Source organism: Bufo bufo, chromosome 9 (assembly GCF_905171765.1).
Source record: "Bufo bufo chromosome 9, aBufBuf1.1, whole genome shotgun sequence".
NCBI classification, from domain to species: domain Eukaryota; kingdom Metazoa; phylum Chordata; class Amphibia; order Anura; family Bufonidae; genus Bufo; species Bufo bufo.
This window is the reverse complement of record NC_053397.1, coordinates 197,159,885-197,281,314: the sequence shown is the minus strand read 5'-3', so window position 1 is coordinate 197,281,314 and position 121,430 is coordinate 197,159,885. Positions and strand designations below refer to the sequence as shown.

General features: G+C 45.4%; 2 protein-coding genes across 4 annotated transcripts; one reads left to right on the top strand and one right to left on the bottom strand.

Annotated features, from left to right (window-relative positions):
* The first annotated feature begins 7,506 nt into the window (after positions 1–7,506).
* FAM151A (family with sequence similarity 151 member A) lies at positions 7,507–53,034 on the top strand. Of its 2 annotated transcripts, XM_040406978.1 has the most exons (8): positions 7,507–8,001; positions 13,914–14,054; positions 17,510–17,659; positions 28,942–29,101; positions 30,627–30,854; positions 36,215–36,354; positions 48,720–48,857; positions 51,837–53,034. In XM_040406978.1, exons 1-8 carry the CDS (start codon positions 7,887–7,889, stop codon positions 52,493–52,495), a joined length of 1,731 nt encoding a protein of 576 aa, XP_040262912.1. In that variant the 5' UTR covers positions 7,507–7,886; the 3' UTR covers positions 52,496–53,034. The 2 variants fall into 2 exon arrangements, with proteins under 2 accessions (XP_040262912.1, XP_040262914.1); XM_040406980.1 differs by lacking the exon at positions 13,914–14,054.
* Positions 53,035–55,599: 2,565 nt separating this feature from the next.
* ACOT11 (acyl-CoA thioesterase 11) lies at positions 55,600–79,191 on the bottom strand. Of its 2 annotated transcripts, none has more exons than XM_040406981.1 (16): positions 79,063–79,191; positions 76,380–76,543; positions 75,462–75,531; positions 74,881–74,941; positions 72,866–72,967; positions 69,033–69,168; positions 68,061–68,220; positions 67,699–67,818; positions 64,323–64,467; positions 63,967–64,022; positions 62,928–62,994; positions 61,451–61,534; positions 59,374–59,507; positions 59,157–59,288; positions 58,957–59,080; positions 55,600–56,445 (listed from the first exon to the last, which is right to left on the bottom strand). In XM_040406981.1, the coding sequence occupies exons 2-16, from the start codon at positions 76,519–76,521 to the stop codon at positions 56,302–56,304; spliced, it is 1,677 nt and encodes a 558-aa protein (XP_040262915.1). In that variant the 5' UTR covers positions 76,522–76,543; positions 79,063–79,191; the 3' UTR covers positions 55,600–56,301. The 2 variants fall into 2 exon arrangements, with proteins under 2 accessions (XP_040262915.1, XP_040262916.1); XM_040406982.1 differs by having other exon boundaries at positions 76,483–76,543; positions 79,063–79,135.
* Positions 79,192–121,430: the final 42,239 nt, after the last annotated feature.

The window sequence follows — 121,430 nt, the reverse complement described above, 5'->3', positions numbered from 1 at the left end:
GCATGCCGGAACGACGGATCCGGCATTCCGGTATTCTGAATGCCGGATCCGGCACTAATTCATTCCTATGGGAAAAAATGCTGGATCAGGCGTTCAGGCAAGTCTTCAGTTTTTTTCGCCGGAGATAATACCGTAGCATGCTGCGGTTTTCTCTTTTGCCTGATCAGTCAAAACGACTGAACTGAAGACATCCTGATGCAAACTGAACGGATTGCTCTCCATTCAGAATGCATGGGGATATGCCTGATCAGTTCTTTTCCGGTATAGAGCCCCTAGGACGGAACTCTATGCTGGAAAAGAACAACGCAAGTGTGAAAGTAGCCTAAATCGGCTGCACTTTTACACCGCCAGATAATCGCTAACCGTGTACAAAGCCCTTTAATGATCCACTCCTTTATTCTGGAGGAAAAATTACTTTTAATCCACATGCAAATTAGCAGTTATGTGCACTGAGGGCGGGCCCAAACCACTCTGTGCACTTTTGCTCTCCCTGCTTCTTCCACTTCTCCTTCCTGTGGCTTCTTGATTGACTATGGTGTATGCAAATAAAAAATAAAATTCAAAAAGGGAGTTTTTTGTTTTTTTAAAACATAATAAGGATTATGTGTCAGGTGGACATGCACCTATATGATATTTTCTGAGGTGGATTGAGAGCCGTAGCCCTGTTCCTGTTACTAACATCAGTCATTAGTAATATGATCTAAATTACACCCCACATCATTCTCTGGTTGGATTTGAATGCCTTTAACAAAAGCGCCATCGTTATTGTATAGCAGCACAAAATATATACGGTACTTGCACACCTTTATGTCTAGTAAGCTTTTGTTTTGGATGTACAGGTGAAACTCGAAAAATTAGAATATCGTGCAAAGTTCATTTATTTCAGTAATGCAACTTGAAAGGTGAAACTAACATATGAGAGACTCATCACATGCAGAGCGAGATATTTCAAGCCTTTATTTGTTATAATTTGGATGATTATGGCTTACAGCTTATGAAACCCCAAAGTCACAATCTCAGGTCCCCTTTGCTCAGGGGGTATGGATTAGTTAGCTGACTACAGTGCGACACTTTGAGCCTAGAATATTGAACCTTTTCACAGAATTCTAATTTTAAGCTGCATTAATGCAATTCCTTTTAAGTTGCATTACTGAAATAAATGGACTTTTGCACGATATTCAAATTTTTCACGTTTCACCTGTATTTTCAAAAAGATCCTTCATTAAAGGGAATCTATCATCAGATACCTTGATATAAATCCATCTGCCATGGGAGATGTGCACTGGTCTCCATGTTATAATACTTTTGGTCCCATCCTTAACTGTGCCCCCAATTTGAAGAAATCAGCCTTTTACTTTGATTTTATGCAAATTAGCTCCCGGGTGCAACAAGGGGTTGCTTTTGCACCCAGAGGCTCTGCTCATTTTGTTCCTGCCATGCTGGAACGTGAAGACGTTCTCATGCCTGGCCCTGAAGCCTCAGTGCAGCGGCTTTGGCCCCAGTGCAGTACATTGATGGAGATCGTTGGGCAGATGGGTGCAATGGCAATGTCTTCGTTGCACCCAGGAGCTAATCTTCATTAAAAATAAACGGCTGATTTCTCCACATTGGGGGCACGGATAAGGATGGTACCAACAGCATTAGAATGTGGAGACCTGCGCCCATTGCCTATAGCAAAAGCATTTACAGTCCGGTCCATAAATATTGGGACATCGACACAATTCTAACATTTTTGGCTCTATACACCACCACAATGGATTTGAAATGAAACGAACAAGATGTGCTTTGACTGCAGACCGTCAGCTTTAATTTGAGGGTATTTACATCCAAATCAGGTGAACGGTGTAGGAATTATAACAGTTTGCATATGTGCCTCCCACTTGTTAAGGGACCAAAAGTAATGGGGCAGAATAATAATCATAAATCAAACTTTCACTTTTTAATACTTGGTTGCAAATCCTTTGCAGTCAATTACAGCCTGAAGTCTGGAACGCATAGACATCACCAGACGCTGGGTTTCATCCCTGGTGATGCTCTGCCAGGCCTCTACTGCAACTGTCTTCAGTTCCTGCTTGTTCTTGGGGCATTTTCCCTTCAGTTTTGTGTTCAGCAATTGAAATGCATGCTCAATCGGATTCAGGTCCGGTGATTGACTTGGCCATTGCATAACATTCCACTTCTTTCCCTTAAAAAACTCTTTGGTTGCTTTTGCAGTATGCTTTGTGTCATTGTCCATCTGCACTGTGAAGCGCCGTCCAATGAGTTCTGAAGCATTTGGCTTAATATGAGCAGATTATATTGCCTGAAACCAGAATTCATCCTGCTGCTTTTGTCAGCAGTCACATCATCAATAAATACAAGAGAACCAGTTCCATTGACAGCCATACATGCCCACGCCATGACACTACCACCACCATGCTTCACTGATGAGGTTACAGAGGTAAATAGATAAAATATCCCAGGGCGCAAGAATCCAGTCCAGATAGTGATAGTAAATAGAAACTTATTTATTGCAGAAGTACAACGCTTTTCGGGGAGTAGTTCCCCTTCATCAGGTACATAACACTGCAGTGCAGTGAAGGGGAACTACTCCCCGAAACGCGTTGTACTTCTGCAATAAATAAGTTTCTATTTACTATCACTATCTGGACTGGATTCTTGCGCCCTGGGATATTTTATCTATTTACCTCTGTATCCTACCACTTCTTAGAGACTTCAGGGATCTCCGACAAGGTCATCCCTCCGCAGCTGCAGATCCACCAGCGAATCGTGACTCCATCACATGTATTGACAAGCTTTTACTAGAGTTGTGCCTACAGATAGCACAACCACAAAAGGTGAGCCCTGTACTGGAACCATTTATTTTATCTGTCTACCAACGGTATTACCCTATGGTGCGCCCTGCTTTGTTTTTAACAGCATAAAGTAAATCCTGTGGATCCATTCACTGATGAGGTGGTATGCTTAGGATCATGAGCAGTTCCTTTCCTTCTCCATACTCTTCTCTTCCCATCACTCTGGTACAAGTTGATCTTGGTCTCATCCGTCCATAGGACGTTGTTCCAGAACTGTGAAGGCTTTTTAGATGTCGTTTGGCAAACTCTAATCTGGCCTTCCTGTTTTTGAGGCTCACCAATGGTTTAGATCTTGTGGTGAACCCTCTGTATTCACTCTGGTGAAGTCTTCTCTTGATTGTTGACTTTGACACACATACACCTACCTCCTGGAGAGTGTTCTTGATCCGGCCAACTGTTGTGAAGGGCGTTTTCTTCACAAGGTAAAGAATTCTTCGGTCATCCACCACAGTTGTTTTCCGTGGTCTTCCAGGTCTTTTGGTGTTGCTGAGCTCACCGCTGCGTTCCTTCTTTTTAAGAATGTTCCAAACAGTTGTTTTGGCCACGCCTAATGTTTTTGCTATCTCTCTGATGGGTTTATTGTGTTTTTTCAGCCTAATGATGGCTTGCTTCACTGATAGTGACAGCTCTTTGGATCTCATCTTGTAATTGGGATAATGAGGGAATAACACACACCTGGCCATGGAACAGCTGAGAAGCCAATTGTCCCATTACTTTTGGTCTCTTACAAACTGTTGTAATTCCTACACCGTTCACCTGATTTGGATGTAAATACCTCGAATTAAAGCTGACAGTCTGCAGTTAAAGCACATCCTGTTTGTTTCATTTCAAATCCATTGTGGTGGTGTATAGAGCCAAAAATGTTAGAATTGTGTCGATGTCCCAATATTTATGGACCTGACTGTACATCAAGGTATCGGATTCCCTTCAATTTGAAAAAGTGGATGGCACTTAGGCCCATCAGTCATATGATCACCCCATACATGTACTAACAATTCTAAAGGTTACCTGGTGATGTAGAAATTAGTTTATTTCTAGTGTGGCTGTAGAGATCCCTGTTTCTGAGATCAGGAGGAGGTGGCAGTATTATTCCATAGCAATACATATTCCTTCCACTCATGGCCCAGTGCAGAAGCCAACATCTGCGGTCAGGACTCTGTGTACCTTACGTCTTAGGCCCCATTCACACAAACATATTTTTGGTCCACATCCAATCTGCATTTTTTGTGGATTTGATGCGGACCTGTTCATTGCAATGGGGGAGCAAAAAAATGTGGACAGCACATTGAGCGCTGTCCACATCTGTGTGTCCATGCTGCAGTGCCACAAAAAAATAGAACATGTCCTATTCTTGTCCATTTTGTGGACAAGAATAGGCATTGTTACAATGAGTCAGAAAAAGAAAAAAAACAATGCAACACGGACGTCATTCATATTTTCTGCGGATCCGCAAAATATATATGGTCGCGTGAGTGCCCCCTTAAGGACAAAGCGAGGCTTGCATGCTAGACACAGATGAGGACTGGTTCAAAAGAGGCGTGAAAGAAGCTAGTTACAATATGTTAAGTTGGAGAAACCAAGTTTGAATTGAGGCTATGTCATCCATTGTCTTCCACTTACAATTTGGCTCTAAGGCCTTGTTCACATTTCTGTTTTTCACCCATGTGTGCTGTCCACATTTTCCACGGACAGCACACGTACCCATTTATTTCAATGTGTCTGTTCACATATCAGGATTTTTTTTTTTACTGACTGTGGGTCAGTGAAAAATATCACAGAGATATGCATTACTTTGGTCCCTGATGCAGACCAAACACGGCCATTGAAGTCTATGGCATCCGTGTAACAACCGTTTTTCACTGACCACTGATAGAAGAGGCTCTGGCAATTAACTTTCAGCTGAGCAGTGTCCATGGAATACGGATTACACACGGAGGGTAAAAAACGGATACATGGACCAAACACGGATGCTTCACGGACTGATTTTTTTTCACGGATAAGAAACGGACATGGAAATGTCAATGAGGCCTAACACCTCTCCCAAGGCAGTTTAACCTCACCTAATAGCTACAGTCATAAATGCAATAAACACTTTACCTCCATGACTGAAGTGCAAGTCCCCAGTATTTAAAGGGGTTGTGCCATCTCAGACATTAGGGGCATATCGGCCATTGCTCCATTCACTTCTGTGGGGCTGACGGAAATAGGAATGAATAGAGGGGGGCAGCGCATGCCCAGTGCGCCCTCCGGGACTTTGCCGCCTCCGTGAGACCCACACCTATCAGACATCGGGGGCATATCCTGGTCATATGCCCCCAATGTCTAAAATGGGAATACCACTTTAAGGTGAGAGAATTCTCATATGAGCCATTCTAAGACCCCATGCACACGACCGTAATTGATTTGCGGTCCACAAAACACACAGATACCAGCCTCGTGCGCTCCGCATTATCCTGTTCTGCAAGTCCCGCACTGTTCTACAAATGTCTATTGTTCTCTGCAATATGGACAAGAATAGGACATTTTCTATCTTTTTCCAGAGCTGCGGAACGGACATACCCATGCGGCATCTTTTGCGGCCTCGTAGAAATGAATGGGTCCGCATCCGATCCACAAAATCAAATAGTGCGCATGGGGCCTAATTGAGAAAACCAGTCGGATGACTAGTGATCCCTCTTCCAGTTGCCCTGACTCATTACTACTGTTCATACCATATCCCGGATGAATGAGAACCTTCGCAGACACGATGGACACCATTAACTTATGATGGAGTCTGTCGCGGTTTCGGAAACTATATGCCTGCATGCAGAGTGAGCCTGCCCCCTATGGATGAAACCACTGACTTACTGCTCCACTCCTCCATTGTGGAAAGGGGTGATCCCCTAAAACATGACAGGACTTTTCAGAAGGTCAAATCCTAACTTTTAACTTTATTTTAATTTTTTTTCATGGATCCGTCCCTTCACCCTGCAGTTGCTTTACCAGTTTGAGATGGACAGGAGGACTACACTGGATCTATGAAGGTTTTCCAGTGGTTCCATCCCCCGATCTTAGCATTGTATTTTATCAGTGATCAGTATATATAATATACCTGCCATGTAACTAAAATGTCTACCGCATCCATAATCGTAGCCGTCTGTTTTTATATTTCTGCTTTGGCTCCTGTTTATAATGCAGCTATGCCGGATCGGTTATTAAACCATTAAATCCTGACAGATCTCATTGAATTTAAAGGGAACCTGTCACCAGGATTTTGTGCATAGAGCTGGGGACATGGGCTGCTAGATGGCCGCTAGCACATCCGCAATACCCAGTCCCCATAGCTCTGTGTGCTTTTATTGTCTAAAAAAACTATTTGATAGATATACAAATTAACCATAGATGAGTCCAGCGTGAAGGAGCCCAGCGCCGCCCCGCATCCTCCGAATCTCCTCCTTGCTTCCCGAAGTCACAGAGATAGAGCGCCGTAATCTCGCGATGCGCGAGCTAGCGCATGCACAGTGTCAGCATAGTGTTCCTTCCCTGTGCTGGCATCAGCCTCAGGGAAAGAACTGCGCATGCGCTAGCTCGCGCATCCCGAGATTACAGCGCTCTAGCTTTGTGACGTCTGGGAGCAAGGAGGAGATTCGGAGGACGCGGGGCGGCGATGGGCTCAGAGTCAGAGATCGCTGGACTCCTCTCTCAAGCATGGAGGAGACAGGACTCATCTAAGGTTCATTTACATATTTATAAAAATAGTTTTCTTGACCCAATAAAAGCACACAGAGCTATGGAGACTGGGTATTGCGGATGTGCTAGCGGCCATCTAGCAGCCCATGTCCTCAGCTCTATTCACAAAATCCAGGTGACAGGTTCCCTTTAATAGGGTCTGTTTGGATTTTTGGTACATTTAACTGCAAGAATAGCATGGAGGACCTCCGTATTCTTAGTGTAGTGGAGTGAGCTCCTTACTACAGCGCTGCTCCCATTGAAGTCAATGGCTGCAGCGATGAGCTCTGTCCACTAGACAGTCGATGGCGCTGCACCTGAACAGCTGATTGGCGGGAGCGGGGTCGTCGGACCCGGCTGCTCAGCTAGTGATGGCCTGTCCTGAGGATGGGCCATCACAATAAAAGGTTGAACAGAGAAAGCCGTCAAAGGGCGCTCTGATGGATTTCTCTGTGAACGGGAATGGGCAGCCCATATTCAGGCTGCAGAAGACAAACGGTTGTGAATCTTTAATGAAAACCAATTATAAAAATGATTTTTATCACGTAATTGCCACAGTTTAATAAAAAAAATAAAAAAATGCAAAGGTGTCAGTAGTCTTTAAGCTGTCCATACATCTTCCATAGCGTTTTTTTCCCCAAAAGTTGTTCCTCATGACAGACATGCATGCTAGGCTCATGTGTTCACATCTTGCTTTCTCTGTTAGATCTGTGGATCTCACCAGAGGAACGTATAAGGTTTGATGGGATCCACTTCTGTTTTATATCGGTACGTTTTATATTGTCTTTATATAAAACAAACACAAAAGCTATTAAGGGAGGGGGGGAGGGTGATGTGCGGCCAGTACAAGCTGTAATGACCCTCAGTTTCCTATTAACGCAGCAGAGTTACTGAGCCGTGATTTCGCTTAGTCAGAAACTTGTGTAATTGCATATGGAGGGACCCAACCGTTGGGTGTGCTAAGGTTAGGTGTAATAATACTCGCTTACTAGATATGATCCTCAGACCACAGCTCCAGCTATTGTCGGTAATCTCCCCGGATTCCTTTCCACTTGCGTGAAAGAATTTCAGCAGCACAAGGTCCAAGTGCATTGTTCTAGCAGTGCAACCTGTAATTTCAGCCAGAACAAAGGGGTCTTGGGGCCCCTCTCCGTAACGCGAGAAGACGTCTTCTTACTGAAAAAGGCAGAACCGCTTTTGTGGGCTCGGATAAAGGATGTGGAGCTGAGAGGAGGCACTTCTAACCAGAAGGAGGACTGGCCATTCTCACCAGGATTTGAGGGCCATCTCACAGCTCCATTGGAAACCTTTGGGGGTAACAGGATGAAGCGTTTCACATTGTCTGACCTGAGGACGGTCGCGGGCGTCTGTGTATTTCTAGGGGTGTGCGTCGCCATCGCTGCACTCTGTCTGACCCTGGGACAACCTCGGAAAAAAGGTAGGGAATAAGATGCCCTGGTTAAAATCTTACGATGTGCATTCAAATCTATCACTGAATACTGGACCATGGGCAAATAGTATATATTCTGCCTAATTTCACTTCCGGCATGATGCTAGCATCTGAGGAAACAGGTCAGAAGAGCTAGAAGTTTATACGGCTTCCTTATGGAAAAACAGTAGTAAGTTTAAAGATTCTAAAGAATTGAACAGATTTCTGTTATCACTAGTCCACCAACAGATGATCCATATTTACTAAAATATTCCTAGAAGACCATTAGGGCACGGCCACACCATCAGGAAGCCAAAATCAGGAGTGGGTCATAAAAGAAGAGAAAGTATAAAGGACAGATACAACTTCTCTTTTTTTGAATTCACTCCTTGAAGTATAGAAGGAAAATAACGGAAGTGCTGGATTTGGCAAATAACAGATAGGAACGGAGCCTAACAGATCCCTTTGACTATAATGGGTTACATTAGTTTTCCGTTCGGGAAAAAAAAATACAAATTTAGCGGAGAAAGTCCTGCTTGAGTATTTTTGATGAACGTAGCCTAATGCCGGCCTCATACAGTCACAGATTCTTGTGTCATCTGAATGTTAACGTTGTATTTCCTTCTATATTTTTTTTCCGGCCATAATATAGATCTGTAATGCAATGCACATAGACTGCTATGGGCTTATAGCTCTTTATGCCACTAATTCTATAGGAAATCTGAAAAAAGAATGATCCTAAATTACTACTACTCTAAAGTCATAGGTCGCTCCAGTTCTAACGCTATTGGCCATGATTAAAGAGATTTTTGTAGAGAGTCTTCACATGCAGATTAAGGCTACATCTACACGACGACAATAAGTCGCGCGACAGATAGGGCACAACTACACTGCAACATTTGTAGCGCAACATTTTGTGGCACTAATGTCGCGCGACAATTTTTATAATGGCAGTCTATGGTGTCGCACTGCAACATGCTGCGACTGCGACGGAACAGTCGCAAAAAATCCATCACAGTCGCAGCATGTTGCAGTGCGACACCATAGACTGCCATTATAAAAATTGTCGCGCGACATTAGTGCAACAAAATGTCGTGCGACAAATGTCGTCGTGTAGACGTAGCCTTAGTTGCAGAAAATTTCTGCAACTAAAAATCTGTAACATTCCTCTGAAAGGGGCTTGAAGAAATCCAGATGCTTCCTTCCAAACTATCCTGGCCAGATGACTGGAACTGAGTTCACGTATCCAAAGTTTTTTTTCAACAAAATCTGCCGTGTGTGAAAGGATCCTTAGGCCAGACACACATGAGCGAGTTCAATGTGAGAAACTTGCAGCGTGTCAGTGAGAGATCCCGTTCTGACCTCTGCTCCTCTTACAGGATCACACAGCTGTTATAATGATTTATGTCCCTGTGAGACCTGTATCTTTAGTACTACACTGACAGCATTATGTCAGTGTAAGAGTACTTTCACACTAGCGTTTTTCTTTTCCGGTGTTGAGTTCCGTCACAGGAGCTCAATACCGGCAAAAAACTGATCAGTTTTATCCTAATGCATTCTGAATGGAGAGCGATCCGTTCAGGATGCATCAGTTCAGTCCCTCTTACGTTTTTTGGACGGAGAAAATACCGCAGCATGCTGCAGTTTTCTCTCCGGCCAAAAATACTGCCGGATCTGGCATTAATTTACATTGAAGTGTATTAGTGCCGGATCCGGCATTAAGTGTTTCGGCAAAACGGATCCGGCTTTCAGCGCATGCGCAGACCTTTAAAAATGCAAAAAAAATATATCCGGTATTTTCAATGCATTTGTCAGACGGATCCACATCCGGATCCATCTGAAAATGCCATCGGATTGCCGGATCCGGCGATGGAACTGCCTGCCGGAATCCTCTACCGCAAGTGTGAAAGTACTCTTAGGGCTCATGCACACGAACATGTTCCCGGTCGTTCTGTGCATTGGGGACCGCAATTTGTGGTCTTCAATGCACTGGCAACATCTATGCAGTTTCCACAGATTTGAATGGGTCCGTTATCCGTCCACACCGCAAAAAAAAAATAGAACATTCCAGATTCCGGATTGGGTCTGCATCCGTGATGCGATGCAAAAACGTCTGGGGCCCGTATATTGCGGACCCGCTGTTTGCGGGCTGCAATACGGGCCCGGCCGGCACACAGTCCATGACTCTCAGGGTCACACAGCATTATGTCAGTGATTCCATAACTCTCACACTGACACACGCTGCGAGTTTCTCACATTGAATTCGCCCGTGTGTGAATTAGACACTGTTTGTGCTGCCATATGGCATCTCAGAGAAGGACAGTATTCTCCTCTTGGATTAATACTTGTAGAGGAGAATACCTGCTAATAGAGCAGGTGCTGACAGGTATGGCGACCATCCTCTGCGAGGACTAAAACGATGCCTATAATGTTCCTTGTCCTGTAAGAGTAGGTTTACATATGGGAGATTTTGTGCAAAAAAAATGTATGTTCCGCTCATCCAGTTATTTCTGCAGCGTGTGGATTTCTGCAAAGCTCATGCAGATAAATGGCGCAGTCACAGAAATTTCAACAACAATCCTGCTGCATGTTACCTTAGGGAGCAAAGTTACCTTACCAGCAAAGTTAATGAGACTAGACAAATCTCATGTACACTTTGCTTTTTCTAGTAGGTGCAGAAATTGACCTGTTGTGCGGATTTTAATATCTGCAGCCTGTCAACCGTTTGTGCGACTCCGCACCTTCTGTAGAGCGGTTTTCCCCATGGACTTCAATGCAGTTGTTAACATAAATAGAAAATCAGCACGAAAATCTGCACTAAAACCACACAAAAAAAACACCAAAACCGCAATAAACAGTCCGGCTTTACGTGGGTTTGGTTGCAGATTTCTTGCTGATTTTCTGCACACAAATCTGCACCACGTGCAGGTACACTTAGGGTGGTTTAACTCTTTTTTTTTTTTTTTTGGGGGGGGGGGGGGGGGGGGGAGGGGTCACATTTGAGTTTTTTAATTCCATTTTAGAGCCAAGCCAGGAATGTATCCAGCAGGAAGGAGAAGTACAAGGTCTTCCTTTACATGTCCCATTCCTTTTGAACCCACGTCTGGGTTTGGCTAAGGCCTCATGCACACGACCGTTGTTGTGTTCCGTTCCGCAAAATGGGGTTCCGTTGTTCCGTGATCCGTTTCCGTTTTTGTTTCCGTGTGTCTTCCTTTATTTTTGGAGGACCACCAGACATAAAGGAAAGTAAAAAAAAGTCTGTCAAGTTTGCCATGCAAATGATAGGAAAAAAACGGACGCGGATGACAATCTTGTGTGCCTCCGCGTTTTTTAGCAGTCCCATTGACTTGAATGGGTCCGCGAAAAAAAATAGGACAGGTTATATTTTTTTGACGGACTGGAACCACGGATCACGGACGCGGATGACAAACGGTGCAATGGAATAAAACAACGGTCGTGTGCATGAGGCCTTAAACACTGCATATTTTTCAACGAAAGACAGCGTTCATTTAGCCGTTTCCATATCTCTCATAGACTTTTAGGCTAGGGCTACTCTACACCTTTGGCCACATGATACGAAGATTGCAAAGGTACATTGGTTGTAAATGTCGTTGCATTACCACAAGCGATGTGCTGCAGCCGCAACACTACAATCAGGAAAACAATCCGAATCTGTTGGATTTTTGGTTGCAAATCACAAACGACTTTTCCGGCCCGGAGTTCAATGTAAACTGCTAATCCTTTGCAACACGTCACTAATGGCCTCCGTCTCCTGTTGGTGGTTTCACGGACCACTGATAGGCTGAAAAAGAGATTTCCAGAGCATCTCTCATCAGTGTCCGTGGAATATGGATGACACACGGAGGGCAAAAAACAGACACGTGGAGAAAAAATGGACCCTGCACAGATAAAACTGACCGTTTTTTCACAGACCTCCAGTGGACACAAACGCGTGACTACGGCCTAAATTGCAAGTCTTTCACAACTTAAAATAGTTGTACAACAAGGCTCCATTCAGACGTCAGTAGTGCATTGCGGATCCGCAATACACCCGGCCGGCCCCCTCATAGAAATGCCTATTCTTGTCCGCAATTGCGGACAAGAAAAGGACATGCTCTATTTTTTTCCGGAGCTGCGGACCGGAAGATCGGGGGCGCGCTCCGGAAATGCGGATGCGGACAGCACACTGTGTGGTGTCCGCATCTCTTCCGGCCCCATAGAGAATTAATGGGTCCGCACCCGTTCTGCATAATCGCGGAACGGATGCGGACCCATTCTATGGATGTGTGAATGGACCCATAAAGGGGTTTTCCAGGCTCCCGATATTGATGACCTGTCCTTAGGATTAGTCATTAATATCTGATTGATGAGGATTAGAGATGAACGAATTTCCTTTGAATTTTGAAATTCGTTCACACTTCGTTTGTTGGTAAAAGGTGAATTGCGATATCGATTCTGTTACCACGGACCATAACGCAATTCTATGACGGAATGCATAACGGAATGCCTTTAGAGGCATTCCGATATAATAGAAATATGGCCTGCAAAACGGATCCGTCCCGTTTCCGTTATGCAGAGGAGTCCTCTCCTGCATAACGGACGGAAACGGGACGGATCCGTTATGCAGGCCATAGACTTCTATTATGACGGAATGAATAACGGAACGCCTCTAAAGGCATTTCGTTATGCATTCCGTAATAGGATTCTGCTTTTACCACCAAACGAAGCGTGAACAAAGTTCATAACAAAAAATTCACTCATCTCTAATGTCTCTCTAAAATCACTCATCTCTAAAATCATCTCTTTTTCCTGCAACCTCCAGAGATGGAACTAGTGAATGGAACAGGAAGCAGACAGCTCTGTTCAAAGTGTAGTGGTCGTGCTGGGTTACTGCAGCTCAGCTCCCAATGAATGAGAAGTGAGCTGCAGTACCCCAGCACGGCCACTACACTTTGAACAGAGCTGTCTGCTTCCTGTTCCATTCAAGAGCTAGTTGCAGCATCGGGGGCTGCAAGGAACGGCTAATCGTAGGGGTACAGGGCATTGGACCTTCACCAGTTGGATATTAATGACGTATCCTGAGGATAGAATAAATGAATGGGCGGCACTGCGCATCAGTCGCGGTCCAGGTGCGCGGTCAAGAGGTAGATACCTAAATACTTATAGTAGAAAGACCAGCACTCTGTAATTCCAATGATGAAAAAAAGATTCCTTTTATTCGTCACCCATATGTGACGCGCGTTTCGACACTAGTCTGTGTCTTTATCAAAGTACAGGTGATAACAGCTGTTATCACCTGTACTTTGATAAAGACACAGACTAGTGTCGAAACGCGCGTCACATATGGGTGACGAATAAAAGGAATCTTTTTTTCATCATTGGAATTACAGTATCCTGAGGATAGGTCATCAATATCAGAAGCCTGGAAAACCTCTTTAAGTAGCAGAGTAATCATATAGATGTTTTTGTTGCATGGCTTGACGTTATTATGTAGCTGTACCTAATGTGACCACAGATGCACAGCCACCTATCTGCCCAGAAAGGACTCCCCAGTCATTCAATCAAACCCCACCAATCATATTAAAAGGGTTTGTCCAGGATTAGAAAAACATGGCTGCTTTCTTCCAAAAACAGCTCCACCCCTGTCAATGGGCTGTGTCTGGTATTGCAGTTCAGCTCCATTGGAATTAATGGTGTAAAGCTGCAATACCGCACACAACCTGTGGATAGGGATGTTGCTGTTTTTGATAGAAAGCAGCCATGTTTTTGTAATCCCAGACAACCCCGTTAATGGATCGGTTCTATTCTTCTGAAGGATCGAATGGTTGATTACCAGCACCGTCAAGACAAAAGTCTGCAGAATCCCTTGCTAGTCACTATTTTAAACCTCCCTCAGATCACCTGCCCCTTATCTTTTTCAGATTCAAAGCCTGCTTTGTCCAGCGGAGGAGACATGCTGGACTATCTGAAGTTACAAGGAGAAATTGCAACCCGTGATGGACTACTTGTCAGCTGGTCTCATGGTGCAAACAACAAGAGTCAGACGCAAGAAGCGCTGAAGAGTAATGCATCTTCCATTACTGATCGCTGCTTATTAGAACAATCAAGGCTTGGCTTAGAACGTACAAATTCCTTTAATCCGGAACCTGTCACTTAGGGCTCATGCAGAGAAACGTATCTTTTGTACGTGTCCATTCTGTTGGGGTTTTTTTGCGGCCTGTATGCGTAACCATTCACTTTAAATGGGTCCGCAAAAAAAACCCCGGTGCATTCAGTTTTCATATGTCCACATGGCTGTTCCCGAAAAAAGATAGAACATGTCCTATTCTTGTCCGTTTTGCGGACAAGGATAGACATTGCAATGCATCCGCAAAAAATAAAAACGGATACAGTTAGACGGACGTCATCCGTATTTTTGGCCGATCCGTCCTTTGCGGACTGCAAAATAAATATTATCGTGTGCATGAGCCCTAATTTTCGATTACATCATACTTCACTTGCGAAGCAAAGCAAATCCCTTGAAAGGCGAACTAAAAGTAAATCCTAACATAAAATATCAGACGTTCTGGAACAGCAGATGCTGGATTAAAGGAATTTTACTGTATCTGTGTTAGGGCTCATGCACACGACCGTATGTATTTTGCGGTGTGCAAAAAATACAGATGACGTCCGGGTGACATCCGTATTGCATCCATTTTTTTTGCGCGTCCGTTGTAACAATGCCTGTCCTTGTCCGCAAAACGGACAAAAATAGGCCATGTTCTATCTTTTTTGCAGAACGGCCATGCGGATATACGGAAATGGAATGCACACAGGTTTTTTTTGCCTTTTAGGTCGCCTTTCAGGGGATTTGCTTTCCTTCGCAAGTGAAGTATGATGTATTTTTCCTGTTATCCAGAATAAGGGCTCATTCATATTTATTTTGTGGTCCATAAAAGACGGATCGGGAAAAAATACGGATCTGTAACATCTGCACTGCATCTGTTTTTTTTTTTTTTTTCCGGATGCGTTACAATTAGGGATGAAACATCCGAAGTCGATTCGCATAAAACTTTGTTCTAATACTGTACGGAGCTCCGTACAGTATTAGAATGTATTGGCTCCGATGAGCCGAAGTTATTGCTTCGCGAAGTCTCGCGAGACTTTGCACAATAACTTAATAAATTAATTTGTAGTGTAAAAAAACATTTCCTGAACTTGGGTTTGGTTCCAAGTGTTTTTTTACAGTAGAAATTAATTTCTGAAGTTATTGCAATAACTTCGGATCATCGGAGCCAATCCATTCTAATACTGTACGGAGCCATTCTAATACTTATCCTTACGGACAAGGATAGGACTGTTCTATTAGGGACCAGCTGTTCCGTGCCGCAAAATACGGAATGCACACGGATGTCATCCATATTTTTTGCGAATCCGTTTTTTTGCAGACTGCAAAATACATTCGGTTGTTTGCAAGAGGCCTGAGAACGAAGTTTTATGTGAATCGACTTCGGATGTTTCATCCAGAGTTGATTCGCTCATCCCTAATTACAATGTCTATCCTTGTCAGCAAAATGGACAAGAATAGGACATGTTCTATGTTTTTTCGGGAACAGCCATGTGGACATACGGAAACTGAATGCACACTGAGTCATTTCCATTTTTTTTTTGCGGACCCATTGAAGTGAATGGTTCCGCCTACAGGCCCGCAAAAAAAAAAAAAAAGGAATGGATATGGAAAAAAAATACATTTGTGTGCATGAGCCCTTAGTTCCTGGGTCCAGTGGGGCTATAGACTCACGTAGGGGGACGAGGCACGATGTGAATATTGTATTCACTGCCTGTAACTGAATAACAATGGGAACGGAAGGGGAAAAAAAAGACAATGGAGGAGAGGTCATAATTGTGATGTTATATAATAGAGGCTTTTCCTGCTGTGGGTGGCTATGGGATGACCTGGATTTGCCTTTCTATTAATTTTAACCCTTCAGTAATACTAGCCTTTAACAGGTGTCTAGATGCCATTGTGAGCCCCAGTGCATTGTGGTTCGCGTGCATTGAGCTGTTTTATCTGATTTACAAAAGAATTTATTGGCCATGAATCCTCTATTGTAATCTGCGGTAACATGACCCGTCACCGTATACACAGATTGCATCAACTGCTCAATTCCTAGATAGTCTTCTGATGAATTATAAACTGTGATAATAAGTTGTACTCCTATATGTCCTATATGTCACCTAAACTTGTAAATACGGGTCTGAGGGTGTACTCTGTAGTAAAGCCCTGATCTGTCCCCTCTCCTGACATGTCTGTTGTAGTAACTACAGTACTTGCACCCCCACGTAATAACAATTCTGGGGCATCTATTCTTATGACTCTATATTGAACCATTCCTTTATTATTATTCCTTCTAGAAATTATGAATTAATTGCTAGTAGTTTGCAATGAAGGTACAGATGGGTGTTACCACTATGACTGTGCAGGTCTCACGATCAGTGTGTGTGTGTGGGGGGGGGACTCCACACTGAACACAGGAGGGAAGGGGAACAGTAACTGCGCCTGGAAACTAGGGCAGGAACAGGTCACTCCTAGACAACCCAAATCCGGGCCCTGACTACCTATCAATATGAATAGACCTTGAAGGTAGGAATATTTATGTGCAGGATACCTAGGCCCTGATTTCCCTATAAGGCCCTGGAATAAGGTAAGGGCCAAAAACAACCCATTCTTCCCCAGATAGACGAATGGAAGTCTCTGTCTCAGGCCCAGATACAACAACAGGGAATATAACAAATACAAACAAACGCGACACTTAACTTCTGTAGAGATGGAAGAACAGGAACACCAGAGACGACCTCACACCAGCTCAGCCAAACCCAAATGAAGTTATCTACCGCAAAGTCAGAAGGGTGGGGTGAGACTATAAAGGATAGAAGTGATGACCACTGAGCAACAGCTGAGAAAAGGGAAGAGGAGAAATCAAAGAGGCTGTTAGATTCCTCCACGCTCAGCCAGTCTCTCTGATCTCCTGACACTAGTCACCTGAGGGACCATAACAGCAGGGACACAACTGGTAACACCCATCTGGACTTTCATTGCAAACGGCTAGCGATTCATTTATAACTTCTAACAGGAATAATAAAGAAATGGCACAACATAGTCATAATATGTAATAAAATGGCTTGGTCACTAAGGGGTTAAAGGGCATGTTCACCTCTACTTTTCCCATTTTATGTATAGATTATGTATATTCCACGTAAAAAAAATTTGTAACTTTTCCTTACATTCTACTAATGCTAAATGGGCCATTTACACCGGTCAGTGGGAACAAATATCCGGAGGAATGTTTGTTCTGACAAAGTGAGCAAATGCACACGAGATCCCAAATGATCCCAAAATAAGAACTGTGGTTCCAGTTTACTCCTTGGGTTCTCGCCCTTGGAAATGGGAGCCTTTGGACATTTGCCCCGTTTGCTATTCCCTAAAGCCATCCCTGAAGGATTATCACACGAGGTGACTGTATGTATGATTCCACAGGTGGTGTCATGGTCTTAGAGGCGGATGTCAACGTGGAAGGACATTTAACCCCGAACGAGACAAATATTCCTATTATGGCTCATCCCCCCGCTGTATATAGTGACAACACCCTGCAAGAATGGCTGAATACCGTCCTCCAGTCTTCAAGAGGTACTGATACATTCTGAAAAGATCATATTGAGAAGCTTCTAGCCTTAAAGAGGTCGTCTCACTTCAGCAAATGGCATTTATCATGTAGAGAAAGTTAATACAAAGCTTTGACTAATGTATTGTGATTGTCCATATTGCTTCCTTTGCTGGCTGGATTCGTTTTTCGATCGCATTATACACTGCTTGTTTCCAAGGGTTACGACCACCGCTGCAGTCCAGCAGCGGGGGTCGTGCCTGCACACTATAGGAAAAAGTACCATCCTATGCTCACTCCTACGGTCACAGGCACCAGAGAGGCCGTCGCTTTTTCCTGTAGTGTGCAAGTACGACCACCGCTGCTGGATTGCAGGGTGGTCGTAACCATGGAAACAAGACGTGTATAATGCGATAGAAAAATGCAGTGAGGCAGCCCCTTTAACCTGAACTTTAGGCCACAACATAGGTTGGCTTCCAATATATAAGTTATTATACATACATGTACAGTCGTGGCCAAAAGTTTTGAGAATTACATAAATATTGGAAATTGGAAAAGTTGCTGCTTAAGTTTTTATAATAGCAATTTGCATATACTCCAGAATGTTATGAAGAGTGATCAGATAAATTGCATAGTCCTTCTTTGCCATGAAAATTAACTTAATCCCAAAAAAAACTTTCCACTACATTTCATTGCTGTCGTTAAAGGACCTACTGAGATCATTTCAGTAATCGTCTTGTTAACTCAGGTGAGAATGTTGACGAGCACAAGGCTGGAGATCATTATGTCAGGCTGATTGGGTTAAAATGGCAGACTTGACATGTTAAAAAGAGGGTGATGCTTGAAATCATTGTTCTTCCATTGTTAACCATGGTGACCTGCAAAGAAACGCGTGCAGCCATCATTGCGTTGCATAAAAATGGCTTCACAGGCAAGGATATTGTGGCTACTAAGATTGCACCTCAATCAACAATTTATAGGATCATCAAGAACTTCAAGGAAAGAGGTTCAATTCTTGTTAAGAAGGCTTCAGGGCGTCCAAGAAAGTCCAGCAAGCGCCAGGATCGTCTCCTAAAGAGGATTCAGCTGCGGGATCGGAGTGCCACCAGTGCAGAGCTTGCTCAGGAATGGCAGCAGGCAGGTGTGAGCGCATCTGCACGCACAGTGAGGCGAAGACTTTTGGAAGATGGCCTGGTGTCAAGAAGGGCAGCAAAGAAGCCACTTCTCTCCAAAAAAAAACATCAGGGACAGATTGATCTTCTGCAGAAAGTATGGTGAATGGACTGCTGAGGACTGGGGCAAAGTCATATTCTCCGATGAAGCCTCTTTCCGATTGTTTGGGGCATCTGGAAAAAGGCCTGTCCGGAGAAGAAAAGGTGAGCGCTACCATCAGTCCTGTGTCATGCCAACAGTAAAGCATCCTGAGACCATTCATGTGTGGGGTTGCTTCTCATCCAAGGGAGTTGGCTCACTCACAATTTTGCCCAAAAACACAGCCATGAATAAAGAATGGCACCAAAACACCCTCCAACAGCAACTTCTTCCAACAATCCAACAACAGTTTGGTGAAGAACAATGCATTTTCCAGCACGATGGAGCACCGTGCCATAAGGCAAAAGTGATAACTAAGTGGCTCGGGGACCAAAACGTTGACATTTTGGGTCCATGGCCTGGAAACTCCCCAGATCTTAATCCCATTGAGAACTTGTGGTGAATCCTCAAGAGGCGGGTGGACAAACAAAAACCCACTAATTCTGACAAACTCCAAGAAGTGATTATGAAAGAATGGGTTGGAATCAGTCAGGAATTGGCCCAGAAGTTGATTGAGAGCATGCCCAGTCGGATTGCAGAGGTCCTGAAAAAGAAGGGCCAACACTGCAAATACTGACTCTTTGCATAAGGCCTCATGCACACGACCGTTGTGTGCACCCGTGGCCGTTGTTCCGTTTGACGTGATTTTCTGCGGTCCCATTGACTTTCAATGGGTCCGTTGAAAACTCGGCTGCTGCACCCGTTTTGTCACCCGCGCCCGTGACCCGTGTTTCCTGCCGTGAAAAAAATATAACCTGTCCTATTTTTTTCACGGCTAACGGTTCGCGGCCCCATTCAAGTCAATGGGTCAGTGAAAAATCACGGATGCACACAAGATAGTCATCCGCGTCCGTGATCCGTGTCCGTTTTTCCTATCATTTTCAATGCAAACTTAACTTAGTTTTTTTTTTCACTTTTCATGTCCGTGGATCCTCCAAAAATCAAGGAAGACCCACGGATGAAAAAACGGTCATGGATCACGGACCAACGGAACCCCGTTTTGCGGACCGTGAAAAAATACTGTCGTGTGCATAAGGCCTAAATGTCATGTAATTGTCGATAAAAGCCTTTGAAACGCATGAAGTGCGTGTAATTATATTTCACTACATCACAGAAACAACTGAAACAAAGATCTAAAAGCAGTTTAGCAGCAAACGGGGAGCCAGGTAAGTATATTCATTGTGAGGGGCCCGGCATATGGGGGGGGGGCATTTTATAGTCTTGGATAACCCCTTTAAGCTGAACACAGGGGCCCAGATTTACTAATGGTGAAAATTGGCACATTTTTGATGCTTTCAGATGAGTGTCACGCTCCAGACTCGCAGCGCAGCACCCGTCCTGAACTTCCAGCACTGACACAGGGTCGCATTAATTTATATTGATTTATGATTTTATGTAACCCTTACAGTTCTGGAATGAATTGAATAACACTGACAGCATTATGTCATTGTTATCCAATACATTCCAGACCTCTAAGGCTGGTTTCACACGGGCGTTCCGGGAAAAGGTGCGGGAACATGCGCGATTTTTCCGCGCGAGTGCAAAACATTGCAATGCATTTTGCACTCACGTGAGAAAAATCACGCATGTTTGGTACCCAAACCCGAACTTCTTCACAGAAGTTCGGGCTTGGGATCGGTGTTCTGTAGATTGTATTATTTCCCCTTATAACATGGTTATAAGGGAAAATAATAGCATTCTGAATACATAGTACAATAGCGCTGGAGGGGTTAAAAAAAAAAGTCTTTTTTTTAAACTCACCTTAATCCACTTGTTCGCGCAGCCGGCATCTCTTCTGTCTTTATCTGTGAGCAATAGGACCTTTGATGATGTCACTGCGTTCATCACATGGTCCATCACATGATCCATCACCATGGATTTAACCCCTCCAGCCCTATTTTACTTAGCATTCTGTATTCAGAATGCTATTATTTTCCCTTATAACCATGTTATAAGGGGAAATAATACAATCTACAGAACACCGATCCCAAGCCCGAACTTCTGTGAAGAAGTTCGGGTTTGGGTACCAAACATGCGCCATTTTTCTCATGCGAGTGCAAAATGCATTACAATGTTTTGCACTCGCGCGGAAAAATCGTGCATATTCCCGCCACGCACCCGCACCTTTTCCCGGAACGCCCGTGTGAACTCAGCCTAAGGCCTCTTTCACACTACAGTATGTCCATTTCAGTGTTTTGCGTTCTGTTTTTCACGGATCCGTTGTCCCGTTTTTGGGTTCCGTTGTGTCTCCGTTTCCGTTCAGTATGTCCGCAAAAACCTTTCAGTATGGTTTCCGTATGGTTCCCGTATACGGTCCGTTTTTCACGGATCAAAAACGGAAGCCACCTGTATTTGTGCTCAGCCAAAGTTTGGCAACAAGAAACACATGGCCACAGTGGGCTGGGCCTAGCATTTGTTAATGACGGATCCGCAAAAAACGGATGACATACGGATGACATACGGATGCCTTCCGTATGCATTCCGTTTTTTTGCGGACCCATTGACTTTAATGGAGCCACGGACCGTGATTTGCGGACAAACATAGGACATGTTCTATCTTTCCACGGCACGGAAATACTGAAATACTGAAACGGAATGCACACGGAGACACTTCAGTATTTTTTGCTGAACCATTGAAATGAATGGTTCAGTATCTGTTCCGTATACTGAACTCAAAAAACGTCCAGTATACTGAACGCAAAATACTGTAGTGTGAAAGAGGCCTAAGGGTTACATAGCATCATTAATGAATATAATGCTATGCGAGTCAGGAGTGTCTGAAAGCAGCCTTTGGGTTTATACACTTTTATTTTAACATACTTAACAAGGGGTGTGGCTTGGTTGAAAGGGTGGGGCTTAGTTGAAAGGGGTGTGGCCTGTGATGCACCATATTGCACCACAATTCTTGACGTAAAAATCTGTCTCAAAGTAAGCCCACCAGTAGTCAGAGAAAAATGTCTGTCCCTGCTCCAGATTTATCATCCAGCCTGAGCCCCTGGTGCAGGTCTAGACCGCCTGCCTATGCTTTACGCCATTTTTAGGAGTAGTAAATCTGAGCCAGGGTGTACCACTTCCTGGGCCCTTACTCGTTAATTTCTAACGATAATTTGTTTTCCCTTAGTCCTAACAGTGGCACAAATGGGGTATTCTGCCCCTGTGGACTGGTTAGGACAGGTGGAAGTTTAATGAACAAATAAAAAAACACCGGCATGCACACGCCCTCCCTGTCCCCAATAAAGAGGGGTGTGACCCTCCAAAGGATGTGTAATTACAAGTAGATAAACATAATCATAATAACATAGGGGGGGAAATTTGTGTGCCACTGTTAGGACTAAGGGAAAACAAATTATCGTTAGAAATTAACGATTCCCTTACGTCCTAACCAGTGGCACAAATGGGGATTTAGCAAGTAGAAACCCCCATGGGAGGGTCCTCATGCCTGGCGGAAGATAACACTGTCCGGCCAAATGAGGAATAACTATGTATTCTGGTATCCACTCTATAGTGTGAGATAAAAGTGGAGTGAGAACTCCAAGAAGCTGACTTACAGATCACATCCAATGGGATCGAGCTTCTCTCTGCAAAAGAAGTGGCCACTGCTCGAGTAGAGTGGGCCCTTACAAATTCAGGGGGCTCCGAGCCCTGAGACATATAAGACTCCCGAATTGCCTCTTTAATCCAACGACTGATGGAGGGCTTAGAGGCTTTCCTCCCCTTATGGGTACCGGAAAAAAGGATAAGGAGGTTTTCATCCTTCCTAAATACCTTGGAGCGTTCCAGGTAAATCCTAAGACATCTCGCAATATCGAGGGTATGGAGCCCTCTTTCCTCAGAGGAGGGGGGTGGAGCCAAAGTTGGTAGGGAGATCACCTGATTGATATTGTCAAAGGAAGGAACCTTTGGGATGAAGGTAGGTAGAAATTTTAGAAGTACCCGATCCTGTAGGAACTTTGTATATGGCTCAAAGGCAGAAAAAGCCTGGAGTTCCCCAACTCGCTTTGCAGAGGTAACAGCTAACAAGAAGGTGATCTTCCAGGTCAGGAACCTGAATCCCGCCTCCTCTAGGGGCTCAAAGGGGGGAGATGATAACCCCCTGAGCACGACCGACAAATCCCAGGCCGGGATAGGTCTGATTACTGTAGGCTTTAATCTTGAGGCTCCCTTCAGGAATCTCTTGATAAGGGGGTCTTGAGAAATAGCTCTGTTTAGACAAGCAGAGATAGCTGAAATCTGCACTTTAAGGGTAGCTGGTGATAGCCCCCTGTCCAGACCGTCCTGAAGAAATTGGAGGATCATCGGGATGGAAGCTTCAGCGGATCTTTGCTGATGTCTTGTACACCAGGATGAAAAGATCTTCCAGATTCTGGAGTAGGCCTTATTGGTAGCTTCTGATCTGGAGTGCTCCAGGGTTCTCAAGACAGACCCCGATAGCCCTTCTATCCCTGGAAGGGACTGATCAACCTCCAGGCCGTCAGGTTGAACATTTGAAGATTTGAGGAGACCTGGGTGCCCCCCGACACCAGTACTCTCTCTGGGGGAAGCCTCAGAAATTGACCCCGACTCATCTGTAAGAGTTGGGTAAACCAAGCTTTTTTCGGCCAGTATGGGATAATGGCGATAACTGACGCTTGGTCCTGCCTGATCTTCATCAAGACCCTTGGTATCAAGGAAATTGGAGGGAAGATGTAGGCCAGCCTGAACCTCCATGGGATTGACAGTGCATCTATTGCCACCGGGTTGTCCTCCCTGTAAAGGGAGCAATACTTCTCCACCTTGGTGTTGAACCTCGTTGCCATGAGATCGATCTCTGGCATGCCCCACCTGAGCGTTATCTCCTTGAAGACCTCTGGATGGAGTGACCATTCTCCGGTTGGAAGACCTCGGCTCAGACGATCCGCAATCACATTGTGAACTCCGCGAATGTGAACGGCTGATAAGTGGGTGAGGTTCAGTTCTGCCCAATCCAAAATCACACCTATCTCTCTCAGGAGACTTTGTGACCTCGTGCCTCCCTGCTTGTTGATATACAGTACAGCGGTCATGCTGTCTGACTGTACCTTTACTGCCTTCCCTCGAATGATGGGAGCAAAATGAAGAAGAGCTAGTCTGATTGCTCTGATCTCCAGGAGATTCGATGACAATAACCTCTCCTGAGGTGTCCAAGTTCCCTGGACTGTCTTGTCCTGAAGATGCGCACCCCAGCCTACTAGGGATGCGTCTGAAGTAAGTATAATCCAAGAGGGTTGGATCAGGGACTTGCCGTCCATGAGGTGGGACCACCACCTCAGAGAGGATCGGACTTTGTAAGGCAGGGAGAGCACGGAATTGAGTCCCACCGGACTGTGATTCCACTTGGCTAATACTTCCGACTGGAGCGGACGTAAGTGCCATAATGCCCAAGGTACCGCCTCTGCGGTTGAAGACATTAGTCCCAACATCCTCATCCACGTTCGAATCGTTACCTGTTTTGGTACAGAGAGAGAACGGGCTGTTTGTTGCACGGATTGCCTTCTTTCGGGAGTGAGATGAATTGTCATCCTGATTGAATCCACCATGAACCCCAGGAACCTTACCGAGGTGGCTGGTTGAAGTTGGGATTTGTCCCAATTGATTATCCATCCTAACTGATGTAGGAATGTAACAGCCTGTTGGATGTGTTGGGACAGGATCGCTTGGGAAGGAGCTCTGAGGAGCCAGTCGTCCAGGTATGGAACTATGCTCAGGCCCTGAAGCCTTAGAGCGGCCACCACAGAGACCACTACTTTGGTGAAAGTGTGTGGGGCTGAAGAAATCCCAAATGGGAGGGCCACAAACTGATAATGTTTTAGGACCCCCCCGATGTTTACCGCGATCCTTAAGAATCTTCTGGACCCAGGATGGATGGGAATATGGAGATAAGCATCCTTGAGGTCTAAGGTTGCCAAGAAGTCTCCCGGCATAAGAAGATTGGTCACTGACTGGATAGTTTCCATACGGAACTTCTTTTGTTTTATGAAACGGTTGAAGAACCTCAGATCTATAATCATCCTCCAACCTCCGGTATTCTTGGGTACCAGGAAAACTGGGGAGTAGATACCTGTTCCCCTCTCTTGGAGAGGAACCTCTTCTAAGGCCCCCTTCTGGAAGTATTCTAGCACGTAGGTTTCTAGAATCTTCTGTTTGTTGCTGGGAAGAAGCCTTGTCTGAACAAACTTGTCCAGAGGCAAACTGCTCAAGTCTACAAGGTAGCCATGCGAAATTACACGCAGGACCCAACTGTCCTGGATATGATCCTGCCAACAAGGTAGAAAGTGATGTAGGCGGCCGCCTACGGGAATGTGGGGAGAAGGGAGCCCGAGATCTCCAGTCAGACCGGCTAAATACCAAGAGCCTCGAGGAGGCCCGCAATCAGAGCGCCGAGGACTTCTTGGGGGGTCTAGAACCCCGAGAGGATCTTCCTCCTCTACGGGAACCCCAATTCCTCTGGGGTCTGGGTTGCGGTTCCGCTCTGGAACTATACCCCCTGCCCCGACCACGAAAGGACTGCTGGGGAAGGGACTTGCCCTTCTTGTCCGACAGCCCCTCCATTATGTGGTCAAGCTCTGCACCAAACAGTTTACCGGGTTCATATGCCATGGCACAGAGGTTATGTTTTGAGGCCGTATCGGCCTTCCAAGGTTTCAACCACAGCGGACGCCTGCCCGCGGTTGAAAGGGCCATGGTCTTGGATGCCAACTTCAGTTGTTGTGGAGCTGCGTCACACAAGAAGTCAATGGCTAGGCTGGCCGTCTTACATGAGGCCAGAATGTCGTCCCTAGAAACCCCTTGGTCCAGGTCAGACTGGATTTGCGAAAATCTAGATCTTAGAAAATTCGCCACTTCGGACGAGGAAATTGCGACTGAGGCGGAAGCGGAGGCCGAGGAGTAAGTGCGCCTAAGGGCGCAGTCCGCCTTCCGGTCCATCGGGTCCAGCAAACTTGACCCGTCGTCTGAAGGGATCAGGGTCCTTCTGGATAATTTTGCTATGGCCATGTCCACTTTAGGGACAGGCCCCCAGGATGATACCTGATCCTCTTTAACCGGGAACACCGCCTTGAACCTTTTGGTCAACACTGGACCTTTCGCTGGCTTTCTCCACTCTGTTTTCATCAGAGATAGGAGAGAATCATCCGCTTTAAAGGCCCTAGGCCCCCTAGAGGCAGAGGATGAGGCTTCCCCCGGATCAACGTCCTGGTCCCCCGACCGGACGGATTTTAGTAGTCGCTGGGCCTTCTCCAGCGGGAAAAAATATGCAAAACCATCCTCCTCATCCGAGGAGGAAGAGGCTGAACCCTCTCTCGCCTCCTGAGCCCCCGAGACCTCCATAGCACGATGGGGGGAGGAGGGACGATGACGCTTGGAGACCAGGGCACTCTTCAATTCCTGTATGGAGGCGTTGACCTGGGACATGTTGGACTCCATGTACCCCTTCACCCAATCTACCACGTCGTGGACAGATGGCTCCAGCGGGGGGAGGGTCTTGGCCCTGCAGGATGGGCACCGGGAGAAGTCGTAAGAGTCCTCCAGGACAATCTGACAGTCATGGCACTGCAGGTGGCGCCTTTTGCCCGCGGACTTCCTGCTGGGCTCTCGCTCACCGTCACCGGTAGACGACATGGCTGAAAATTAAGAAGAGACATGAATTTAGCAAAATTTAAGAAGACAAGGCTTAATGGCAAGCTTTAGGATCTTTACCCAGAAGATCCTAGCAAGCTCAATATAATCAGCACAAAGAAGATTTTCAGCACAGAGGTAACAACACTCTAGCACCAAACCACACTCAAGGTTAACAGCAAGCTGCGCTCCAGGAGACTGAACCTGGAGCTTCATCCAGTTTAAATAGGGTTGTTGGCGCCAAAAGAGAAAGCCCCGCCCACAAGGGGGCGGGGTAAACCTCTGAGTTTGTATCTTTAAACTAAAAGAACAAACTAAAAAGAAAAAACTTTATATTGAGGACCCAAAGAGGGCCCTGAAAACATCTAAAGGCCCCCCACGGCCTTATAATACGAAAATACACCTCCGGCCGACGATCCGAACGGCCGGAGCGAAAACCCGGAAGTGACGTCACCTGACGTCACTTCCGCAAGATGGCGGCGCCCAGCAAGACATGTGGGACGCAGCCACCGCCGCTCCAGCACGGAAGAAAAGGTAAGCCCCACAGTAGCAGGGCTCTCTGCAAGGGAGGCAAACAGCGGCATAACCGGAGGAGCCCCTCCGCAACAACGGAGGAGCGGAGCAGTTCCCAAGGGAACAAGTAAAACCTTAAGAAATTCTAAATAGAATAAAAAGGGGGGAAAAAACCAACACTCTCTCCACCGCAGGGATGGAGGAGTGCACCACCCGTCCCGTCCTGTCCGCAGGACAGAAAAAAACACATCCTTTGGAGGGTCACACCCCTCTTTATTGGGGACAGGGAGGGCGTGTGCATGCCGGTGTTTTTTTATTTGTTCATTAAACTTCCACCTGTCCTAACCAGTCCACAGGGGCAGAATACCCCATTTGTGCCACTGGTTAGGACGTAAGGGAATGACTAGTGTAATCGGCAGGCAGCAATTGTTCAGAACCCCTGTAAGCGCCACCAAGGGGTAAAATTAATCACTACGTAGTTTCTCCTAGTGTAGCACTGCAATTAATAGCGGCCCCAAATGGCTCAGGATGACCTAATTTAAAGGGAATGTGTCACCGGAAAAATGTTCTGCCAGTTAACACCAGATAGCGACACATATCCTTTTTTTTTCTAATCTGTTTTTATTTTTTTATTGCAGATTTTTTTGTTCTATTTGATGAGCATAATTATGGGGGAAACCATCTTGACTGACCCTTTAGAGAATTGCTTTAGAGCAGCCACATAGACACAATGGTTAGGAGCTGACCAAAATGGGAGTTTTGTATGGGAGAGTTTTCTAGACTCGGGGCTCATGCACGCGGCCGTTGCCCAGCTGTGCCTGTATTGGGGCTCGCAAACAGCGGGTCCGCAATACACGAGCACCGGCCGTGTGCACCCCGCATCACGGATGCGGACCCATTAATTTGAATGGATCCGCAATACGGAAAGTCAGTGAAGAACGGAGGCACGGAACTCCACGGAAGCACCACGGAGTGCTTTCGTGGGGTTTCGGTCCGTGCCTCCGCACCGTAAAAAACGAGTGCATGCACTACTCTTTTGCGGTGCAAACCATCGTATGCCGATTGCAGACCCCATTCAAGTGAATGGGTCCGCGGTCCACGTCCGCATGCATTGGTCGGTGCCTGTGCTTTGCGGAGTGCTATTTGTGGTCCGCAGCACGGGCCCAGCCGGCACATCGTGTGCATGAGGCCTTGCTCTGTGACCTGTGCAGAGGTCAGGAGGGAGTATATAAGCTTTGACAATGACCTAATGTAATTGGTGGATCCTGTGTTATCTGTGTATACAGGTGATATGTGTCATTCCAATCCTGCCTGTAATGATAGGCAGATTACTGCAGTAAAGTGATGCAGTAAAGAAGAGGTGCCTATTATTAGGCTTAGTGGCCAGTGCAAAAACTGCAGGATTTTATGTTTTTTTTTTTATATAGATATGGACATGAAAAATGTAAAATAACATCATCACAGATTCTTTAAACATATGTTTAACATGATTTAAACAATGGATTCTGATGACACATTCCCTTTAAGTATTTGAAACTGGGTTTTCGAAACCAGACTAAATCATTACTTTTGTCTTTAGGATAAAGGAGTTGCAATAGGTGAGAAACATGGCTGATTTCTTCCAGTGACAGCGCCACTCTTGTCCATAGGTTATGTCTGGTATTACAGTTCTGACATGTCCACTTTAATGGACCATGGATCAGAGTGGTGCTGTTTCTGGAAGAAAGTAGCCCTGTTTTTGTGGACTTGAATTTGAGGGACACATTTACGTGACAAACAGCTGCCATTATTCATATGAAGGCCCACTGTTTTCGTCTCATTAATAGCCATGTTATCGGTTTCTCCCATGTAGGTATTAAGTTGGACTTCAAGAGTATCCAAGCCGTTGGCCCATCGCTTGACATATTACTTGCTACGTCCTCCAGGACTCCCATTAACCGCCCTGTATGGCTAAATGCAGACATCTTGGCAGGTCCCAATGTCAACCATGAAATTGGAGTAAACGCAACACAGTTAGTATCTGGTGATATATTTATTGTAATCTAAGTGGTAAAATTGGGCAAAAATGAGTATGGAAAAGAGAAGAAAATCCGGCTCTCTTCGGTGAAAAATTGAAAAACTTTATTCCAGCGAATTAAAATCCAAACAGGTGTACATGAAACAGTCAATGCATTTCAGACCTCAAAGAAATGTGGGTCCTTCCTCATGACAAACAATGTTTGTCATGAGGAAGGACCCACATTTCTTTGAGGTCTGAAATGCATTGACTGTTTCATGTACACCTGTTTGGATTTTAATTCGCTGGAATAAAGTTTTTCAATTTTTCACCGAAGAGAGCCGGATTTTCTTCTCTTTTCTATTGCATATACCGCATCCAGGAGCGGCATCCGTGCACCTCTGGTGATTCTACTATTGCAGGTGAGAGCTGCCTTACATCTTCCAAAAATGAGTATGGGGGAGATTTATCAACATGGTGTAAAGGAAAACTGGCTTAGTGGCCCATAGCAACCAATCAGATTCTACCTTTCATTTGCCAAAGGATCTGTGAAAAATGAAAGGTGGAATCTGATTGGTTGCTATGGACCACTAAGTCAGTTTTCCTTTACACCAGGTTGATAAGTCTTCCCAGTTGGGGTAGATTGATCAAAACTGTTGTAGAGTAAAACTGGCTTAGTTGCCCTTAGCAACCAATCAGATTCTACCTTTCATTTTCCAAAGGAGCTCTGAAAGACGAAAAAGTGGAACATGATTGGTTGCTATGGGAAACTAAGGCAGTGTTCCTTTACACCAGTTTTGATAAATCTCAAGGAGATAAAGAGGGAGATTTATCAAAACTGGTGTAACAGAAAACTGGCTTAGTTGCCCATAGCAACCAATCAGATTCCACCTAGCCTTTTCTGGCAGGGTGTTTCGGCGGGGTACAGCCTGCCGGATCCGTGCTGCCGCAAGTTCACCGTGCTGGAGGAAGTCCACTCCAGCCCCATTTACTATAATGGGTGCGGGCCGGAGGTCCAGCCGCAGCACAGCAAATGTGCCGAGAGTCTGCCATACAAAAACCACAGTTTGCTGTAGTTTTATTCTAAACACTGTGGTTTTTGTATGGCAGCCTCTCGGCATGTTTGCCGTGCTGCGGCCGGACCTCCGGCCCGCCCCCATTATAGTGAATGGTGCCAGAGCAGACTTCCGCCAGCACAGTGGACTTGCGGTAGCACGGATCCGGCAAACTGTTCCCCCGCCGGAGCACCCTGCCGGAAAAGGCTACCCCAAGTGTGAAAGTAGCCTAAGCCAGTTCTACTTTACACGAGTTTTGATAAATCTCTTCCAAAATATCTAATGTAGCACATAAGAGAACTTTAATACATAGCTGATTGATAGAAGGATGTCACCCACTTTGGTCCATGGGCAAAATCCGGTATTGTAGCTCAGCCCCATTTAATGGAGCTGCAATACCAGACACAGCCCATTGTCAAGTGTGGCGCTGTTTCTGGAAGAAAGCAGACTTTCATCTGATAAAACCCATATAATGTATAATTGCAGGTTTCTAAACCTAATCCAAGAGAGGTTCCCAGACATCACCATCTCTCCGGGCTGGGTGACGTTATACTTACCACCTATCATCTCCAACAGAACTTACTCCAGTGAAATGGTGAAGAAGATGTACAATCTTGTGAAAGGTCTCACTCAAAGAATCACTTTCCCAGCTCGGGCCGTTCTCACCTGCTCAGCATGGCAGAATTTCTACTGGCTCCTGAAGCAATCTGACCGGTGAGCAGATTGTGGAGGTCTCCGATGCATGTACATACAGGTCTTAAAGGGGTTGTCCAGGATTAGAAAAACATGGCTGCTTTATTCCAAGAACAGCCCCACTCCTGTCCATGGGTTGTGCACAGCTCCATTGAAGGGAACGGGGGAGAGCTGTAAGGCTGGGTTCACACGAGCGTGTCCGGATTAGTTCCGGATGCGTCCCGGTGTGTTGCGGCAAACCCGCGCGAGTAGGAATGCAATTGCAGTCAGTTTTGACTGCGATTGCGTTCCGATGTTCAGTTTTTATCGCGCGGGTGCAATGTGTTTTGCATGCGCGTGATAAAAAACCGACTGTGGTACCCAGACCCGAACTTCTTCACAGAAGTTCAGGTTTGGGTTCGGTGTTGTGTAGATGTTATTATTTTCCCTTATAACATAGTTATAAGGGAAAATAATAGCATTCTGAAAACAGAATGCTTAGTAGGTGATCAGTTGACGGTTAAAAAAAAATAAAAAAAATTAACTCACCTTCTCCGTTTGTTCGCGTAAGTCCCGGTCTCTTCTTTACTTCTCAAAAGATGAACTATGGGCTAAAGGACCTTTGGTGACGTAAGATCACATGCTCCAATCACATGGTACATCACCGCGGTCAGATCACATGCTCCAATCACATGGTCCATCACCGCGGTGATGGACCATGTGATTGGAGCATGTGATCTTACGTCACCAAAGGTCCTTTAGCCCATAGTTCATCTTTTGAGAAGTAAAGAAGAGACCGGGACTTACGCGAACAAACGGAGAAGGTGAGTTAATTTTTTTAATTTTTTTTAACCCTCAACTGATCACCTACTAAGCATTCTGTTTTCAGAATGCTATTATTTTCCCTTATAACCATGTTATAAGGGAAAATAATAACATCTACACAACACCGAAGCCAAACCTGAACTTCTGTGAAGAAGTTCGGGTCTGGGTACCACAGTCGTTTTTTTATCACGCGCGTGCAAAACACATTGCACCCGCGCGATAAAAACTGAACATCGGAACGCAATCGCAGTCAAAACTGACTGCAATTGCATTCCTACTCGCGCGGGTTTGCCGCAACACACCGGGACGCATCCGGAACTAATCCGGACACGCTCGTGTGAACGCAGCCTAATACTGCAATAAACCTGTGGGCAGCTGTGGTGCTGTTTTTGAAATAAAGCAGTGGAGAACCCCTTTACATGCATAAAGCAATGCACAGACATAGCAGTATATCCACTATAGGTCACGCTGCGTCTTTCTATGGGGGTCATTTACAAAGACCGGCGTTTTATGTGCGCCTCATTATAAATCAGGCGCACCTACGGCTGCCCGTGCACCTGGAGCGAGAAACTACTCCACTCCCAACATTTACACCTGTTTCCGTAATTTGTCTAATCTCATACACTTTGCCGATACTGTATTACTCCGCACGAAATCTGTCTCCACGGACAGCAGATGTACCCATTGATTTTAAGGTCTATTTACAAAAGTTATTACATTATAAGGGCTCATGCACTCGACCGTATGTATTTTGCGGTCCTTAAAACACGGATCCACAATAAAAAAAATGGATGACATCCGTGTGACGTCCATGTTACATAGTTTTTTTTGCGAATCCATTGTAACAATGCCCGTCCTTGTCCGCAAAATGGACAAGAATAGGACATGTTCTATTCATGCACACAACAGTATTTTGTATCCGTGTCTGATCTGTTTTTTTTTTGAAGATTGCACACGGACCCATTCATTTCTATGGGTCTGCATACAAAAAAAGTGGACTGCACACGGATGTGATCTGTGTGCCGTCCGTATCCGTGTGTCCATTCTGCAAAGGGATAGAACATGTCCTATTCTTGGCCGCAAAATGCTGACCATGGACTCATCTGGTCCGTAAAAAAACGGACATCACACGGACGTTATTCATGTTTTGTGGACTGCAAGACAGATACAATCATGTGCATGAGGCCTTATGAGTAATTTTTCACTGTGGGTCACTAGAAAAATCACAGAAATGCGCTATTTTGGTCTGTGATGCGGACCAAACATGACCATTAGCCCTTAGAGGACCAGGCGATTTTCCGTTTTTGTTTTTTACTCCCCGCTTTCCTAGAGTCATAACTTTTTTATTTTTCCGTTCACATAGCTTGATGAATGCTTAGGATACCATTTACTGTTGCATACAAAGTAGTGGGAAGTGGGAAAAAAATTCCAAATGGGTGGGAATTGAAAAAAAAAGTATCCAGTCAGTATCTGGTGTGGCCACCATTTGCCTCACGTAGTGCAACACATCTCAATCGCATAGAGTTGATCAGGTTGTTGATTGTGGCCTGTGGAATGTTGGCCCACTCCTCTTCAATCGCTGTGCGAAGTTGCAGAATATTGGCAGGAACTGGAACACGCTGTCGTATACGCCGATCCAGAGCGTCCCAAACATGCTCAATGGGTGACATGTCCGGTGAGTATGCTGGCCATGAAAGAACTGGGATGTTTTCAGCTTCCAGGAATTGTGTACAGATCCTTGCAATATGGGGCCGTGCATTATCATGCTGCAACATGAGGTGATGGTCGTGGATGAATGGCACAACAATGAGCCTCAGGATCTCATCACGGTATGGCCTCATGCACACGGACGTTTTTTTTTTGCGGTCCGCAAAACGGATTTACGTTGTTCAGTGATCCGTGACCGTTTTTTCTTCCGTGGGTCTTCCTTGATTTTTGGAGGATCCACGGACATGAAAAGTGAAAAAAATAACTAAGTCAAGTTTGCATTGAAAATTATAGGAAAAACGGACACGGATCACGGACGCGGATGACTATCTTGTGTGCATCCGTGATTTTTCACGGACCCATTGACTTGAATGGGTCCGCGAACCGTTGACCGTGAAAAAAATAGGACAGGTCATATTTTTTTTACGGCCAGGAAACACGGATCACGGATGCGGCTGCCAAACGGTGCATTTTCCGATTTTTCCACGGACCCATTGAAAGTCAATGGGTCCGCGGAAAAAAAACGGAACCACGGACGCGGATGCACACAACGGTCGTGTGCATGAGGCCTATCTCTGTGCATTCAAAATGCCATCAATAAAATGCACCTGTGTTTGTTGTCCAGAAAATACACCTGCCCATACCATAACCCCACCGCCACCATGGGCCACTCGATCCACAACGTTGACGTCAGCAAAACGCTCACCAATACAACGCCATACACACCATCTGCCCTGAACAGTGAAAACCGGGGCTCATCCGTGAACAGAACGCCTCTCCAACGTGCCAGACACCATCGAATGTGAGCATTTGCCCACTCAAGTCTGTTACGACGACGAACTGCAGTCCGGTCCAGACCCCGATGAGGACGACGAGCATGCAGATGAGCTTCCCTGAGACGGTTTCTGACAGTTTGTGCAGAAATTCTTTGGTTATGCAAACCGATTGTTGCTGCGGCTGTCCGGGTGGCTGGTCTCAGACGATCATGGAGGTGAACATGCTGGATGTGGAGGTCCTGGGCTGGTGTGGTTACACGTGGTCTGCGGTTGTGAGGCCGGTTGGATGTACTGCCAAATTCTCTGAAACGCCTTTGGAGACGGCTTATGGTAGAGAAATGAACATTTATTGCACGGACAACAGCTCTGGTAGACATTCCTGCAGTCAGCATGCCAATTGCACACTCCCACAAACGTTGCGACATCTGTGGCATTGTGCTGTGTGATCAAACTGCACATTTCAGAGTGGCCTTTTATTGTGGGCAGTCTAAGGCACACCTGTGCAATATTCATGCTGTCTAATCAGCACCTTGATATGCCACACCTGTGAGGTGGGATAGATTATCTCGGCAAAGGAGAAGTGCTCACTGACACAGATTTAGACAGCTTTGTGAACAATATTTGAGAGTAATGGGTCTTTTGTGTCTGTAGAAAATGTTTCAGATCTTTGAGTTTAGCTCATGCAAAATGGGAGCAAAACCGAAAGTGTTGCATTTATATTTTTGTTCAGTGTATATATTTTTAAAAACTTTTTTAAAGGGAGTCTGTCACCTAATCTGAGCCTTTTAGACCACTCAGATCAGGTTACAGACTCCTTTGCCCACATTACAATGGTACCTTTATTTGTTCTGTCCCTCGCCGAGATCTTGAAAAATAGGCTTTTTAAACTTATGCTAATGAGGTTCGGCAAGTGCCCAGGGGCGGCGTTACCGCAGCAAGTGCCCAGGCCCCTCTGCGATGTGCCCAGAAAAACACACCTCTTTCACCTCTCTGGCCCGTGGCACAGCGGTGGGGACCCCTGCAATCTTACATTTATCACCTTTCTTGTGAATAGGTGATAAGATATATTTTGTGTGGAAAACCCCTTTAATTAAAGGGGTAATGAAACGTTATACAATTGAGAATACTTAGTGGGAGTCATTTACAGCGGCTTTAGCCCAGTTTACTGGTGTTGTAGAAAAGTTGCAAATTTTGTCGCAAAAGTTGTTTTAGACAACATTTTACTGACTTTTTCCGACTCCCTCACAACTTTTCTAAAAAGTGAGCGGGAACTCCGCAGCCCGACTCATTTAACAACGCCTGAAAACTGGCACACGTTACACCTCCTGGCTGGAGTGGATTTTAGCTCTGGCACATGTTCAGCAGGAGATGCGACAAACTTGTGCATTCACACAAATGTATGTATTTTCCGACCCGCATAATGCGGATCTGCAAAAAATACAAACGTCTGTTTTTTGCGGACCCATTCTTGTCTGCAAAATGGACATGAATGGGACATGTTTTATCATTTTTTTGGGGGGGCACGGAACGGACATACGGATGCGGACAACACATGGTGTGCTATCCGGTTTTTTTTGCAGCCTCATAGAAATGAATGGGTCTGTGTGCGATGCGGATGATCGGATGCGGACCAAAAATACGGTCATGTGAATGGGGCGTGCACCTCTTAACACATTAGAAAGATCTTCCTGCGATAGGGTTTTTACTAAGACTGGCTTGTGAAACACTGGTCTCTAGTAAATGACCACCACTGTATCAATTCCTTATGTATTTCAAGATCTCTGCTTGCTGTCAATAAATAGGAATCGGTCATGATGGACACAAAGGTGCATGTCTCATTACAAGATACAGCTTTTTGACAACTGGCAATTTACCAATAAATTGAGCGCATGGCCGAGACTGGAAGCAACCAATGATGGTCCCTGACAGCAAGCAGAGATCTTGAAAATGGTCAAATTTTTGCGGGGTCGCTTTTTTTGCGCCAAACAAAATGCATTATTACTGCACAGTGTACGAGGGACTGATCTGTGCGAGGTTACTCAAGAGCACATCAGGGATGATATCAGCGTGATAACTGCTTTATTATCTACACAGGTACAGCCTGACTTTATGGCAGGGGAGTTCAGACCCTCTTCAACTGGACGACCTTTTGTTCATCCGCGATAACAGTCGCCCTGAGGAGATCTATTATGACATTTACGATCCTTTGCTATCAGAATTCAAACAGCAAGCATGTAAGTTATCAGTCGAGTGTATGTAATGTGGCAAGATAAAAGAGGAAGGACCTGCCCCCTCTCCTGACAGGTCCGTTTTACTAAGTAATTATTTTCCACATGAAGTGACAATTCTGGAGCGTCTTTTCTTATGATTCTATTTCTTGTGTTATTCTTGCACGCAGTTTAATGGGTGAAGTTCAGATGGGTGTTACCAGTTGGGGGCGTGTCCCTGCACAGTCTGTCAGTAGAAAATCCGGCAAGCCGCCAATATGTTGCAATCATCCACCTCCTTATGGGCGGGAACAAAAATTAATTAACCAACCGATTTCTTGGTTTCACTATAGCATGGGAACACATATAACATAGGATTTTCACAATATCGAAAATAGCAGATCAGCGAGTCGATATTGTCTACAATAAAGGAAAAGAAAGAAATTATTCGAATCAAGCAGTACGAAAAAACATACATATAATCTCATAACCTTACAACCTCATAATCGCCATCTGACCTTGTCCAATCAGTGCTGACTGTGTAGGGATACCTTTGGTAACGATTGGTTACACCCATCTATAAAGAAGGAGCAGATTGCATAGTTGCCAAGTGTCCTGAATTTGGCGGGACTGTCCCTGATTTTCAGAAACAGTCCCAACAAATTTATTGTGTCCCAGGCCGAAAATGGACAGGGTTAGCATAAACACCACCCATAAGTGGGTGTTCCCAAGTGGGGGCAGAGGAGCTCCTATGGGTGGGGCTTACATGCCCCAATTTTACCAACTGAAACCCTGGTAAGGGCTCATTCACACAACTGTATCTGTTTTAGCGGTCCGCAAAACACGGAAACCGGCCGTGTGCATTCTGCATTTTGCAGAAGCCAGTCCTGTATAGAAAAACCCATTCTTGTCCACGATTGTGGACAATAATAGGACATGCTCTATATATTTGCGGGGCTGCGGAACTGAACTACGTAAGTGGACAGAACACTGTCTGCTGTCCGCATCTTTTGCAGCCCCCATTGAAATGAATGGGTCCACACCCGTTCCGCAAAATTGCGCAACGGATGCGGACCCAGAAATACGGCCGTCTGAATGAGCCCTAAGTATGAGATTGATATATACGGTAGTTTTGTGGATTCAGAAGATTCCGTTTATAGTCTTATTCACACATCAGTGTTTGGTCAATGATTTCCATCAGGTGTGGTCAGAAACACGGTGCATACACAGTTCCGTGTACCTGTTCCATTTGTAAGGGTGCTGCCAAACGTTCAGGTTTTTGGTGCAGTTTTTGAAGCCAAATTCAGGAATGGATTAAAAAATAAAGTTGTATCTCCCTTAATTCTGCAACGGGCGCCTCCCTCTAGGGCCCTCTATATAACGCGTCCCAGGTGTAGGAAATGCCGAGTGGTATAGTGCGGCCTAAAATGTCTCTTTATGTGTGTCAGCAATAAATAGGGGGAATAATTGAGGGATAAAATAATAACTTGAGTCCAGACCTTGAGATGAAGTTCAATGGCAGCTTTACTTTGCATAAACGTTCTCCAGAACGGTTTACAGGCTTTGTCTTGGTTCCAGCAGGCTTTAGCATGAAACTGGCAGGCAAACTCCACTCTGCTATATCTCTGTTTCTCTCTGACTCTGCTGTACTGACAGGCTGGCTGTATAACCCAGCTTCTGTATGCTGCACTTCACTTTGTAGTCTGACTCTAGGTTATGCCAGGGAACTTTCCTTCTGGCTCCTGAGGCTTTAAGCTTTGGCCTCCATGGCCAGCAGAGACGTGCCCCTGCACACCCTTCCCCTAGCTGGGGGTAAACTAGACTGAAGCTAACTGGTCCCCACCCTTACTGCAGGAAGTAGGGCTCGTCCACTTCTCTCCAGAGGGGGGTTAAAATGGAATGGAAGGTTCCATTCTATCTAAGTATAGCACTGCCGTGTTTGCTGCCACCTGCTGGTGAACCAGACACATTACATGAACCGTTACATAACATTAGCAATGCACAGTGTGTGGGCTTAGCTGCTGAGGCTGATGGCTGCTTAACCACTTCCGCCCCCAGTGCTTAAACACCCTTAATGACCAGGCCACTTTTTACACTTCTGACCTACACTACTTTCACCGTTTATTGCTCGGTCATGCAACTTACCACCCAAATGAATTTTACCTCCTTTTCTTCTCACTAATAGAGCTTTCATTTGGTGGTATTTCATTGCTGCTGACATTTTTACTTTTTTTGTTATTAATCGAAATTTAACGATTTTTTTGCAAAAAAATGACATTTTTCACTTTCAGTTGTAAAATTTTGCAAAAAAAACGACATCCATATAGAAATTTTGCTCTAAATTTATAGTTCTACATGTCTTTGATAAAAAAAAAATGTTTGGGTAAAAAAAAAATGGTTTGGGTAAAAGTTATAGCGTTTACAAACTATGGTACAAAAATGTGAATTTCCGCTTTTTGAAGCAGCTCTGACTTTCTGAGCACCTGTCATGTTTCCTGAGGTTCTACAATGCCCAGACAGTACAAACACCCCACAAATGACCCCATTTCGGAAAGTACACACCCTAAGGTATTCCGTGAGGGGCATAGTGAGTTCATAGAACTTTTTATTTTTTGTCACAAGTTAGCGGAAAATTATGATTTTTTTTTTTTTTTTTTTCTTACAAAGTCTCATATTCCACTAACTTGTGACAAAAAATAAAAAGTTCTATGAACTCACTATGCCCATCAGCGAATACCTTGGGGTCTCTTCTTTCCAAAATGGGGTCACTTGTGGGGTAGTTATACTGCCCTGGCATTCTAGGGGCCCAAATGTGTGGTAAGGAGTTTGAAATCAAATTCTGTAAAAAATGACCTGTGAAATCCGAAAGGTGCTCTTTGGAATATGGGCCCCTTTGCCCACCTAGGCTGCAAAAAAGTGTCACACATCTGGTATCTCCGTACTCAGAAGAAGGTGGGGAATGTGTTTTGGGGTGTCATTTTACATATACCCATGCTGGGTGAGAGAAATATCTTGGCAAAAGACAACTTTTCCCATTTTTTTATACAAAGTTGTCATTTGACCAAGATATTTATCTCACCCAGCATGGGTATATGTAAAAAGACACCCCAAAACACATTCCTCAACTTCTCCTGAGTACGGGGATACCAGATGTGTGACACTTTTTTGCAGCCTAGGTGGGCAAAGGGGCCCATATTCCAAAGAGCACCTTTCGGATTTCACTCCTCATTTTTTCCTGAATTTGATTTCAAACTCCTTACCACACATTTGGGCCCCTAGAATACCAGGGCAGTATAACTACCCCACAAGTGACCCCATTTTGGAAAGAAGACACCCCAAGGTATTCCGTGAGGGGCATGGCGAGTTCCTAGAATTTTTTATTTTTTGTCACAAGTTAGTGGAAAATGCTGATTTTTTTTTTTTTTTTTTTTTTCATACAAAGTCTCATATTCCACAAACTTGTGACAAAAAATAAAAACTTCCATGAACTCACTATGCCCATCAGCGAATACCTTGGGGTCTCTTCTTTCCAAAATGGGGTCACTTGTGGGGTAGTTATACTGCCCTGGCATTCTAGGGGCCCAAATGTGTGGTAAGTAGGTAAATGACCTGTGAAATCCGAAAGGTGCTCTTTGGAATGTGGGTCCCTTTGCCCACCTAGGCTGCAAAAAAGTGTCACACATCTGGTATCTCCGTACTCAGGAGAAGTTGAGGAATGTGTTTTGGGGTGTCTTTTTACATATAACCATGCTGGGTGAGAACAATATCTTGGTCAAATGCCAACTTTGTATAAAAAAATGGGAAAAGTTGTCTTTTGCCAAGATATTTCTCTCACCCAGCATGGGTATATGTAAAATGACACCCCAAAACACATTCCCCAACTTCTCCCGATTACGGAGATACCAGATGTGTGACACTTTTTTGCAGCCTAGGTGGGCAAAGGGGCCCATATTCAAAAGAGCACCTTTCGGATTTCACAGGTCATTTTTTACAGAATTTGATTTCAAACTCCTTACCACACATTTGGGCCCCTAGAATGCCAGGGCAGTATAACTACCCCACAAGTGACCCCATTTTGGAAAGAAGAGACCCCAAGGTATTCGCTGATGGGCATAGTGAGTTCATGGAACTTTTTATTTTTTGTCACAAGTTAGTGGAATATGAGACTTTGTATGAAAAAAAAAAAAAAAAAAAAATAAGCATTTTCCACTAACTTGTGACAAAAAATAAAAAATTCTAGGAACTCGCCATGCCCCTCACGGAATACCTTGGGGTGTCTTCTTTCCAAAATGGGGTCACTTGTGGGGTAGTTATACTGCCCTGGCATTTTCCAGGGGCCCTAATGTGTGGTAAGTAGGTAAATGACCTGTGAAATCCTAAAGGTGCTCTTTGGAATATGGGCCCCTTTGCCCACCTAGGCTGCAAAAAAGTGTCACACATGTGGTATCGCCGTATTCAGGAGAAGTTGGGGAATGTGTTTTGGGGTGTCATTTTACATATACCCATGCTGGGTGAGAGAAATATCTTGGCAAAAGACAACTTTTCCCATTTTTTTATACAAAGTTGTCATTTGACCAAGATATTTATCTCACCCAGCATGGGTATATGTAAAATGACACCCCAAAACACATTCCCCAACTTCTCCTGAGTACGGCGATACCAGATGTGTGACACTTTTTTGCAGCCTAGATGCGCAAAGGTGCCCAAATTCCTTTTAGGAGGGCATTTTTAGACATTTGGATACCAGACTTCTTCTCACGCTTTGGGGCCCCTAGAATGCCAGGGCAGTATAAATACCCCACATGTGACCCCATTTTGGAAAGAAGACACCCCAAGGTATTCAATGAGGGGCATGGCGAGTTCATAGAAATTTTTTTTTTTTGGCACAAGTTAGCGGAAATTGATATTTTTAATTTTTTTCTCACAAAGTCTCCCGTTCCGCTAACTTGGGACAAAAATTTCAATCTTTCATGGACTCAATATGCCCCTCACGGAATACCTGGGGGTGTCTTCTTTCCGAAATGGGGTCACATGTGGGGTATTTATACTGCCCTGGCATTCTAGGGGCCCTAAAGCGTGAGAAGAAGTCTGGAATATAAATGTCTAAAAAATTTTACGCATTTGGATTCCGTGAGGGGTATGGTGAGTTCATGTGAGATTTTATTTTTTGACACAAGTTAGTGGAATATGAGACTTTGTAAGAAAAAAATAAATAAATTCCGCTAACTTGGGCCAAAAAAATATCTGAATGGAGCCTTACAGAGGGGTGATCAATGACAGGGGGGGTTGATCAATGACAGGGGGGTTGATCAATGACAGGGGGGTGATCAGGGAGTCTATATGGGGTGATCACCACAGTCATTGATCACGCCCCTGTAAGGCTTCATTCAGACGTCCGGATGCGTTTTGCGGATCCGATCCATCTATCAGTGGATCCGTAAAAATCATGCGGACGTCTGAATGGAGCTTTACAGGGGGGTAATCAATGACAGGGGGGTGATCAGGGAGTCTATATGGGGTGATCACCACAGTCATTGATCACGCCCCTGTAAGGCTTCATTCAGACGTCCGGATGCGTTTTGCGGATCCGATCCATCTATCAGTGCATCCGTAAAAATCATGCGGACATCTGAATGGAGCTTTACAGGGGGGTAATCAATGACAGGGGGGTGATCAGGGAGTCTATATGGGGTGATCACCACAGTCATTGATCATGCCCCTGTAAGGCTTCATTCAGACGTCCGGATGCGTTTTGCGGATCGGATCCATCTATCAGTGCATCCGTAAAAATCATGCGGACATCTGAATGGAGCTTTACAGGGGGGTGATCAGGGAGTCTATATGGGGTGATCACCACAGTCATTGATCATGCCCCTGTAAGGCTTCATTCAGACGTCCGGATGCGTTTTGCGGATCGGATCCATCTATCAGTGCATCCGTAAAAATCATGCGGACATCTGAATGGAGCTTTACAGGGGGGTGATCAGGGAGTCTATATGGGGTGATCACCACAGTCATTGATCACGCCCCTGTAAGGCTTCATTCAGACGTCCGGATGCGTTTTGCGGATCCGATCCATCTATCAGTGGATCCGTAAAAATCATGCGGACGTCTGAATGGAGCTTTACAGGGGGTTGATCAATGACAGGGGGGGTGATCAGGGAGTCTATATGGGGTGATAACCACAGTCATTGATCACGCCCCTGTAAGGCTTCATTCAGACGTCCGGATGCGTTTTGCGGATCCGATCCATCTATCAGTGGATCCGTAAAAATCATGCGGACATCTGAATGGAGCTTTACAGGGGGGTAATCAATGACAGGGGGGTGATCAATGACAGGGGGGTGATCAGGGAGTCTATATGGGGTGATCAGGGGCTAATAAGGGGTTAATAAGTGACGGGGGGGGGGGGTGTAGTGTAGTGTAGTGGTGCTTGGTGGGACTTTACTGAGCTACCTGTGTCCTCTGGTGGTCGATCCAAACAAAGGGGACCACCAGAGGACCAGGTAGCAGGTATATTAGACGCTGTTATCAAAACAGCGTCTAATATACCTGTTAGGGGTTAAAAAAAACACATCTCCAGCCTGCCAGCGAACGATCGCCGCTGGCAGGCTGGAGATCAACTCTCTTACCTTCCGTTCCTGTGAGCGCGCGCGCCTGTGTGCGCGCGTTCACAGGAAATCTCGGCCATCGCGAGATGACGCGTATATGCGTGACTCTGCGCAGGGCTGCCACCTCCGGAACGCGATCCTGCGTTAGGCGGTCCGGAGGTGGTTAAAGTGAGAGCTCTGGCACCCAGCGACATTAAATCGCCTTAATCTTCATCTAAGAAGCCAGTAATGGCTACCTACATTAACCCTCCGCCATTTACAATTACCAATGGCACCCGACAAGGTTGTCCTCTTTCTCCACTTATATTTATTCTGTCAATAGAACCCCTAGCCCAGGCTATTCGCCTTTCAGACCGAGTTAAAGGCGTTCAGATAGGAGACAGAGAACATAAACTATCATGATACGCGGATGACGCTATACTAACTCTTAGCTCCTCAGAACAGTCATTACCTGCAGTGATGAATATTATTCGTCAATTTGGTAATTATTCCTTTTACAAGGTTAACGAGAAAAAATCTCAAGCTCTACCTATTAATGTAAAATCCTCATCCCTCCCGAAAATACTATATACTGTAAATTTAGGACAGTCCCTATTACCCTGCCACCCTCCTTCTTCACCCGGATTTATAGAATGCTTCATCCATTCATATGGACTCCTAGACGTCCACGGATAGCATATAGACTGCTCAACAAACATAGAAAAGCGGGGGGTCTAGGATTACCCAACGTATATGATTACTATCCGGCCACACACATGAGTTTTCTGAGAGAATGGTGGGAGGGGGATGTACAACACCACTGGATTCACATAGAAACGGCTATCTCTCCGGGCATAACTTAAAAGCCCTACTCCTAGCCGCTCTAGACCCATCGATCTCTCTTGGAACCCTCCCAAGCTTCCTTTCCCCCTCTATTTCACTATGGAAATCCTTCCACTCAAAGGGTCCCACAACTCAGTTTTCCCTCCAATCACAGGCCACATTGGAGACTTTGAACCTTTATATTCCGGATATAGATTTGGAAATGTGGGTAACCAATGGCCTTTCCGCAGTAGCATTACTTTTTGAGTCCTCAAGGCTTAAATTGTTTTCTACTTTACACCAACAATTCCTACCACGAAGCCTTTTCGTGTCTCAGCGTGCAAAGAAATGTTTGATTTCTGGAATACTAAGGGGCCTACATTGAGAGGTTTAAGACCTTTATATTCCATTATTGGTTCCAAACAAAAGTTTGGCAAGTCTACTCCATTTATTACCTGGGAAAAAGAGCTAGGCAGAGTAATCCCGGCTGATAGCTGGTCATCATCTCTTTCATTGATATCAAAAACATTTACTTGTATTTCTCACTAAGAAGCGGCTATGAAAACAATGCTTAGGTGGTACCTTACACCGGATAGGCTCAGCCATATATACCCGGGAACCTCTCACCTGTGTTGGAGGGGGTGTGGGGCAAGGGGTACACTCTCCCACATCCTTTGGTCATGTCCCTGGGTCCAGAGTTAGTGGAAGGAGGTTTTTGGCCTCCTTTCCTCTCTTACAAAAGGGCATAAAACCCCCTCCCCGGAACTATTCTTGCTATTTCTTAACATTGTAGACTATCCACATCAAACCCGCTATGTTATAGCTCATGTCCTCTTATCCACTAAATTGGTTATAACGAGATACAAGAAGTTGCGGACCTGGTAAATATGTCATGTGCCTATGAAAAGATGATAGCATACTTATCCTTGTTTTGTGTCCGCTTGGCAAATTTGGTTCCCCTCTACTTTTGCCACTATTCCCAGCAAGTAAATTCTGCGAGTGCTACTGGGGGAACGCTGAGAGTGTACGATTTCGTTGTACCCCTTTCTCTTTACTTTTCGTTATATGCTGTTAATGTCTTTTGTCTATGCACTCATTTACCAAATTCCTCATATAGAGAGATTCGGATCCAAGGATGCACAATCCGGATGTTCCTACTAATAGTCTGGAACATGAGTAACCTCATACCAGCAATGTTTGTATATACACTCACCTAAAGAATTATTAGGAACACCTGTTCTATTTCTCATTAATCTAGTCAACCAATCACATGGCAGTTGCTTCAATGCATTTAGGGGGGTGGTCCTGGTCAAGACAATCTCCTGAACTCCAAACTGAATGTCAGAATGGGAAAGAAAGGGGATTTAAGCAATTTTGAGCGTAGCATGGTTGTTGGTGCCAGACGGGCCGGTCTGAGTATTTCACAATCTGCTCAGTTACTGGGATTTTCACGCACAACCATTTCTAGGGTTTACAAAGAATGGTGTGAAAAGGGAAAAACATCCAGTATGCGGCAGTCCTGTGGGCAAAAATGCCTTGTGGATGGTAGAGGTCAGAGGAGAATGGGCCGACTGATTCAAGCTGATAGAAGAGCAACGTTGACTGAAATAACCACTCGTTACAACCAAGGTCTGCAGCAAAGCATTTGTGAAGCCACAACACGCACAACCTTGAGGCGGATGGGCTACAACAGCAGAAGACCCCACCGGGTACCACTCATCTCCACTACAAATAGGAAAAAGAGGCTACAATTTGCACAAGCTCCCCAAAATTGGACTGTTGAAGACTGGAAAAATGTTGCCTGGTCTGATGAGTCTCGATTTCTGTTGAGACATTCAAATGGTAGAGTCCGAATTTGGCGTAAACAGAATGAGAACATGTATCCATCCTCTGATGGCTACTTCCAGCAGGATAATGCACCACGTCACAAAGCTCAAATCATTTCAAACTGTACTAAAATGGCCCCCACAGTCACCAGATCTTAACCCAATAGAGCATCTTTGGGATGTGGTGGAACGGGAGCTTCGTGCCCTGGATGTGCATCCCTCAAATCTCCACCAACTGCAAGATGCTATCCTATCAATATGGGCCAACATTTCTAAAGAATGCTATCAGCACCTTGTTGAATCAATGCCACGTAGAATTAAGGCAGTTCTGAAGGCAAAAGGGGGTCCAACACCGTATTAGTATGGTGTTCCTAATAATTCTTTAGGTGAGTGTATGTTCTAGTACATATTTCCTTCATAACTGTAAGCAAAAACTTGTTCAATAACATGGGATGTCTTTTACTATGCGTAAATAGATGCACAGACGAAATTGTGTATGGTGATACTCTAAAATTTCATAAAATACTATTGTCATAAAAACAATTCTTTATTCCACAGGGTTGTGCACGGCCTCCAGGGGTGCATCCTACATGTTTCAAACCCTAAATGTTTTTTTAATCATGGGAGCCATCATCATGATTGAGACGTGTGGGATGGGTTTCTGGAGGTTGTGCACAATCCTGTGCTGGAATGGATTTATTACTTTGTCAATCCAAGTTTGTAACCCACACTCCAGCACAGGACGTATTATCCAGGACCACCGCAATTGGGGAGGTTATGGGATTATTCAAAACAGGGAGATCGAAACTAGTTTCTTTGTTCTCCATATTAACTATACATTTATAAGTATGATTTATCCCCCCCTCCCAAAAAAAATAATAAAAAAAATGCACAGCATGGAGGACCTGAAATAAATGCATAAGATGACATGAGGTTAGACCAATAAAGACAGTAGCAAGGTGCAGAAATGGTAACACCACTCTGTTACAGTTCTTTTCCTCCTTTTATGATCCACACCTGCTTTTGGCTTCAAATATGGCATCAAAAAACCTGCTTGGATGGCGGCACCTTAAGCCTCTTTCACACGGGCGTGTGCACCCCGTGGTCGTGCTGCGGCCCGCAAAATGCGGGCCGTAATGCACGAGCACACTCCGTGGGGCAGCCGCATCGGATCGTGGACCCATTCCCTTGAATGGGTCTGCGATCCGGCCGTTCCGCAAAAAGATAGGACATGTTCTATCTTTTTGCGAAACGTTAGTACGGGACGAAATCCCACGGAAGCACTCCGTAGTGCTTCTGTAGGGTTCCGTTCCGTGCTTCTGTTCCGCACCATTCCGCATCTCCGGATTTGCGGACCCATTCAAGTGAATGGGTCCGCATCCGTGATGTGGAATGCCCACTGAAACGCACCCGTGTATTGCAGATCCCCAAATGCGGTCCGCAATACGGAAACGGGGCGCCCACGCCCGTGTGAAAGAGGCCTAAGGCTGTATTCACACGTGAATGAATACTTGCGGTTTTGTTGCTTTTTTTGCTGTGGAAACAGAGCAGAGCAGATATTTCCTCTGTATTTTCAGTCACGTTTGAACCTGGCCTAGGGGTATATCCACACATTCAGGTTTCTCGATGCAGTTTTGGAAGCCAAAATCCGAAGTGGATCATAAAAGGAGAGTCAGTATAGAGGACAGATACGACTTCTCCTCTTCTGGGAATTCACTCCCGGTTTCGACTTCCAAACTTGCATCAGGAATCCTGAACATGTAGCCGTCCCCAAGGCCTCTTTCACGCGAACAAACTGAAATCAGTCCGTATTCTGGCTCTGGACTACGCACGGATTCCTGATGATATACCATCAGTATTGTTTCCGATTTACATACGTATTCTTTCCTCCCTGCATTTTTGAGGCACTCCCATAGACTGTACTGGGTGTATTTGGAAAAGAAATCCGCACAAAACGCAGACATGCTGCAGATTTAAAATACTGATGGAAATTATACGCCCACGTGAATAGCTCTATTCGTTAAAGGGGTTGTCTCACTTCAGCAAATAGAATTTATTATGTAGAGAAAGTTAATTTAAGGGCACTTTCACACTAGCGTTAAAGTTTTCCGGTATTGAGTTCCGTCCTAGGGGCTCAATATCGGAGAAAAACGCATCAGTTTTATCCTAATGCATTCTGATTTGAAAGCAATCCGTTTAGTATGCATCAGGATGTCTTCCGTTCCATCCCTTTTACGGTATTTGGCCGGAGAAAATACTGCAACGTGCTGCAGTATTTTCTCCGGCCAAAATTCCGGAACACTTGCCGGAATGCCGGCATTAATTTCCATTGGAATGTATTAATGCCGGATCCGGTACCAAGTGTTCCAGAAAAACTGATCCGTTTTCCAGATGACACCAGAGAGACAGTTCTGGTATTGCAATGCATTTGTTAGACGGATCCGCAAACAAATGATATCCGTTTGTATACGGATTTCCGGATCCGGCAGGCATTTCCGGCAACAGAACTGCCTGACGGATTCTTCTAACGCTAGTGTGAAAGTACCCTAAGGCACTTACTAATGTATTGTGATTGTCCATATTGCCTCCTTTGCTGCCTGGATTCGTTTTTCCATCACATTATACACTGCCCGTTTCCATGGTCATGACCACCTTCCAATCCAGAAGCAGTGTCCGTGCTTGCACACTATAGGAAAAAGCACCAGCCTATGTGCGCTCCCACTGTCCCGGCCACCAGAGGGGGCGGTGTTTTTTCCTATAGCGTGCAAGCACGACCACCACTGATGGATTGCAGGGTGGTCTGTAACCATAGAAACGAGCAGTGTATAATGTGATGGAAAAATGAATAAATCCAGCAAAGGAGGCAACATGGAGAATCACAATACATTAGTAAGTGGCTTGTATTAACTTTATCTACATGATAAATGTCATTTACTGAAGTGAGACGACCCTTTGACATTAGCAGCGGATTCCGGTACATAAAATCTGGGCCCCATATGGATTGCAAATACTCTTGTGTGAAAGCGGCCTAGGTGTTACTCTCCTGTACCCACATTGAGCTTACACGCTGACGGCGTTCTCCCCGAGCGCTGCCTGCAGCTTAAGTTTGTGACGCCGCATGTGATTTGACTTGTGTGTATTTTTTTTTTTTAAGTGAATACAAGCAGGAGGAAACTGTTCTACACCGGGGGCAGTCTTCAGATGTACTTTCACCCCGACGATCATGATGGAATATCGGTGAAATGGTTTGATGCAGAAGAAAACATCTCCACAGTACAGAATCTTTTAGCAAGTAAGAAAAGTGTCTCCTGGCGTGGGGGTCATGATGTCAGAGCGTTCTGTTTATGGTCTCAAAATGCACCTTGTAGTAACTGGAACAATCCACAGTTAATATTAACTCTATCTGACTCTATCCGGTTTGTGTTTTGTACAAATATCAATATTAATTTTCCTAAGCACAAGTTGTGCTCCCCCGTGACTCCCTCCTTAGTGTTTTCCACTCAGACTGTTAAGGTAGGGTACTGGCTCTTCTTAAAGAGACCAGCCTTGTATGACTTAGGCCTCCTGCACACAAAATGCGGGCCGCGATGCACGAACACCGACCGTGGGGCAGCCGCAGGGATCGCGGACCAATTAACTTTAATGGGTCCGCAATCCGGCCGTTTCGCAAAAAAAGATAGGACATGTTCTATCTTTTTGCGGAATGGAAGTACGGGATGAAACCCCACGGAAGCACTCCGTAGTACTTCCGTTCCGCATCTCTGGATTTGCGGACCCATTGAAGTGAATGGATCCGCATCAGTCATGCGAAATGCACACGGAAAGGGCGGTCCGCAATACGGCAACGGGACACCTATGGTCGTGTGCAGGAGGCCTTACATGATATAGAGACTTAAAGGCCTTTCCTATCAGATCAGCGGGGGTCCGACGCCCAGCATCCCCGCCGATCAGCTGCTGCTTTGCCATAGACAGCAGCAGTGAGCAGGAAGAGAGACGGAGACATGCCGCGCACCGTCTTCTCATGAAGCTGATCGGCGGAGGTGTCGGACACACGCCGATCTGATATTGATGAATCAATAGTAAAATATAACCTACAGATATGTTCCCAACACAGGAGCAAGAAAAAACATACCCATAAAAGTATCAAAAAATATCAGTTTATTACACAGAATCGAAAAAATATATATAAAACCCCATAAATCGGGGATAACACTGTCAGAAATAGGTAACAATGACCTTAGTGCTGTATGTGCATTATGGGACGTCCCTTCTATATATTATTATGTAACTGGATATAGGCTTGGTTATATGTAACCTGAATTTTATTATCTAGTCTCACCTGTAAGCCCTTCTTTTTGGGGCATGTAATCAGTGATGGCCAGTTCGCATTGTTCACCCGCGAACACATGTGGGCTGCCATCTTAACTCGCAAGTCCGGCGATGCACAGGTAAGGGCTTACCTGTGCCGCGAGCCGGTCTGAAACAAATGCGGTCACCGGGAGCAGGCAGTCCAGAGAACAGCCGCCGGGGGCCTTCATCGGGCTGTTCTCGGAACTGCCTGCTCCCGGTGACCGCATTTGTTTCAGACCTGCTCGCGGCTCAGGCACAGGTAAGGGCTTACCTGTGCATCGCCGGACTTGCGAGTTAAGATGGCAGCCCGCATGTGTTCGCGGGTGAACAATGCGAACTGGCCATCATTGCATGTAATACATTCTTTTCAGGGGCAGTAGGGCGGAAGGCCAGTGTTTCCCTACAGCTCTAAGGTCATTGTTATCTATTTCTGACATTGTTATCCTCAATATATGGTGTTTTATATATTTTTTTTTCCGATTCTGTGTAATAAACTGATATTTTTTGATACTTTTATGGGTATGTTTTTTCTTGTTCCTGTGTTGGGAACATATTTGCAGGTTATATAATATGTATGTGCAACAGGTGGGGGTGGTGTTCAATACTAGGGGTCCCTTAAAGTAAATAGTTTTTGTCGTCTCACTTTGCAACCTCAAATTTTGGTGTGTCCCCCCCCCTATGAACATGCAGTATAGGATCATGCAATACCTTACCACAGTCCCTATTTGCATGATCAAGGCATTATAGGGGTTGTGAAAGTTATTCCCTATCCCATCCAACTAACTGAACAGTGCGTGTGATTCGACCGCTGGGACCACAACTGATTCCGAAAATGGAGGTCCCATTCTTCCCTCCTGAAGGGGCAGGAGGTCAAGCATGCACCCTGCCATGCTATTTTTTCTCTATGGGACTGCCAGAAATAGCTGGCTATCTCCGGCAGCCCCTTAGAAAATGAATGGAGTTGCAGGGCTCATCCTCGAACCTACGATCATTCAGAACAGAGGAACAGGACCCCCGCTCTCGGGAACAGTCAGTTATCCCCTGTCCTGTGGATATGGCATAACTTTAAAACTTGGTACAACCCTTTAAACTACATAGTTAATTTGTGCTTCTACCTCTTACTCCCCTGCTTCAGGCATTACAGCCATTTTTAATATGGCACCCCTGATCGTGGGGTAGTGCAACATCCAGAACGTGCCCTCAGTGGTAATATCAATATTCTAAAAAAAAAAAATAATCAGGCTGATGCATGTCAGTAAACAAGCCCGTGACTTAGGCTATAGTATAGAAGAGAAGAGCATGCTGATGAAAAAAATGGCCTTTCTAAGGCTACTTTCACACTAGCGTTTTTGCTGGATCCGGCCGGGATCAGCAAAAACTCTTCCGTTACTGATAATACAACCATCTGCATCCGTTTGAACGGATCCGGTTGTATTATCTTTAATATATTTTTAACATTGCCAAAACGGATCCGTCATTAACTCCATTAAAAGTCAATGGGAGACGGATCAGTTTTCTATTGTGGCAGATTGTGCCAGAGAAAACGTATCCGTCCCTATTGACTTGCATTGGGGTCATGACGGATACGTTTTGCTCCGCATCCCCGGGACGGAAAGCAAAATACAATATGTTGCGGTTCGCTCCGGTATGGGAACGCAACTAAACGTAACGGAATGCATTTTGGAGCACTCTGATCTGTTCAGTTCAGTTTTGTCCCCATTGACGATGAATGGGGACAAAACTGAAGCACTTTATTCTGGTATTGACGGAACTCAATACCGGAAAACTTAAAAGTACCCTAAGCTTTTCCTTACGAGATGGACTTAATCTATGCACAGGAAGATGCTCTACCAAATGATCTTACAGGAAGACTGTTTAATTAAGTTGTTGGAATATTGACAACGTCCTTCCTCTTATATAGGTAGTTTTGGAATGCTTACCCTTCATGTAGAAGTCCAATCAAGATCACCGGTGGTGATCTTTGCCAAGTCATCAGCAGCATTTCCACTGGAAGATCTTCTGAAGCTGATTAATAGCAACAAAAATCTTTGGGGAGTTTTTCTGAAGCCAAAAGACCATGTCTCACTCAACGAGACACTCCATGCCTTGAAGAGACTAAATGACCAGAAAAGCCTATATCTTCCAGTATGGATTGGTATGGATGTGTCATATAAGAGTTTCAGTACACCTGGGTATATCTATGGAGAAGACTTCATCGGTAGCATCAACGCCATCTTTTCAGCTGTTACGATTGCTCCTGGCTGGCCCATAGAACGGTTGGACGGGGGTTATACAGAGCTGATGGTGCAGGACATGCTTCAGCTCTGCGAAGGAGTCATGCAGGAGGTCTCATTCCAGCTACAAGCAGTTATCTTGGGTAAGGCCTGGCTGAATACTGTGAATCTAATGAAGGTCTCCCGCATGTATACTCTCACTGTGGAACACACCGCTGAGCAGGGGACATTCATGGATGGGTATCATGGACTGATGGCCATCAGAACCCACACGGAAAACGGTGTCTATTACAAACTACCACCAGATTATTATTATTCGCTCATGACAAGTATCTACAGCACGTAAAGTAAAAATCACTCAAGGACCCTCACTTGATGCACATTACTGTAGGACCAACTTAAATTATATAGATGTTTTGGGGTAATTTCATTGTAAATCTCTTGGAAAATCCACTAGTTGTTGAGCAGGGTGTGTAGTGTATATAATTGATCTATCTGTTCTCTACTGGACTATGGGATGATAGTGGTATGACAGGCTGGGTCACACAAAGCACCTGGTCAGCTTTGGACAATGAATAATGTATTTTTGGGAGAAGGTCCAGTGTCATCTATCATCCCATTAAGAATTGCTGGCATATATGTAAATTCGACCTACGAGAAATATACTGATCCGACATTGTCCTCTTAATGCGTTGATTCACAAATATATACAATAAAATTGAGTCCTAAAATGATAGATTCCTTAGAAGACTTTGTCAAATGCAAATATCATGGCGACTTACCTGATGGAACTACGCAAGGTCCAAATAATTCTGTGTTCCTGAGGCAAAGCAAAAGGAGATAATTTTGGGCTGAAATAATATTAACTGGAACATTTATGGACATATTAATAGGATGTATTATCCTATTTTCGTATCCTAAGGGAATTAAGTAATGTCATAACCAGACTCTTATTTCTGATATTTGCGGATTCTATACTGACAGGGAATGTCCCACAGGATTGGCGCATAGCACATGTGGTGCCAATTTTCAAAAAGGGTCCAAAAACAGAGCCTGGAAACTATAGGCCGGTAAGTTTAACATCTGTTGTGGGTAAACTGTTTGAAGGTTTTCTGAGAGATGCTATCTTAAAGCATCTCAACGGAAATAAGCAAATAACGCCATATCAGCATGGCTTCGTGAGGGATCGGTCATGCCAAACTAATTTAATCAGTTTCTATGACGAGGTAAGTTCTAGACTTGACAGCGGCGAATCAATGGATGTCGTATATCTGGACTTCTCCAAAGCATTTGAAACTGTAGAACATAAAAGGTTAGTATATAAAATGAGAATGCTCGGACTGGGAGAAAACGTCTGTATGTGGGTAAGTAACTGGCTCAATGATAGAAAACAGAGGGTGGTTATTAGTGGTACACACTCAGATTGGGTCACTGTCACTAGTGGAGTACCTCAGGGGTCAGTATTGGGCCCTATTCTCTTCAATATATTGAGACTATGGAACTCTCTGCCTGAGGAGGTGGTGATGGTGAGTACATTAAAGGATGTATTTCTGGAGCGTAATAATATTACAGGCTATAGCTACTAGAGAGGGGTCGTTGATCCAGGGAGTTATTTTGATTGCCTGATTGGAGTCGGGAAGGAATTTTTTATTCCCCTAAAGTGGGGAAAATTGGCTTCTACCTCACAGTTTTTTTTGTTTTTTTTTTGCCTTCCTCTGGATCAACTTGCAGGTTAACAGGCCGAACTGGATGGACAAATGTCTTTTTTCGGCCTTATGTACTATGTGCCTCAAATGTCAAATAGGTGCTGGTCCCAGAGGTGAGACCCGCTCCTACCTCAAGAACCTGGCTCTGAAGTGAACAGAAAGCACACTGTACTTGCCAGGGGTGGACTGGGAACTTAAAGTGGCCCTGGGGAAAAAAAGTGGCCTCATTTTGTAGTCGGGTGCAAATTGGTGGAAGGCAGGGCTAACACAAGTAGGCAGGCCAGCAGTACCATCTTGCGGCACACAATACCTCCCAAAATAGCCAAATACCACAGTCCATCACAAAATATTGCTCCTAGCAGCACAAAATTCATCCCAAAAAAATTCCACTGGACGACTGTGAGGAGGGCTCAGGTAGACCCCTGGGCACCGGCCCACTGGGAAATTTCCCTGAAAGGTCTATTGCCAGTCAGCACAACGTATTCTCCACTTGCTGCACAAGTGTAGCAGCCCCTCCTTTCACCACCATGGGACTTCCGAAAATAGCCACCGCTCAGCTGTTTTCAGAAGTCCCATATCAGTTAATGGAAGGTGGCTGCTCATGCACGGCTTGCTCTCTGCTCACATTGGGGCCCTGTTCTGGAGATGGAAGTGCATCCCAGAGGTGAGATCTGAACCTATCAGACATTTATGGCATATCCTATCGATATGCTACCAATATTCTAGATGGGAATACCCCTTTAAAGGCGTTTTCTGGGACCTAGGTACTGATGACTTATCATCAGAATAGGTCATCAATATCAGATCAGTGGAGAATCTTAAAGTTGATTGAACTAAATCAGTAACAGCGACAAATGCAGCACAGGACACACGATGTTACATATCACTTCTTTTCATTGACAGCACTGAATATGTATCATACGAGGATTTCAAGCTACATCTGAAGAACAGTCAAAATGCCACAAATGGTTTCAAAAAACAAAAAGTGCCCTATGTGCAAAGTGTCAAAAATACTGAACTTGAGAACTACACAGTCATGATCAAACAGCGGTGACAAACCTTTCACATCCATCAGTCTTTAGATTGCACTCCTCCCTACCTAACGCATCGGTGGCCTATGACTTAAGGTAACCATACACCTTGCACATAGTTGCCAACAGTCCTGAATTTGTAGGGACTGTCCCTAATTTTCAGAGACAATCTAGGCTGTTCTATGCTGAAAATGTACGCGCCACTCATAAGTGGGCGATTCCAGGAGATTTCACAATGTTCTCAGGATGGGGCTTGAAGGGTTTCTCCAGGCTTTTAAAAAAAAAAAAAAAAAATCCAAGCTTCCTAGTAAGGGTACTTTCACGCTAGCGTTTTTCTTTTCCGGCATAGAGTTCCATCCTAGGGGCTCTATACCGGAGAAGAACTGATCAGGATTATCCCCATGCATTCTGAATGGAGAGTAATCCTTTCAGGATGCATCAGGATGTCTTCAGTTCAGTCTTTTTGACTGTTCAGGATGGAGCTAATACCGCAGCATGCTACGGTTTTATCTCCGGCCAAAAATCCAGAACACTTGCCTGAATGCCGGATCCGGCATTATTTTCCATAGAAATGTATTAGTGCCGGAAAATACCGCAATGCCGGATCAGTCTTTCCAGTCTGCGCATGTGCTGACCTTTAGAAATGTGAAGAAAAAAAAATAGAAACGGATCCGGATCCGTCTACAAATGCTGTCCGTTTGCATGCAGATTGCCGGATCCGGCAGACAGTTCCGGCGACGGCTTGCCGGATCACTCTGCCGCAAGTGTGAAAGTAGCCTAACTTGTCATACAGGCTCCAGGCTCTTCCACTGGGGTCCTGACCAGATGTCTTCCCTTTTACTATTATGCAGTTGAACTGGAAGAGAAGGGGAGACATCCTGTTGGGACCTGAGCAGAGGAGCCTGCAGCTTGAGTGAGTGCAGCAGAGACTGCAGCAATGGCAGAGCGACGGGGAGAAAGCAGCTCTTCTTGCTGTTCTTCTGGAAGTCCAAGGGGTCTCCCCTTCTTCCAGGAGCCTCCTCCATGTTTAGGGAGAGTTGGCAAGTACTCCCTTGAGAACAGAAGGATCGAGCATGTTGAAGTCCATGCCTAATATCTGCCATCAGGGGACAGTGAGGACATCTTCATACACATTATATGGGTGGCTGGTCACGCTGAAATTGTTGGGTTCAGTCAATGTTCGTTTAATGTGTATGGCCACGTTTACGGTGCAGTCTGTTGGGTGATGGGCATGTTATGCACGCAATATAAGGACGGGTCTACAAATACATTATGGGGCGGAATTACTAAATTATCTAATAGAAAAACTGTTGGTTGCCCACAACAACCAATCACAGCACAGCTTTCAATTATTAGGAGCAGCACACAAAATGAAAGTTTTCTTTTAGACTATTTTCATAAATCTGATCCGTGTTTTACGGCTGGTTAGAGTCCTTCACATTGTCAATAAGAAATCGCTCACAGGCTTGATAAGTGCTAGCGAAATCTGATGATAATCCGGTCATGTTGGTAGTTAATTGCGAGACAATTCCTGGGGTAAACTGATTGTAATAGGAGATCTGCAGAAAAAATAAAAAATTAATAAATACTCCATAATACCTTGCGGATATACAAGCTAGTATGGCTGTCATAAAGGGCATCTGTCAGCAGATTTGTCCCTATGACACTGGCTGACCCTTTACATGTGCGCTTGGCAGCTGAAGGCATCTGTGTTGGTCCCATGTTCATATGTGCCCGCATTGCTGAGAAAAATGAAGTTTTAATATATGCAAATTAGCCTCTAGGAGCAACGGGGGAGTTGCCATTACACCCAGAGGCTCTGCTCTCTCTGCAACTGCCGCGCCCTCTGCACTTTGTCAGTGCCAGGCGTGATGACATTTTCACTGCCTGGTCCTGTCAATCAAACTGCAGAGGGCGTGGCAGTTGCAGAGAGAGCAGAGTCTATAAGGTGTAACGGTAAAGCCCCCGTTGCTCCTAGAGGCTAATTTGCATATATTAAAACATCATTTTTCTCAGCAATGCGGGCACATATGAACATGGGACCAACACAGATGCCTGCAGCTGCCAAACGCACATGCAACAGGTCAGCCAGTGTCATAGGGACAAATCTGCTGACAGATGACCTTTAACTTCAAGTGGAAATATTGCAGGTTTTGGCCCTCCAAAAAAACATTACAACCAATACATGGTTATTCAAAACCATTGTATAGCCATGTATTCAAATAGGCAATAAATCATCAACTATAAACATATACATGGACATACAGCGGGGGCAGCCATAGTGGCTCATACAAGGCCCGCAGACCTGCAACGTTCTTTTTAAGGGAGTCTGCTACTAGAAAAATCACTGATAAACCAGGTACAGTGTCTTGTAGGACTAGCTCAGCTGAATGTAATGACACCTTTCACTTAGTGATCTGTTGCTTCATTCTGGAGAGCAAGTATTTTTTATCCATATGCAAATGAGCAGTTAGGTGCACTCAAGGCGGGCTCAAGCCACTCTGTGCACCCTTGCTCCTCCTGCTTTCTCTGCCAGCCCCTCCTTTGTGATTGACAGGGCCAAGTAACTATGTAGTAACCTAGCCCTATCAATCACAAAGAAGAGGGAAGAGCTGGCAGAGGAAGGAGGAGGAGCAAAAGGTGCACCGAGTGGCTGTAGTGCACTTAACTGCTCATTTGCATATGCACCAAGAGTACTTTTTCTTCAGAATGAAGCAATGGATGGTTAAGTGAAAGATATCATTGCATTCAGCTGAGCTAGCCCTGCAAGACATTGGGGGAGATCTATCAAACTGGTGTAAAGTAGAACTAGCTGAGTTGCCCATAGCAACCAATCAGATTCCACGTTTCATTTTTCACAGCTCCCTTGGAAAATGAAAGGTGGAATCTGATTGGCTGCTATGGGCAACTCAGCCAGTTCTACTTTACACCCCCATCTCCCCCACTGTGTCTGGTTTATTAGTAAATTTCCTGGTGCCAGAGTTTCCTTCAAGTGGTGGCTTTCTGCTGGTTGGCACTTTTATGTGGGCTCACTTTTGCGGCAGATCTCGTATATGACACCACTACCCATTGTACCCAGTACAGGTCATTATACTGCAGCACAGTACACTTTACTTTGGGTCTTTCAATAACATGAATGCCTCTAATCACGGAAGATCCTACCACAGACGACTTGCCGATGGTCGTGAATCTGCAGAGCACATAGAACTTACAGAGGGCATCAGACGTTTTGCCATCCAGGATAGAAGGGCCTGGTGTTTCTTTCTCCCTCCATGCCATTTGGCCCAATCCTGCACCCACTCTGATGAGGGTAGTCCTGGACAGATTCCAATTTCTCACCAAAGGAGGTTAGATCAACCTTGGCTGGGCTTGCACTCTCCAAGGGCCCTATAGCAGCAGCATGGGCTGCCTGTATACTAAGTATGCCCCTTTAAATGTACGATTTGCCCTTTTGACCAAATGCATGGCATATGGTAAGCATCTGTATGCTCCTTGCAATGTATATTTTTATATAACTGTGCAAAACATGGTTTAAAAAAAGACCTTGATGCCCTATAAATCAATAAGCAGAGACTAAAGGCTGTTACCAAAGACATAACACGAACCTCCTGGGCCGACCTAATTATCACATGTGATTTATAGCACCCCTGTCCCCAGGGGCGTAGCTAAAGGCTCATGGGCCCTGGTGCAAGAGTTCAGCTTGGGCCCCCCTTTCCTCAGTGCTTTGTGGTCAGGGGAAGGGAAGCACATTGCCTTCATGCTTCCTGAGGCAAAAATTTAAATGCCCCTACCCCTCTTCCCATGCCAAATTCTTGACCTAACCCCTTCCCTCCAGCCAGAGGTGTAACTTGACCAGCATGCACTTTCTTCTTATGTGGCACAAGGGTCTTTGGGACCCCTCAGCACCCCCTATAGCTACGCCCCTGAGGTGGTAGGGAAGTCATTGGGACCCTTAGGCACCAGGGCCTGGGTGCAACCGCTACCTGTGCACCCCTTATAGTTACGCTCTTAGGACTAACATAACCTCGCTTCCTGTCTGCTCAATTAGGCCAATTAGTTAAAAACAATACCTTTGTCATGGGTCCTTGTGACCAGATACAGAATCCGGAGCAAAGAGTCTCTCCCCGGGTGTACTCCTCACAGGGGGGATAGGTAGAGAGGGTAACCGAGCGAATCGCTATAACATAAGGGTCTCTGTAAAAGGAAATATGCCATGAGTATACTAGATTTGAGGAACTAAATAGACAAGTGGTTTAGGATCAGATCTTACCCAACATCACAGGGTAGCCGCCGAGAAGCCAGGATGATGAAATCTTGAAGCTTGCCATCTGCACTACGCACGGTGCTAACTACGTGATAAATTGCATCATCTTCATTCACTTGTTGCAGGAGTCGGCATTGCCTACAAAGAACATGCGGTATACAGTATAAAAATGCGGGGAAACAGATTACAGATTTTGATATTTTTTCCCCATTTCTTCCCTCACTTGTAATAATGGTCCCATTCACTGCGACGGGTCAGATCAGAGAGCAGGTTGAAGGTTTGTCTTGCATCAATGGACACCAGAATTTCAACTTTGAAGGATAGAAATGAGCCGTCCTCCAGGGTGTACAGGCGGACCTACGTGGAGGAGAGGACTAGACCGTTATACAGAAGGTCACTCCTCCATATACTTTGCACAAACGTTCTTTGAGAAGCAGCACACGTTATTATGCTCCATGTCCTAATTTTTCTGTTTCTTTTTTCTTAAAGGGACACTTATGTAAATATTCTATTTCTTTTTTTTTTTTTTACGGGTGGTTTTTTGATTATAACTTTCACTCCATGCATTGTAATTCCCGTCCTGACTCAGTAAATTCCTCATTGTTTGGACGTATAACTTTCTCAGTTAAACCGCCACTGAGGCCAAATAGAGCCTCCCTATAGCGACTCAATTAGAGCATTACTCTAATCCATGCAATGCTCTTTTGTGGGCATCTTTATCTAGGCCTATCAAAAGAACAATTGAGCCGACATACTGTTAACCCAATTCTACACCTATTATTAGAATACTGATTACCTTGCCGATAAGATTTTCCTCTCACAGCAGCCTGACAATAGATTACCCATCTATATAGGCGGTCTTATTATACAGTATGTGTTGACTGCTACAGAAGGACAATATTTGAGATTTTCAATCCTGACACCCGGGACGCTACGGCCTTCTCACAGTTTAGATGACGTCACGTGGCCTAGGCACAGCTCAGTCACATTCAATTAAAAAAGGGGCTGAGCTGCGATACCAAGCGTAGCTGCCTATACAATGTACAGCGTTGTGCTTGGTAAGCTGTGAGGCGGCCGTGGCACTCACTGGAGGCCGTGGTTTCCTCAAACCACTGATCGGGGTGGGGGGGGGGGAGGGCCACGGGTGTCAGACCTCTACTATCTGATACTGATGACCTACCCTGAGGCTAGGTCATCAGTTTAAAAAATTCTGAAAACCCCCATATAGAGGGTTAAACCTATTTCAACATTTATGTGACGGCAGTGTCAAAAATGATCAGTCGGTCAATTTTTTGGGGGTTTTGGAAGCATTTTTTTCTGAAAAAGGAGTTTGGAACATGACTTCTATATAGTATATGTTCCAATTCAGCATTACCTTTATTGAGATATTGTACATCAAATTAAAGGGAACCTGTCACCGTGAAAATCCACTTCAATCTGCAGGCATCATGTTATAGAGCAGGAGGAGCTGAGCAGATTCATATATAATTTTATGGGAAAAGATTCATAAAACTTGTAATTTATTCATTTATCTCAGCTTTTTATGCTAACGAGTCATGTGGGCAGTGTTATTCACCACTCACTGCTTAACAGTCGCTGAGTAGGACCGCCCACATGACTCCTAAGTACTGTATAACAAGAGCAATGACAAATAAATGTAAGGCTACTTTCACACTGGCGTTTTGGTTTAAGTTTGTGAGATCCGTTCAGGGGTCTCACACACGGTCCAAAACGGATCAGTTTTGCCCTAATGCATTCTGAATGGATAAGGATCCGCTCAGAATGCGTCAGTTTGGCTCCGTTCCGTCTCCATTCTGCTCTGGAGGCGGACACCAAAACACTGCTTGCAGCGTTTTGGTGTCCGTCTGACGAAACTGAGCCAAACGGTTCCTTCCTGACACACAATGTAAGTCAATGGGGACGGATCTGTTTTCACTGACACAATATGGCACAATAGAAAACAGATCCGTCCTCCATTGACTTTCAATGATGTTCAAGACAGATCCATTTTGGCTATGTTAAAGATAATACAAACGGATCCGTTCTGAACAGATGCATGGGGTTGTATTATCTGAACGGATGCGTTTGTGCAGATCCATGACGGGTCAGCACCAAACGAGAGTGTGAAAGTAGCCTAAGTTATACTGGATAAAACCTATAAATAAAAAATTCCATAAAACTATATCAATCTGCTCAGCTCCTCCAGCTCTATATTATGCTGCCTGCAGATTGCACTGTGTTATATTAGGACAGGTTCCCTTTAAATGCTTACAAATGAATAAGACATTCATATCTAGTACCTTATTGATTTCGGCAGCCAGGACCCAGTCAGCTTTAGACACCAACATTTTCAGGGCAGACACATTGTTGTAGCTGAGGTAAACCTGCAGAGGATTATAACAGTGGAAATAACAGACGCCAAGACATAACCTTGTACATAGCGCCAGCCATACACATAACAATAGCATCGGTCGATCAATTTTGTATTGCCGTCCTGCATCTCTCCCATGCCCCACACGTAATCAACATCTCACCACCTGAGCGAGGCAGTGTACAGCTCTGGAAACAGGCATTGCTGTCAGCCACATGGAGGTAAGTATCTGAGTTTACTGTTTTTTTTATTTGGCCCCATGCTGTTGGACCACATGGGGGCCTCTACAGGGAGCACTAAATAAAGGCATTTTGTACTGGCACACATAAGGGGGCATGCTCTTGTACTGGCACACATTATAGGGGGCACTATGGGGACATTAAGAAGGGGCATTTTTTGTACTCGCACACATTTTAAGGGGGAACTTTTTACTCTGGCACGCATTTTAAGGGGGAATTTTTTGCACTGGCAAGCATATAAGGGGACATTTTTTGCACTGGCATGCATTATAAGGAAGCATTTTTTGCACTGGCACCCATTATAAGGGGGCATTTTTATACTGATATACATTATAAGGGAGCATTTTTATACTGGTATACATTATAAGGGGGTATTTGTTTCTATTGGCGCACATTATAAGGGGACATTTTCTACTTGCACACATTAGGAGAATTATTACTACTGGAGGACTATGGGAAGAATGATTACTAGTATGGGCACAATGGGGACATTATTACTTATGGGAGCAATGTTAACACTTAGTTCAGCCTGGCAGAAAATTATTACTATTGGTGGGACTTTTGGGAGAACCATTACTGTGGGGGGCACCCTGGCACAGTATCAGCTCAGCACAATTATTTTTGGGGGACGTTATGTTTACAACAGTAATTTTGTAGGGCACAAATGAATAAAAATAAAAACTTAAATAGCCCTTTAAGCCAATGTAGCGTGATCGCCCAAAAAGGCAAGTGATTGGCCATTTTGGAAAAAATTCCGGGCCACTTTTGCCTACACAGGTAAAGACTCAAATGTTTTTATTTTTTTCAGGGGGGGGACTGGGCCTTGCCCACAACCAAGGCACGAAAATGTGCATGACCTCCTTAAAATGTACACATTTAATAAAAGTTGTAAGCTCAAGAAGTTTTCCCATTTCGAAGCCCTTGACCTGAAGAGCCTACAATCTAATTAGTGCAATATATATTGAGTTGCACCGGGCCCCTGATGTTTGAAGCGGTCCAAACTGAACCCATAGCCACATAGCCATATAAGCAGCACATAGAAGGTTGAAGGGGTTACAGATTTTGTATTAGGGCCCAGGAGCTTTGGGTCATGCCTCTGTTGATACATTTTAGAATTTGCTATTAAGGCACGGACAGACGCAAGACTGACGATCCTCAGTAAATTACCTGATTGCAGGGGTCCCATGGGACTGACAGAGGCACCTCTGACTGTTTGAGGGAGATGACATATTTGCTGTTAACAGAAAAAACCTGCATAACTATCAAAAAGCCATGTCTGATTATAGTAAAATTACTTTATAATTGCAATTATGCTGCCCAAAAGTAATCAGCCAGAAACGGCTGATCAGGGGGCATGCGTGGTGTCAGACCCTCACCTTTCAGATATTCAGAATCTATTCTGAGGATAGGTTATTAATATCAAGAGCGCATGGAAAACCCCTTTAAAAGGTTTTTTCCAAGATCTTTTTACATCAGTATCTGACTGGTGAGGGTCCGACTCCCGGGTCCCCCGTCGATCAGCTGTTTGAGAAGACACCGGCATTCGCGGTAGTGCCGCATGCTTCTCTCTGCTCACCAAGCACAGTCTGTACATTGTATAGCGGCTGTGTCTGGTAACGGGGCTGAGCTACACCAAGGCCATGTGACTAGTGAACGTGACGCTGCGAGAAGGTTGCGGCGCTACTTCTAAAAACAGCTGATCGGCGGGGGTCCCAGGTGTCAGACCCCCAACGATCAGATGCTGATGATCTATCCAGAGGAGAGGAGCTATGGGGTACACCAGTGTGTTGGGTTGTGGGAGGACACGCACCTTTGTGTTAAGCCCTTTTCACAATTCTGACATGTAACCTTTAATCGCTTCCCCCAACGTCTCTAAATAAAGGGGTCTAAAAGTGTGAACATAAACCAGGGGGCGGCCTCATCTTGATTCTCGCCACTGATGAGACCCTAATAAAGAGTGGAAAATTGTACCTATCTTGACCCAAAAAAAACAGAGTTACACTGACATAAAAGGTGAAATTTATCAAAACTGGTGCAAAACAAAAGCAGAGGAGTTTAAAATGGCAACCAATCAGATTTGTTCTTTCATTTTCAAAGGTGCTTCAGGAAAATAAAAGCTGGAGTCTGATTGGTTGAGATGGGAGACCAGTTCTGATTAATCTCCCCTGTAGTCTTATAGATTACATAGCACCCGACGTTGCTTTACCGGTCCAGCCTAATCTTCCTGCGAGCAATTGCTTCTCGATACCGCCTTTCTCCATCCTATAAAAAAAAAAGGGGGGACAGGGACAGAAGTCCTATGTAAATGCAACATAAATTAACTGGAAAGGCAGATCACCACATTAACCTCTCATCTTCATTCTCCTCTATTACCAGTATGTGGAATGACATCCGCCAAAAAATACCTGCAAATAAGTAATATACATCCAGTGTATGGATTACGGGATGGAAAGAAAATAAAACTTAAATAAAATAATTACATAAAAAGAAAAAAAAACCCTCAGGATATAAAGTTATAACGTGCTATAAGATTTGCTGGAACCATGGGGGAGAATCACTTACCCCCGGCTCCGGTTTGATGCGAGAAAGGATACACGGGTGATTGTCTTCATCCAGGACCACGAAAGTCATGAAAGCGCTGTTTATGTGTCTTCTGGGCACACTCACATCATGGCAAAAGGCCTCGACGCAGACCCCAACCTCCATACTGCAAAGACACGTTCACCATGACACCAGTAAGATAATGAACCTAGATTTTTGACAAAAGTAGTCCTTTTTTCAAAGACTGATAGAGCATGCTGGGAATTGTAGTTTTACACAAAGTCACACACAATGCTAGGACAACATCTCCAGTTCATGGTGTCACGGAGTGGATCAGACAGGCCCTCATGGCAAATACTACTACAGGGATACTATCTTTTATGACTGTGTAGGTTAAAGACCCCGTTCCTTCCCCACAACTGCCTGCTCGTCAGTGGAGGTGAAAACTGCCTATTCATGCAGTGATCCCCTCCAATGTATGGGGACGAGAGATTGCTACCGCCATCGCGCCTCCTCATACAGGGTCATTGTTTATGGGCAGCAGATCGCGGTTCACACACCGCAATGTGCTGCCCACAAATGATGATTTAGGCGTCACCATGAGCGACTGATGCACCCAATGATTGAGCATTTCGCTCATTCATCAGGTGATTGGCGGCACCTTTACACTGGCAGATTATTGAGTAGGAGTGTTTGTATGAACATTTGTCCCTGACAATTCAGAAGTGTAAAAGGGTGTTTACTTATTGCCCATTTACTGGACATTGGAGGGACGGTCACTGAGGGGATTTCCGGGACCCCAAAAATTGTGGGAATGGCCAGGAAAGAAGAAGAAATCATATTCCGGGAGCACTGAAGTGCCAGGACCTACTCAGTTCCCCAGCTGTCCCAGTGCTTGCGGAGGTCACCACTTCTGGCGTGGCAGCAATGCCACGTGCTGCTTCCAATCACTGTCCTCAGCAGTCATGTGAGGTAGCCCGGGACATACCAGACTACCCTAGATGAATGCTGAGTAGTGGTCACGTGAAATAGTCAGGTAAGACATCACTGGAGCTCCGGAAGCACAGCACCCTAGGAGTCACGGCACTGGAACAGTGCCTGAATTTTTGGGGGTCCCAGAGAACTCCTTTAAATACTTTTGCTTCCTATAGAAACAGATGTTGGAAATGAGCCATTAGGATTAAGCTGGTATTTCTACACCGGTCTCGATATTCCCCAGCGCAGCTTAGTTTTTGACAAAGCGCATGCCTCATCACAAATTAAGTGCATCCTGCGGCAGTCATTGAAATCTACGCCAGCTCGAAGATGGCGTAGATTGCGGTCATCATTTACGCCAGAAAACTGCCATAAATGATAAATGAGCCAGGGCCCAGTCCGACACTGGATTGGACAATATGGGACTGGTAACACCCAGTTGCCAATTTATTCGTACATTTCAAGGAGGAATAACACAGGAATGGAACGAGACAAAGAAGGACTGAAACATAAATAGTAGTAAACTAAATAAGCCACTTATCTCTATTGAATCTTAATATAAATGTGATAGCAGAAAATACACTATTATGTGCCGCCGCTATACTGGGAAAACACTCCGCAATAAACCCATAAATGTTCTCTTCTTAAGAGCTTTATCTCAGGCGGCCTTGCTCTTTGCACAAGCTTCAGGTGTGCAAATCTACAGCCAGATAACGTCCACCCAGTATTCACTGCTTATGTCAAGGGCAAAATAATCTATTAAAGGGGTTGTGTCGCAAAACATATTCCACATTTTTCAAACCAGCACCTGGATCTGAATAATTTTGTAATTGACTGTAATTAAAAGTTTTGTATAACCACCGAGTTATTCAATAAAATGTATCTGTATAGCGCCACCTGCTGTTTGTTCTTTTCCCTACTTTTTGCCACGTCTCACTGAGTTGGGCGAACGCGCAGCATCCATTTGTTGTGGCAGTTACAGGGAGAGAGCTGCAGCAGAAAGGACACTCCCCCTGAAGATGATCTAGCAGAGTAGTCAATGGGGAGATCTCTGGATCCATGTGAGGTACAGGGCTGGTTCTAGCTTTGTTAGAAAGAGGTTGTCAGGTACTAAAAGATCTCTGATTTTCATGTTTTACATCAATCATGGCACAACCATGCAAAAAGACGTAATTCTCGTTTTGGCGGCTTTATTTACATACATATTATGCAGCCGTGGTCATGTGAGAAATTACACAACCTGAACCATGACTCACACCCGGGCAGGTATGGGTTAAATGCTCAGTCTATGCTCTTGGCAATTTAAATACCAGCAAATCAGGTTTGATAATGCTGTGCTTGTGATGGACAAGAGCGGTTCTGCAGGTTTTGGAAAAGAATACATTCCATTGTCTAGCTGCTATCTACAGGTGAAACTCAAAAAATTAGAGTATCATGTAAAAGTCCATTTATTTCAGTAATGCAAATTAAAAGGAATTGCTTTAATGCAGCTTAAAATTCAATTTTTGTAAAAAGGTTCAATATTCTAGGCTCAAAGTGTCACACTCTAGTCAGCTAATTAATCCATACCAAGTGGACACCTACAGCCAGAGGTGCCAGTTTATAGCCATAGTGAAGGGAAATCAGGAGAGAAAGAATGACTACCCTAAAGTGCTTTTGTCTGCCACTTTGGCTGCCACCATACCTCATCAGCTGGGGATAGAAACTCATCTTGTATTGACTACAGATGGATGAACTGCAACCCATCCTTTGCACCTTTTCACTGCACCGAACCCCAGGTAATGACAGCCTGAGGAAGTAGACCGTGACACATCATCTTGTCATGGCCACTACTACTCCCATCCTCTGAACAGGCTCCTTAGGGGGCTCGCTGCAGCCACAACAACTATTGTGCAACCAGTGGAAGCCTATCATGGGCATCTAATAAGGACACCACATCCTGAAAGATCATGGTGAAACAGAAAATAAGTAACTGAGGTGCTAGTTGGCCAAGACCAATGGCTGGCAAATTCACCTGTATAGAAAAGTCAGGCTAAAATTGAGGTGTGTGTGGAAGGAGAAGACTTCTATACTACTAAAAAAAAAGCATGTTCCTCATCCTCATTGGAGTGTTCTCCAAGTCAATAACCCAAGGATACTTTTTATCTCAGCACTGATCGGGTGGTCCCAGGTCATCTGCAGATAGCAGATAGGCCAACCCTGGTCTAAATCAACTAACGCACCCATCCATTACATTGGCTACAATCCTATCCTCTGATCAGTAAACTACCAGATAGCTGAGGACAATCTATGCAGAAAGTGTTAACATTTGTCCAAATAAGCTCTGAAACATTGCTGGACTGTCCGAGGCCAAATAAAAGGAATTTTGGATGATGGTTTGGACTAGGTCCTTATTTGCAGGTATGTGAGGTTTGGTACTGACCTGTCTTTAAAGGCATTGTTGACAATGGCCTTTAGGATCAATCGGTCCCCAACTTGTGAGGGTCCCCGAAAATGGAACATTTCAATTACCTTTAAAGTTGGATGTGCGTGACAAAGCCGGCTGCGGAAATCAGAAAAGCAACTTGTTACCAAGAGAGCAGAATGATGAAACTAGTACTTGGTGCTAACAGAAGGATGGCATATGCCAATGGAAGTACACACAGAGAAGAGTGTCCATCATGCGTCCACGCTGCCAGTCATATAGACTCTATCACAATATTACATGGTAGCCATGATCATTTTCTCTCTCTTAAAGTGAACAGAGGACGCCATTTAGAAATCTAATAAATCCCCGATTCATACCTGGCAGCTATTGTTGCAACATTCTCCATCCAGGCCATTATCTGTCCACCAAAAGTATTGCCCTGGTGGTTGGCATGTGGAGGCAGCACCAGTTCAACGCTCTCCACGTGAGTTTTCTGGGCAAGGACTTCTCCATTCACCCCTCCTTCTCTGCTTCTTTCTACAGTTCATATATTAGAAAACACATGACACATTATAGGCAAGGGATTTTTTTGCTGCCCCATCTGAGAGCAGGATATAATAGAGGGAGAGAAGCTGAGCTCTGCGATATATAGGTTTATATGATTATAAAGAGCAAATCCTGGCAGGACTCCTAGGAGAGACAGTGAAGAGTCCTGATGACCCCGCCTCCACACAGGATGATTGACAGCCATCTGTGTGCATACACTGATACAGGAAGAGCTGTCAATCATCCTGTGTGTAGAGGTGGGGTAAATCAGGACTCTCACTGTCTCTCCTAGGAGTCCTGTGAAGATTTACTCTGCTTTTTTTAATCAGAAATCCAGGCTAGGGCAGCGTTTAAGACCGCCCATTAGTGCCGGTGACGTCACCGGGCTCACTGCTAGGTGGAAGCCTCTGCCTAGCGTAGCCCGGTACATCACTAGATGTACACCAGATATACAGCGCAGCGCAAGGGAGAGCATCGGAGCATGAAATGTTTCGCTGCTCAACTCAGAGGGGCTGAATGGGGGAAGAAGGGGTTATGTCCGGGATCAGCTTTAAGTGCAAATAACTTACTGTACATGAAAATATGTGACTCTTTTTGAGCAAAATTGTGGGGGCCGACTATCACTAACAAGCTGGCCTCTTTAGATGGGAACCTACACTATCAGTATATCATGAATGCAATTCAGGATAATCCACGTTTTCTATGTTTGCACGTGTCTTTGCACATAAAAGTAGAGGTAAATTGGTCCAAAAGCCCAAGAACAGCCAGCAATCTCCAAAAACTGTGGATGCTCTAATATTTACCATCCTGCTGGGTGCTCCGAGTCAGCAGGTCCTTTATATTGTCAGTATGGACTAATCTCATGCGTCGTCTTTCAGCAGCAATACTGTGCTCCAGATGCTCTTCTTCAGTGAGTGGAGTCAACGGTTTTAGTTTCACCTGCAAACGCATAAAAGGGAATGTTTCATCAGAAAATTACCGGTACCTATTGTTTAAATGAAATTTTTATGTTTTTATTTTTTAAGAGTTTTTGATAATTAAAATTTTTTAGATATTCAAAAATAAATCCTGAAATCTTTTCACACTGGCCACTGAGCCTTCTATTGGCTGTCACTTCCTATTGATAGAAGTCATGTCATTGTCATCACAAGTAGTAAAACAATAAAAATGTAACACTTGTATATCTATAAACACAGGGTCCATCAGTGGCAGTAGGTGTTAGTCACAGCTCACCACCTCCCCTCCCTGCACAATGACCTCCACACAGGTCACAAAGCAAGATCACTACAAATCATTGAACATCGAAGACAAAAGTACAGGTGATACATTCACGTTAAAAGGGTTGGCTAGTAAAATATAATAATAAATTATATAATATATATATTAGTGGGGATTCGCTCTGGTAGGCAGGTTAAGCAGACGCAGTACAGAGGCAAAATACCAGTTCTTTATTTACACACCAGGCAAGTTCACAAAACCAAACGTCACTTTGCAGTCTTGGTGTTAATTCACACACAATGGCAAGTTCATATAATACAAGTCACCTTGTAGGTTTTTGGTGTTGGTTCACACCTTGCTGGCAGTTCTGCCTCAAACAGTCCATAGCAGGCTTTAGGGGGCCTGTTTCCCTCCAACCCTGCACAAGCCTCAGATCCCAACACAGAGATGCCTTGCTGCTAAGCCCAGGTGTCTTTTAAGGACAGCTACAGTAGGTGTTGCCAAAACCCGGACCGGCACTTGAGATCCAGTCTGGTGTCTGACCCCACCTGGCTGCAGATCAGCCCAGCAGCACATGCTGGGAGGAAAATGCCTGTCTTCCCAAACCACACCCTTCACTGTGTCACTATATATATCTTACATGTGTTACAACAGCATGTTATAGAACTCAGGGTACTTTCACATTAGCGTTATTCTTTTCCGGCATAGAGTTCCGTCCTAGGGGCTGAATACCGGGGAAAAAAAACTGATCAGTTTTAGGCCTCATGCACACGACCGTTGTTTCATTCTGTGTCCGTTGTTCCGTTTTTTCGTGATTTTCTGCGGACCTATTGACTTTCAATGGGTCCGTTGAAAACTCGGCTAATGCACCGTTTGTCATCCGCGTCCGTGATCCGTGGTTCCAGTCAGTCAAAAAAATATAACCTGTCCTATTTTTTTCACGGAAATGGGACCATGAAAAAACGTGGAGGCACACAAGATTGTCATCTGCGTTCGCGCGTCCGCGTCCGCTTTTTCCTATCATTTGTATGGCAAACCTGACTTAGACTTTTTTTTACTTTCCTTCATGTCTGGTGATCCTCCAAAAATAAAGGAAGACACATGGAAACGGATCACGGAACAACGGAACCCCATTTTGCGGAATGGAACACAACAACAGTCGTGTGCATGAGGCCTTATCCTAATGCATTCTGAATGGAGAGCAATCCGTTCAGTGTGCATCAGGATGTCTTCAGTTCAGTCACTCTTACGGTATTTGGCTGGAGAAAATACCGCAGCATGCTGAAGTATTTTCTCTGTCCAAAATTCTGGAACACTTGCCAGAATGCCGGATCCGGCATTATTTTCCATTGAAATGCACTGTGTTCCGGAAAAACGGATCCGGTTTCCCGGTCTGCGCATGCGCAGACCTTTAGAAATGTGAAAAAAATAAATACCGTTTTTCCGGATGACACCAGAGAGACGGATCCGGTATTGCAATGCATTTGTGAGACGGATCCGCATCAACATCAACGTCTACAAATTCCGTCCGTTTGCATACGGAATTCCGGATCCGGCAGGCAGTTTCGGCGACGGAACTGCCTGCCGGAATCCAACAACGCGTGAAGTGAGAAAGTACCGTAATATACTTCAATCATCCAAAGTGCCCTATCTGAAGATGTCGGATCCAGTCCCGGCGCCCACACTTCCAGACTGTGCTCGACATAAGACAGCGTTTTCTGTGTTGGCACGTCATGAGTGATTTGCGTACAGGGTGGGCTCGGTCACTGGCTTATTTCAATAGCTAAGCCCACCTCGTTCTTGGCCTATTTGTCATCAGTGATGGAGAAGGGCCTGGCTTAGCTATTCCCTTCATGCACTGCCCTGATGATGTGCTGCCCTGTGTCGAGCACAAGCTGGAAATGGAGGCATCTGAATAATATTAGTAAGTTGTATAACTTTCTATTTTGGCGCGTGTAATAATATATTTTTAAAGAGGATTTCCTGGAGTAAAATATTGATGATCTATTCTCACGATAGGTCATCAATATCTGATCAGTGGGGGTTAAATTCCTGACACTCCCACCGATCAGCTGTTTCCGGTGACGTCACGCTTATCAGTCACATGGCCTATGTGCAGCTCAGTCCTATTCAAGTGAATGAGCCTGAGCTGCAATACCAAGCACAGCCACTATACAATGTATGGCGCTGTGCTTGGTAAGCTGTGAGGAGGCTACAGCATTCACCCGCGAGCGCAGTAACCTGTTCAAACAGCTGATCTGCGGAGGTGCCAGTTGTCGGACCCCCATAGATCAGATACTAATGACCTATCCTGAGGATAGGTCATCAATATTGTACTCCAAAAAAGCCTCATACCACATGTCATTATTTATAACTTTACTATATTACACTCCTCAACATTGAAATTGCAACACCAAGAAGGACATTTTTTTGAACTATGGAAACCACAGGATTCATAAACATGTTAATGATAAGGAAATGCTAAAAAAAAAAAAAATGGAGACAAAATATTCAAAAGGATCTTAATTTATTCAGTATCGAGTATGAGCGCCACATACAGAAATACACGCCTTGGCATGCCATCGACGAGGTTATTAATGGTTGTTGCAGGAACGTTCTGCCACACTGAATCCACTTGAGCATGCAAGCAGGGCGGGTTTTAGACAAAGTTTGGCCCTGGGCAAAATTTTAAGTGAGGCCCCAAAAGTAATATTGCACAAACACCACATTCACACACAGCCCGCCCAGATTGCGGATTACACATGGTTTTTTTCCATGCAGATTCTCGTGCAGAGAAACTGCAGTGTAATACAGTACCAGCAAGGTGTATGAGGCTACTTTCGCACTCGCGTTTGGTGCGGATCCGTCATGGATCTGCACAGACGGATCCATTCAGATAATACAACCATCTGCATCCGTCCTGAACAGATCTGTTTGTATTATCTTTAACATGGCCAAGACGTATCCGTCTTGAACACCATTGAAAGTCAATGAGGGACGGATCCGTTTTCTATTGTGCCAGATTGTGTCAGTGAAAACGGATCCGTCCCCATTGACTTACATTGTGTGTCAGGACGGATTCGTTTGGCTCAGTTTCGTCAAACAACTGATCAGTAGGGGTGTCAGGAGTCGGATCCCCGCTGATCTGATACTGATGACCTATCCTGAGGATAGACCATCCATATCAAATTCCCAGGTAAATCTTTTAACTGAAAAGCTAGATGGAGCTAGGTGCTTGAAAATGTGATCATCTGCAGATCTTAGTAACACCTGCCACTTACTCGAATTGCGTAACCTTATGGCTTGTCCTTCTTGGTGTTGTAATTTTAATGTTCAGAAGCGTATTACTAGAACCGTAGTATTGCGCTAATGATAATACAATTACTATTAACATTTTTTATATTTTTTTTTACTTTACCTTTTTATTATCCTGTGGTTGTGCAACAAAAGTAGCAAATGCCTGACAGACTTTCCATTCTTTTCCATTACACAAGTCTTCTGAAGTGACGTGGATTCCAACCTAAAAGGATAAAAACAAACATACACTGACATAACGGTTAGGGTGCACATTCCATGGAGGCAGACAACACGGCTCCTATGGGGCCCCTGGAGCATGTGGGCCTGTCCTACGGCTGTGCCGTATGCCTACCTATGAAACTGGCTGACATGTTGCATGTGCGCTTGTCAGGTGAAGACATCTGTGTTGGTCCCATGTTCATATGTGCCCGCATTGCTGAGAAAAAATATATGCAAATGAGCCTCTAGGAGCAACGGGGGCGTTACCATTACACCTAGACGCTCAGCTCTCTCTGCAACTGCCGCGCACTTTCCACTTAAGGAGAAGTCAGGCAAGGTGTGACCACATTTACAAAACAATGCGGGCACATATGAACATGGGACCAACACAGTTGCCTTCAGCTGCCAAGCGCACATGTAACAGGTCAGCCGGCGTCATAGGTACAAAACTGCTGACAGATGCCCTTTTTTCTCCTACAGGCTCCTGGGATAATCCAATACTAATGCAGTTTTAGTGATGGCTTTAAAAAATGTGTTTAAAGGAGTTTTACAGAATTTTCATATTGATAGCTTATCCAAAAGATAGGTCACCAATATGGGATTGGCAGTGGTCCAACCTCCTCCCCCAAATCAGCTGTTTGAGGAGAGACACTGGAGCACGGCAGCTTACCAAGCACAGGTGTAGTGTCCCACTAGGTAAATGTGGGCACTACACAAGGGTCAATTGGGACACGTTGTTCTCCACCTCCTGTGGAACAGTGGCATTGTATATTACATTACATTTTAATGTATATTGCTATATGTGCATTTTCCCTACTTTATCTGTGTATCAGGCCTGTTAGGGGTAATTCCTCCTCCTAGACCGTATAGGGAGCTAGGGGACCCCTAGTATAAATAGCCAGGTCCAGACAAGAGAGAGTGAGGTGAGAGCTGTGTAGAGTCAGTTCAGAGTGGGCACTTCAGCCAGGCAGGAGCTAAAGGCCAGGTTCTGACATGCAGCTAGACAGTCCAGGCTTCTAGTTGCCCCACCGGGAGAAGGGTCTGCCTCCTGAGAGAAACCAAGTTCCCATACCAGAGCAGAGCCAGTATTCCAGCCAGACAAGAGAGCTGAAGGGCAGAAGGATTTATTTGAAAGCAAGGACATATACCTGAGGAAGTTTCCCTAACCAAGGATAAAGCCAATAATAGGGCGTACGGGCCTTGGGATAAAGACAGACAGGATTTCTGAGGAAAAGTGCAGCCTGATCTGTAAGTGCGTTAACCCTCTGAGTATCTTGCAAGAACATTGTGCCTGCCATTTGTATAAGCCTGCTTGTGACTGCTGCTGACATATGGAACTGAACAAAAGACTGTAAATAGTTGATGGTTTCCAGTAAAAGGAAGTTTTGGTTCACCACAACATCGTGTTCCTCAATTATTCCTATTATAAATCGGTGTGCCACCGTGACCGGCACTGGCGTCACAAACTTAAAGGGACCTTGCCACCGGCACATTAAACCTGCAACACCCAGGGCACCTCACCTACCACCGGCCTGGTCCCTATACATTGAGAGTGCCCCAGAGGACTCCTGTGCCAGCCTCTCCATCACTGCTGTACGCCTGCCCAGGGTCTTTCATAAACTGTGAGTAACCAAGAGCAATCCTCATTTGCCTATTAACCGTGACCTCACCATCGCATTACCCTGCAGGGCTGCGTACTGCACAGGACCGTCCATGTGACCGATGAATATGACGTCACTGGTCTCATGGAACACCACGGCATCTTTGTACAGCTGATCGGCGTACTGCCAGGAGTCAGACCCCCAACGATCTCATATTGATGGCCTATCAAGAGGATAGACAATCAATTTGAAAATCCCAGATAACCCCTTTAACAATCTCATACACCATATAAATGTCATCATCATGGATACAAACCTCCATACTGGAATTAAAGGCTCGGTTCACCTTTGTCTTCAGGTTAACAACATGTCCCACACTGGAAATAAAAAAGAAAGACCGTACATCATATACATCATCCATCTAAGGATCCGCCCCCTTCTGTAAACCTGGCCTTCCAATGCAGACTATAGAGGTCAGGTTCCTGCATAATCATCTCGTGTGGCCCTGTCAATCAAGGAGAGGGAGAGGCTGGCAGAGGAAGAAGGAGGAGCAAGGGTGCACAGGGTGGCTTGGGCCCGCCCTCGATGCACTTAAATGCTCATTTACATATGGATTAAAAGTACTTTTTCTCTGGAATGAAGCAACGGATCGTTAAGTGAAAGGTATCATTACATTCATCTCAGATAGCCCTACAAGGGCAGAATCTCTTATGTTGGCACTGTCAAGTTGATAGGATACTAAAGCGAGAGTTGTCCTTTTATCAAATCTCTCACTCACAAGGTGGAACTTGCATCAGTGGTTATATATAGCAGACAGAACTGAAGATTTGAATTGCTTTGCTTCAAATGTCCACTAAAATTCACAGTTTTAGCTATAAAATAGTTGAATGGCAATACCTTATTGTATGCTCAAGATAGATGTCATCCATGGAGGCAGTGACACACGGGCAGCCTGCATGCCTCTCGGCTGTAGAGGAATTTGCAAGGGAAACAGTCAGCAAGGATGCAAATATTCTTATAATCCATGGAAGAGCACTTCTACAAACTCGCTCCTACATTATATATGGTTGGAGATAATGCAGGACCCAGCAAGTTACTTTATCTCATCTCACGTACAACACATGGGGGGCACTACACATTATGGGGGCATTCTGACACTTACCGACTGTGGGGCACTTCTCACTATCATTATTGACATTGAGGCTATCAATATAGTTGTTTTTTTATGCACATTACATTTCCTCTCTGGTATCGCCCCCTGCTGTTTATTCTTCTGGTCCACCTTCTCCTGCATTCAGTGGTGGACAGACATGCTTAGACGCTTCTCTGCTCCCTCGAGATCTCATCGTGAAGCAGGTGAATTGGCCCAGACATCTTACATTCATTTATTCCTATAGCTATCTCTCTCTCTAGACAGTGGAGAAGGACATCATGGGGGTAACCTATATGTATTCCTGGGCCTGTAGCTGAAGGACTTAAGCCCAGGGGAGGCAGGGATTAACAAGAGCTAATTGCAATGCATAATGGAAGATGCAGGGGATTGATGAGCTGCTGCCCACCCACAGAAAGGGAAGAAAGTCCCCCAGATATGTGAGTAAAAGGGTTTTAAAGGGCTTCTGTCACCCCACTAAAGTCATTTTTTGGCTACTTAAAATCCTTATGAAAAATGACTTTAGTGGGGTGACAGAAGCCCTTTAAATTTGTGCAATAACCCCTTCAATAGGCAAGTATGGTGCAGGGTTTTATTATAAGATGCCCGTATAACCAAAGCACTGTATACAAGACGCGCAAGTCGCTTCCACCCCCCATTCTCACCTGACAAGCAGGCTGCCGTGTCTATCCATTTCAGCAGCTGTCCAGTGCTAAGCTGACCACGGTGGTTGGCGTGACATGGGAGCACCATCTGACTCATGCGCACCTCTGTAGGGTTTCGTACATCTTTGTTTCTACTCTCCATGGCACGGCGGGACAGATGCGACCTGGAAATAATGAATACCTTAGTACCAATGTCAGACTGGAGTTCCTTGTACCCACCAGAGGAAATTATTCTCTGGGCCCAAGCCCCATATCATCAATATGTCTAATAGGTATTGTTTCAAATAAATAGAACCTAGTGGCAGTTCCAAATGGACCTTTGGGGCCCACTATGGATCAGAGTCAGGCCCACCAGAGGACCCTCTGAGCCAGTCCGATGCTGTTTAGTACTATGTTGTACAAAAATGGTCAATGTGGTGCGGTGTGAGCAGTGGTATTTGTCTGGCGATTCTCGCATATTTGTGGGTGGCAGCCGGATCTCTACCAGTCCCCGGTCAGGCAGGGTCCAGCAATGCCAGATCCCGAGAGCTCCAGCAGGCTGTTCCCTGCCGGATCTCTGAACTATAGTGTGAAACTAGCCTTAGGGCCCACGCACACAAACGTATTTTGTTTTCGTGTCCGTTCCATTTAAAAAAAATAAAAATTGTGGCCTGTATACGGAACCATTCACCTCAATGGGTCCGCAAAAAAATGGAAATGACTCCGCGTGCATTCCGTTTTTGTATGTCTGCATGGCTGTTCCGCAAAAAAAAGATAGAACGAGTCCTATTCTTGTCTGTTTTGAAGACAAGGATAGGCATTGTTGTTACAATGGATCTGCAAAAAAAAGGTACATTAATAATCCATATTTTTTTCAGGTCGGTGTTTTGTGGACCGCAAAATACATACGGTTGTGTGCATGAGCCCTTATACAAAGACTCCTCGGGCCATTCATCAGCTGCTGTGCGACTCTCAATACTAAATAGCCTGCAAAATACAGACAGATGAATCCACTACTACAGTCTAATTGCAGTCTAAAAAACTAACTTGATAAACGTGCCCCATTCACCTTAGAACCACATCTCAAAGGTCAAAAACCACCACTACAAGAAAAAAAAAGAAAAACAAACGTTTACTATTCCCCATAGACTTCCAAGTAACATCTGAGGCGGACATTTTTGACTAAAAAAAACACCAATAAAACTGGTGTAAAGGAAAACTGGCTTAGTTGCCCATAGCAACCAATCAGCTTCCACCTTTCATTTTTCAAAACTCCTTTGGAAAATGAAAGGTGGAATCTGATTGGTTGCTATGGGCAACTAAGCCAGTTCTACTTTACACCATTCTGATAGATCTCCCCCACTGTGCGACGCCAGCCAAAAGACGGTGGAAAACTACCCCAGGCTGGCATAAACTCTGGCACCATATTCAGTAACACGGTAATAAATAAATCATAGGCGATAAAGCAGCAAAATGATACGCACATTGCAACGCTAGCCAGCTTTCCAGTCACTGGCATAAGTTATATTACACCGCGGCTTACGTATAAAGCTACGTAGAGGAACGAGCAAGGCAGCGTTCACATCTCCGTTTAGAAGATCCAACGCAAATGGCGTTTTTTTTTGTCAGGCCAAAGCCGGATCTCCTAACGGACATGCGAACGAGGCCTAAGATGATCATACAAAGTAAGCGCTGGTTAGGCTACTTTCACACTTGCGTTTGGGGTTCCGTTTGCGAGATCCGTTTGAGGGCTCTCACAAGCGGCCCTGAACGGATCCTTTCATCCCTAATGCATTCTGAATGGATAAGGATCCGTTCAGAATGCATCAGTTTGGCTCCGTTCCGCCTCCATTCCGTTCTGTAAGCGGACACCAAAACGCAGCTTGCAGCGTTTTGGTGTCCGCCTGGCCGTGCGGAGCCAAACGGATCCGTCCAGACTTACAATGCAAGTCAATGGGGACGGATCCGTTTGACGTTGACACAATATGGTGCGATTGCAAACGGATCCGTCCCCCATTGACTTTCAATGTAAAGTCAGGACGGATCCGTCTGACTAACAATTAGACTTAGACTTTTTTTTTACATAGAATGCAGACGGATCCGTTCTGAACGGATACCATTGTTTGCATTATAGGTGCGGATCCGTCTGTGCAGACACCAGACAGATCCGCACCGAACGCAAGTGTGAAAGTAGCCTTAGACGCGGCGGTACGGGGACGGACTGTTGGTACGTTCACACAGCTAAAATCCGCCGCTGAAAACAGGATGTTTTCATTCAGACTGGCGATTTGGTGGCGGTTTTAGAAGAGTTTTTGGTTGAGGTTTTCCTGCCTCTCCATTGACTTCTATGAAATGCACAATCACGTTTGCTCACAAAAAGTAAAAGCTTCTTTTAAATCAGCTACTGAGATAAAAACTCAACCATTTTTACACTGTGTGCACATGGTCGAGTCTTTGTTTTGTTTTTACTGCATTCAAGTCAATGGAGAGGTTTTGTTTTCCGCTGCTGAATCCGTGTCAGATTTCAGCCTGTGCGAACGTAACACCCCGAGGTAGAAGAGCCAAGTAGAGCGAGCCAACACACCGGACGAGTTACATAAAGCGTGCAGAGAGCGGAGCAGACATAGGGGAGAGGTAGTGAGAGGGTTAATAGCAGCGAAAGAGACGTCTAGATAGAATATAAATGAAAAAAAGGAGACTTTACTATGACATGAGCCTGCGTCCCTCCACCTGCTGCCTGTCCCCAGACGAAGGCATAGCAGCGGAGTCCCTCCCCTCACATTGCTCCGCCAACACTTCCTCAATCCAGCAGGACAGGCGTGGAGCAAGCCTTAAACCGGCAGAACCTGGCTGCTATTGAACTCCAATGCCTCTGCGGGTTCTCGGCTGAGAGCGGCCACGGTTCATGCACCCATTTCCCAGCGCACAGACCTACTCCTTTTATAGGCAGAAATCCCATCATGACATGATACCAGGGCTGCGCTGCAACAGCTTACAGCTCCTCCCCAGGGCTAGAAAGAGTTAATTCTATTCTCCGTCAACTTCCAAAAAAGACGCAAAATGCATCTAAACCGTATTGTGCTGCAGATGAATTAAAATGCACGATGCATAAAAACCCAGGTGTCATGGGGCGGACTGATACAAACAGGAGTCTTAGCTTTGCAGACGTCGCCACTTTAAATGGAGTTGTGCATGTGGAAGGCAGATTCTGTCCAAAATTAGGGGGGATTATGGGAAGAGCACTGCAGTGATGTGGGTCAGATGGGGAGCTGCAGAGGGCGAGTAGTCCCTGCAAAGTCCTGAGGTTGGTACGTTGCTGCAGCGCTTCGCTGTGTTCAGTGTCACTTCCCCGAAGCCTGAGGTTACCAAAGGGCATTAGCATTTACTAGAGAACTGCCTGTACCAGCCTGAGCAATACATGTCAAGTTTGTTTGGCAGTGCCCAAGCGAGTTCTGCCTAGCAACAAGCAGAGGGGGGCTCTTTGTCCAGACTTTGGTGGTCACTGTGCAGTTTTGGTTCTACAAGGCAGGCAGCACTATTATGGATTCCGCTACCACGGACCGTAAGTTATGGTCGGTGGTAGCGGAATCCATAACGGAATTCTTAGATATAACCAGAACCAGCACAAGTTCGCTCATCCCTATGGACAACTTATCCCCAAATCACGGACGGTCAACATTTTTTACAGACAGATTGGAAAACCATAATGACTGATGAAGTAGAGATGAGCGAATTTCATAGTCCTCCCCTGCATAACGGAAACGGGACGGATCGGTTATGCAGCTCATGGACTTCTATTATGACGGAATGAATAACGGAATGCCTCCCGTCATAGAATTGCGTTATGGTCCGTGGTAACTGAATCCATAACGCAATTCACCTTTTACCGACAAACGAAGCGTGAACGAATTTCATAAGCGGAAATTCGCTCATCTCTGATTATAAGTAATTTTATATCTGTAGCTCAATATACTGGTAATAACTCATGATCGGCATTTAGGGTCCATTCACACGTCCGTAAGTGTTTTGCAGATCCGCAAAACATGGACACTGGCAATGTGCGTTCTGCATTTTGAGGACCGCACATTGCCGGCACTTAATAGAAAATGCCTAATCTTGTCCGCAGTTGCGGACAAGAATAGGACATGTTCTATTTTTTTCGGGAACGGAATTGCGGTCCCCGAAGTGCGGATCCCCAATTCCGCATCCGTGCAGCACATAGTGCAGCCCCATAGAAATGAATGGGTCCGCAATTCCGTTCAGCAAAATGCGGAATAGAATTGCGGACGTGTGAATGGAGCCTTAGGCCTCATGCACACGACCGTATTTTGTTTCATTTTTTTTGCGGATAGGATGCGGACCCATTCATTTCAATGGGTCCGCAAAAAACGCGGACAGCACACCGTGTGCTGTCCGCATCAGTATGTCCGTTCCGTTGCTCGGCCAAAAAAATAGTGCATGTCCTATTTTTTGTGGACAAGGATAGGCATTATTACAATGGATCCGCAAAAAAAAAAACGGATCCGCAAAAAAAATGGATGCCATACGGAACGTCATCCGTTTTTTTTGCGGACCGCAAAACACATGCGGTCGTGTGCATGTAGCCTTACTCTGAGCTTTAAAACGATGATAATTACCATCAAAATAATCTAATCAAGTAAAACCATCCTAAAAAAAATTACGAACACATCTATTTTTTTTCACAGACACAGGAAAAAAGTCGCCTATTTTTTTGGACTGTCCAGTAATTTCTGGACGATTGTCAACCTGTGCACGTCTCGTCATAAATTAGGCGCTTTCTCCACCAGCACAGGGGGGAAACAAAGGACCCCCCCCCCCCCAATGTTGTTTTCATTTTAGTTGGAAAGAAGACCATTATCCAGTGTTCAAAGTGAAAATTAAAACGGTATTCCGGTTAGATTGTTATCCCCTATACACAGGATAGGGAATAACTATTAGATTAGTGGGGGTCCTACCACTGGGACCCCCACTGATCACAAGAACAGGGACCCTGTACCCCCTGCAGCCCTCCTGAAATGAATGGAGCAGCCGCTTCATTTATTTCTATGTGAATTCTGGAGATAGGTGAGCGCTGTACTCGGCCATCTCCGGAACTCCCATAGAAATGGATGGAGTGGCCACGTACATTTGCAACTGGACAATCCGTGGGCTGCAGGGTCCCCGCTCTCATAATCGTTGGAGTCCCAGCAGTAGGACCCCCACAGATCTAATAGTATCCTGTGGATAGGGGATAATTTACTGCAACCAAAATAACCCTTTAAAGAGGTTGTGTCATTTCAAGCAAATGGCATTTATCATGTAGAGAAAGTTAATACAAGACACTTACTAATGTATTGTCATTGTCCATGTTGCCTCCTTTGCTGGCTGGATTCATTTTTCCATCACATTAAATACTGCTTGTTCCTATGGTTACGACCACCCTGCAATCCAGCAACAGTGGTCGTGCTTGCATCCTATAGGGAAAAGGGCCAGGTAATGTGCACTCCCGTAGTTCCGGCTACCAGAGCAGCCGGCTCTAATTTCCTATAATGTACTAATACATTAGTAAGTGCCTCATATTAAGGCCTCTTTCACACGACCGTATGGCTTTTTCAGTGTTTTGTGGTCCGTTTTAAATGGATCCGTTGTTCCGTTTTTTTGTTTCCGTTGTGTTTCCGTTCCGTTTTTCCGTATGCCATATACAGTATACAGTAATTTCATAGAGAAAATTGGGCTGGGCATAACATTTTCAATAGATGGTTCCGCAAAAAAACGGAACGGATACGGAAGACATACGGATGAATTTTCTGTATGCATTCCGTTTTTTTTGCGGACCCATTGACTTTAATGGAGCCACGGAATGTGATTTGCGGCCAAACTTAGGACATGTTCTATCTTTCAATGGAACGGAAAAACGGAAATACGGAGTACATTTTGTTTTTTTTGCGGAACCATTGAAATGAATGGTTCCGTATATGGACCGTATACGGAACGCAAAAAACGGCCCGCAAAACAAAAAAAAAAAACGGTCGTGTGAAAGAGGCCTAAGGCTAAATGCATACGACCGTATGTGTTTTGCGGTCCGCAAATTGCGGATCCGCAAAATAAAACTGATGCCATCCGTATGCCATCCGTTTTTTTAGTTTTTTTTTTTGTGGATCCATTGTAACAATGCCTAAAACGGACAAGAATAGGACATGTTCTATTTTTTTTTGCGGGGCTACGGAATGAAAATACTGATGCGGACAGCACACGGTGTGCTGTCCGTATTTTTTGCGGACCCATTGAAATAAACAGGTCCGCATCCTATCCGCAAAAAAAAGGAACGGACACAGAAACAAACAACGTTCGTGTGCATGTAGCCTAACTTTGTCTACATGATAAATGCCATTTGTTGAAGTGAGACGACCTCTTTAAGTAATCTTTTAGAAATGGACCTAATTTTTTAAGACATCTGTATCGTTAATGTTTCCAAAAGTGTGCCTGCAAATATTTGTATTACCAAAATATTTAATTTGGCAAAACTTTCTGGGGGAAACATGCCAGCTTGTCACAGAAATTATGCTCAAATGCTATATTGTTAGCACACTCTGGTGGTAGAAACTGGTTACTGCATATGAGACAATTAGGATAGAATACATAGGATAGATTAGATCAATTATCGTGGTCTGTACTGTGACATCACTGTGTTTATTATCCCTGTACTGTGACATCACTGTGTTTATTATCCCTGTACTGTGACATCACTGCATTTATTATCTCTGTACTGTGACATCACTGTGTTTATTATCCCTGTACTATGACATCACTGTTTTATTATCCCTGTACTGTGACATCACTGTGTGTATTATCTCTGTACTGTGACATCACTGTGTTTATTATCCCTGTGACTGTGTTTATTATCCCTGTACTGTGACATCATTGTTTTATTATCTCTGTACTATGACATCGCTGTGTGTATTATCCCTGTGCTGTGATATCACTGTGTGTATTATCTCTGTACTGTGACATCACTGTGTTTATTATCTCTGTACTGTGAGATCGCTGTATTTATTATCCCTGTACTGTGACATCACTGTGTTTATTATCTCTGTACTGTGACATCACTGTGTTTATTATCTCTGTACTGTGACATCACTGTGTTTATTATCCCTGTACTATGACATCACTGTGTTTATATCCCTGTACTATGACATCACTGTGTTTATATCCCTGTACTATGACATCACAGTTTATTATCCCTGTACTGTGACATCACAGTGTTTATTATCCCTGTGCTGTGACATCACTGTGTGTATTATCTCTGTACTGTGACATCACTGTGTTTATTATCCCTGTGACTGTGTTTATTATCCCTGTACTGTGACATCATTGTTTTATTATCTCTGTACTATGACATCACTGTGTGTATTATCTCTGTACTGTGATATCACTGTGTGTATTATCTCTGTACTGTGACATCACTGTGTTTATTATCTCTGTACTGTGACATCACTGTGTTTATTATCCCTGTACTATGACATCACTATGTTTATTATCTCTGTACTGTGACATCACTGTGTTTATTATCCCTGTACTGTGACATCACTGTGTTTATTATCCCTGTACTATGACATCACTATGTTTATTATCTCTGTACTATGACATCACTGTGTGTATTATCTCTGTACTGTGATATCACTGTGTGTATTATCTCTGTACTGTGACATCACTGTGTTTATTATCTCTGTACTGTGACATCACTGTGTTTATTATCCCTGTACTATGACATCACTATGTTTATTATCTCTGTACTGTGACATCACTGTGTTTATTATCCCTGTACTATGACATCACTATGTTTATTATCTCTGTACTGTGACATCACTATGTTTATTATCCCTGTACTGTGACATCACTGTGTTTATTATCCCTGTACTGTGACATCACTGTGTTTATTATCCCTGTACTGTGACATCACTGTGTTTATTATCCCTGTACTGTGACATCACTATGTTTATTATCCCTGTACTGTGACATCACTGTGTTTATTATCCCTGTACTGTGACATCACTGTGTTTATTATCTCTGTACTGTGACATCACTGTGTTTATTATCTCTGTACTGTGACATCACTGGTTTATTATCTCTGTACTGTGACATCACTGGTTTATCATCTCTGTACTGTACATTATTTCATTACACTGACACCCTGTCCCAGTTTTTCTATGCCACCCATGGTTACATTTTACTCCTTGGTCGCAATATATAAAATTGTATTATGTACGAATAAATACGAATAATGTGTCATAAAGTGTGTATCAAAAAATAGCATCACTTGAAAAATGTATCTATAGTGCCTTTAAAAAAAAGAATATTCCAGGGGTGTAGCTATAAGGGAAGCAGGGGAAGTGGCTGCTTTGGGGCCTAAACTCAGTAGGGGCCCACCCAGGATGAGGACTAAAATATTTTATTGTCGGGGTCCCCACAATAGTATTTTAAAAGGACATTATATATAGTGACACTGGAGAAAATGGATGGAGCGGCTGATGGGCCTCGTCTGAGAGCAGGTGTGTGAAGTGAAAAAAAAGATACATGGCTTTCAAAATTGTTAATAAATAAAAATCTGGAAAGTGTGGTGTGCATTTGTATTCAGCCCCCCAAGTCAATTCTTTGTAGGACTACCTTTTGCTGCAATTACAGCTGCAAGTCTTTTGGGGTCTCTACCAGCTTTGCACATCTAGAGGCTGAAATTATTGCCCATTCTTCTTTGCAAAATAGCTCAAGCTCAGTCAGATTGGATGGAGAACGTCTGTGAACAGCAACTTTCAAGTCTCGTCACAGATTCTCAATGGGATTTAGGTCTGGACTGGGCCATTCTAACACATGAACATGCTTTCATCAAACCCATTCCATTGTAGCTCTGGCTGTATGTTTAGGGTTGTTGTCCTGCTGGAAGGTGAACCTCCGCCCCAGTCTCAAGTCATTTGCAGCCTCTACCAGGTTTTTCTCCAGGATTGTGCTGTATTTAGCTCCATCCATCTTCTCATGCACTCTGACCAGCTTCCCTGTCCCTGCTGAAGAAAAGCCTCCCTGCAGCATGATGCTGCCACCACCATGTCTAACAGTGGGGATGGTGTGTCCAGGGTGCTGTGCAGTGTTAGTTTTCCGCCACACATAATGTTTTCCATTTAGGCTAAAAAGTTCAACTTTGGTGTCATCTGACCAGAGCACCTTCTTCCACATGTCTTCTGTGTCCCCTACACGGCTTGTGGCAAACTGCAAACAGGACTTATTGCAGCTAGCTTTCAAAACTGGCTTTCTTCTTGCTGCTCTTCCATAAAAGACAGATTTGTGGAGTACACGACGAATAGTTGTCCAAGGCACTGTATACCCATAGTCTTGTATTTTTTTCTTTTTTCGATGGGATAATTTGGTGGTAGAAAACCTGTAGAAAAATTAGTGCAAACCTTAAAACTAATATCTAATATACACCCAGCTGCACTTCATACATACCATTTTATATATATATATATATATATATATACACTCAACAAAAATGTAAACGCAACACTTTCGGTTTTGCTCCCATTTGGCATGAGCTGAACTCAAAGATCTGAAACATTTTCTACATATACAAAAGACCCATTACTCTCAAATAGTGTTCACAAATCTGTGTCAGTGGGCACTTCTCCTTTGCCGAGATAATCCATCCCACCTCACAGGTGTGGCATATCAAGGTGCTGATCAAGACCCATTAATCTCAAATATTGTTCACAAATCTGTGTTAGTGAGCACTTCTCCTTTGCCGAGATAATCCATCCCACCTCACAGGTGTGGCATATCAAGGTGCTGATCCAGGACATCCCAAACATGCTCAATGGGTGACATGTCCGGTGAGTATGCTGGCCATGCAAGAACTGGGATGTTTTCAGCTTCTAGGAATTGTGTACAGATCCTTGCAATATGGGGCCGTGCATTATCATGCTGCACCATGAGGTGATGGTCGTGGATGAACGGCACAACAATGGGCCTCAGGATCTCGTCACGGTATCTCTGTGCATTCAAAATGCCATCAATAAAATGCACCTGTGTTCATTCTCCATAACATATGCCTGCCCATACCATAACCCCACCGCCACCATTGGCCACTCGAACCGCAACGTTGACCTCAGCAAACCGCTCACCAACACAACGCCATACACACTGTCTGCCATCTGCCCTGAACAGTCAAAACCGGGACTCATCTGTGAACAGAACGCCTCTCCAACATGCCAGACGCCATCGAATGTGAGCATTTGCCCACTCAAGTCAGTTACGACGACGAACTGCAGTCCGGTCCAGACCCCGATGAGGACGACGAGCATGCAGATGAGCTTCCCTGAGACGGTTTCTGACAGTTTGTGCAGAAATTCTTTGGTTATGCAAACTGATTGTTGCTGCGGCTGTCCGGGTGGCTGGTCTCAGACGATCATGGAGGTGAACATGCTGGATGTGGAGGTCCTGAGCTGGTGTGGTTACACGTGGTTTGCGGTTGTGAGGCCGGTTGGATGTACTGCCAAATTCTCTGAAACGCCTTTGGAGACGGCTTATGGTAGAGAAATGAACATTCATTGCACGGACAACAGCTCTGGTAGACATTCCTGCAGTCAGCATGCCAATTGCACGCTCCCTCAAACATTGCGACATCTGTGGCATTGTGCTGTGTGATCAAACTGCACATTTCAGAGTGGCCTTTTATTGTGGGCAGTCTAAGGCACACCTGTGAAATATTTATGCTGTCTAATCAGCACCTTGATATGCCACACCTGTGAGGTGGGATGGATTATCTCGGCAAAGGAGAAGTACTCACTGACACAGATTTAAACAGATTTGTGAACAATATTTGAGAGCAATGGGTCTTTTGTGTATGTAGAAAATGTTTCAGATCTTTTAGCAAAATGGGAGCAAAATCAAAAGTGTTGCGTTTATATTTTTGTTCAGTGTATATATATATATATATATATATACATATACACACACACTAACCTAAAGAATACCAGCGCCACAGTGTATAACGCAGGCGCGCCGGACTGCAGACACTGCTGGCAGTTTGGGAGTTAATTCCCACTGTCGTCCTGCTGTAGGAACATAGCTGGTAAGTGCTCGCTCCCCCCCTCCCTTGGGGGGGGCAGGGTAATAGGTGAAGTCACCACCCCTTAGAGTTAATAAAAAGGAGGGTCATCCCTGTGTCCTGCCTCTCAGTTTCCGGCACCTCTGGAAGGAAGCTTCCTAACAAGGTATGGCCGACGACAGAGCCCTCCTGGCAGCCCTAGCTGCTAGAGTCCAGGAGAACCCAGCTTTCCTAACATCCCTCATTGCTGGCTTGCAGGAGCCCCCTCCTGCTTTGCCTGCAGGGGACTCTTTAGTTTCTGGCCGCCCTAAACGGCGTACTAGAGCCCCAGCCAGACTCAGCTCTCCCTCCCTCCCTCCTCCACGTGTGAGAGGTTCAAAGCGGGGGGGCGCAGCCTCCAGCGTGTGTGCAGGAGTGTTATCAGCTCAGCCTGCAGCACGTTCTGGTCTCCCGCCCCCTGCTTCTTTCATTAACCCCCGAGCTTCCTCTGTCCCCTTGCCCGAGCTAGTGCCTAGTAACAGGGCTAGTGTGCACACATCTGCTGTGATCTCTGCCCCCACTCTGGCACTAAGTGCCCAGGCATCCCAGGTCCCTGCAGCGCAGCATACAGCTGCGCTCACCTGTGTTAATGAGCGGGGTAGCGATGTTTCCAGAGAGCTGGCCGGAGTGCAGTCAGTGCTTCCGGCAGCGTGGTCTGTGGCCCCGCCCCCCTCCAGTCCTCAGCAGTTTCCCGCTCCCTGGCAGGCAAGCTCCTCTCTCCGCAGCTCCCTGCTGCAGACTGTCACCCCTGGGATTATGGGCAATAGAAATTCTAATGTGTCATCTGCAGATGAGCCCAGGGATGCCCCCTCTACCGAGGTACAGGCTCCTGGGAGTGCCAACAGTTGCACTAATGCCCCTGCCAGCCCACCCCTCCAACCCCCCAATCCCACTCAGGCCACCCTGCCTGACTTTATTGTAGCCAATCCCACCACTTCCTCATCGCTTATGGCACATTTAGGTCCCCCTACTGGGGTCCCTGCCGCTATTGCGCATATGGGGGAACGTCCCAATTCCAGACGGCGCTCATCTTCAAACTCACCTGATGTATCCGTCCGCCGTTACCGGCGCAGGTCGGCAGCTTGTCATCAACGTTGTTCCCGTCATCGGTCACGGTCTGCGCGGCGGTCCCACAGAAGGGCCCGCTCCAGATCGTCTCGCTGGCGGTCACCTTCATCAACGGAGGTCAGCTCCTGCAGCGATACCGCTGGCAGGTCTCATTCACAACGCAGAAGGGGTGCCCATTCATCCGCTGCACGGGCTTCTCGCGGGGCCAGCCGGGCCAGCGCGGTGCAGGATCCGAATCCTCCAATCGCCCCAGTGGAACCTCCAGGTCCTTCTACTACCGGTGAGTTGAATTTTACGGGGGCTTGGGGGGCCTCTTTGGGTCCCCAGTTGGTCCCGGTACTTAAATCTTTATTGTCGCACTTGGACGGGAGTAATGCTGCTGCAGGTAAGCCCCCTCCTGCTGCCCCGCCTAGGGCAGGTGATCATAAAGAATCGCTGTTTTGCGGCCTGTCTCCTTTGGGGGCGCACTTGGACATGGACACTAAGGAGAAAATTTGGTCTAACCAATACATAGACATCTGGTCATTAGTTACTGTAGACCAGCATACGATAGATAAAGAGCGGCTCCCCAATTCAGACAGGTTTACCGATCGCCGGCCCAAAGTGGCGCGCACCATGGGTAACTGGCTACAGGCCTTCTCGGTCTTAGGTCATGTTATGGCACAGAGGCACCCAGAGCTCTGCGGTGAATTATTTCTGTATTTGGAATCTGTTTATAGCGCCTATAAGTCCCACGGCGGTTCTGCCTGGTGGCGCTACGACGAGGAGTTCCGTAGGCGTTTGGCACTGCAGCCGGATATCGGTTGGGGTGTCAAATCCACAGACCTCTGGTTGCGACTGATGCTGTCACAAAAATCTGTGCCCTTTCAGTCAGCGGCCCCCGGCCTCACTTCCAGTGGTCAGGGGCCGGTGTCAATCCGCAGGCCAGGATCCTGCTGGCTGTATAACGAAGGCCACTGCAGGTTCTTCGCCCTATGTAAATTCAAACATAAGTGTTCCATCTGTGGGGGATCCCATTCGGCCATTCGATGCCCTAGACAGCAGCCGGCCAGATCCAATGCTTCCTCTACCGCAAAAGAGCCCAGTGAGCGTAGCAGAGATGTCCCCATGGTTAGAGCTCTACCCCAATAAAAGGGCTTCCGTCCCCTCCTTTTGATAATATCCGGGTTTCTCCATTGGGCCTGGTACCGAAGCGGGAGCCAGGTAGTTTTAGACTTATCCATCACTTGTCCTTCCCCAAAGGCGAGTCTGTTAATGACGGCATTTCTAAGGAGGACGCTACAGTCTCTTATGTTTCCTTTGACAGGGCTGTCTCTTTACTGAGAGCGGCAGGCCGGGGTGCCTTATTGTCAAAGTCAGACATTGAGTCCGCCTTCCGCCTTCTCCCGGTGCACCCGGATTGTTACCATCTGCTAGTCTGCATGGTTGATAATTGCTACTATTATGACACCCGGTTGCCCATGGGATGCGCAATGTCTTGTTACTTCTTTGAATTGTTCAGTTCGTTCTTGGAATGGGTCGTCAGGTTTGAGACGGGGTCTAGTTCCATAATTCATTATTTAGATGACTTCTTGTTCATAGCCCTCAGGTGATTCCCCCAAGTGTAAGTTCCTGTTAGACACTGTCTGTTTCCTAATGTCCAGATTCGGGGTCCCCCTGTCTCCTGATAAAACGGTAGGCCCGTCCACCAACATTGTGTTCTTAGGCATTGAAATTGATTCACTAGCTATGGTTTTCCGGCTCCCTTGTGATAAGCTTGCCAAGCTGTTAGCACTTATTGAAGGTTTTTGCTCTGTTAAATCTGTCACGCTCAAGCAGTTGCAGTCCCTACTGGGTCTCCTTGTTTTTGCGTGCCGTGTCATGCCGATGGGCAGAGTCTTTTCCAGGCGTTTGTCCTTGGCGACTCGGGGCATCACTAACCCGCGGCACCATGTACGCTTAACGCGCAAACTTAAACAGGACCTTCAGGTGTGGCGCAGTTTTCTGTTTTCTTATAACGGCCATACGTGCTGGCAGCTCTCGGAAATTTCCAGCCACAACCTGTCTCTGTTTACTGACGCGGCGGGTTCTGCCGGTTTTGGCCATCCTAGGTACCTAATGGTGCGCATCCCCTTGGCCTCAAGAGTGGCGCGCAGCGGGCCTTTGTTCCAATATTACTTTGTTGGAATTTTTTCCCATTATTGTGGCCATTGAATTATGGGGTCCCTCGCTACAAAATAGGCGGGTATGTTTTTGGACGGATAATATGTCTGTTGTTCATTGCATTAACCGGTTGTCTTCCTCATCCCCCCCTGTTTTGGCGATGTTGCGCCACCTGGTGTTGAGATGTTTGCAGGATAATATTTATTTTCGTGCCTCTCATGTTCCAGGTATCCTTAACAGTTCTGCTGATGCGCTTTCTCGCTTCCATTGGCAGGAGTTCCGGACCCTAGTGCCAGCAGCTTCACCGGACGGATCCATGGGCCCGGCCCATCTCTGGGACATCCCGCTGAACGATTGATGCCTCTCATTAGAGCCTCAGTGGCTCCTAGGACCTGGACGGGTTATGGTAAGGCCTGGGCTGGCTGGGTAGCGCTAGCAGGGACTCATCCGGTCCATTCCTCAGTGTCGGATGGGCTGCGCATAACCATCGACTTTATTTTGCAGGCAAGGGAAGCAGGCGTTTCGGCGGCGGTTATCCAACGCCGCTTAGCCGGGGTTAGCTTTTATTTTAGGTTATTGGGTTGCCTGGCGTTTTTCGGGGCTTTTCGGATAAGCGAGCTCCTCCCCCCGACCAAGTTCCGGCCAGGTGGTGTTTTGCAGGATGATGTCCTTATTACGGATTCCTTGGTGCGCATTCGCCTCCGCCGGTCAAAAACAGACATTTTTGGCCGGGGTTCTAGTGTGTCGTTATATCGCATCCCCGGCCCGGCTTGCCCAGTCTCGGCAACCTAGATCAGAGAGCTGAAACAAGACCCGGCGGTCGGAGCTTGGGTTTCCGGAATGTGGAAGTCATTTGGCGTGGCATCCGTGGCCTTCGCTGGTCGCAGGTTTTGCCGGAATCGGTTCACCTCAGCACATTGGCACGCCCCCCTGTGATCCTTGCGATCCATGCTGGGGGTAATGACCTCTGCTTGCTTATAGTAGCGGAGCTCATTACCCTCATTAGAGCAGATTTAGAAAGAATTCCAACTTTCTTTCCTGAAGTCATTATTGTGTGGTCAGAGATGATTGTCTAGAGCTATAGCTCAGTGGTAAGACACTTGCTTTGCATGCAGTGTTCATGTGTTCAAAACTCCTTCCAGGCTATTAATACAATTTATCCCACAAAAAAAAAAAAAAAAAACAACCAGCGTTTGATGCGGCCCGATGGTGTGCACCTTAATGATATCGGTTTAGATATTTTCCTCCCTGCCTACAGGATGGTGTTGAGCAAGCCTTGTTTTTGTTGGGTGGGGGTCGGAGCGCCGTGTAGAGTTACACGGGCTCCTCCGTGGAGGTCGGAGGATGACAAAAGTTACAGCGGAGGGGAAGGCGGACTTGCGCACCAATGTTTGGTGTGGCATAGCGCTTCTCGCACTCCGGGGACCGGCTTTGGGCCGGGCAGTTATTGTTGGGTTATTCTTAAAGGATTGAGCTAAAATAAGAATAAAGCTGTGACCGACCTTTCACCCACAAAAACTTGGCTGTTTGTGTCGTTTTTCCAGGCAGAGAGACAGGAGTTTGTGTGAGGTGTGTCAGTTGTCTGCAGTCTACCAGCGCCACAGTGTATAACGCAGGCGCGCCGGACTGCAGACACTGCTGGCAGTTTGGGAGTTAATTCCCACTGTCGTCCTGCTGTAGGAACATAGCTGGTAAGTGCTCGCTCCCCCCCCTCCCTTGGGGGGGCAGGGTAATAGGTGAAGTCACCACCCCTTAGAGTTAATAAAAAGGAGGGTCATCCCTGTGTCCTGCCTCTCAGTTTCCGGCACCTCTGGAAGGAAGCTTCCCACCCTCCCTCCCTTTGGTTATTGTTACGATGTTTTTGTATTGTCTTTTCAGTTCTGATTCAAGTCACAGCTGGAGGTCGGAGGATGACAAAAGTTACAGCGGAGGGGAAGGCGGACTTGCGCACCAATGTTTGGTGTGGCATAGCGCTTCTCGCACTCCGGGGACCGGCTTTGGGCCGGGCAGTTATTGTTGGGTTATTCTTAAAGGATTGAGCTAAAATAAGAATAAAGCTGTGACCGACCTTTCACCCACAAAAACTTGGCTGTTTGTGTCGTTTTTCCAGGCAGAGAGACAGGAGTTTGTGTGAGGTGTGTCAGTTGTCTGCAGTCTTATTAGGAACACCTGTTCTATTTCTCATTAATGCAATTATCTAGTCAACCAATCACATGGCAGTTGCTTCAATGCATTTAGGGGGGTGCTCCTGGTCAAGACAATCTCCTGAACTCCAAACTGAATGTCAGAATGGGAAAGAAAGGTGATTTAAGCAATTTTGAGCGTGCCATGGTTGTTGGTGCCAGACGGGCCGGTCTGAGTATTTCACAATCTGCTCAGTTACTGGGATTTTCACGCACAACCATTTCTAGGGTTTACAAAGAATGGTGTGAAAAGGGAAAAACATCCAGTATGCGGCAGTCCTGTGGGCGAAAATGCCTTGTGGATGCTAGAGGTCAGAGGAGAATGGGCCGACTGATTCAAGCTGATAGAAGAGCAACGTTGACTGAAATAACCACTCATTACAACCGAGGTATGCAGCAAAGCATTTGTGAAGCCACAACACGCACAACCTTGAGGCGGATGGGCTACAACAGCAGAAGACCCCACCGGGTACCACTCATCTCCACTACAAATAGGAAAAAGAGGCTACAATTTGCACGAGCTCACCAAAATTGGACTGTTGAAGACTGGAAAAATGCTGCCTGGTCTGATGAGTCTCGATTTCTGTTGAGACATTCAAATGGTAGAGTCTGAATTTGGCGTAAACAGAATGAGAACATGTATCCATCCTCTGATGGCTACATCCAGCAGGATAATGCACCACGTCACAAAGCTCGAATCATTTCAAATTGGTTTCTTGAACATGACAATGAGTTCACTGTACTAAAATGGCCCCACAGTCACCAAATCTCAACCCAATAGAGCATCTTTGGGATGTGGTGGAACGGGAGCTTCGTGCCCTGGATGTGCATCCCTCAAATCTCCATCAACTGCAAGATGCTATCCTATCAATATGGGCCAACATTTCTAAAGAATGCTATCAGCACCTTGTGGAATCAATGCCACGTAGAATTAAGGGAGTTCTAAAGGCAAAAGGGGTCCAACATCGTATTAGTATGGTGTTCCTAATAATTCTTTAGGTGAGTGTATATATAAAATGCATATATTCTGCTGCTTTTCTCCTTTTTTTTCTGGGGGGGGGGGGGGGTAGCAGATAGATATTTGAGGTCAAATACCAGACTGGATTTTGAGTGCCGGTCCGGGTTTTGGCAGCACCTGGCTGTCCTTAAATAGGCAGCTGGGCTCAAAAGCGAGGTCTCTGTGTTGGGATCTGGGAGCCTTGTGTCTGGGTGAAGGCTTGCTACCTGTTTGACGTGAAAACAGGCATATTCTATTAGTGCCGGTGTTCTGCCACTTTTTTATACCCGGAAGTGATGTAGCTGCACTGGAAGTCACGTGGACGCGTTGGAATCAGCTGGAGGAGGGGGTGTGCGCGCTGCGCAAGCGCATTCGGCTAAAGTATAGTAATCTGGCAGAACGCTGCGAGCCCGTAATCTACATTAATTTGTACCCTCGCGGGCTCGCTTCGCTCGCCACGCATCGGGCTCGGCCTCGCTGTGCTCGGCATTTGCTAAAACTGACTCTATGTCGCCATTGATAGTAAAGAAAGAAATGGATGGTAAAGAAAGAGATGGATAGTAAAGAAAGAGATGGATAGTAAAGAAATGGAGGGCTGGGAAAATGCAGGGGCGTTCTGCCAGATTAACATACTTTAGCCGAATGCGCTTGCGCAGCGCGCACACCCCCTCCTCCAGCTGATTCCAACGCGTCCACGTGACTTCCGGTGCAGCTACATCACTTCTGGGTATAGACTTTGTCCTGGTATAGAAAAGTGGCAGAACACCGGCAATGTGCGGTCCGCAAAATGCGGAATGCACACTGCCGCTTTCTGTGTTTTGCGGATCCGTGGATCCGCAAAACACGTTGCGGACATGTGAATGGAGCCTAAACCAGCTGTATTACAACCAGTGCCCCACGACAAAATGGAGGCTCTTGTGAATGCCCTCATGGAGGCTAATCTGCAGCAGCGAGAGACAAACCTGTAGCAACGCGAGGCTAATAAGCAGCAGCAGGAGACTAACCAGTTGCTGCTACACACACGTGATAGCTTTGCAGACAGCAGGAGCAACCCCGAGCATCTACGATGCCCAGAAAGCAGTCCATGCCGCGATTCCTAAGATAACCCCCGCAGACGACATCGAAACCCACCTGGCGATGTACGATAAAGTGGCCATCAGGGAGAAGTTACCCTGTGACCAGTGGGCTGAGGTCGTCGCTCCGTTCCTGGCATCCGATTCCCAGCGGGTGTATTTCGACTTGCCGGGCGATCAAGCGGCTGACTACCAGAAAGTCAAGGGTGAGATTCTGGCAAGACCGGGGGTGAATGTGTTGGTCCGGGCCCAGCGGGTGCATCAGTGGGGGTTCAACCCGGCTGAGCCTGCAAGACCCCAAAAATGGCTACAGCCTGACGTCCTGAGTCCCACTGCTATGCTGGATAGTCTGTGAGCCGATATGTTCTGGAGGGCTTTGCCATACCCTCTCCAGCACTGGATCGGTCAGGTGTCTCCTGGCAATGCCCTTGAGATGGTGGAGCTGGTGGAACGCTATGAAGCTACCAGGAATCTAAAGGGGGGTTCTGTCAGGAGGGGGGTCGGCAAACCCCGGAAATCTCCACCTCAGGCCCGGAGATTTGAGCAGATAAAACCCGCCCGGGATGTACCCACGGCGGACCTGGCTCCGATAGTCTGCTGGCGGTGTCAGGAGCCTGGTCATGTAAGCGCTGAGTGTCCCCATCGGGTTGAGCCCATTGACACTAACTATGGCTACCGCCAGTCCCTATATGCCAGGAGGCTGTGTGCAACAGGTACCCCAGAGTCTCTAGAAAACTGCCAGGTGGAAGTGGGAGACACTCAGACGGAGGCTCTGCTGGACTCAGGGAGTCTGGTGACCATAGTAAGGGCTACCCTGGTGCGGTCCACTGAGTATACTGGCCGGAAAGTCGGGTGATGTGCATCCACAGAGACTTAAAAGACTACCCCACCTCGCTGGCATTTCTAACCGCGGTGTCGCCACAAATCTACATTATGAACTCATAATAGAGACTTCCCGGGCTTCACGTCACTGTGGCCTGCTATGAGAGTGACTTATACCCATGAGACAGGGGTAACCCTAGCAGAGTGGCCCGGCTCAAGGGGGAGACCAGAACCCTGGGAACCTGAGACCGAAGGGCCAGCGGTAGGGGTGACTGCCACTTCGGTGGAAGAGGGGGAGACAACCCCGCTAAGTGTGATGGTGGGAGATGTGGAGGACTTGCCGCCAGTCCTGAATTGGCAGACCTTAATATCTCCGGGGATAATTGTGGTTCCGCCTAAAGTCGGGACCAAACCCTATTCCGCGCCTGGGAAAATGTGTTAATGGTAGATGGTGAACCACAACAACCAGGGGCAGAGTCGGTGTTTCCCCGTTTTGTGGTTCATCAGGATATGTTGTATCTGGTAAACCAACTACGGGGTGAGCCTATTGAACAGTTGGTTGTCCCCAAGGCTTATCGCAAGCTTGTGTTAGATCTAGCCCACCGACACGTTCTCGGGGGTCACCTGGGGCTGCAGAAAACTTAGGATCGTATTCTACAGCAGTTTTACTGGCCCAGCATATTCAAAGAAGTGGAAGAGATTTGTAAGTCTTGCCCGACCTGCCAGATAACTAGCCCCCAGCCACATTTCCGTAGTCCCCTAGTACCTCTCCCGATTATCAAAGTACCATTTGACTGAATAGCTGTGGACCTCATAGGCCCAGTACCGAAGTCCGCCAGAGGGCATCAACACATCTTAGTCATTCTAGACTACGCTACTCGGTACCCGGAGGCGGTGCCACTGCGACATACCTCGGCCAAACTCATAGCTAAGGAGTTAATGGAGATGTTTTCCCGAGTGGGGCTACCTAAAGAGGTTCTGACCGACCAAGAGACCCCTTTTATGTCCAAGGTGATGAGGGAACTCTGTAAGTTTCTGCACATAAAACAACTACGGACGTCCGTTTACCATCCACAAACGGACGGTCTGGTAGAACGGTTTAACTAAACATTAAAAAATATGTTGAAAAAGGTAGTGTCTAAAGATGGGAAGGACTGGGACCTCCTTCTGCCCTATCTCATGTTCGCAGTGCGAGAGGTACCCCAGGCCTCTACTGGGTTCTCGCCCTTCGAACTGCTCGCGGTCTCTTGGACGTGGCCAAAGAGGCGTGAGAACAACAACCCACTCCACATAAAAGTGTCATTGAGTACGTTACCCAGATGCAAGATCGGATATAGGCAGTGTTGCCTCTTGTTAAGGAGCATATGGTGGCAGCTCAACAAGCCCAGAGTCAGGTCTATAATCGGCAGGCTCGTGTCCGGATCTTTAACCAGGATAATCCGGTTTTGGTTCTGGTGCCGACCGTGGACAGTAAGTTCCTGGCTAGGTGGCAGGGGCCCTATGAGGTACTCAAGAAAATTGAAGATGTAAACTAAAAGGTACACCAGCCAGGGCGGCGAAAGCCGGAGCAGGTTTGTGAATTTACTCAAACTGTAGAAAGATAGGGAAACCTGTACAGTAGACAACCCGCGGCCGGGTTTTCTAGCAGAAGAGGTACCGGCCCCTCTGTCTCATACAACACAGTAAAAATTGCTGACAGCCTCTCCTCTAAACATACTCAAGAGGCCAGGGAGTTCGTTAATCAGAACACGGATGTGTTCTCGGACCTCCCTGGATGCACTTCCATAATCCAGCATGACATTGTCACTGAGCCTCAGACAAAAGTCCGCTTAAAACCGTACCGGGTGCCCGAGGCTCAGCGACAAGCCATATCGGAGAAGGTGCAGCTAATATTGCAGCTAGACGTCATTGAGGAGTCAAAAAGTGAGTGGACCAGTCCTGTAGTATTGATACTCAAGCTGGATGGGATGTTGCGTTTTGTAACGACTTTCGAAAACTTAACAAGGTTTCCAAGTTCGATGCGTATCCCATGGCCCGGGTGGATGAGCTCATTGAGAGGTTAGAACAAGCCCGGTATTTTTCTGTTTTGGACTTCACAAAAGGGTACTGGCAGGTGCCCTTAACGGAGGCTGCCAAAGAGAAAACTGCCTTCATCACGCTTGAGGGGCTGTATCAATATAAGGTCTTACCCTTTGGTCTGCATGGTGCTCCCGCCACTTTTTTAGCGACTAATGGACATTGTGCTTCGTCCACATGCTCGGTACACTTCGGCTTACCTGGACGATATTGTCATCCACAGTACCGACTGGGAAAGTCACCTACCCAAAGTGCAGGCTGTAGTGAACTCCCTTCGGTAAGCTGGCCTAACCGCTAACCCCAAAAAATGTGCAATAGGGTTAGAAGAGACTAAGTACCTGGGGTATGTCATTGTGCGCGGAGTCATCAATCCCCAAGTGAACAAAATAAAGGCGATACGGAATTGGCCTGACCTGTCACCACTAGGCAAATAGAGTCATTCCTGGGAATGGTGGGCTATTACATGAGGTTTGTTCCCCACTTTGCTACTCTAGCCGCGCCCTTGACAGGACTCTTGAAGGGACACAAGTCAATGATGGTTCGCTAGGATGATCGGGCGGAAGAGGCTTTTTCCGCTTTGAAGTCGGCCCTGTGTGGTTCCCCGTTTTTGTTGACGCCCGACTTCAAAAGGGAGTTTATAGTACAGTTCGATGCCTCCGAAGTAGGCCTCGGTGCTGTACTGTCTCAGTTGTCTTCCTCAGCCGTAAGCTCACCCCAGCCGAGACCCGATATAGTATAGTGGAGAGAGAGTGCCTCGCTATTAAGTGGGCACTAGAATCTCTCTGCTATTATTTATTGGGGAGAAAATTCCGCCTGATGACTGACCACTCCCCAGTGGATGAGCCAGGCCAAGGACAGAAATGCCCGGGTCACCCGATGGTTTCTCTCCCTACAAAACCTTAAGTTTTCGGTGGAACACAGGACAGGCCGGTTACAGGGAAACGCGGATGCCCTGTCCCGGGTACACTGTCTGCCGTGTGTTCACCCCCTCAGGGTTGAAAAAGGGGGGAGGGGGGGAGGATGTGACACAGTGAGAGATTTGGTCTGGAAAAACAGGTATTTTCCTCCCAGCGTGTGCTGCTGGGATTATTTACAGCCAGGTGAGGTCCAATACCGGACTGGATTTTAAGTGCGGGTCTGGGTTTTGGCAGCACCTGGCTGTCCTTAAATAGGCAGCTGGGCTCAGAAGCGAGGTCTCTGTGTTGGGATCTGGGAGCCTTGTGTCTGGATGAAGGCTTGCTACCTGTTTGGCGTGAAAACTGGTTGGTGCTGCTATCAGCAAGGACTCTTTGAGGCAGAATTGCTGCATGGTGTGAATTACCACCAACACCGCAAGGTGACTTTTTGTTTGATTATTAATGCTTGTTTTGTCACTTGTCTAAAGTGTGAATAAAACACTGAACTGTTTGATCCAAAGAACTTGTTGTTGCCTCTATACTGCGTCCGCTAATCCTGTCTACCAGAGCGAGTCCCCACAATATATATATATATATATTTTTTTTAAGAGTCTTCACAGAACTCCACCTAGGCATGTACAATGTCTAATTAGTCACATAGGTTCATTACCCCTGGCACAATCTCTCCTTCCCCTCCATTGTTTGTTTACTCCTCATTGTCCACTTGTCTATAAAACATGTAATGCTCACAACAACCACAAGATGGCAGTATGTCTTTTGCCATTCAAGTCAATAAAGCAAAACAAGGAATTTTTTTTTGTATGGTGTATTCCCCAGAGACAACAAAAGAACCAATACTGGGTAAGTATTTCTCCCAGCAACCCTAATTTTAGGGCGGAGGACATTTTAAATTTACAGCAGAAATGTCACGACAACTATGGTGTAGATTCCTTTCTTAATATATTAGCAGCCATATATACAAAATGGTTTTAAAGTGTGGCGAAAATTAACAAAAAATCAAGGATGGTAAAAGAGGAATAAACTACAGACTGAATTTTGATGGTACATATATGACATGTGAAGACCCCACAACTCCACCACCCCGCTCTGACCCCATCATTAGGAGACCTAATTTTAACGGCAAGTCTGCCAAGTGCTCTGTTGATTACGGCGTATGGAGAAACACGTTGATCTGTTTTATTATTAGAACTATATATAAATTGCACACAAACTATAGTGCAGAAGCGGTTACAATGTGATAGGAGTCGACCACAATAGGAGGCAATTCAATAATAATTATCCTGGCTATAGGTTGTACAGAAGTGACTACTGATGACATCTAGATCAGCAAGACTATTCACCCCTCCCCCGGCCTATCCCTGTGTCTGCAATCCAAAGTGATTATTGGGTTTAATAGGATCATTTTATTCTATTCTCGGCGTAAATCAGTCTCACCTATCCAGCAGATACCTTCCAGTTCCACTCATTACCGGGATGTACATGGCAAGGGGCTAAGTATTCCACACTCGTAGATGACCTTTCCAATTTTTTTTTTATATCAATCTTAAAATACCTACAAAGACACAGCTACAATGGGAAATTCCTATTGAAAAAGTCGTATGCAAATAGGTAGCGACCACCTCACTAGCGCCACCCTATGATTCCAAATTTGACTTTTTAACAGGCCTTGGGATCCGACAAGGGAATATAGCCAAGCTTGGCCAACTATTCGACGTGGCTACCTTCCCTTGTCAAATCCCAAGGCTTGTTAAAAAGTCGGATTTTGACTCCTAGGGAACTATTTCCACAAGGTGGCGCTACCAAGATGATTCTCTTCCTTGGGAGATACCACTTTGCATATTCTTTTCCAATGGAGAATTGCCAAGAAGTCTCCATACCCTGCAGTACTTCCAGGAGGTCTCTTTAAGGAGATCCAGCACCCTGCCTAAGCCCTACTGAAAAATCATACAAACAGGAAATGTATGACGACATTTTCTTTTCAATGTTTTTGGCACAGTAGAATGAACAGTTAAAGGGGTTGTCCATTTTTTTGGAAACCCCTTTTCTAATGAAGGTTTCGCCAACAATACGCTGGAGCGTTCTGTAAAGTTTAGTAGTAGACAATGCCTCATGCACAGGACCATATTTTGTATCTGTGCGTTATCTGCATTTACTCGCTAACCCATTCATTTCTATGGGGCCATGCATGCATCCATATTTTTTTGTGGATTTGTGTGTCCGTTCTGCAAATGATAGAACACGTCCTATTCTGCTCTTTATTATAGATAAGAATTGTCATTTCTGTTGATTGGAGGGAGAAAAATGTGGAGTGCACATTGGTTGGTATTCGTGTTTTGCAGACCGAAATACGGACACTGCTGTTTGCATGAAACTGTAATGTATGGATGTGTTGGGTCTGTCGGAGCAGCAGCCGCTGTCCACTTTGGCTATTAAATGAGATGAAATGGACCTAAAGTAAGGACCTATGCAGTAGCCCAGCCTCCATATAGGCTCCATGGGGCACATTTATTATGCCAGTACAATTTTACACCTACGTTTGCACCTGTTTTTCTGTGGGTTGAAAGTTTCCGTTTCTCCTATTTAGTCCTCGTGCACGCGGCTGTTGTTGGCAAACAAACAGCAGGCCAGCAATATACAAGCACCGGCCGTTTAGGCACCGCATCATAGATGTGGACCCATTCACTTGAACGGGTCCGCAATCCGGAAAAAAGTGCGGTGCGGAATGAAGGCACGAGAAGCACTGCGGAGTGCATCTGTGGTTTTTCTCTATGTTCCTACGCACCGCAAAAAAGTAGTGCATGCACTACTTTTCTGCGGTGTGGACCATCGGATGCAGATTGCGGACCCCATTCAAGTGAATGGGTGCATGTCCGCACACAGTCAGTGACCGTGCCTTGTGGACCGCAAATTGTGGCCTGCAGTACGGGCACAAGCCAGCAACGGCCTTGTGCACGAGGCCTTATCATGTGTTTCTATTTGTGTTGATAAATCCGTTTTTTGCTATCCTTTTTAGCTTGCAGGTGTTATTTCTGTGGCTTTTTGAAAATCACTGATCTAATGGTTTAAAAAGTTGCATCCATTCATTTTGCCACTTTTTAACTTCAACATAGTCGCTAAAGATCCAACTAATCGCGCCAGGAGCTGGGGGAGTTTTGCGCCTGTAAACTAATCAAATTTAGACGTTAAAAAGGCGCAAAGGCATAAATTGTACTAGTCCACTGACGAAACAGTTAGCTCGATCTCTGAAACAGACAGAAAAATAAAACATGCGCAAATACGATGTAAAGTCTAAGAAATGTGCAAACCTAACAATAAAAGTCTGCCCAACACAGATAAAATACGACTGAAACAGGCGCAAAACCTTTTGATAAATGTGCCGCCATGTGCTGCTACAGAGCCTCTAACGGGTGTCACAGGTACAGCGATAGAATTTTTTTGCATAAACCCCTATATGCATACAGACCCAGAGATACGGTGGAGGCGTGCACTACTATGGCTGCCTTGTTGTGTCTGCGTAAAAAAACGGAGCTATAATACCATCGTGTACATTAGACCGAAAGCTGCTTTAAGGGGTACTCCCCATCAGGGAGTGTGGGCCAAAACCAGGGGTCGAGCCCACACAGAGATAAGTAGAGATGAGCGAACTTGTGTTTTCAAGTTCGGCGTACAAGGTTCGAGTTCGGGTTATCTAAGAATTCCATTATGGATTCCGCTACCACGGACCTTAACTTATGGTCCGTGGTAGTGGAATCTGTAACTGAATTCTTAGATAACCCGAACCTTGTTCGCCGAACTTGAGGTCCTCTATCAACTTGAGGTCCTCTATCAAGACAGTCATTTTTGCACATTTTTTGCAGATGACACTAAATATACTATAATAAAATACAGTATACTGCTACAGATGGATCTGGATAGATTAGAGGCTTGGGCAGATAAGTGGCAGATGAGGTTTAACACTGACAAATGTAGGTTATGCACATGGGAAGGAATAATGCAAGTCACCCGTACATAGTAAATGGTAAAACACTCGGTAACACTGACATGGAAAAGGACCTAGGAATTTTAGTGAACAGCAAACTAAGCTGCAAAAACCTGTGTCAGGCAGCTGCTGCCAAGGCCAATAAGATAATGGGTTGCATCAAAAGGGGCATAGATGGCCGTGATGAGAAGATAGTCCTACTACTTTACAAATCATTAGTCAGACCACACATGGAGGACTGTGTACAGTTCTGGGCTCCTGTGAACAAGGCAGACATAGCAGAGCTGGAGAGGGTTCAGAGGAGGGCAACTAAAGTAATACCTGGAATGGGGCAATTACAGTACCCTGAAAGATCATCAACATTAGGGTTATTCACTTTAGAAAAAAGACGACTGAGGGGAGATCTGATAACTATGTATAAATATATCAGGGGTCAGAACAGAGATAGAAACATAGAATGTGTCGGCAGATAAAAACCATTTGGCCCATCCAGTCTGCCCAAGATGTGCCCAAGTTACGACAGGGCATGCACCTCATCATAAATTAGACGCATCTTTGGTAGTCTTTGCACTGGTTGGAAAATTGACGTAGTTTTTCAGCAACTTTTACGCCTTTTTCCTGGGGTAACATTAGTACATTTGCCCCCGCTCCTTTATGTCAAACGCGGCATAAAATAATAAAACATTGTAGCATGGGCATTTGAAAAGTGGGCAAAAAAGGGATTGTGCAATAATTTTACGCCAAAAAGAGTCGTAAAACTGTTTCGTAAATGACCCCCCAAGGTGTAATAGATAAATTTGCGCCTCTTCTGTGTGCTTGACCTGCACCTGGATTTGGTTCACAATCACTGATCAAACACCGACTGTGTAAAAGCGGATTTACTCTTTATGTTTGCTTTTAACGATCGCGCATCCAGTGTATCAGATTGTCTATCTCGCCAGCGTCCGTCTTAAAAGGTATAGCCTGTGCGCGTCTTGGGCAACCTTAAAGAAAGAGAAAGGTCTGTGCTTTCACAGCCAATTTACACCCGCCGGTGTGTGTTAACGTCTGGTGCAGGACCAGAGGAGAGAATAGGGCAGGGACTGTTAGCACAGCCACACGTGGAGCGCACACAGGGGGTGGGGGGAGCGCACACAGGCCGTCTAATGTTACAGGAGGGGGGATGTGTCCTCCTGGGATCCTGCTCTCAATCTCCTTCCTGGTGATGGGGGAGCTCTCGGCGTCACACGCCCTCCTCCACCAATCACAGGCCGGCTCTGGCAGTTTCAAGGCACCCTCGCCAGCTCTGGAGTCGGTGAGACAAGTGCGTGACACGGTAACAGCTGGCGTCATGGTGACACCGCGAGGTGCTGGGCACCCATGTACAGTCACCACTGCCAGGAGGCGACATCTGTCGTCACCGGACACACTTCCTCACACCTCCTGCGTAACGTAAACATCTCGGCTACTTAGAAATACGCCAGATAATTTGCCCCCAATCCGGTTGATATATTATGTTTTTTCCCAAAAATTTTCTTACAGAAGGTCCGGAATGATCTTAAAAAAATAGCTTTAAAGGGAACCTGTCATCACCTCTATGCTGCCCATACTAACAGCAGTATAAGGCCTCATGCACACGACCGTTGTTGTGTTCCGTTCCGCAAAATGGGGTTCCGTGATCCGTTTCCGTTTTTGTTTCCATGTGTCTTCCTTTATTTTTGGAGGATCACCAGACATGAAGGAAAGTAAAAAAAAGTCTAAGTCAAGTTTGCCATGCAAATGATAGAAAAAAAACGGACGCGGACGCTGATGACAATCTTGTGTGCCTCCGCGTTTTTTAGCGATCCCATTGACTTGAATGGGTCCGCGAACCGTTTTCCGTGAAAAAAATAGGACAGGTTATATTTTTTTGACGGACTGGAACCACGGATCACGGACGCGGGTGACAAACGGTGCATTAGCCGAGTTTTCAACGGACCCATTGAAAGTCAATGGGTCCGCAGAAAATCACGAAAAACGGAACAACGGCCTAAGGTAGAGACAGGTGAGTTGATTTCAGCGGTCTGTCAGTCTAAGGCCTCATGCACACGACAGTGTTTTTTCACTGTCAGTGATTTGGCTTCAGTGGTCCGTGTCCGATTTTGCTTCAGTTGTGTTTCCTTGTGTCTTCCTTTTTTTTGGGCTGACAGGGGGAAAAAAAGGAAGGTAAATGAAAAGTGTAATTTTATTGCACCAAGGTCTTGTAGAAAAAAGCGGACACGGATGACATACCAGTTGTGCATCCGTTTTTTTTGACTGACCCATTGACTTGAATGGGTCCGTCCTCCATTTTCGACTGACAAGAATAGGACAGGTTATATATTTTTTTTAAAACTGGAATCACGGATCACGGACGCGGAGAAAAAACGGAGGACTATCATTTTTTTTTCACAGCTCCATAGAAATGACCTCCGCTAAACTGAAAAATGAAGGAACAGACGCGGATGCACACAACGGTCGTGTGCATGAGGCCTAATACCTAGTTTTCTCCCTTTCTCTCTAGCAGAGAACTGCCAATCATCAGCAGACGGGTGAGAGAGCAGGAGATTAGGAATAACCAGGACTCTTCTCAGGTAGACTGGACTCTTTTCAAGGCCTGAGCTGCAATGATTATGATGCTGGTTCTCAGCAACCACGTAATATTAGCTCATGAGTCACACACCGCTGACATCAGCATTTCTGTCACTATTTTATACTGCCCTCAGCGAGGTTAGCATAAAGTTGATGACAGGTTCTCTTTAAAGAGGCTCTGTCACCCGGTTCAAGCCTACCCTACAGGCATATAGCCTGGTAAGACTGATGACAGACAAAAACCATACCTTTTATTTCTCATATAGTAGGTCCGGTATGGCCGAAAAAGCAACTTTTAAAAGCGCTAGACCCACGGTCTAGCGCCGATATCCCGCGCCTGCGCACTTTCATCTGTCCCGACACGTGCGCACTGGATCCTCTCCTTCCTTCCCGGCAAGTGCGCAGGTGCGGGATAACAGCGTTAGAACGGTGGGTCTAGCGATGTCAATCAAAGGACATGGGGGCTTGATTAGGTGCAGAAGGCCGGCATTTGCAAGGAACAGGGCGTCGCAGAAGCAGTGCTCGGAAGGCATAAGCCCACCTCCGAGTGCTCAAATCCCTCATTTGCATATTTTTTTAAGTTGCTTTTTTGGCCATACCAGACCTACTACATGAGAAATAAAGGTATGGTTTTTGTCTGTGTCCTCAGCCCTACCAGGCTATATGCCTGGTAGGGTAGGCTTGAACCGGGTGACAGAGCCTCTTTAACCACCTGTTCCTGCACCGGCGCTGTGGTCAATTTTGTTCTGGTGCTGAAGTGATGACATCACCATTTGATTGCTGCAGCCAATCCCTGGCCTCAGCAGTCACATGAAGTAGTCGGGTACGTGTAGTCAGGTACATCATGGCTGTACAAAGGCCGTCGCTGCAGCGATGACATTACGTTTGCTGCAGCCAATCACTGGCCTCAGCGGTCACATGAAGTAGTCGGGTACATGTAGTCATGGCTGTACAAAGACCACAGCTGCAGCGATGACGTCCCTGACTACCCCAGGTGACAACCGCAGTGAATGGCAGCAGCAATCACGTGGAGTAGTCAGTGATGTCATCAGCACTGGAAACAAAGACAAGCCAAGGTTCCTGCATAGTCATCTCGCCTGGGCCTGTCAATCGAGAAGGAGAGAGAGGAGCTGGCAGAGGAAGCAGGAAGAGCAGGGGTGCACAGACTGGCTTGGGCCCGCCCTCAGTGCACTTAGCTGCTCATCTGCGTATAGATTAAAAGTTCATATGGGCTCGCATTGCTGAAAAAAAAAAGATGTTTTAATATATGCAAATGAGCTTTTAGGAGCAACGGGGGTGTTACCATTACACCTAGAGGCTCTGCTCTCTCTGCAACTGCTGTGCACTCTGCACTTTGATTGGCAGGGCCATTGACAGGTGTGACAACATTTACACTGCATTGCCCTGTCAATCAAAGTGCAGAGAGAGCAGAGCCTCTGGGTGTAACGGCAACGCCCCTGTTGCTCCTAGAGGCTCATTTGCATATATTCAAACATTATTTTTCTCAGCAATACGGGCACATATGAACATGGGACCAACACAGATGCCTTCAGCTGCCAAGCGCACATGTAACAGGTCACCAAAGTCATAGGTACAAAACTGCTTACAGATGCTCTTTAATGAGGACCAGAAGGGAGCCCAATTTTAATCTTTGCTATGGGGTCCTGTCACCTCTACTTGTACCACTGACCCACTGGAGCTTTACAGTAGTGATCTGACCCACAGGACGTATTTACAGCCTAATCTCAACAAGCTACATAAAAATGGTGATTCACTTTAATTATTAATTAAGGAATCAGTGAGGGTCCCTCCCGCGAGACCCCTCACTGTTGTTTGTGGTAATTATAGCCCAGCACTCAGCACAGCTTTGGGATCCCTTTGGCTTTGCTGTGATTTTTGCCCGTCATTGAGAAAGCTGGAATCGGAGTCTATGTAGACAGGAGGACCCTCCTCGTGATGGACCGCCACCATTGTGGTGCGAGAAGAAAACTAAACGCTAGGTCAATATAGAGGACTTGAATTGATGTGTTTGTATCAGCCAGCTATTGGATGCCATATTATGGTGCTATATGAAGGCACTATATGGCGGCATGACATCAGGGACAAAATAAGACTCTGACAGTTTTTGGACAACCTCTATCTGCATGACCTATTAAAGGGGTATTCCGATTACAACACATAATTTCATATACAATGGATAACTGTTAATTTGGTTTTTTTTCCAACCACTGGGACCCCACCAATCATGAGAATGGGGGTCTTGTGTCCCTCCATTTGAATAGAGCAGCGGTCGAGTATGCACACTGCGCTCCAAATTCTATCGGACTGTCGGAGATAGCTGAGAGCAGACCCATAGAGATGAATGGAGCAACGCTCCATTCATAAAAGGGGGATCAGGTCCCCTGTTCTTGTGATCGTAGGTGTCCCAGTGATTGGACCCCCACCAATCTAACTATTATATCCTATCCATTGGCTAGGGGATAATTTGTTGTTACTTGAAAACCCCTTTAAGAAATAGATAAACTAGAAGGGGACTTTTTCTATGTTTGTACTATTTCATTAGTGAGTTATTAGAGGGGGCTTTCCTTTTCGGACCCTTCATCAATTATCCAGAGACTGGAGTCGCTAGAAAAAGCGTCCTTTCTCTCTGACCATAAATTACATAAACCACCCATTATTTTCAGTGGACTCTGTGTAATACTTAATTTACCCTGCGGGGGCACTGTAGGGAGATTACACTTGCTCTCAGGTCCCTGCACAGATTATAGCGGATCACTGGGGGTCCGAGCAGTGGAAGTCCCTGTGATTGGGATATCAATAGGAAAAAAAAACTCTAACAAAGAAAGATTGGGACTGGCAACCCCTTAAGTTTTGTGATAAGAGTAGTACAGTCATTTCTAGACTTATCTACTACCTACTGTCCTGCTCTTGCCACGCACATTACATTACGGCCAACTTTGGTGAGACTGGCTGACCATCTTAATGTATGGGGGAACCCTGACTGTCCCCCAGCGGCAAATGACCAGTTTACTGGAAAAAAGTTCTGTGCGTTATGTACAGTATGCACACAGAGTCCGGGGCTGAACATTCGATTTTCTCAGCATTACGGAGTACAGTGTATTATAGGTTCCTCTGTGTTCTCTTTCCTCACTCTAATTTGCAGACTGCCATGACACAAATCTGCTTTGGTGCCTTTCTTCCTGGAGCTGAGGTGGGACGGAGCTTCACTATAGGTCATGCACTCATGCAAGGTTGGAGGAGCAGAATCACAGGTGTAACTTGAAGCTCCAGGGCCCCAATACATGATATGTAATAGAGCCCCCCACCTACTGTGTCCCATTTATAATACTGGTGTCTTATTTGACATAGAAGACCCCTCAGACACCAGAGCCCAGGATGCAAGTGCTAGCTCTGGACCCCCTATACCAGGCATGCTCAACCTGCGGCCCTCCAGCTGTTGGAAAACTACAACTTCCATAATTCCCGGACAGCCTACAGCTATCAGCCTACAGAAGGGCATCGTGGGAGTTGTAGTTTTACAACAGCTGGAGGGCCGTAGGTTGAGCATCTCTGCCCTATACTATAGCTACTCCCCTAGGCAATGCTCTACTCGTCAATCTGCAAATAAGGCCTTGTGCACATGACCATATCCATTTTCCGGATACTGGACATGTGCGTTCCACATTTGCCGTTCCGCACGTCTCGCCCTATGTTAAAAATGCCTATTCTTGTGCGCAAAACGGACAAGAATAGGACATGTTCTATATAACGGACTTACGGAGGCGGACAGCAAAGCATTTTTTAAGCCTCCATTGAAATGAATGGATCCACATCCAATCCGCAAAAAATGAGGATCAGATGCGACTCTGATAAAATACCAGCATCCTTCCTAGTAAAACTCTGGTTCTCAGAGCTATTTCGTGGGCACCCCCACTAGTTTAACACTTTCTAGGCTCATGACCACTGCTCGTCTCATACAGTAGGTGCCCGGCAGGACGTCGTTTACAGTTAGAAGCGGTCTACGGTACGTTTGTCAGTAGATTACAGTAACAGCTTCTGCTGGCAGAAATGCCTGACTCATGGCTTATTTTTTTCTACGTGTATCTCTTTCCCAACAGTACCTTACATTACTAGACGAGCTGCTGCCCGCTTCCCTGAAACCGAGTGGTTACATGGGACTTCTGTTAATAATCTCAGATCAATCCGAGACAATTTTGATAACATCTGCATTTTAATTTTATCTATTTTAAAAAAAAAGAGAAGTCCAAGTAACATGAGCTGCACAAAATAAATTCCCTGTTGCAGTACACCTAGACGTCTTCCCAAACTGTTCCAAAATTTGGCGCAATTTCGCACATGTATTTTTTTTATAGGAATCCTCAGCACTTCGCTTGATTATGGGTGTGGCTGAACAATGGAGTGTGATTTGATTGGATATCGACGTGGTCTAAGGTGCAACATTTTTGCACCAAAATTTCTCCATAAGGGTGCATTGACACGACCATATGAATGGGTCCAACGGGTGTGGACCTATTCATTTCAATGGGGCCGCAAAAGATGTGGACAGCACACAGTGTGCTATCCACATCCATAGTTCCGCAAAAAAATATAGAGCATATCCTATTCTTGTCAACAAGACAAGAATAGGTATTTTCTATATAGCACCGGCCCTGTAGGTTCTGTAAAATGTGGAACGCCCACGGCCGGTATCTGTGTTTTGCAGATCAGCAATTTGCGGACGGCAAAACACGGCACGGTCGTGTGAATGTACCTACCCTAATTCTGGCTCAAAATTTCATTGCAAACTAAGCCAACCAACAGTTGGCATAGAGTTAGACAAAAGTGTCTGTCCCTGCACCAGATTCATCACCCAGCCTGAGCCCCTGTGATAAATCTGCTGCAGGTCTACACAGCCCATCTCAACTCACCCCATCTACAGTATTGGTAAATCTGCCCCACTGTGCTTAACCCCCTTGCTGCAAATGGACCTAACTGTCCTCCCATTTTTGCAGTGTGTTCCAACAAACGGACACAGTGTCAGACTGGGGTTTCTTGGATCCACCAAAAGATATTATTCACCCAACCCCTCTATCATCAATACAGTCTAATAGGTTTTGAATCAAAGAAATAGAGCCTCGTGGCAAATGATTAGCTCCAAAGGCAGCTCCGAATGTTGTTTTTTTTTCTCCTGGACCTTTGGAGCCCACTATGGCTTCAGAAACTGAGCCCACCCCACCGGAGGTTTCTACAGGTCCAACCCTAAATGGACATACAAAGCAAGGCTCCTGTTGCAGTGGTTGAGATCAGATAAAACTCCAATCCTGGCCATTAGATGCCATTGTAGAAGGGCGTATATCAGTTTCTGGCAGACTGGAAATGTATTCTCCTGACAAACTACAAGTAATACATACAGACACAGATCTGTTTCAAAGTGGGTACCTTCACTGCCTGCCAGTCCTTCCCCAGCAATCTCCATACTCCTGTTTTGCCTCTGTCTGGATGTCTCCAGTGCTGCTCCCAAGTACTCAGCCATCAGCCAGTTCCATTCATTTGCAAATCAGTGACCCCCTACCTCCACACACAGCCCTCCCATTACTTAGAGACCTTCCTGTAGCTGCCTTCCTAAGCTACGCACTTGCTCAGTTGTGGATGACCATGTGTAAAAAAATAAATAAAAAAACAATATATATATTTGGGTCCTGGAAGAATTTTTGGCACAGTTCAAGAGCAAGCTTGTACAAAGGTTATGTGTCTTGCGTGGAGACACAGATGGGAGAACGTTCCTGGTGACAGATGGGACCTTAGTTCCACCCCTCAATCCCTCCCTTCCGAATCTTGAATACTGTTCTTACAATAGAAATGCATCCTCACACTTAGTACTGGATATAGGACATACTCTATGTTTTGTGTTCATTATATATACTGTAATAATATTTCAAGCCACAAAGAACGTTACTTCAAGTTGTGGTGCCTCTGGTGCTCCAGCTATTGTGAGACTACCAGTGTAGTTAGGAAATGCTGAGAATTGTAGTTTTGCTGAAACATTATGCAAATTTTTGCTGAACTTTTTGGCCTTTTTTCTATATGGAAGGAGACATACACTGATAGCAGCATCGGAGGTACTTGGGAAGGGTCATCTAAACCCCTAATGGTTCATGGGCTGGCCAGCTTTCCTCTAATGCGGTTGCCTCCGATCTGCTGCTCTTTGACTATTATGAAATCCTGTTGCAGCGTTTAGGGCATGCTGGGAGTTGTAATTCTGCAATCAGTATATGGGTTCTTCAGCTAAAAAGTTCACCAAAAAGTTTTCAGAAGGAAATCAATGACATCAGTAGGCTTCAAAGATAGGTTTTGCTTCACACATCTCAATAATTCAATTCGGTGCCCTGGCAGAATGTCACCTAGGATCTTGTGCCAGGGGCCCATGCCCCACCAGCACCCATCACCCCACGAGGTCTCTGTGCATTAGAGCAGTCTATTGTTTACGTGCCCATACACCTTAGATGACAGTCTACCAAACCCGCAATCAGCTACCTGATCCTTCCCCAACAGCAGATTTTTGGGGAAAGGAGAATCGAGCATGCCACATTATCTTGCTGACAGAGGCCACTGCTGCTGCCATGAAGGGGTGTAATTAGTCTGCAACAATATTGAGGTAGGTGGTGGTGTCTCAAAGTAACATCTACAGGACCCATAGTTTCCCAGCAGAACATCGCCCAGAGCATGGCATGGCCTCCATTGGCTTGCGTTCTTCCCATAGTGCATCTTGGTGCCATCTCTTTTCCAGGTAAGTGACGCACCTGCATCGGCTGTCCACATTATGTAAAAAATTATGAATTATCGGACCATGCCTCCTTCTTCCCTTGCTCCATGGTCCAGTTGTGATGCTCATTGTCATGGTGTGGTTTACTGTGACAGTTGTGGCTGTGTAGGCTGGCTGCATGTCCTCTCGCGTACTGGTTGCAGGCTGACACCTGGGTATGCTGGTTGCTTGGGGCTGCGTGCTGGCTGCGGTGTCTGGTGTGAACTATGCCCATGAATGTGTGTACTCCCTGTGTCTGTATCTCTGTGCAGTTCCTGTCTCTGGTGCCGTGTAGGCTGGCTTGTGTCTTACTGGGTGTAGCCCCTTGCTGCTGACCCAGGGGTTTTTGCCCTTGTTTGTGGCGTCGCCTGGTATGATGTTATTCCTTTGCCTGATCTTCTGTACCTGTTCTGTGTCCTGATCCTGTCTGTTTCATGTTTAGCCTGGCAGTGCTAAACTGCTTCTGACTCTGCCTGTCCTTTGTCCAGCCTGGCAGTGCTAAACTGCTTCTGATCTATTCCGTCCCTTGTCTGTCCTGCAATACCTTACTTCTCCTGTCCAATGTGTGTCCTGCCTTCGTAAGAGGGTCCCTGGGTTCTCCGGAGGGAGGATCTCTAGTCTGTGTGCAGCTCTGCCTGAGACCGCCATGCCTCCTTCTGCTTAGGGTCCAGGCACCTGCTTCTGTGGGGGTTTCAGTTTGTCTTGTTGTCTTATCCATGTCCTGTGTTTGCTTGGGTTCCAGTTCTGTTGTCTGTTCCGCTGGTGGTTTCACCAGCCTGGTTCTCTGCAGGTAGGGGCCAAGTGTACCAGAACCTTCCTGGAGGTGCGACCAGTGAGCCCTCGGCCCAGCTCATCCCCACCACCAGGGGCTCTGTGAAGAACGGGGCTCACTGGCTCTCCGCTCTCTGGGTTTTGCCTCTGGTCTCCCGGTGCACTTAGTTCTGTTGTAGGTCTATCACTATTGCCTAACCTGCATGTCTCTACTGTCATGTTCTTTTATTACATGTGTAATAAAGTACTTTGTTGGTCCCTGGTCTGTCTCTGCCTGTGTCCTGTTTGCAAGACGTCCCGGAGGTCTGCCTTGGGCCTCCGGCACGTGACACTCATGTGCCCACTGTAGGCACTCTCAGTGGTGGACTGGTGTCAACATGGATTGGTCTATGGCTACACAACCCAACACACAGAAAGCTGACATGCCCTCTGTGTTCTGACACCTTTCTATCAATTCAAGCACTAAAGGGGTTCTCCAACTGATTTATACTGATGACCTCTCCTCAGGATAGGTCATCAGTATCTGATTGGTGGAGGTCCAACACCCAGAACTCCAGCTGATCAACTGTATGAGGAGGCCTCAGCACTCCGGAACACTGTTGCCTGCTCATAACTTACCAAGCACAGCGCCGTACATAGTATATAGCGGGACTGACCTGTGCCTAGGCCATGTGACGTCACTGGCTGCAAGAAGACCACGGCACTTCAGTGCTCCACAAACAGCTGATCAGCGGGGGTCCCATGTGTCGGACCCCCACCAATCGGATACTGATGACCTATCCTATTTTTATCAGTATAAAACAGTCTGAAACGGATGAACAGTGGGTGCCCATGACCCTGTCCAGTTCACCAGTTATCCTTTCTGGGACCACTTTGGTAGGTACTAACCCCTTCATCTCACGTAGAGCCCATAAGACCTGGCATTTTGGAGATCCTTTTACCCAATTTTCTAGCCATCAAAATTCGGCCCTCGTCAAGGTTGTTTAGATCCTTACACTTGCCTATTTATCCTGCTTCTAAAGCATCAAGTGCAAGAACTGACTGTTCACTCACTGCTTGATCTATCCCAGCTCATTGGTTTTAATGTTCTGGTTGATCATGCACATGCTACAATGTTGCAGCTCTGCACACAAAGCCATACACACTGAATAATTGCACAGACTGACAACACATTTTTGTACATTTACCACACGTCATTTTTATTTTCCACTGATAATTTTGTTTGAACTTTGCAAAATGTAAGTTTAATTTAATCTTCCCCATAACTGTATTTCCTCTGCCTTCTCCAGGGATTCTAATAACGGTATAACTGTGGTTGGCAGCTAGATAAGTGAGTTACAAGTCAGAGAGACTCGTCAGTCATTCTGTCAGGAAGAGAGTAAAGAACAGTCCAAATGTATACGTAAGGGTGCTGAATAACACAATAACTTATGATGGATCAACACACAGTGAGGGCATAGCCACTAGTACCATTTTCTATTGGCGATAATTTTTGACAATGATTAAAATGAACCTGATAAGTTAATACATTAATACTTTTTAATATAGTTCTCTAGTGAGGATAATTAGTGGCTAAGAATGCAGGAATGAAACAAGTCACCACGGAGTCCCATAGCAAAACTTAGAATGAGGTCCTTCTCTATCATTACCACCTTTAGCTGCAAAATAATTTTTTTGGTCTTTCTAATGCACTGGGATAATGAACCAAATGATGTAACAATAGAGGGCTAATGCACACACAGCACAGGGATAATACACAGTGATGTCACAGATCACAGTACAGGGATAATAAACACAGTGATGTCACAGTACAGGGATAATATACACAGTGATGTCACAGTACAGGGATAATAAACACAGTGATGTCACTGTACAGGGATAATAAACACAGTGATGTCATAGGACAGGGATCATAAACACAGTGATGTCACAGTATAGGGTAACAAACACAGTGATGTCACAGTATTGGGGTAACAAACACAGTGATGTCACAGTACAGAGATAATAAACACTGTGATGTCACAGTACAGAGATAATAAACACAGTGATGTCACAGTACAGGGATAATAAACACAGTGATGTCACAGTACAGGGATAATAAACACAGTGATGTCACAGTATAGGGTAACAAACACAGTGATGTCACAGTATTGGGGTAACAAACACAGTGATGTCACAGTATAGGGTAACAAACACAGTGATGTCACAGTACAGAGATAATAAACACAGTGATGTCACAGTACAGAGATAATAAACACACTGGTCTATTAAGTATATGGCTGCCTGTCCTAGATTTTGTGTTTCTGGAGTAGGAAACAGAAGACCAGACATGCAGAGTAGAACTGTGTTTAGTGAAAGGCATAAGGGTCTGGACCATTAAAGACACCAATTAGAGTCATATTTTGTCCATGCCACATGTATACACTTCATTAATAGCTTACTACGTACTATGTGGAATTGCTCGTGAGATGACCACAGAGACGTATTATACTTTTTATTTGAAATTGCAATCTGTATCCAGTTAGGTGATATCACTGTCCCATGGTTAGACACAATTTGGAACCACCAGATGTATTGAAGAGCTAGGTGCTCCCAGTGACAGATGGTCAGTCACAAGTAGGCTCAACTAGTTTTATACCTCAAGGTCGAAAACCTGCTGCATGTAAAAACCTTTCATAGGATCATCATTCAGTCCATATTAAATCAAATATCTCAAGCGGACCGGAAACTTACCGGTTTGAACCTTTTTTATAGGACATCACTTATTTTGCAGGACATCTTCTCGGCTTATTATGAAAGGTCCATCATTGCCCAATGTAAAACTCTGTGACTTTCTAAATAGCCTTAAAGCGAACCTTTCACCTCATTTTGACTTTATAAACTAGCAACAGTACCTTATAGATTATCTTGAGTGTGTTGTTATCCATGTTAGTGCCGCTTTCCTGGGCTCTTTATACTTTAAAAAATCGTCTTATAAACTTCACATTCGGTGCTCCAACAGTCATGCAACCAGTCAAGGGGGTAGCCCTTCCATCTCCTCTGGCCGTACCGCCCCTGCCCTAACCCCTCCTCTATGCTCCTAACTGACAGCCGGCTCAGTCGCCGGGACGGCGCTTCCGAAACCTGCGCATGCGCCATCCTCCTGATTCGCCGCGCGATCCCGTCTTTCTTGCTGACAAAAGCGCGATCATGTAAGAGAATCGCACATGCGCCTTACGCGATGCCGGCCTGTCTGCTCTCCCTCCCGTGCGCGCGCACGGGAGGGAGAGCAGACAGGCCGGCATCGCGTAAGGCCCATGCGCGATTCTCTTACATGATCGCGCTTTTGTCAGCAAGAAAGACGGGATCGCGCGGCGAATCAGGAGGATGGCGCATGCGCAGGTTTCGGAAGCGCCGTCCCGGCGACTGAGCCGGCTGTCAGTTAGGAGCATAGAGGAGGGGTTAGGGCAGGGGCGGTACGGCCAGAGGAGATGGAAGGGCTACCCCCTTGACTGGTTGCATGACTGTTGGAGCACCGAATGTGAAGTTTATAAGACGATTTTTTAAAGTATAAAGAGCCCAGGAAAGCGGCACTAACATGGATAACAACACACTCAAGATAATCTATAAGGTACTGTTGCTAGTTTATAAAGTCAAAATGAGGTGAAAGGTTCACTTTAAAGTTACCATTTCCCATGATTTTTCAAGATCTCTGCTGTCACAGAATGAAAAAATTCTCTACACCTGAAAACCGTACATACCTAATGCCATTCACAACTTGTAAGGCCATATGGACTTCATAGACGGGATTCTCTTTTCAGGACCACCTTTTATAGCCAGAGGGAAGAACTGCTGAGAAGAGAAGAGAAGAGGTTGTCTAGATGGAGAAAAACCCTTTTTAGTAAATTCACACAAGCAGTTTTTAGAATAGTTTTTGAATTTTTATAACTTCTCCTGTGCTTGGCCTAAAAAAACTAAATAAAACTACATGTGCGAGTTCAGCCTTGACTGGGTTCTCCACTTTGGACAATACTGACTTGTTTGGAGGCTTCCTTCAAAATAATCTGACCAAAGGGGGTCCCTCCACTGGAAACCCCAGGCTATCAGCAGTAATCTGCTGAGAAACCTGGAAGAGTTTATTTTCCCCACATCACTACCAGAGGGTAAATTAGGTATTAACCCTTAACCAATCAAATATGGGTCAGTATTGGGCCCTATTCTCTTCAATATATTTATTAATGATCTTGTAGAAGGCTTGCACAGTAAAATATAAATTTTTGCAGATGACACTAAATATACTATAATAAAATACAGTATACTGCTACAGATGGATCTGGATAGATTGGAGGCTTGGGCGGATAAGTGGCAGATGAGGTTTAACACTGACAAATGTAGGTTATGCACATGGGAAGGAATAATGCAAGTCACCTGTACATACTAAATGGTAAAACACTGGGTAACACTGACATGGAAAAGGACCTAGGAATTTTAGTGAACAGCAAACTAAGCTGCAAAAAACAGTGTCAGGCAGCTGCTGCCAAGGCCAATAAGATAATGGGTTGCATCAAAAGGAGCATAGATGGCCGTGATGAGAACATAGTCCTGCCACTTTACACATCACTGGTCAGACCACACATGGAGGACTGTGTACAGTTCTGGGCTCCTGTGAACAAGGCAGACATAGCAGAGCTGGAGAGGGTTCAGAGGAGGGCAACTAAAGTAATAACTGGAATGGGGCAATTACAGTACCCTGAAAGATCATCAACATTAGGGTTATTCACTTTAGAAAAAAGACGACTGAGGGGAGATCTAATAACTATGTATAAATATATCAGGGGGCAGTACAGAGATAGAAACATAGAATGTGTCGGCAGATAAGAACCATTTGGCCCATCTAGTCTGCCCAATATACTAAATACTATGGATAGCCCCTGGCCCTATCTTATATGAAGGATGGCCTTATGCCTATCCCATGCATGCTTAAACTCCTCCACTGTATTTGCAGCTACCACTTCTGCAGGAAGGCTATTCCATGCATCCACTACTCTCTCAGTAAAGTAATACTTCCTGATATTACTTTTAAACCTTTGCCCCTCTAATTTAAAACTGTGTCCTCTTGTAGCAGTTTTTCTTCGTTTAAATATGCTCTCTTCCTTTACCGAGTTGATTCCCTTTATGTATTTAGCAGTTTCTATCATATCCCCTCTGTCTCGTCTTTCTTCCAAGCTATACATGTTAAGGTCCTTTAACCTTTCCTGGTAAGTTTTATCCTGCAATCCATGTACTAGTTTAGTAGCTCTTCTCTGAACTCTCTCTAGAGTATCTATATCCTTCTGGAGATATGGTCTCCAGTACTGAGCACAATACTCCAAATGAGGTCTCACTAGTGCTCTGTAGAGCGGCATGAGCGCCTCCCTCTTTCTACTGGTAATGCCTCTCCCTATACACCCAAGCATTCTGCTAGCATTTCCTGCTGCTCTATGACATTGTCTGCCTACCTTTAAGTCTTCTGAAATAATGACCCCTAAATCCCTTTCCTCAGATACTGAGGTCAGGACTGTATCACTGATTTTATATTCTGCTCTTGGGTTTTTACGCCCCAGGTGCATTATCTTGCACTTATCAACATTAAATTTTAGTTGCCAGATTTTTGACCATTCCTCTAGTTTTCCTAAATCCTTTTCCATTTGGTGTATTCCTCCAGGAACATCAACCCTGTTACAAATCTTTGTGTCATCAGCAAAAAGACACACCTTACCATTGAGGCCTTCTGCAATTTCGCTGATAAAGATATTAAACAATATGGGTCCCAGAACAGATCCCTGAGGTACCCCACTGGTAAAAAGACCATGGTCTGAATATACTCCATTGACTACAACCCTCTGTTGCCTGTCCCTCAGCCACTGCCTAATCCATTCAACAATATGGGAGTCCAAGCACAAAGACTGCAGTTTATTGATAAGCCTTCTATGTGGGACGGTATCAAAAGCCTTACTAAAGTCTAGATAAGCGATGTCTACTGCACCTCCACCGTCTATTATTTTAGTCACCCAATCAAAAAAATCTATAAGATTAGTTTGACATGATCTCCCTGAAGTAAACCCATGCTGTTTTTCAGCTTTCAATCCATGTGATTTTAGATGTTCCACAATCCTCTCCTTAAAGGGAACCTGTCACCAGGATTTTGGGTATAGAGCTGAGGACATGGGCTGCTAGATCTCCGCTAGCACATCCGCAATATCCAGTCCCCATAGCTCTGTGTGCTTTTATTGTGTAAAAAAAAACCGATTTGATACATATGCAAATTAACCTGAGATGAGTCCTGTCCCTGACTCATCTCACATACAGGACTCATCTCAGGTTAATTTGCATATGTATCAAATATTTTTTTTTTACACAATAAAAGCACACAGAGCTATGGGGACTGGGTATTGCGGATGTGCTAGCGGCCATCTACAAACCCATGTCCTCAGCTCTATACACAAAATCCCGGTGACAGGTTCCCTTTAAGTATGGTTTCCATTAATTTCCCCACTATTGATGTCAGGCTTACTGGCCTATAGTTGCCAGATTCCTCCCTACTACCTTTCTTGTGAATGGGCACAACATTTGCTAATTTCCAATCTTCTGGGACGACTCCTGTTGCCAGTGATTGGTTAAATAAGTCTGTTAATGGTTTTGCTAGTTCACCGCTGAGCTCTTTTAATAGCTTTGGGTGTATCCCATCAGGCCCCATCATCTATTTATCCCCAGGACTGTGACTGTGACGAGGGGACATCCTCTGCGTCTGGAGGAAGGAAGGTTTGTACACACACATAGAAGAGGATTCTTTACAGTAAGAGCAGTGAGACTATGGAACTCTCTGCCTGAGGAGGTGGTGATGAGGAGTTCACTAAAAGATTTCAAGAGGGGCCTGGATGTATTTCTGGAGTGTAATAATATTACAGGCTATAGCTACTAGAGAGGGGTCGTTGATCCAGGGAGTTATTCTGATTGCCTGATTGGAGTCGGGAAGGATTTTTTTTACCCTTAAGTGGAGAAAATTGGCTTCTACCTCACAGGTTTTTTTTTTTTCAACTTGCAGGATAACAGCCCGAACTGGATGGACAAATGTCTTTTTTCGGCCTTATGTACTATGTTACTATGTGTAATGCAGGACAGGTCCTCCTGAGTGACAGACACTCCTTACAAGCTCTCTTCACTCTGCCCAAGAGATGAAGGATATAACCAGAGGGCCCAATCTATTAACCCAGAATTCTCTAGCAATGTCAATGAAAATGGGTCTTCTAAACTGGACAATCCTTTTAAATTTGACTTTCTAGGTCCAAATATTTACATGCCTAAGTACACTGTATAGGTTCTGGCACAGGTGACTGCCTGAAACAGCTGATGGGTGGCGGCTGGGGGTGTCGAACAGCCACTGAACTGATATTGATGACCTATTCTGTGAATAGGTCACCCATATCTACATCATGGAATACCTCTCTAATGTAATGCATAATAGGCTGTCCACTTTATGAGAAACTATTGGCATAAGAAAAAGTCACTTTTTAGAACAGAAGTGGTAGATATACCTGTAAGTATAAAACAGGATGCATATGAGACAGATAGTAATCCGTGGGATTGTTTGTATGATTGATCCCACCAGCAACATCCCAGACTTAACTGGCTTTTTTTTTTTTAAATGGACTTCCTGGTTCCTCGAGCTCAATGGCAGATGATCGGCCAAATTCGGCTGATAATACCATAAAAATGTTGTTTCGGCCAAAAACGTACAAGAGTCGCAAGCTCGAAATAGGCCATAACGGCCAACTTTTATCTCCCATGTTTGGTCAGCACTAGGCTTTGTTGAAATTACTACTTCTTTCTCTGTGGCGGTCTGCTGCACTATTATGGCTGCTAAAAACATCAGAAACTGAAAGACGTCATTTTAAGCCAATGGGAATCATTGGTTACTACTGATCATGGCAGGTCTGAGAATCTAAAGGACCCCATACACATTACTGTATTGTTGGCCCAACCTGAATATCCAATATGTATGGGGAGCTCCTGACCTGGGGGAGCGAAGGATTAGGTGAACTGAACCTTTTTTTACCCAATCCTTTTGTTCTCCTTGGTGTTAAGCAACTGCCAAACGTGCCCGGCAGCAGATTTTTCCTCTCTCCACATTGACAACACATACTAGCTTGTCCAAAACGAACATGTATGAGGGAGTCGGGAGGGCTAGCTGTCAGCCAAACAATCTTGCCGCCAAAAGCTGCTGGATGTGTATGGCCGGCTTTACTTACTTGTCCTGTAAATCTTATTTAAATAAATGATGTGAGCAAAGAAATTATCATTTTTCTAAATGTTACTACATTATAACAAATCAATAGTAAATGAAATATAGATGAGGATGAGCATTGTTAGAATTGTTACTTTTTAGCACAACAATGCCCGTTTATGCCATTGGATGCAGTCAATAGAGTAAGACTGGGTTCACATCACATCCATTCACCATAGAGTTCCACTTAAAAAATAAATAAATAAATATATATAGATAT

Excerpts from the sequence above, each read along its gene's own strand:
- FAM151A (XM_040406978.1), top strand. The coding sequence starts at position 7,887 with ATGAAGCGTTTCACATTGTCTGACCTGAGGACGGTCGCGGGCGTCTGT. Across the intron at positions 14,055-17,509 it reads GACGCAAGAAGCGCTGAAGA|GTGGTGTCATGGTCTTAGAG; the intron begins GTAATGCATCTT and ends ATGATTCCACAG. Across the intron at positions 36,355-48,719 it reads AGAATTCAAACAGCAAGCAT|TGAATACAAGCAGGAGGAAA; the intron begins GTAAGTTATCAG and ends TTTTTTTTTAAG.
- ACOT11 (XM_040406981.1), bottom strand. The coding sequence starts at position 76,521 with ATGGAGAGTAGAAACAAAGATGTACGAAACCCTACAGAGGTGCGCATG. Across the intron at positions 68,221-69,032 it reads TCGGAGCACCCAGCAGGATG|AAAGAAGCAGAGAAGGAGGG; the intron begins GTAAATATTAGA and ends TATGAACTGTAG. Across the intron at positions 56,446-58,956 it reads CACAAGGACCCATGACAAAG|ATCTCCTATTACAATCAGTT; the intron begins GTATTGTTTTTA and ends TTTTTTCTGCAG.